Genomic DNA, 121,896 nt, shown 5'->3' with positions numbered 1-121,896 from the left:
ATAGATACTTTATTTTCATATAATAAATTTCTTAATCATTTTAGGTTTACAAATCACCTATCTTGCATTTGAATGTAATAGCCTTTGTAAAATGTAATTTGAACATTCACAATTTGGTAGACAGCAAGGTATTTATTTTGTTTTATTTCTAATTTAATCTAAATTTTTAATTAATATTACTTCTATCATCTCTAGCTACCTAATTTTAAAAACTCATCTCTTATTCATGTGAGACTATTTTTTTTGTATTCGACACAATTTTTACCATTTGAGTTTTGGGGACATTTTTAGTAAAAATGATAATCAAATATACATAATTTCAAAGCATAATAAATATTGTATAGTATAATTATTGATTATATCTTTAGTTTAGCATTCAAGCAATTTATATACACAAAGACCCAGTTTCACTACAAAGATTATTATATAATTTCATTTGATTTTTGTGAGTTTATAAATCATTTTAAATTTCATAGTTTGTCTGAGTACCTAACGTATAATAAAAACCGTAATCAAAATTATAATATATTGAAGTCATCATCAGATGTCATCAGCTTTTAGATAATATTTATCACATGCTGTTTAAATTTACACTTTACTTTATTTTTGTCATTCATTATAAAATATAGTGGAAAATATTTGTTTGCATTTTATTATTACAACTACATATTATTATTTGGAAATTGGGATATATCATTATTAGTATTTTGTTTAGTAATTTAAAATTAAGATTATTGTCTTTAAATGGTCTTTGTACCTAAAAACTGTACATTAATCAATCGTTTAGTTGATTATAACCGATCCAAATTCTTCTTTAATACATGATCAGGATAATTTATCGATTTGTTGTTATATTCCAGCTAAAGTTGCATTTATTCATTTAACTACATAAAATCTATGCGCTTAGATAAGCATTTATGAAGACGTTAACACTTGGCAAATTTAAATGTTATTCAATGTAAAACTTGTAACGTCATCGATATTACTAAAGCACTAAAGTAGGCATTGGCGCCTTACACAATCTAGATACAACAATATTCAGAATTTGCATACAATTTTTTTTTTCATTTGTTTCATTCTATTGAGTCTGCGACAAAGTTCAAGAATCACATAAATTGGAGAGACCACTACTGTATCTTTCAAATTAATTACATTTATTCTTTGTTTGTGACAGAGCTGTTTATTCGTTTTATAAAAGTGATTGTGACAATTTAAAAAAGTTTCTACGGTTAAGGCTGTAAAGTCGTTTCTCGTTAAAATTTGTGCATGATAATATTTTTTGATCATTTCTATGTTTGCTCAACTCATCCTTGACTTTTCGGTGTTTTTATTTTTCTATAAGAATTTCGGTCATCGCGCAGCTAACTGATTCCGAACGTTCTTGCCGAGAACATCTACTGTAACCATTGTGCAAAATTTCTAGACTGCTACTGCGATTCAGGTCTTCATTTCTCGAGAATAAATGCCATTGCACTACATACCGACGACACAGATTAACGTGTATTCATTAGTGTTAACTTACACTGTGTATATTTCCGTGTTCTGTGTCGGGTCTGTAGTGTCTGCGGTAATATCACCGCCAGACGCGGCGGGCGTGGCGTGGGACGGGAGGGGCGCGCGGGGCGGGCGGGGCGCCCGGGGGCGGCGGTCACCTCGCGGTGCGGACGCGCCAACAACGTACACGCCCGTCACTGGAACGGAAACAGACAATAGTCGTTACAATGAATTAATATTGAACGCATCAACGTCGCCTACTCTTCATTGGTTGGCCTATGTGGATATACAGACTTCACCCGGACCGGTAGGTGACCTCACGAGCTCAACTTGAGAGAATTGCTAACACTAGTAAGAGCAGTGGTTCGTTGGATTTTACTACCAGATCACGACCTCAGAAAATCCGGCGAGAAACTCAGTAGGTTGTGTCTATGGGCTCTTTTCACAGTAACGTTCGTTTCGTATGAGATATAATTAGAATACCGTGTAAAGAAATTAACTCGGTAGTGCAGTTTTTAGCGCTCCGGACTGTTACGCCAAGGGTCATAGGTTGGATTCTCACATCGGGCAAACATTCCTGTGATTAACAGGTTTGTTTACTCTTTGTATGGGTTGTTATTATCTATATATGTTTATATTTACACGTATATAAGTATGTATATGAGTCTCTAGTACCCATAACACAGGGAATCTTAAATTGGGGCCGATGACGGTGCGTGATTTGTTCCTATTTATTTATTTATAAAATTATATTTATTGAAATGCTTTACTTTTAATTTTATAATATACTTGTCTTGATAAAAGACACGTATGAGTGACGGTTAACTTTTTGTCTCATGTGAATGCTTAACTTGTCGCATTCAGTAAATGTTTTGAAATATATAGTAAACAAAACAAGTATAAAAAAAATTCTTGAATTAATTCAACGAGTCATTAACATCATACTTATTTATAATATTAGTAAAAATATTTATCTAAATGATCTCTTATAACTAAATTAACTACATATTAGTTTAACAGTTAAAGCTGAAAGGTTAGTCACAGATAATGTTGTGATGTAATGGTTTGTAACAATAATATTATTGCCACAACTAAAAATCGAATTTTTAGATGTAGCAACATATATGTTTTATTACATTCGAATGATTCGTGGAGCGGCGGCGATATGTGCAAGCGTGAAACACACGTAAACATTACACATTCAATTAATAAAATATAATTTACAATAAAAAAAAAAAATGATAGGCAATCAAGCTAATGACTTTTTTGTCACGATAGGAGTTTTCTTGTAAATAAAATTTAAATGTTGCCAGTAACGATAAGCACAACGTGTTGTCATACTGATAAATTAAGCACGATTCGTTTAGTTCTGATCACCTATCTAATTACAGAATTCATTTAATGACTAGAACAGGAAGGTGCTAGAGTGACTGCTGGTGACGGAAGACACTGCGTGAGAACTAATCTATGATTTTTTTATTGCCCTTGTAGGTAGACGAGCACACGGCCCACCTGATAGTGAGTTGTTACTGTCGTCCATGGATTTCAGCAATGCCAGAGGCAGAGCCAAGCCGCTGCCTACCGTTAAGTACTATCCACAAGCCTTGTTTGAAGAATGACAAGTCATAGCGCTTGGGAAACACCGTGGAGGGGAGCTCATTGCAAAGCCGGATGGTACGTGGCAGAAAAGATCTCTGGACGGCACTGTGGATGAACGCAGTGGCTTCAGGTAGTACGGATGAACTCTATTATATGGAATCAGATGCGCAATTATCACTTTTCTCAAACGCTGTTTGTCATTAACATTGCTAATAAAGGCATCAGTGTTCGTGCCTTGGTCATTGCTTAGCGAATTGGATGCTGTTTACAATCATTATATTTTGTTTGAGGCGGGCAGATCTCATGACTTACTAGAGGTTGATTGATCAGTAACCCTTGGTTCGACACAACCGTTTTACTATTTTGATATAATAAACAATTAAGTACCACAATCGCTTTGGTCAATGAAATGTACTAAATGTGAATTTTAATAACTCAGTTAATTGATAAAGCATATGATTAGTCCTCACGTTACAGTATTTTAAGGTAGACGGGGTTGCCATGTGTAAAAGAGAATTACATTACGTTTAGTTAAAAAGATGATGCATTTTCAATCTCATTTTTTATCATTATGTATTTCCTTTGTTGTTTGACGACTACGACAACTGAAATACAAAACTGTTACGAATATAATTAGACCGAATTCCGAAAACCCTAGAAATATGTATTATTTAAAAAAAAGATTTTATTATTAGTATATTTGTACACATGGCATCCTCGTTGGTCGACAGCAGGACGTGTACTGTACAGTACAGTACAATAAAATACAGTACGGTACAATATAATACAATACAATACAACATAATACAGTACAGTACAATAAAGTACAATAATATACAGTAGAGTACAGTACAATATTGTACAGTACAGTGCAGAAGCGATAATGCTTGCGACTGCACCTGAGGAGTTTCACGGCTCGACGACGATCCGCCACGCGCGCACTTCGCCGCCGCTGTAACACACACTCACACGTTAACACAGACAATAGAGCACGACAACACATCCCAACACATCGATAGAAAAAGACAACATATCGATAAGGTATGAAATTATAAGTTCCTATGTAAATAGCTTTTTAAAGACGACTACGCAATGCAACGCGTTTTAATTGGTGTATCTTACGAAACGTGAGATCGGCGTGACGCGACCGACATTTGTTGATAAACTTTCAATTTTACTTTAACACTCATCAGTATATATGATGATAGGCTTTAGAATTAATTTGATTTTATTATTTTTGACCCATTGTTATGAAAGATATATTAAATTTAGACTCTTTGATGAGGTAAAATAAATAAAAGTATTTTATTATTTCAATAATTTCTTAAAATTACTAGAAATATCCAATTTTGTCTCAAATATCCAAAACTGACTCAGCATTCAGATTATGCTAATTTATAAGAATATAAGAATTTAATATTTCAGATTGACTTGTTAATCCTAATCAAAACAAAAAAACCCTTAAATGATAATATTTAGATATGCCTATATGAGTATGTATGAGCGCACGCGCACGTGTCTGGTTCCGGTACTGACTTGGAGGCGGTGTAGAGCGTCCGGCGGTGCGGGTCGGGGTGCGCGTCGAGCGCGTGCACGGCGTCGGAGAGCGCGGCGGGTGACGTCACGGCGCGCAGGTCGGCGCTCCACACGCGCACGGCGCCCTCGCGCCCGCAGCTCGCCACCGCGCCCTCCTCCGCGCCGCCCAGCACGCACACGCCCGTCACCCAGCCCTTGTGCGCGTTCATCACGCTCTGTAACGTTACCATTCCGATTCCCAGATATCTTGATAGTGTATTAAAATAAATCACAGCCTCTTAAAAGTTCCGGTCTATCTATTTTGATCTTCAAAATTGAAATCCTCACAAAACGTGAAGAGCCAGAGCAAGTTAAAAAATAAAACCTTTTGTTCAAAAATTTTCTATATTTAGCAGTTCAATCTAGAGTAATTTGAACATATTAGACAAAATCACGTTTCCTAATTTTACTCTTATTTTTTATTATTACTTTAGAAGACATTGTTTTGTAATTTTTTTTTTTTTTTAATTTCCTATTCCTCATAACACCGTTCATCTGGCATGTTTGCATTATTTTCCTATATATAAACGTTTCGAATACATTAATCGGACTTATAGCTCTGTCAAGGATTTTATTCTAAGCAGACATAATTTTTTTTATTATATCGAAGTATGTATATAAATGTATCTGGCCATAAATACTGCTATTCAAATTTTTTTTTTTTTTTTAACTTTTTTATAAAATTATTTTGAATTTGAAATAGGTTTTTTTTTCAAAACTTCTTTGATATTGCGTCCAGACAGACCAATGGTCAGTTTTAATGGACACGGCCAGGTTCTAAACGCCACGACGACTTCTCGTAAAAAATCTCTGGAGCAAGCAGTGACGAAATTACCCTTGGAAACTGCGCGTGAATCAATAGATTCCTGGCCAAACAGATTAAAGGCCTGTACAAAAGCCAAAGGTGGCCATTTCGAATTGAATTTTTTTTTGCTGTGACTAATAAATATGTAGGTTAAATTTTCATAATATTAGATTACTTCATTAAAAAAAAAAACGTGTGAAATTCACACGTGGTAGAAGTGTAATCTTCAAAAAATAAAATACAATTATCCTAAATGTCTAAGTATATGTAAAATTTTGTCATTAGTAAATAATTGTAAATCATCTTTTATAGTATGAGGTAGCGCCCTCTGTGAATTGATATTTTAACTTCACGTATAATCATAAATTAAAATTCATTACAAGAGATTTCATACACACGTTAGTATTAAAAAATCTCACAGATGGCGCTGTATTAATAAAACACTACACTGAGAACGTCTAATGTGTTCTATCTCATTCTCTCGGCGGCTGAATCCTATACATTTATGTGTTTGTGTCTCTATGGACTTATTTTTTCGTTTCATCGAGTTTGAAATCACGATTCTAAAGAAGTTTCACTTCAAAAAGAAATGCATATTCATTTGTAACAGAACTTATGGCCGGATTAGGTATATAAAGCGGTAGTTGAGACTGACATGGGTGAGCGAGTTGTCGTGCAGGTTCCAGCGCTTGAGGCTGGTGTCCCGCGAGGCGCTGTACAGCACGTGGCCGCGCAGGGCGAGCGCCTGCACGCCGTCGTAGTGCGGGGGCTCCAGCAGGCGCCGGTTGCTCGTCTCCCAACCGCCTGACAAATTACATTTCCTTTTAAACTACATCACTGAAGTCGGCGATTAACTCATGAACTAATCGTACCCCGCCTAACAAACGTTACTTTTTTTAATTTTTATTCATTTATTTATTTAGCACATAACAAGCTAAAAAAAGATACGCAATAAATAACAAACAAAATACAAATTACAAGCTAAAAAAAAGATACACATTAAATAACAACAAGTAAAAAATCTGGCTGGTAACATAAGCCATGTTTCTTCGGTCACTTACTTCAAGCCTGTTTTAATAATCCGACTACAGGTGATATTGAATTTTTATTTCTTCCCTTACGAGGGACGGAGTTCTTGAACAATTAGTCTCCAATTATTCAATTGAAATTCACGAGAAAATCAATTTCCACTGCGTTATATTTACGTATGATTATCTCAGTATTAATAAACAACCGCCATTTTACTGGGACTATATTAACCCATTTCATCGCGTTTCCTTTAATTTCAACTGTAGTCTCAAATAAACAAGCTTTGAATCATTTCGTTCCATATAATTTTTCAGAATTATAATTGGAAATTTTTAGAAATTTCACACTGGCAACAATCACATCGCAAAAAGTCAAATTGCCATAGTTAAAAAAAACGAATAAGAATACCTGAGTCTTGTGCGTTTATCTCCATGGCTCTGACATAATGGTCCTTCGAGCCGGTGACGAGCAAGTTATCGGCGGCCGCCAGACACATGACGGCGGCCGCGTGGCCCGACCATATCTTGTACACGCACTCCAACCTGTCCCGGGCACAGGGATACTAATTTACTTTGCTTTACTGGTAGTAGGACCTCTTGTAAGTCCGCATGTACCACCGCCCCGCCTATTTCTGCCGTGAAGCAGTAATGCGTTTCGGTTTAAAGGGTGGGACAGGCGGCGGTAACTATACTGAGACCTTATAACTCATATCTCATGGTGGGTGGCGGCATTTACGTTATAGATGTCTATGGGCTCCGGTAACCTCGTAACACCAGATGTCTACCCATATATGCAAAAATATTGTGACCCGCACGACACAAGTCGATTATATTTGGTCAACTAAGGGCATTTTACATGCTATTTATAAACCACCTAAACGTTAACTCATCTAAATTATGCGTTAGAGAGTAAACATTATGACTGAGCGCAGTATTGGCTTACATACGTTATTATCCTATAATAAAGGTGCCATCAGTTTTCTTGCCTCAGTAATACAGAGTCTGTAGATATCACAGTATGAATTCTGCGACCCATCTAGTCCTATGTGGTCGAAATTGACCCATCCATCGTCACTGCAGACATATTGAGGAGCGAAAGACTATTTGGTTTAAGCGATATTTATCTTTGTAATCCGTCCTTTGTAAAGGTCTGTTTTATTTGATATTAGCATCAACAGTTTGTTGATTTTAATTGAACTTCAATTAAGTTTATTCCATTCAAAGAGCTAAAGAAGTTTTTTTTATCATATTTTATGCAAATTTTAAGCTGGCTCTCCTGTAAGGTGGCAATTTTTTTTTCCCTATATATACTGATTGCCTTGAGAGACTATATGAGTGATACCCTAGCGTGTAGGTCAGCTGATGGAGGTTAAGCCGCAGGTGTTGCTAACACTGGCCCTAGTAAGAGTAGTGCTTCGCAGAATCTACCACCGGATCGGAAACGCGACCCACTGAGAAGATCCGGCGAAAAACTCAGCGGGCTAAAGTTGCAAAAATGTCGCTTAGACCAAATAGCTTTTCAACTGTCAATACTAGACATGAGATATACCTGCTACCTACATTCCATACTCGGTCTTATAGGTATGGGTACCGCTAAATACCCGGTCCATAAACCCGGTATCAAAATACCTACAGGTGTGAGCTAATGCGGTGGAAGTGAAAGTAAAAACCCATTAATAGATGTCAGGCGATTAGAAAAGTATAGTTATTTTATAGGCGCCAAATTATATTTTCATTGGAACGCTTTCTTATATTTCTATAAACGTAATCAGTTAATCATGGAACTAGAGATAGTTGACTTAATATTGTTTTCAAAACATGATAATTCTGTGATTGAAATTAATGACCACATCTTATTGTATATTGATAATTCATAGAGGGCGTTAAATTTGCAAGGCAGCTATTTTCACTAGATGTCGCTCACATTAACAATGAATATTAGTTTAACGGGTTACCGGACGAGCGACCTGCGATCCATTACCAAGTACGGCCGTCATAGCGACGAAGCGGCACTGGCGGCGCAGTATCATATCAAGACGTGTCGAACGAGTTTGAGACCCGACCAGCACGTACGGGCGGTATACGGGTAGTTTTCCAATTACAGAGCACAATGCCTAATTATGCTGAAGCTTAATTGGAACGTGAATTAGTTTTCAAATGCAACAGCAGAGTGCGCTAAGTTCAGCGTTGAAAAAATATATATGGAGTTAGCAACCTCATTAACGTATAAATAATGTGGTAAACAATAATAATTGGTTGAAAACCATTTACGGTTATTTTAAGTAATTTGGATTTTGATTATTTCATTAACACTTTTTTACGTTTTAAGTAATTTTTTTAAATTAGTTCTAATAAATTTATATACTTTTTAATTGAATAATCTTATTCAGATGATAGTGATGACGATGATTTATCGAGTGCTCCGAGTTTAAATCAATCAATTATTTCATTATCAAGCGATATATTTTCTGAAAATATATATGATAATGAAACAGATGAGTTATTTGAGCCATTAATAAAATATCTAATGACAGGCAGTACTTTTGAGAATGCTCGATTGTGCGAAGCGTTGCTGTAGTTGGAACATTCAACGTTGAGCATTATGCCGAATAATGCGCTCTAGTGCTGTAATCGGAAAACTACCCCGGTATGGGTACTGCCAAATCCATACTGGGACTTTAGACCTGTACTAATATATACCTCTCATTCCTAGTCGATACCGTCCCGCGGTAAAGGATACCTACATGCGCAGGTCCCACAGACGCAGCTTGTCTCCCGCGGCGGTGTACAGCGTGTGAGGCGCGCACAGCCGCAGCGCCGTCACCGGCACCTCCCCTCCCGCGCCGCGCCCCGCCGGACACGGACCGGTCGCGCCCGACGACCTGCCCGTGTCATCACAATGTACTGTTCAAATTCAGACCTTACAACTCACGTCTCAAGTTAGATTGCGGCATTCACGTTGTAAATGTCTACGGGCTCCGGTAACCATTTAACACTAGGTGGGCCGTGAGCTCGTCCATCCAAAGTAGGCAATTAAAAAAAAAGTACAAAACCATCTATTGTCAGATAGCGGAAACAAAATACTAGAGATGTGTAAAATATTCTCCATAATTGTAGGGATGTGGTATCGACTATAAAAGCGTTGCAGGGATGGCACGCGGTCAGTTAGTAATCAGAACTACTCGAAGCGAAACAGCGAACGGATCATCTGAAGCGAATTAAGAGTTTTAAAGTGTTTGTTGAGTGTTTTAAGTGTTGAATACAGTTTTTAGTTGTACTTTTGGTGGAATTTTATTTATCTCGAACCCCAACGCGTAACAATAAGTTAAAGAGAGTACACACCAGAGCGTAGTGAGCGGTGTCCTAGTCCGGGTGTCGAAGAGCCTGACGGCGGGCCCGGCGGCGGCGAGGAGCAGCCTGCCCCCGTCCGCGGCGGTGCCGGCCGCCAGCGACGACACGGCGCCGCCGCACCAGCCGCGCCACGCCTCGCTGCCCACGGACAGGTCCCAGCCACGGACCGTGCGATCTTAATAACGAACAAACCTATTATCGCTTGTTTAATGTTATAATATCTAACACTATGTCAAGAAAGTGTTTTCTTTAATTCCAATTTTGCCGCGTCCGAACTAAATTTAAAAAAAAACACTTTAACTGTTGTTTCGTTATTGTAACGAACAACATATTGTGGTATATTTAAAATTATAAAAAAAAGGAAAAAAATCTTGACTAATACAAACTATACCAATTGCCCACGGAAATCTCTAAATACCCTCCAACGACGCGGTGAAACTACGCACCACTGTTTATTCGAATATACAGACAAATCATCCGAAATAGTACATAAAGCAACACATTGCAGTAATTAGAAAAACACATTAGTATGGACATCATAAGCATTTACACCAATAATTTGATAACAAAAAATGGTAATTTGAATATAAACTAATATTATAATGTAAATAATATTACGAATTACTTATTCAAGCCCTCATTGGCACACAGCCATTCGAATTAATTATTATGTGAACTTCTTTGCTATGCACGTAAATAAATTTAAGCTTTGTAAGTACAAACATGTTATTTGCGGGTAGTCAAAGAAACTTGAAGGAACATTTGGCTCACCTACGCCGCCGCTGTACACAGCGTGTGTTGTGGCGGCCAGGGCCAGAGCCGCGCCCGCGTGTCCCTCCGCCACGTGTGTGCACTGCAGCCACGCTCTCGTATTTCCACCGATAACCCGCTGCACACCACATAGTAATAAACACGATTAAGCGATTTTTCCCTGACCTTGTAGCCTAAGGGGCTATTCCAGTTACGCGCGTACCTACAGGTAGATGAGCTCACGGGCTCAAGCTGAGAGAATTTGTCAGCACTTGCCCTAGCAACAGCTTCGCTGAATCTAACACCGGATCGGAATCGCGACCCACTGGTAAGATCCGATGAGAAACTCAGTGGGCTGTGTCTATGAGTTAGTTCGCTTTTCACACTCTAGTGCTTAACAGCCTAAAATTAATGAGATTAAAAAGGATATGTTTCGGGCAACGGTGGCTTTGCTCTGTCGCCTGGGTCGGATATCTGACTAGCGTCGGCCACGGTAAGAAGGATATGATTAAACGATAAAAAATAGTATCGACACTTTTGTAAACAATGAAATACGACGTAAAGGGATAGAATAACTATGTTATATTAGGTATTCGCTATATCTTTCGTGCTATTATTCCGCCAAATCGATTTGTGGTTTACGATTAGATTTAAATTGAATACGGGTAAAGTCGCGAGGATACTAATGCATATCTTACTTTGATTGCAAGTTCTTTGACGACTCCTTGGGGCGAGTTATCGTGTCCGGCGCCCGCTAGTCGCAAGAACACGTCGTCGTCCCTCGCTCGTCTCGTGGCCCCTGGAGAGGCGGGCGGCGTGCTCGCCGGCTCTCTGTCAGTGGCAACACCAAGCGGTAAACAAGCGAAGGCGGGTATACGCCCATGAACGATATATTAATATGTGAACGGGAGACAGACGTGACAGCGAAAATATGACAACTTTTTTAGCATTATATGTTATTAAGTTTTATACCCATTTGTTTTTCAGTTCGCGCGATTCGTGGCCATAATTAAACTAATTTTAAGTTTTAATATCGCGTCTGTTATTTTCATTACTAGATGATGACCAAGCTTTGCTCGGTTTTTTTTTATAACGCCATCGCGCCATCTTGTTTGTCTTTAAAGCGGTTAGTTGCCCTCAATTAAGAAAAATTGTATTATTATTCGACAATAGATGTCGGGAAGAGTTGATTATTGAAAACACGAATAAAACAACATTTTCTGGAAATAAATCGTAGCTAGATCGATTTATCGCCCCCCAAAACCCCTGTATACTAAATTTTATGAAAATCGTTGGAGCCGTTTCCGAGATTCAGATTATATATATATTAATATACAAGAATTGCTCGTTTAAAGGTATAAGATAATTTTCTAGACATTTCGAAGTTACGTACAGTTTACGTGGTCACCGGGTAACTGATGTTGAAGATACTAAGATCTTGTTTAATCATCTATTTAGATAGTGCGAACAACTTGTATACCTACTAATACTATATACCTAAGTTTATTGAGATAGTTACGACATCGAATTTGCATTGCATGTGTAGTATTTATTTTATTTTATTTTTTTATTACTTAGATGCGTGGACGAGCTCACAGTCCACCTGATTTTAAGTGGTTACTGGAGCCCATAGACGTCTATAACTTAAATGCGCCACCCACCTTGAGATATAAGTTCTAAGGTCTCAAGTATAGTTACAACGGCTGCACCACCCTTCAAACCGAAACGCATTATTGCTTCACGGCAGAAATAAGCGGGGTGGTGGTACCTACTCGTGCGGACTCACAAGAGGTCCTACCACCAGTATAATATGTACAGTAAGTTGCACGGCCCAAATTAATAAAATTCAATTTCAAATAAAGCACAATCTTGTTTATATTGAAAGTAATTTATCACGTAAATAAGTTTCGCTGCTCCATCCGCTCTGCATTTGATGTAAAATATTATTATTTGTATGTTTTAGAAATTTCATGTAAATGATTTTTTTATTAAGTATTAATTATTTTTATGCTATTTTCGCGCGTTTAACGATAGATTGTTAGGAGGTCTTGCCTTTGATGAACTATTAAGATATCATTCAGTACTTTAGCGATAATGAATTAAGATATGAACGATGTATTGTGTGGACGTGGTCATGTTAACGTCTCATGTAATGGAACGACGGCTGAAATGAAATGGCTGGCTGCCCCACGCAAACGATGACAACAACACAAAACAATTTACTTACATGGATAATAGCCTTCACTGTAAACACAATACTTTATATTCCCTTGCTATATTGTCATTAAATTGTTAATGAATCATGGATTTTTATCTCCAATATTTCAGTCGCACGTACATATATAACTCATTTTTTCAACAAAATCTTTAATACGTAAGAAGATAGGGTATTTGTACAAATTGCAAAGCCTTTTCATTTTTTTGTTTTTAACACAATTTTTTTATACATTTTTGACACAAGTAAACGAACATACATACCTCACCGTATAACTTATATATATATTTGTAAAACTAAAACTAATAGCAGAACAATTAAAAATGCAATTGCAACATGCATTAGTATCAGTGGGGTGCGTCATGCAAACAAACACAAGCTTTATTCCAACACTTTAATAACTTTAATAACAGTGTGCATTTCGTTGACATTTTTCTACTTGTACTTAATAAAGCTGCCTATTGGACGTTGTTTTGTTATCAATTCGAGACCAAATAGTTCATATTATCTGTACGACATCCATTGTAGGGATGATGGATATTAGAAAAACATCGATGTTGACATCGATTTAAAAGTATCGATGTACGATAAACATCGGTAGCAAAACATCAATGTTTTTGGTATGAAATAAAACTGTCTATTTTATTTATTATACGTGTTAATTAATTAAAGCTATGTTTTACGGATTTTAAGCGGGCGTTTAATTATCGGACTTGAATCCGTCACCACACTTCACAATTTACATTTTCTTAATTTCACACCCATTGAGTAGTACGGCTTACATCGTTACGTTAACCAGTGTCATCTGGTTTAAAATAATTGTACTACCTAGGGACTCGCTAGCTAGAAAGTACATCCATCGTAAGATGGCCTTAAAGATATATGGACGTTTCGATAATTAGATATTTTATTCTCTTAACATCGATGTGTCGATGTTATCAAAACCAAAACATCGATGTTTTCCAGCTATGTTGAATAAGCATCGATGAATATCGATCATCCCTAATCCATTGCTGCACATAGGCCTACATCTGTACTTTTTCAAATAATTCGAGACGTGAAGGTTATTTGGTTTAAGCGAACTTTTCGAAACTTTACAGGAGAGCCATTTAAAGTTTAGAAAAACTATCATAGCAAAAAAGCTTCTTCAATTTGAACGGGGTTAACTTAATTAAAAATATCGAACTGTTGATGCTAATACCAAATGAAAAGGACCTTTAAATGCAAAGATAAATGTCGTGTGTTAAGCGAAATCTCTCTTAAACCAAACATACGTTTACCCTTCGAAAAATACGATTGTTTTAATAATTAAAACTACTTTTTACGATTTAGTCTGGTGTTTTTTATTGTCATTTTAACTGACGTTTCGAACACTCCACAGTTTTCGTGTTAGATCGTGTTAGCTACCGTCTCTTTTTATATAAAAAAAATATGTATTTATAGCTTTTACGTTCAACTTGTTTAAATTTATTCTAATAATATAATGACATTAAAAAAAAAACACGCGAGATGAAACCTTTAAAAGTATATTTAATTATTTCTACGGTGTTATTCGTCAAGACCGAACAAAATACTAACTGCTTTAATTAGGTATGTAACACGTAATATACAAATGAGCAAACACCGCGACCGGTCAAGTCCTTAACAGTGTCAATGTCTACTGTAACTTTATACTGTCATATTCTTTTCTGAAAAATATGTGGAGATGCCAATACGCAATCAGAAAATTGGTATCGAATTGCTAAACTCACAACAGATTCGTCCAAGTTAATGCTTAATTATAATTTTGTGACATACTATAAATAACACTTACCTATAAATATTTGGAAGTTACAACACGCGCCCACGTATTGTGACGTTAATTTGATGTTCTCGAATAAAGATTTAAATAATTTAAAAATAATAATAAATAAATTTTATTCTATCACGATCTTATTCTTTGTTTACATTTTTAGAAAAAAACATTTTGAGACAAACATTTCTAGATAGCGTTGCTGAGAAAAAATATCATAAAGAACTGCAGATTAGTTTGAAAAAAATTGAGATTGTACTAAAAGTACTAAGAAGTAAGATATGATTTATTTGTTCGAAACCAAAATAATAGGACACAAATAATAATGTGTAGTACTATAATGAGTTAGACTTACTTGTTCAATACGGGGATATCAATTTCTGAACTAAATAAAAATTAACGTAAAACATTTATTGCGAACTCTTCTAGCACCAAGGCACATATCTATCTATTACTTTGTGCCATAGAAATTAGCTTTTAAATAAACTACATAATAATGTTTATATTTACAATTAATTTGTTAGTCACGTCATATGCTTTGACTGGAATAACTATACAGATAGCTTTGTGTATCTTTGGGATTAAATGATTAGCTTCATAATAAATACATCTAAATTACGCACGGCTTTTATTTTAAGCTGTATTTGGCCCGATACCCGCAACTAAATCTACATAATTACTATAGAACTATCACTACTATAACTATAGAACATTGAATTGTTTATTTACAAAATTTTCATTTAGAAATGAATCATTTTCATTTCAATTAATTTTCAAATTTCACATACGTGAATTGTTTGACCGATAAATAGTTCTTGCTTAATCCTTTTTCAACTCAAAAGATTTTAAACGAATTTCAGAAAAAAAAAACCTTCAATTAATCAATTCATGTGCGCTCCATTATCGATTTTTACATACTCCATCGATTATTACCGCCACATCGGCGGTTGACTTCAACCCTTTTAGTGCTGAGCTTATATTATTCACATATTTTGCAGAAATTGCTAAATATTAAAAAAAAATCTTATAAGCAAGTTTAACTTTAAAAAAATACAAAAATCAATGCTTTAGCATCATCATCACAATAAAATAATTTTATGTGGTTATTTATAAATGTTATTAATTTATTAAAAATGTTATACGTGCGCGCGCTAAGACACGTCCATACAGGTCGAAACCTATATTGAAACTGCGCAATAATCGGTATTGTGACACTTCGCACTTTATACGCATTAATATAGCGTCGATCAATCGACGGTTCTCGCACAATGAGTTAAAATAAAACGTCACGGATATTTAACAAGAACAGATTGTTGAATATGACTGTAGCTAGACAATACCGTGTTATATGTCGTAAAATTATCCAAAATGGGCGTGATTTTGTGGGCGTTTCGTGTTCCTTGGTGTCGATCCTGTATCGATAGTCAGAACGTGTTCAATCCTCGACTATGGAGAGGTCGGTCAGCAGGCTGCAAGCAACCGACACGGGTCAGAACCCGTACCCTACCGCCGCGACAGCTGATCGAGTGTGCAATTTTCAGCCTTCAGCCTATACGATTATAGATATTTTATCTATGTTATCGACAATTTTGCCTAACATATTATGTGCAATCATACTTAACCCGTTTTGGAAGGTCAATTTGTTATGAAAACCTCTATTTGCAGAGAGCATTTTATTGAATTAACAAGACGCATTTCTAGATTGAAGTCTTTTTTTTTAAAGTCTCATTACGATTCTAACGAATATACTTAATAATTAAGTAATATTATTTTGATATTTGCACACACGATAAGCTTTGTTAAAAACTAAATACTACATTTATACAAAATGATTTGTGGAAAGCGTTTTTGCAAACACATTAATAACTGAATTTCAACCGACCCATAGGGCATAGGGGGTACCCCTAACCCCCTGTGCTAACGAAAATTCATACTACTAGACAATGCTGATAATGTTAAAAAATATTAGTTATTTATCTAAGGCTGGGTAGTTTAAAGTGTGGGGCAAGCCTAGTATACCTAGATTTTAACCTCATTTTCCAAGGTTGATGTCGAAATGTTCTGATATCTATAGACTCCGGAATCCCTTATAGCAGATCGACTCGCGATGTCTTAACTGAAGTGAAGTATTAACTAGACGCCAGAAAAAAATTCTCAAGAAATTTTAACTTTCTAAATCAACATTTCGTAGGATCGGTAGGAAATCGATCAATATGTTCGTTTGGTCTTACAAATTTATTATTTTTTGTTAAATTCGGATATTGTCGTTTACATTTCTAGAGAGCTCTTTACACTCTGTCTATTATTGTTATCAGCGAAATAAAATAATAATAAAAAAAATTCCTCGCGATTTAAACTCCATCGGAATATCATTTATACACAAGCACGTGTACGTAAATATCATTATTATTCCACAAATAATTTTGTATAAACATTAAAAACCATCTACCATCTATCTACATTGCACATTAAAACCCAAAGCTGTTTCATGCAGACAGAGACGGCAAGATAGCGGCGGTACGGGTGCGAGCGAGACCAACTACTCAAGCAATATTCCAATGTCTACAGTAACTGTGCCTATAGTCAATACTTTAAATTAAACGTCTTGCAATTAGCAATTAATATTTTTAAACGAGTCTAATTTGAAAATGTTTTATTGATGAGCTATCAAATATTTAAAGTCTTAACAAATACTGATTTTTTTGTTATTAAACTAGTGCAAAAGCTTATTTAATGACCGCATTGTTTGTCTTATGGCAAAGCCACATAAATAATATATTTTGGGAGTTAATCGTAGTACATATAAACCAGTATATGGCTAATAATTATCAGTAAAACATTTTCAAAAATATTTCATTTGGCGTGGTACATTCCTGTACCTATATATACAAAAAGCAACGATGTACTGGAGTAGCTATTCATCTGTAATAATTTGTTTTGCAAGAATTAAAACGCGTTCAGTTATAAACTTTTAACGTAAATATATACAGCACAATTATAGTTGAAGTGACTTAATCCAAAATTCTTGCTTTTGTGGTAAACGCTAATACTTTAAGCCTTAAGCGCACACCTTAAAGTTTAAAGCATGCGCTTGATTTAAAAGAGACGGAAAGTGTTCTTTGTTCTTTTGTAATTAAAATATAAATTTCAATTTTAATTTTATAAACTGATAGAGTATGTGTTTGTTTATAAGTAGCTCAAAGTATAAAACTCATTTTCTTAAAAAAAATAATTATGACGCTTCAATTCTAAAGGAGCGATATATCAATTTACTTTATTTAAATGACAAATATTTATATACAATCATGCACATCGTTACTCAGATACGCTTCGCCAAATGAAGTGTCAAAATAAAAGTGACGTATCCACGTGTCACTGTTGACATACGTCAACGTCATATGCAAAGTATCGATAACAATAAAGATCATCATTCTAGGAGGTATATTTATCAAAAAGTGTACATACAATGAGGCTGGCTTGGCGAGTGTGTACGTGGTAACACGTCGCGGGGGCCGGGGGCTCTCGGGGGGCGGAGGTCTGCGGGGGGACAGCGGAGACGACACCGGCTGGAGACCTCTGCGGGATTCACACAACAGTCTCACGTATATTGCTAGCAGAGGCATGTTTTCGAGATCGTAATGGTTATTATTTCCACCTAGTGTGAAGTGGTTACCGGAGCCCATAGACATCTACAACGTAAATGCTGCCACCTACTTTGAGACATTTGTTTTAAGTCTCAGTTCTATATTACGACCTCTATCTCACCTTTCAAACCGAAACGCATTACTGTTTCACGGCAGAAATGAGACAGAGTGGTGCTACCTACCCGTACGGGCTTACAAGACGGCTTACGACCAGTAAATAGCATTCTTAAGACAGAAACGCCTTACTGGTTTCAAAGTTACACTACTATGCTAGTATATCTTTTGATCACTAGATGGCGTTAGTATGAAGTAAACTATTATTATTTTGATATTAATTAGCATATTCTAACATTAGTGAAAATCACGTTGTGGTATATCAGTGATATCTACATATTTTAATTATAACTAGTGGTCTCGCAGTAGTCGAAATTCGATAAATATAATTAATTGAAATTTCTAAAATCACAGATTTCGTCAAGAATACACTATAGACAAATAAATAATATTAACCTATTTTTAATTTGACCACAGACTATATGCAACAAAAGTTTGACAATAAACATAAAAAGTAAATATATGTGCGTGTGTCCAATAAATGGTAGTATGTGTAATGTTTTTTTTTATTTATTCATAGTACTATTAATGCATAATTAAAAAAAAATATTAGCATTCTGCACTCCTTCACTATATTCTCTATATGTATGGTAAATTTCATACTCCGTCCGCGCATTTCCGTAAAAAGGGGTAAATTTTTTTTGCTTCACGTAATAATCGATACATATAAATAAATTGGAGTGTCTGTTTGTAATATTGAAATAACCGCTTTTTATTACATACATATGAATATATATACGGTACATACACCAAAATAACATTTTTTACAATTTTTGTCTGTCTGTCTGTCTGTTTGTTCCGGCTAATCTCTGGAACGGCTGGACCGATTTTGACGGGACTTTCACTGACGGACTAGCTTCATCTTGCGGCGTCACCCGCGGTACGACAATAACCGCGAGTAACACCGCGGGACTCAGTTAGTTTAAAGATATAAAATATATGCGTCGTGTATACCTCAGACTGCCGGGGGCGCTGGGCACGCGGCTGAGGGGCGCGGGGCGGGGCGAGGTGGGCTCCACCAGTGACTGCGTCATGGGGTCGTCGCCGTCCTCTCTGGCGATGACGCCCAGGTCGCGCAGGCGCACCGAGCCGCGACGTACTCTGTAAGATTGTTAGAAAATATTCATTCTTCAGCATTGATAGTTTAAATCAGCCTTTCCCAAAGTGGGCGATAACGCCCCCTTTTGGGCGCTGCAGGCTTAAAAGGGGGCGGTAAAAGACCCAGAAAAAAAGGGTGCGTTGTGTAGAGGCTTGGAAGGCGATTTGTAATTTCATTTAGGAGGACTCATAGACACCGACTGAGCTCTCGCTAGAGTGGTTTTTAAGTAGGTGAAAAAATTGGGGCGCTAAAAAATAATTTATTCTCAAAGTGAGCAGTAGACAAAATAAGTTTAGGAACCCCTGGTTTAAATCTACAAAGCGGCTTGATCGTTCTTACGTATTTCTTTGGAAGGGCGAATTGACGTTGTCGTCGGGCGGCGAGGTGGGCGCCGTCGCCGACTCCCTGGTGCCGTTCGTGTTGGGCTTCGATTCCAATATTGAACTATTGATACAGAATATTGATACATTACTTAAATTTAACAACTCAACGTTGCAATGTAAAATTAAAATAAAACTCAAGTAAAGAAAGTTTATTATTTTGTTACATATTATATAACAAAGAATATTAATCACTAATATTCAATAATAAAGTAGTAGTAGTAGCAGTAGTAAAGTAATAGTAGTATTAGTCCAAGTACGGGTCCGGGCGTAGCTGAAATAGCCCCCTAGGCTACCAGCAAACTGGTAGGCGAAAAAAGTATGATAACGTATAATAACCGGCAAACTTCTTGAGCATTTGTCGACGTAGTGGGGGTAAGTTTGCGCATGGTACACTCACGTGCAAAAACATTACTTACTCTGCGTCATAATGCTATTAAATTATTAAAATCAACATATGTATTTATTTATATATTTATTAGAACATCAACAAAACATATAGGTTAATAATTGTAATAATTTAATCTTGGGGTAAAATAGATATTCCTTCTATTAAGTCAAAACTAGAGCTGTTGCCAGGTCTTGGTTCAGTTGAAGCGAAGCTGGTATTTGTAATTTTTTTTTCGTTATCATAATCTTGACCATCATCATCATCACTGTTTTCATCACCCGAGTCGCTATCATCGTGATGAGTCGACATAGGGCTCATCGGCGTAGTTTACAACTCGGTCGATTCGGTCTTCTTTTTTGTCTATAATTAATTATTTTTTTAAGATATTCGATTCGTAGTAATCGAATGTTACTTTTTTCATTTACCAGCTTCCGATTATTTTCTGTTCTTTTTTTCCATCTGAAGCCTAGCTCTTTCATAATTCGTCGTAAGCTTCATTCCGAGCCATTAAAATTTATATCTTCTTTAAATTTTTCGAAGCCTTTCTACGATACGGAGTTTCGCTGCTTGTTACGTAGTTATTATGATTACATCTTTTTATTACAGATTGAACGAAACTATCCATTCCGGTAACTTTCTTCTTCCCTGATCTTTTCTTACCCGGAGTCCGAAACACGGCGAGCAAGCCAGAGTCTTTAGCTTCGTTAATAATGCACCTAACAGTACTCACTGATGTTTTTGTTGCTTCCGAAGTTTGTTTTAATTTTTCCATATCATTCTTCCCCTGTTTTATAAAGAAGCAATATACGTTGTAGACGCGAGATAAGCAAACTATGAAAATATTTAAAATTTGGTCGTTGCAAATGAAGGACACAGACTGCGGGAAGAAACGATAAGAAGCGGCAGTTCTGCGTTAAAGGAAGGATGCACAATACCTTTATGTAGTCCTTACTGCAGACTCGTACCACTTCGCGATGAGAAACACCAACGATTTCACTTATTTACGTATTTTACATAACAAAGACACGAAGCGCGCGCGCGGTTGTTCAGCCATATTTTTTCGTCTCGATGTCACCACACGATCTCGCTCGCACGCGTCCGTAGGTAAAGTGCCGGAGTGGGATGGGACAGGATTTGCAAACCAAATTAAAATGTTGCTATTTTTCGAAACCTAAAACTAACTAAGTTTTAAACCAGCGCAACCATTCCCCCGGGCTTGAAGGGACGCCTTCAAAGTATTATCTAACTAAAACGTGTATTATCTAACTAAAACTAAAAAGTGTATTATCTAACAAACGAATAACAATAAATTCAAATAAGTACGCTACGTTTATCTACTATTACGCTATGTTCCTACAAGAATTAAGAATTTATACTATATCTATATACAACTAACCTAAATAATATGAAAAATCTAAATGAGCTACTGATTGGGTAGTGGGCAGAGTCGCACCACGGGACGCAAATACGATCCGATCGCTGTCTTAACCCGTGCAATGCGTGTAACTCCCGTAGAGTCCGGAAACACTTCTTCCACGACACCCAAAGGCCAGTGTAGAGGAGGCGAATTATCGTTAATCAGAATCACCACCGAGCCGACGACGACTGGATCGACCGGCGTGTTCCATTTGCGGCGTGATTGCAACGTATGAAGGTATTCCCGTCTCCAGCGCTTCCAAAACGATTGAACTAATTTGTCTAGCAAATCGTGTCTAGCAAGAGTAGTTAAATTTTCATCGATTTCTTCCGCAGGCAAGCATTTCAAAGGCGTGAGATTCAAAAAATGCGCAGGAGTTAAGGCAAGCGGTTCTGAAGGATCACTAGAGAGTGTTCTACATAAAGGTCGTGTATTCATTACCGATTCGATCTGAGTGAGAACAGTACATAGCTCTTCAAATGAAAGAATTGTATCACCTATAACGCGATATAGATGAGACTTTAAGCTTTTGATATTAGCCTCCCAATTCCCGCCAAAATGGCTAGCTGTCGGTACATTTAGGGACCATTCAATGCGATTTTCAGCTAAGACGTGACCAAACTCTGTATTATGATACTTTGAACAAAGAAATTCATGAAGTTCTGAAAGCTTGCGTTTAGCACCTATATAATTCGTTCCATTGTCCGAATAAATTCTACCCACCGGGCCTCGTCTTGATAGGAACCGCTTGAAGGCTCCCATGAAACTAGCTGTGCTTAAATCACCAGCCAGTTCTATATGTACCGCGCGCGTAGTCATGCAAACAAATAAACACACGTAAGCTTTGGTAGAACGAATACCTCGCCCACGTGTTATGGTAACCTTGAAAGGGCCAGCATAATCTGTACCCGTGTGAATGAAGGGTTTAGCGGATTGAACGACACGACAAGAACGATGATGCGCCATTTCAGGGAATGTTGGCTTAGGACGAAGTCGAAAGCAAGGCATGCATTTGTGTATCCTATTCCTAATTAAATTACGAGCAGAAAGTATCCAATACTTCTGACGTAAGAGCGCCATCAGCAGGTCAGGACCGGCGTGACAATTTAATTTATGATGATATTCGACAAGTAAATTCAAGATCGGATCTTTTCTCGGAAGCAAAATGGGATATTTCTCGTCGTAGCTCAAGTCAGAGTTTCTTAAACGTCCCCCTACTCTAATTAGTCCATCTTTAAGAAATGGTTTTAAGTGTCGAAATGCAGGGCTACAAACTTGACCTTCCTCGAGCTTCGTGATCTCAGCGCGAAAATAAAACCGTTGAAGTTCACGAAGAATTAATAACTCAGCGAACTCATAATCCGATGCTGACATGCGATATCTGTGAGGTAACAATTTTACAAATCGACAAACGAAAACTACACTGCGCAATAGTTTAGACCAAGATGAGATACGATCTCCTAGTGATAATATAGGAGATTTTTCATTTAAAGTAGCGGCGAGAAAAGTCTGTTTCCTTTCTTCCGGCGCCTCAGGCTCTACGGAAGGATTAAAAGGAACAGCAGGCCACTGCGCGACATCCAAATGTGCCCAAGGGGGGCCACTATAAACTTGTAATGGTTGTTGAGGAGAAAAACGATATAGAATGCGTTGAAAACGCCTGTCAGAATCTCTGACTCCAATACTCTGAAACATCTGACGAATGTCAGCGGAAAGGGCAACCGGAAACAAACGAAAATTAATAATAATATTAAATAAATTTCCTTGGAAATTTTGTCCACGATATAACAGATCATTGAGCGAAACATTAGTAGTAGTCTTACAACTACCATCGAGTACGACTCTTAATTTGGTTGTGACCTTATCTTGTCTGATTACACCATGATGCGGAATAAAACAAGAAATATCTGAACTGTCACAATCTACAGCTGAGAGATAGTTCTTCTCTAAATATTCGAGAATGATGTTGTCGTACGCTAATTTTAGTTGCGGAGAAGCTTGCATCTTTCTCTCTAAGCAGTAAAATCGATTTTCACTCGCTTGACGCGAATTACCGAGAGTGTTAACATCACCTTTAAAGGGCAAAGCCACCACGTATCGTCCGTCACTATCTCGTGTGGTAGTACTGGTATAAAACTCCTCAGACATTTTGTCCTCGGGGCTGAGTACAGACGGCACGTCTACCTCCTCTAATTCCCAAAACTTCCGAATTGTGGAGTCTAACGGGTCTCCGGTACAGCAATATGAAAGGCTCTCGTTGCTAGCTACACGAACGGGAGCGTCACCAACAATAACATAACCGAGGATAGTCTCTAACGCGATCGGCGAGGCATGCGAAGGCCGTCCTTGCACCTTGTTCGATAAGAGCAGATGCGGGAAAATCGAAGCTCCAATCAACAGTTGGATCGGGCCTGGGTTAAAGTAAGTATCGTCTGCCAATGCTATGTCTTCGAAATTCGATAAAAGAGAGGCATCAACTGTGGTAGTCGGTAAACGTTCAGTAATTTTATCTACTACTAACGACTCCATAGTAAAATTTACGTTACGATCGAAACGAGAATAAAATTTTATTTCTACAGAACCTTGAATTGTTTTGCTAGAACCTCCTATTCCCTTTACTACGGAACAAGCAGGTCTATTATTTATGTTCAAACCCAATCGTCGACAACAATCACGAGTGACAAAATTGCTTTGAGACGCGCCATCCAACAACGCGCGTACACAATGCTCCCTACCACGTGAATCAATAATAACTACACGTGCGGTCGCAATTAGTACCGTAGTAGGACTGCGTAAGATGCGGTTATAACCTTTCGATAAAGTGCACAGCGTTACGTCATCCGTGCTGACGCGAGCTGGAGCAATGCCCATATCATTTAAGCCTACCGAAGAAGGCATGAAGGGCCGTGCGACAGCCGATGCTCGTGTACCTGGTGACTGCGTGCGTCTAGCATTCGAATGCGCTTTACTCGCGACGGGTTCATTTCCGAAACATAATAAAGTGTGATGCTTAGAATTACATTTTTTACATAAAGAGGCCGACCTACACGCGGAAACACGATGACCGCTACTTAAACAATTTATACATAAATTGTTCGATTTGACGAATTGAAACCTCTCGTTCGGTTTATAACTATTAAAAACCCTACATTTATAAATGTGATCATGTTTGTCACGACACATACTACATACCGTTGACTCAGAACTAGATGTATAAGCCTGTGTAGATGACAACTTAGAGTCAAACTGCCTTTTGTTGGCAGTCTTGGGAACCGATGACGTGCGCTCTAATACTTTTATGTGATCACGAACAAAAGACACTAGATCTACAAACAATGGTATTTCGCATCCCTTTTTATTTAAGCGCTGATAGGATTCAAACGCACGGGCAGTGTCTGTGTCTAATTTTTTAAGCGCAACATGCAAAAATGTAAAATCCGATAGGTCATTGACCTTCAAGTTTTTTAAAGCGGCTACCGACGATGCGAACTTGTCCAAAAACAATTCTAAATTACTAGGCTTCGCAGAAGAGATAGGTTTGAATTCAAATAATTGATCTAAATACGCAGTAGCAGATAGACGTTTATCTTCGTATTTGCTATTTAATAAATCAAAAATTAACGAATAGTTTTCGGCGCTTGGAGTAATTCCCGCGCTTATGGAACGAGCCCTGCCGGTTAATTTGCCTATCAAATAATAAAGTTTCTCAGAGTCCGTTAACGATGTATTATTATGTACGACATTCCGAAAGCTAGAGATAAACAAAGGCCAGTTTTTTATATCGCCATTGAATTCGGGAATTTCTATTGGGGGTAGTTTTGGAATCCTATGTTGACCAGCCAGCGTAACGTGATCCCCCGTTTGTGATTGTAACCTTTTGGCAGCTCGTTTCACGCAGCCTAAGAGATCTTCAAACGCCATAAGAGGTTGATAATTAACTAAATAATCGGGATTAGCCTTTAACTCCAACAAGATTATTTTATCGAGCACACCTTCAAAATCTTCACGCAATGAATCTACTGTTTCAAAGTCGCACAAAAAAGCGTCAGCGTTGAATGACTTTGAATCCATATCTCTAACTTGGCTAGAAATGCTTTGCATGCGGGAGAATATCCTATCTCTTTTAGCATATAACATCTTTAAATTAGTATCTGAAGGTGCCATTTTAAGATAAACGTTAATAAATATTTCAAATAAACAAACTAACGATATTCGAAGCGGCGGGTAAGGTAAACACCTACCTACGAGTACAAATTTATGCGAATAGTACAAATGTTAATAAATATTTTAGAGTAAAAAACTAAAGATAATATTCGAAGCGGCGGGTGTTTATTAGCACACAGGAATACGCTACTACCCGTCGCCTGGCGTTTCCTATCTATCGCCTTTTACGATATCCCAGGAAGAGGCGGGAGTGGTGCTATTCTACGTAAGGTACCCGACACCACACGGGGAACCTACACTGAATACCTAAACTAATGTATGCGACCGGCTCGAGGCGTACGCTCGACCGGTGATCTAACAAAGAATAATATAAGAAAACAGAACGCGGGTTTTCTATTTAACTAATTTGATATTGTAAATAAGTGAATTAATTGTAAGAATGTGAACGAAAACGATATTTAAGACGAATGCAGGAAAAGCGATATTTTTTTTCGAAGTACCTACTTGGTACGCGGTTCTAATGATATTAGGTAAATTAGGTAACCTAGGCAATGGTTGGCGCTGATTTAATACGAATCCGGCTCGTTTGGACCAAAAAATGTAGACGCGAGATAAGCAAACTATGAAAATATTTAAAATTTGGTCGTTGCAAATGAAGGACACAGACTGCGGGAAGAAACGATAAGAAGCGGCAGTTCTGCGTTAAAGGAAGGATGCACAATACCTTTATGTAGTCCTTACTGCAGACTCGTACCACTTCGCGATGAGAAACACCAACGATTTCACTTATTTACGTATTTTACATAACAAAGACACGAAGCGCGCGCGCGGTTGTTCAGCCATATTTTTTCGTCTCGATGTCACCACACGATCTCGCTCGCACGCGTCCGTAGGTAAAGTGCCGGAGTGGGATGGGACAGGATTTGCAAACCAAATTAAAATGTTGCTATTTTTCGAAACCTAAAACTAACTAAGTTTTAAACCAGCGCAACCATACGTCGTACACAAATTTTCTACCCTTTCTTTTAAGTACTACACCAGTTTGTCACGGCATAGTGTATGTTTTATAAAAAATCAACAAACACTCAACAAATAGCAATGGCAACAAAGTCCACAAGCAATTATAACAAATAACTTAACGATTAATAACGATAGACTTTCCACTGTGCGCAAGCGTACTTTTGGGAGCAAGCGGAATGAGGGCGCGGTGCGGGACGCAAGGTTCGACTGATCTACCAATAACGCGCTCGCTACGATTTCCCCTGCCGTCGCGCCTCACCCTCACCACCAAAGTGATCTAAAATTCGGTTCTGCGCAGTCAAGGTCATTTGCTCACGAAGTTTGCCGATTACTATACTTACGTTACGTACGCATTAGTATTATTATTATTACACGATGTCATTGTTTAATTGTGGAGCTCTTTCGTGAGATCTCGTTAGTACCGAATTTTTCATACGTGTTTTTGGCAATGAAAATATTTGTATGTAAATTACCTGTCGACCGGCGAGACCGATCTGGTGGATGTACCGGAGGAGACGTGCGCCAACAGGTGGGCCAGGGCGGTGCCGCAGCCCCAAGTCGTGAGGTTCTGTTCCTCCGCCGCCCGGAGAGCGCTGGCGGCTCGCTCTTGGCTCTCTTCCAACTGTTCCCGCAAAAATCAAATCAATCATAGAAAAAAATCTTTATTGAAGTGAAACTTCTTTAGAATCGTTGTGATTTCAAACTCGAAGAAACGAAAAAATAAGTCCATAGAGACACAAACACATAAATGTATAGGATTCAGCCGGCGAGAGAATGAGATAGAACACATTAGACGTTCTCGGCCTCCTCTTTGTGCGACTCTTCGTAGCTTCCCCAATATCGTCTACTAAACATTGTCCATATCGACGTTTGAAAGGCAAACGTGACTAAGCGACAATAACTGCTTTATACATAAATGATAGGCAATAACCATATTCGATGCGCAAAAAATATATATTTCTAGGTCAATCCTACAGCTAGATTCATTAAAATAGATTTTTTTTCAGGTAGATCAACTTTAAATTAGTCTACTGTAAAGTTCACGCATTGTCGCTTAGTCATGTTTGCCTTTCAAGCGTCGATATGTATGCTCCTGTGTATAGTAGAATTATTTTGTCCGTGCAGTTTGGGTCATAAAACATAGCCCGGCTAGGACGGTGAGCCTGTTGCGCGGGCGCAACGCCATTATCGATAAAAACAAAGAGTCATCGAAGGCAGGTACACGGCGGCGGGGTGGTAGGTATACGAAGGGTGGTGAGACATTGTTATGTTATGAGTCATTTGTACTTACCTGCAAATTATAGTACATTATGTCGAAGAGAAATGTGTTTTATGCATTCGTTCTCTGAATTTCTTTAGTGACACAATGGCTACTCCTTTGTTTTGTATCAAAACGGCAGAATTTATTCAGAATAATATTTGCACGTGTTGTTATCAATGATGTGTTAAAAAATTTCACTGAAATAAGAACATATCCCGAAAAGTTAATAATCCCGAAGTGTTAATTTCTGCGTTCTCGTTAACTTGCTCCGGCGATATGTGGTGTAAGTGTTCGATTAGTGATGTTTTCTATCATTTTTATCACTAACCCACAAAATACACTATCTATAACGCTTATCGACAACAATAATGCGCATCACTATGCCCGTCCATAAGGCTCGTGAGTGGAAGAGAGAGCGAAATACTCGCTTCACCGCTCCGATTTTTTATGACCTAAGCTGCACGGACAAAATAATTCTACTATAGTGGGATAGTCAGTATACCTATATCTTATTTATGAGTTTCACTTTTATCGTGTGTGACTTGCACACACACACACTTTTTTCTATATTGTTATTTTTATCTAAACAAGACTAAAGATCAAGTCGGTCGGCGGCACCTGATGGCTGCGGCATCCGATCCGGTGGCCGGTCCGTCGGCGCGAGTCAGTATCGATACTAACTTCTTTGAGGTGCGCGCGCGTGTCGTTGAGCAGCTTGAGGTTCCTGGCGGCGTCCTGCGCGTGCTGCAGCGCGCACGCCGCCAGCCGCTCCAGCGCGTACCGGCCCGCCTCCGCGCTGTCCACCTGCTCCAGTATCCGGGCCAGTTCGTTCTCGTCGTTTTCTTCCTGTTGCACACATTTAACTTAGTTCGCCGCGGATCGTCTGAAGTCGTCGCGGCTTAAAGGATAAGTCGTCCGGTGCATTCGTGTTGAGCGATGCACCGGTGTTCGAATCCCGTTAGCGGGTACCAATTTTTCTAATGAAATACGTATTCAATAAATGTTCACGATTGACTTCCACGGTGAAGGAATAACATCGTGTAATAAAAATGAAACTCAAAACTATAATTTGCGTAATTACTGGTGGTAGGACCTCTTGTGAGTCCGCGCGGGTAGGCCTATTTCTGCCGTGAAACAATAATGCGTTTCGGTTTGAAAGGTGGGGTAGCCGTTGTAACTATGCTAAGACCTTAGAATTTATATTTCAAGATGGGTGGCAGCATTTACGTTGTACATGTCTATGGGCTCCAGTAACCACTTAACATCAGGTGGGCTGTGAGCTCGTCCACTGATCTAAGCAATAAAAAAAACGGTAGGCAGCGGGCTTGATCGGTAGACAGCGGCTTGGCTCTGCCCCTGGCATTGCTGAAGTCCATGGGCGACGGTAACCACTCACCATTAGGTGGGCCGTGCGCTCGCCTGCCTACAAGGGCAATAAAAAAAATAGTCCGTGGGGCTGAAGACTGCCGCTCCCAGACGCATCACTAGGGCGCACCTCGATCTGCATGATCTGCGCCTGCGTGTCGGCGATGGCGTCGCGCAGGTAGGCGTGCAGCGAGGCGGCGTCGCCGTCGTGCGCCGCCCGCTGCGCCGCCGCGCGCTGCCGCAGCAGGCGGTCCAGCGCGCCCTCCAGCTCCCACAGCGTGAGGCGCGCGGCGCTGGTGCGGCCGACCCACCGCTCCAGCCGCGCCCAGCTCTCGCGGACCGACTTGCGGCTGCGACCGCGGACCCCTCCTGGATTTTTGATGTTTACAATACACAAACACACATAATTATAACAATAAATAATAATTTAAAAAAACTAACAAAATTCGCTTTTATAGATAATCCAACTAAAAAATAGAAAATAAATTATAATAAATTTAAATTAAAAATTGTGTAATGAAAAAAGATTTTATTGTAAAAAAGCGTGAGGTGCTTTTCAGGATATTATCAAAATAACCCTTCTACTCATATCTGTTCATAAAATATCAATAACTACTGATACCGTTCACATAAAATAATTTTTTCTTACACTATTTTTAATTCAAATTTATTAAAATTTATTTTTTATTTTTTAGTTGGATTTTCTATAAAAACGAATTTTGTTCGTTTTTTTAAACTATTATTTATTTTTCATTTTTTAGTTGAATATAAATTTTTCAATTTTTTTTAATTGTCCTCGGTCCTTAATAAGTATACCAAATTTCGAGTTAATCCGACGTTTTGAAGGGGGTCAAAATCATGTTCAAAGATTCCGTTACAAACATACATACGTCTGAAGCTAATAAAAGCGTATTAAAATACCGACAAATATGAAACATCCACGCACCGTACAGTCGCCCGGCGGCTCGATTGCTTAACTTATCGCGATGTCCCCGTCTCAATAGAGACACTTCCTCTTGTTTCCGTTTCAATACCTATAATAATTATTTTTAATAATTATTTTTTCAAAATATTTAGTATTACATCTTAAGTCTATTTCTTACTTAAACTATTCTTAAAGTACTGTCTTTACCTGTTCTTTGAGTTTCGTTTCAGCCTCCAGAGATCTGATGAGATTTGCATTTTTACGTGATTCCTTGCGCAGTTGAGCGACCTAAAACAAGTTTTACATTTAAATAACAGAGTAACACACTTTTATTTTTTCTTCATGAATGACTTTAAAATCTTACCTCTTTAGCCCTAACAGCTTCTGCTTGAGCGTGTCGTTTGGCCTCCGCACGCATTTGTTGGACTAATTTTACCTAAAAATAAATAAAGTTGTATTATAAGCTTTGCGATATCCTAAAACTACACTATGTTAGTCGAAATACAATAAAATATAGATATTATGTTGGTATACAACTCGATGTATTGTTGCCTATAAATTTTTAAGGATATAACCCTTGGCGTGTTGTATGAAGATATCGCATAGCAGTCCTTAGTTTTGGGATTAATGGGACACTGGTTTGTATTAGAAATCATATTTACTAATATTACAGATTAAAACAAAAAACTACGTCACCCCTTCATTATAGGTACAGATAGATAGAATTTGTTTTTAAAGGATTTTATAACCTGGTAACTAAGACCTTTAAGTCATGTCTTTTTTTAATTTATATTCTTATTTTTATGAAAAATGATAATGTGGAGTGAAATGAAATGAAAAATAAGATGATTAATTTGAGACATTAATCAACTGGGATGAAATTAAATGAAATGAGATGAGATGACATATTCTCAGTAAAATGATGGTCATTTACTGAGCCTTCTTCAGTGGACTTTTTGGAGAATCTCGACAAGTTACGTTCAGCAGCTTTGTTTGATTTTCCCGCATTTGTGTACTTTCACAGTTATTTATTACACATTTAAAATAGACAAAATAAAACAAATCGCACAACTTCACTCCTCGCGTTCCCGCCAAAAAGTCTTAAGATTGTCATTAAAGTTATTGGGTAGGGTTGTCAGTACAGAGTTTATTACAGCGTAGGGTTGTCACTTGCAGTACCGACCTTGTCCCTCTTCATGTTCTGCAGTTCGCTCCTGAGCGTGGAGATCTGCGCGGCGGTGTGCGCCTGCGCCCGCTGCAGCCGCGCGTGGTCGCGGTGCGCGGCGTGCAGGCGCCGCAGCTCGCGCGCCATGCCCGCCACGCGCCGCTCGTACTCCTCGCGGACCCGCTTCACCTTCTCGCTCGCCGGAGACGCTTGCGCGGCTGTGGGCGGAGCTCCGGTATGACCTCATGCCTTTTATAGCTTAGGTAGGTGGACTAGGTCACGGCCCACCTGGAGTTAAAGCCCATAAACATCTACAACGTAAATGCCGCCACCCACCTTGAGATATATGTTCTAAGATCTCAGTATAGTTACAACGGCTGTCCCGCCCTTCAAACCGAAACGCATTACTGCTTCACGGCAGAAATAGGTAGGGTGGTGGTACCTACCTGTACGGACTCACAAGAGGTCCTACCACCGGTAATTATACAAATTATAATTTTGCGGGTTTGATTGTTACAACACGATGTTATTCCTTCACAGTGGAAGTCAATCGTGAACATTTGTTAAGTACGTACTTAATCAAATACCCGCCTGCGGGATTCGAACACCGGTGCATCGCTTGCTACGAATGCACCGGACGTCTTATCTTTTAGGCCATGCGACTTCAAATGTCTCATGTCTACAAACCATAGATAATACAAACCTAAAGAAGCCAAGACTTTATCTTTCTCGTCGTTGGTGGCCTTGATCTGATGATGCAGCGTGTCGAGCCTCTGTTCGTAGTGGGTCCGTAGGGCGGTGAGCCGCCGCTGGGACATCTCTAGTTGCTCGATAAGACGAGCTTTCGTATCGATGTCCTCGCTGAGGGCTACCAGTTGCGCTGATAGGACACGTTGTCCTGAAAATCAAATAACTGTGAGATCCGTAGTTATGAAGACACGATGACAACTAGAACAGGTCCTAGACAATTTTATCTCACCTTTAGTCTCAGAATCTTCGTCGGAATCGGTGCCATCTCCATCGGCTTCCCCGTCCGAAGGATCGGAGTCATCGGCACTCTCACCCTCAGCCCTTTCCCTCTCTCCTATGGGCCGATCGTCCACGCTGCTCATCACACTGTCGCTCATGTTCAGTTTGCGGTGGAACTCCAGTTCGCCCATGCTCCGCGCCAGAATTTCTTTTTCCTGTAAAATTATATTGATACATTGACTCACAGAACAGACTTTGTTAAAAAAATTGCACTGGTGCTTAAATCGTGTGTGTGTGTGTGTGTGTGTGAGAGTGCGTGCGTGTGTGCGTGTTTATGTGTTTGAGTGAGTGCGTGTATGTGGGCGCGTGTATGTGTTTATGCGTGAGTGGGTTAGCGCATGCGTGCGTGCGTGTTTGTGTGTGAGGTTTTTTTTTTCTTGAGGCGTAATCCTCTATATATCTCTATATAGTATAGCCTTTTTTTAATAAAACTATTAAATAAATCATATCATAAAACCTTACCTTGTACAGTTCCCGCTTGGCCTCGTCGATGACGGCGGCGGGGTCGTGCGCGGACTCGTGGCGGGTGCGTGACGTCATCTGCTCGCGGCGCCGGCTCGCCTCGTACATCGCCGTCGTCTCCATGAGCTGGGCTCGTAGACTCTCTATCTCGCTCACGTAGCCCTGAAATTTGAACGCGTGACACATCACGGCACATTTTGTAGGCAGCGGCTTGGCTCTGCCCCTGGCATTGCTGAAGTCCATGAGCGACGGTAACCACTCACCATCAGGTGGGCCGTATGCTCATCTGCCTACAAGGGCAATAAAAAAAAACATCAGATAAAACGAGACAACGGTCTGTTTGCATTCCTCCGTATCGATTTGTGGATAGGCCTTAGCAAAATTGAAATGGTACATCAAACGAAAACAAAGTTACTTATACTGGCAATATTTACCAAATATTCTTCATCATCATCATCATCAGCCAATATGAGTCTACTGCTAGACATAAGTTTCTCTAACTGCACGCCACTGAGGACGATTCTCTCTACACTATTAATATCCTTCACCATACAACTGTTCCAATTTGGTGCATTATTCTAAATTTTCAAAATTGTTTTATTACTTATATCGGTGGACGTGCTTACGGCCCACCTAGTGTTAAGTAGTTATCGGAGCTCAAAGACATCTACAATGTAAATGCCGCCTTGAGACATGAGTTCTAAGGTCTCAGTTCAATACAACGGCTGCCCCACCGTTCAAACCGAAATACATTACTGCTTCACGGCATAAATAGGTGGTGGTACCTGCCCGTGCGGACTCACTAGACGTCGTCCTACCACTAGTAATTCTGTACAATAATTTTATTGGTAATAATTTTCACTATACCTGGACGAGAGTGGTGAGGGAGCAATCGTTGGTGTCAGGGCTGCCGTCCTTCGGAATCCAGTTACTCAGCGTCTTCTCAGCCATCAGCTCGCTGTTCCTGGCCGACAGCTGGTCTATGGTGCCCTGCATAGCTTTGACGCGACGTCTCAAGGCTTCTACTTCTCCATTCAGTATAGCGTTCTCTTGGACGACATCGCTCCAACCCTCCTCGCCGTTTTCTGATATTACGCGTTTTCCCTTAACAAAAATTCATAAGTAACATATTAGATATCACAATAGCAACCGGACCCTAAGTGAACATTAAATGACCCTATGCTGAACATTAAATGGGATTTTAATTAAAACTAAAATTACTACACACTCACAGTTTATGTAACGGTATTACTAGTATTAAAAGTTTTTTTTTTATGAAATATTGATGTATGATATTAAAAATATAATCCTAAAAATATATATCCAACCATAAAGGTAAGAAACGACGCCCAAACAATGACTGGGTTTATTGACTTGTGACGTCACGTGTGAATTAACGTTTAATTTTGTTTGTCAAAAAGAATGGCAGAAAAAAGAGAATTTATTATCTTTCATTTATACAACCGAATATTCTTTTACATTAATAATATGTAAGAAATCTCGAAGTTTATTATAAAACGGAAATGAACATTTGTTGCTACAAACAGTGTCAATACTTTTTTTTAAAAGCCAATATAGCATGAATGCCTAAGACGGGTAGGCGGATATCTACCGCGACGAACGAGAGCGTTGACTCTGTGCATCATCTGATTTTTATTTGCGATTACCCTCATTACAATATTTAGCCACTATCGCAATTTTCCGAGCAAGCACAATAACCGGTTAAGTTGAATGTTATACTTTTTTATTGCCTTTATGTAGATGTACATACGGCCCATCTGATGGTGAGCGGTTACCGTCGCCCAAGGACTTCAGCAATGCCAGAGGCAGTGCCAAGCCGTTGCCTACCTGTTTGTATTCCGCTAGTTCGAGTTGCAGCCGCGCGACCTCCTGGCGCAGCTGGTGTATGGTCCTGGAGGTGAGGTCCTGGTTGACGACGCAACGGTTCTTGATGTTCCGAGCTCGGTTCGCGTATTTCAACGTGTTCAAGGTCTCCATGAAGTCGCGGTCGCTCGGCGACACGCACGCTATCATCACTGTGTTGCTGTTACCTGGAAATTAACAATTCAATTCAACTGCTTCTCTAAATTATTTTCTTTTATTGCCTATATGGATGTAAATGCCGCCACCCACCTTGAAACTGGTCTAACTATAGTTACAACGACTGCCCCGCCCTTCAAATCGAAACGCATTACTGCTTCGCGGCAGAAATTGTAACCGTTGTGTAAGCCGTTGTAACTATACTGAGACATTAGAACTCATATCTCAAGGTGGGTGGCCGCATTTACGTTGTACATGTCTATGGGCTCCCTTAAACATTTCACACCAGGTGGGCCGTAAGCTCGTCCACAAATATAAGCAATAAACAAAAACATATGCAATTGTAGTTGAGTTAAATATTGGATAAGTTAACTGATAGAGCAAATTTGATTTTTTCTTCTTTTCATCCATCATTCCAACACAAACAACTAAGAAGAAGAAGCAGAAGATAAGGAACTGGAAAGGTTTCGCGTTACCTCCCAACGAATCTTGCAACAGTCTCGTCAGCTTAGAATCTCTGTAGGGTACGTGCAGCGCCTTCCTCGACTTGTCTCCGAGTGCGGATATGACGTTGCCCAGCGCCAGTAGTCCACAGTTTATCGATATACCCTCGCGAGCGCGCTCTCCCGTCGCACCTGTTACACAATTAATAAAATCCTTTTAGGACACAATAAGTATTAAATCAATTATCATCATGTCTCTCTCTCTCTCTTCCCAGCTATATATCCCACATGGTGGTGGGGTCAGCTTTCCTGACTTTACTCCTCCACTTCGCTCTCGTCAGGAAGATTGCGTTATCTCTTGTCCTTCAGCACTACGTCCCTCCACCTTTTCTTGGATCTACCTCTGGACTGGGGAGGTCGAGCAGTAGTGCCAAATTTCCGACGTAGTCAGGCGGCTTCCTTTTCACGTGACCATACCATCTCAGCCTACTCTCCTGCATCTTGTCGGCGATGTCCCGTACACCTAGGCTTCAATTATCATCATCCCTATCAATTATCATCATGTATCATCCTTAATTATCATCCTAGTGTGGGGCCATCTTATTCGATGACATCAAATTATGACATAGGTATATGTTTTTATTTTATTTTTTATTTCCCGTGTAAGCAGACGAGCATACGGCCCACCTGATGGTGAGTGGTTACCGTCACTCATGGACGTCAGCAATGCCAGGGGCAGAAACAAGCCCCTGCCCACCGTTCCTACCTATATGTGACGTTTATGGTAAATTTTTAATTGCTCAGATGGATAAACAAAGTCACCATACATGTGTTGTTGCTTTGATCATAAGAGCGTTTAAATGCTTTAGATACTTTATTGCTTCATAGTAATGCGCAGGAAGGTGACACCTACCCGGGCGAGCATACAATGTGTCACAACTTCGTCTAAAGTTTAATAGTTTTTTAATTAGGATGTACCGACTATCTCTGTAGTGCATGCTGGATAAGAGAGACCTGTGTCCAGCAGTGGATGTCTGTACGCTGATGATGATGATGAAGATACCTCACGATTTGTACGTGTATTCGATATTTACACTTCTCTTATTTCCTAATTTGAGTGAACAAATCGAACACTAATTATGTCTTAAAACATTCATAGCTCTCCTGCCCTTCTCCCAGTCACCTAGGGTTGGCGGAACATATGTTCTCCTTCCACGCTCCTCTATCATATACCATTTCTTCGCTCACTCTCCCCTTATACTTATGGTCTTTCACGCAATCCCTCCATTTTTTCTTAGGTCTACCTCTTCCTCTAAAGCCTTCCACATTCATAGTTAAAACTCTCTTAACAACCTCATTGTCATTTCGTCTCATCACATGTCCATACCATCCCAAACGCGGACTTTTCAACTTCTTAATTGTCTAAATTAAAATGTTTAATTTATATTTCTTGAAATCGATTATTTATCAAGCTTTTTGTAAGAATATCATAGAAGTACGTCTTTATATAACATATTTTTTTACAAAAAAGGTTACAATGTTCTTTAATGATTTATGTTTATCGATCAATACAACAGATTAAGAGAATAATTGTAAATTTACCTATACATGCCACCGATTTTACGTCAATTTTCTTACCACCATTTCATATCGTTTCTTCGCTCACTCCCCTCTTACACGCAATGCATCCATTTTTTCTTAGGTCTACCTCTTCCTCTATATCTTAAAAAGATTATTTGTGTATATTTACCAGTCCTCTTCAAGCGTTCAGATCCAGCTAAATCGACGAAATGGAACTTGGCCGTCAAAGTTTCATATTGTTCGGGGGAATCTGACTCTGCGTCCCTTTCTATGCCGTCAGGCAAGTCCGCGGCGAGCCTCCGTTGACGCAGCAGCAACGTGAAGACTGCGTGCGACCGCGACGATGAGGAGTTCATGTTGGTGGCCGCCGTTGTCCGAGCAAGGGCGCCGGCCCTCAGAGCGCCCAGGGCTTCTCTGGCGCCCCGGACCGCCCGCATCGAAGCACCCACAACACGCACCCCGCCGCACCCGTCCTCTGTTATTCTCAGTGCTCCCTGTAGTTTTTATTAGTGGTTTAGTGTGTTTAAATAAATTTTATGTGTTCGTCATGCGGTTTCCTTTTTTAAAATGTTTCGGTGGAGATTTTAGTTCTATATCGGACACGACCACAGCGATTAAAATATGTTTGTAAATTTCTCAATAGAAAAGTTGTGAAGTTTAAGCCGACCGTAAATAAACGTTTTTGAACGTGGCATGATCATAAGAGTATGCAGTTCGGAGTTTAAATTCTAAGCGATAATTAAATTCAGGCGATTAAGCTTAATAATATTTGAACATTAAGTGGTAAATGAAAGTAGGTAAATGAACTTCAAGATTTGTTTCTAGTAGATATTAGGCGTATTTTTTTGTTGGATTATCATCATTTTAGCGATGACGTCACTGGCATAGCTAATCAGAAAGAACACTTGTAATGTAATGCTAGATTCGATTGCAATCAGGCGAAAAGTTGATTCGATGATTTTTTTGTACTTATTTTATTCAACGTTTGATTAAGATTTATGGCATTCATCTATTTTAAATTTGCGAAATATTATTGGTAATACATTCGTTCAGACAGTTGATCGGTTTTAAAATCACGTGGCTTTCTTGTTATTTTGATTACATTTTTTATGTTCGCAGTACCATAGAGATTCCATATTCTGGTAAGACTGCGATAGATTTACACAGTATATGTTTAAATGTTTATTCTGAACATTCTGAACGCAGGTCTCTCGTAAAAGCCTGTTGAAATTGGTGAGAGCACTTACTTACTATTTAAATTATAATTTTCTGGTAAAATTATTTATACCTTAGAAAATGGATCTTTGGCCGGATCCAATAAATCAACGATATCCTCATTGTACAGTTCAATGAACTGAGCCTGGACGGAGAACTCGGGGGGCAGCTGACCCTGTGTGCGTGCCTCATCAGCACGAGCGTCCGCGCCCGCGAACAAATCCCGGATCGCCCGAGGGATGATGCCGCGCCTGTCCTCATCACCGTCTCCCTCGCCTTCCCAGCCGCTGCCCATCGTGTATGTCTTACCGGAGCCGGTCTGTGAACGAAATTTCCATTCACGCCAAACGTACTCGTAAAGTATATTGAGTGAAATTATTTCGACTTGAATTTATGGCCGCGAAGTTTCAACGTCTAATTCAAATTTGTTTTTAGCGAAAGTTTAATTGCACTGCAGTCTAGAGATTTAAGACAGAAATATTACAGAGCGTTGGAATTTGTGAACAGATACTGATTTAAAAACAGGCAGTTAGTTGCTCATCAATTAAAAATAAATTTGTATTATCAACGCTTTTATAAAAATAACACACTATACATATACATGACACATTGTAATGTAATAATATTGTTGTGGTTCTTTGGTAACCACTTGTCCACTTTCTCAGTTTGGCTCATCTGATTTTAATTTGAAGAAAGACTTTTCAAAAGAGAGATCCATTTTAGGGGAGGATTGTTCGTCGCTAAATTGACTTATGGTCCGGAAATTACATACCCGACCTTGTGGATCGAATGGTAAACAGTCGACGTCGCCCTAAATACGTTATTACGGATCCTCTCGATCCATTAACGGTGCATTAGGTACCTCAAGCACCAGTCACCGTCCTCGCCGAACCCGTCGCTTGCGACGAAGGGCTTGACCAATAAATTAACCCATAGACACAGCCCACTGAGTTCCTCGCCGGATCTTCTCAGTGGGTCGCGTTTCCGATCCGGTGGTAGATTCTGCGAAGCACTGCTCTTGCTAGGGCCAGTGTTAGCAACACTTCCGGTTTGAGCCCCGAGAGCTCACCTACACGCTAGGGTAAAGCTGAAATAGCCTCTCAAGGCTATCAGCATAGATAAGAAAAAAATACCTACGGGAACACAGATTAGTCAGTGTACCGATTACAGATACCAGAGAACAGTTCTGCTACATTATGCGACTTCATTTATCACAATTAATACATAACTCTAAGCAACATTATTAAATAATTTTTAATAATAGTATAATATTATATGTACGATGATTCGAATATGATTCATATTCATACAGGCGTAAAAGGGGAATGCTCATTTCAGGCCCAAAGCGGACAATAGATTAGAGAAAAAATACTTAGTGCATTAATTTTGTCATAAATAAATATGCATTTACTTTGTTCCAAATAAGCGCCACTACAGTTTACAATAAGTAGTTTAAAAAAAGTAACTATTGAAAAAACAAGGTTTTTGATTTTTGCGGGAAAAATATTGCCAGTATTAAGTAAACAATTTAAGTATATAATTAAATAACTATAAGTATTATCATGAATCGATCGATTTTAATGGATTATAAGCACATAAAAAATAACATCAAAGACATACCCATTGGACTCGTAACTTGTAACTATACTTGAGACCTTAGATACTTTACTAGTATTGTTATTTAAATATGTACAACTAAAACAAAAACATAAAAAATAAAAAATAATGTGTACTCGTAAAAAAATTATTAAATTATTAAGAAATAGATCAATTATCGGTTATTTAAAAAAATAATCGATATATGAATTTCATGTAATTATTTTTCTTTATACTGACAACACTGAATTTAATCTGACTGACTGACACTTCGCAGTTCGCTTACTGCTTGTGTTTGCGTTTAAAATGAATGTGTTTGTTGATTTTTCTTCGATTTATTTTACTTTTATCAATAACATTTCATACTAAGACTGAAAAACATTGTGTGAATTATGGTTTTAACGTGACCGAGATTTAAAACCGTGTAGGTATATGCTCTCCTGTGCTATTTTTAGAAAATTTACTAATTGTGTATAAAGATCAAGAAAATATAGATATTTAAAGAAGTATGTGTGTTTTTTTATACCCTAATAACTACAATTGGATAAAAATACATTAGGAACATCTTAAACATTAAGAAAAGAAAAGTTCTTGAAGTATATCACAATCTGACACTTATTTATATAGAAAATTAACCTCAAAACGAATTTTTATTTTTAATATTTTTTTACTATAGTGGCGTTAATTTCAATATATTTTTTAGATATCCAATACATTTAAGAATTTGAATCAGTCTATTTTTATAGTAATATTTGATGTCCATCTTGGGCCCAGCACAATATGGAGAGTGGGCATTCCCCTTCACTATCAATTTCCCAACATATCGTTTTTAGTAGTCGATGTGCAATTGATATTATTGAAAGATGAGAGAATGTCCGAAAATTACGGATATGCTCTGCGGTCACGTCAACGGTCCAACATCTAGGGGGCGTGACGCTGTTCTCACGGTAACCGCTTGTGGAATTGCTTCACTTTCTAAACTCGTGACTTAGTGTCACGTGTTCGTGTGTACTCTTCGATTTAAGGGGCAGCCTGACTTCTGCACAGTTCTCTACAGTAAGTACGAAGAGTCTACGAATGATTTTTAATGTTTTTATTTTTTATTTTATTCAATTCACATGTTTCTATATAACGGAATACCGTAAGTAAAATATAATAAAAATTGACGTTTTAAGGGGCTGTCTGACTTCTGCACAGTTCTGTACAATACGAAGAGTCTATGAATGATTTTTAATACGTTTTATTTTTATTTTATTAAGTTCAGATGTGTCTATGGTCTATATAACGGGATATCGTAAGTAAAAACAAAACAAATCCAAATGATATTTCGTTTTTTTTTTTGTTTTGACAGATATTTCCTGCAACTTTATAGCCTGTTTTTTTGTTTTTTTTTTAAGCTCCATCTCGATTACGCTTCATTGTGAGTTTCGCTGATTATAAGAAATACATGGGTTTCTTAACTCGCGCGCCACCTACCGTTCGTTTATGGTATTTTTTATTTATTTATTGCTTAAATGGATGGACGAGCTCAAGGCCCACCTGGTGTTAAGTGGTTACCGGAACCCATAGACATCTACAACGTAAGTGCCGCCACTCACCTTGAGATATTAGTTCTAATGGTGGTGATTGTAGCCCAGTAGTAAAATAAGTGGGAATACTAGGCAAGACTGCCGAGGGCAATGACAGGGCAAATGACGAAGAAGTGTTAAGTAGTTCCCAATTTGAGCCTGGGTATGTATATGTGTTTGAATTTGACAATTAAATAAGTATTGTTGGCGTAAGTGAGGTTACATAAAGGCCGTATAATCGTTTGGCGTCAGATACATTTTGCTGGAGGTATTGTTGTATTTTTGTGGGCTCGCGTGGGTAGGTATCGCCATATCGCGAAGCAGTAAGACGTTCAGTTTGAAGAGCGGAACAATTATAAAATACAATTGAGAAATAATTTCTCTAGGCCAAATTTACACACATACACATGGTGGACAGAGAGCTATATTGCATTAGAGCTTGCAAACAATTGTTTATAACACGACAGCCATAAGGTTATTTTAAAAACTACCTATTTACACAGAGACAAAGGAGCCTTAACATTATTTTAATCAGATATTCGGCATGAGTAAAAACAAAACACACACGTGTTATCCATCAATGAAATCGAAAGTTGCAGTGCAATCTCGTATGTTATAGTGTGAAGTTTAGATAATTTTTTGGGACGGATCTTTTTATTACTTTAAAAAATTCAATGTTTATGTGTGAATTTAATGAATTATTTTATTTTTATTTTCATCAATTTCTAATTTGATATAGTACTAGCGACCCGCCCTCGCTTCGCTTCGGAAACATTAAAACACACATGAAACCAAAAAAATAAAATAAAAAATTAATTAAAAAAAGTAGCCTATGTTCATCAGGGACAATGTCGGCTTCTAATAGAAAAAGAATTTTTCAAATCGGTCCAGTAGTTTCGGAGCCTATTCGAAACAAACAAACAAACAAATCTTTCCTCTTTATAATATTATAAGTATATAAGTATATAAGTATAAGTATAAGTATAGATCTACATTCGATGTTTTTGCGTTAGATAATTGATAGCCCTGTTGTTGAGTAGGGACCAGAGTACATAGACAACACGATCCGTTGGCCCTTTAAAAAAAGTTGCACTTCTGAAATAAAGTTTTACGACCGCCTCGACCGAGAGTACTGCGATTGGTAAAACAGCTTATAAAACGGGAAGCTTCAGTTTGAAAAGATGTTTAATTATGCCGCGGCTCAAATCCCGTACACGGGTACCAATTTCTCTGAGAAAATACGTACTTTCAAGTCTGTATGAACCAGGGGGCATTGTGAATCCTAACCGGAGACCGCCACCGTTCTATCTAATTCTTTAGCGAAGTAATAGTGCTTTCCAATTTGAAAGGCAGGACAGCCATTACATGATACAATTGAGGCTTCGATCTCACGTATCGAGGTGGCCTGCAGAATCCACATTATCAATGTTTGCGGCTATCACTTCACACCAGGTGGACCACGATCTAGCCATTTAGTCTTCTTCTTTCTTTCCTATTACTCTCTACTGGAGTGTAGGGTTCGAATCAAATTCTTCCATTTGCATCCATCTTGGGCAGTGTGTTCTGGCTCCTTCCACATCATGCCAAAGACATCTAGTTCCCGCTCTACTGAACGATGCCAAGTTGTTCTGGGATGGCCGAATTTCTTTTGTCAGACACTTTCCAGGTCAGTACGCTCATTTAGTGTAATAAAAAATATTAAAATACTTATATTGACCAAGAGAGTTGACGCTTTTTAAACACTGCCACAACTGAACAATACATTGTAATAGATCATTTGAATTATGATTACAAGGTGAATAATCTGAATTAAGCGGTAAAGTCTACGGATACTCTTATTCTTCTTTTCCACCTTGTCCCACTAGGTGGGGTCGGCACAGACAATTTTTCTCTTCCATTCTCTTCTATCAGCCGTCATCTCATCACTCAGTCCTCTCTCTCTCATATCGTCATTCACACACTCCAACAATGTCTTCTTCAGTCGACCTCTTCCCGCTCTACCTTGCACTACCATTTCCATACATCTCATAGTCACATGCATCTTCTCTCTACGCATCACATTTCCATACCACGCTAACCATCCGCTCTTTGATTTGTTGATTACCGGGGTTACTTTCACACTTCCTCTGATATACTCATTCTTTATCTTGTCCATTCTTGTCACTCCATAATGATAGGGCTGCCTGCTGAGTTTCTCGCCGGATCCTCACAGCGAGTCGCGATTCCGATCCGGTAGTAGGTTCATTCGAGAAGCAGCTGTCTTTAAGTTGCTAGGACTCTTCCAGAGGCGTTCGGATATCTGTTAGCAAATCTTACCCCTCCTGGCTGAGCCTGTGCTCGTCCACCTATCCTGGTGAAACTGGAAAGGCCTCGGTTCCACCAGTCCGTCCTTAACAAAAAATAATAACGATAGGGCTCCAGTAGTGGACCCACATCGACGACAAAGAATCAGTCCAATCTGTAATAGCAGTAAAAGTCGATAAGTCTAACGCTGTATGATTATAAAAATAATATTAAACAAATCGCTACACAAAATGTACAATTCTGTTAAGTAAGTCCCATCATGAATTTATCGTAACATGTTTATAAACATTGAAACATTATCGTAAACATTCAACGGCCCACTGACTCGAATTGTTTATTCTAATATGTTAACGGTGTAAACAAATGTAAGGAAGATCTTTTTAAAGCACAATTTAATGTTTGTGTCTGTTTTATAAGATAATAAATAACAACAACATTTTATTGTTTTAATAATAATATGAGAAAATTATTATTTACGATTATTTATTAAACTATATCTAATATCGGGTTTGTAAATAAGGAAATATATTGGTGGATGTAGTACAAAGCTAATTTCTTTATGAAACTTAATATACCTCATTGAGTGCCAGGAAGTGTCAAGGAATATTATGAAAACAATAGATATAATGTAACCGTTCATAATATATGTAGATTTTAAATTATTCACCGTATGTAAAATTCTGACGTCATCGGTATTGCTCGATTACGAAGGTTTGCATAAAATTAGAAGACTTTTTGTTATGTTTTTATGAATGTATAGGCAGAAGACTTCTCCTAGCGAGCAAAGGTTGTCTGAGTCTGTAGCTGGCGCCGGGAGCTTCGGGGTAGAAACAGGCAGGATGGTGGTACATACCTACCCGAGCGAGCTCCAGTAGCCTTCATTCGTTAAAAATTAAGTCATCTACCAACCTGGTAGTAAAAAATTTCAGGGTAGAAATTAAGAAGAGAATCAGGTGTGAACATAGAGTTACAAGAGAATTACTACGGAGGGATAATCGAGAAGCAGTTGCGGTAAGTTGAAGTGAACGGGATCGCCAGTATCTTTTGATAAATCCGAAGAGGCGGTAGGCATCATATTTGATAAATGCCTGAATCTCGCTTACGAAATTTTCAAGATAGCTTGCATATATACAAGTTCCGAACAACAACATTCGGACCATCGGTCTACCGAGCAATATCACGCGCTCAATGGAAGATCTTCCTTTCGTCGTTTATACCTAGTCTTATCAACAAAATTATCATTCAGAATATTCTTGACTTTTTTCTTCTTCTTTGATCAAATTCCCTTATCGAAAGCACGGTGTGTGGTCTCTGATTTAAAGAATCTTGGCTTAATTTCAATACAAACAGAGCCCCGACAAATAATAGCGTTGAATGTGACCCGTCGATGCCAGACGATGCGTTCGTCATGATAATTCACATTGCGAACACGCATCGCCCTCGTAATGGCAGACGCACTGACGCCAATCAAACTATTGTTTGTTGAAACAACACCAAATGTGGATCAAAGGACCGCCAGTTCTTGAATAGTTACGTTATTTTTATGTGAGTCAGAAGCAAATGTTCGTAATTGTAAATCTCTATATGTATATAAAAATGAATTGCTGTTCGTTAGTCTCGCTAAAACTCGAGAACGGCTGGACCTATTTGGCTAATATTGGTCTTTAATTATTCGTGGAAGTCCAGGGAAGGTTTAAAAGGTGAGAAAATATAAAAAAGCTTGGAATTATATAAAAACAAACAGTTTTGTTTTTTTGATGTGTCCTCTTGATGTCTTTTATTTATCGATTGAGTCACTACGAAGTCTGCCGGGTCAGCTAATAACTAAAATAGACAAGACGAGCGTGCGGTCTTACTTCAGATAATTGTTTTAAGTGTACATTTCTTTAGCACCATAGTGATTTGAAAATCGATAAAACAGAACTGACATTCGGAAAGCGACTAATAAGTACTACTTACTATACTCTAAATATATATTTTTCTTTTTGCGTGGATCACGAGTATGTGTATGCACAAATGAGAATAACATTAACCGACCACAATAAATACGTAAAAGCTGTAACGTCGATGCGAAATTGATATTAGATTTGGAGAAACATAAAATAATGAAATCGGCATCTTTAATCGTACTTCTGCTTTCGTTACAGATGATGTTATTTTTTTTATTGCATAGTTGGTGGTAAGTTGTTACCGGAGCCCTTTTTTTTTAAGAGATTTTATGACGTGGTAACTGAGACCTTTAAGTCATGTCTTATTTTAATTTATATTATTCATATTTTTATGAAAAATAATATTATGGAGTGAAATGAAATGAAGATGATTAATTTGAGACACTAATCAACTGGGATGAAATTAAATGAAATGAATTGAGATGATATGGGATGAAATATAATTTCAGTAAAATTGTGGTCATTTACTAAGATTTTTTCAGTGGACTTTTTGGAGGATCCCGAGAAGTTACGTCCAGCGGCTTTGTTTCATTTTCCCACATTTGTGCACTTTCACAGATATTAAACATTTAATAAACTACCATTATTACACATTTAAACCCGAAGGAACACTAAATAGACAAAATAAAACAAATTACACAACTTCACTCCTCGCGTTCCCGCCAAAAAGTCCACCAGAGCCCATAGACGCCTACAACGTAAATACCCTCACCCACCTTGAGATATAAGTTCTAAGGTCGCAGTATAGTTACAACGGCTGCCCCACCCTTCAAACCGAAACGCATTACTGCTTCGACTGAAATAGGCAGGTTGATGGTACCTAACCGTGCGGACTCACAAGTCCTATCCGCGAAATATTCGAAAATACGGCAGAATGAAGAACTATCTCGCAAATGTAATACTTATGATTTATCTAGTTGCCTAAAACCGCTTCGGTTATTTGGTTCTTTATATTTCTATCATAAAGCGATCGGACCGTGTCGACGTACTGGGGGTACACGATGAAAATATTGACGCTAATTAGAATTATTCATAAGTTTATTGTTGTAACTTTCTATTTTATTTTCTACTAGTTGACGAGCATTTTCATATTTATTTACCTTTTAAACCTTCTCTGGGCTTCCACAAATAATTTAAGACAAAAATTAGTCAAATCGGTCCAGCCGTTCTCGAGTTTTAGCGAGACTAACTAACAGCAATTCATTTTTATATATTTTCTATTAGATTATTTGAGGCCTATAAAATCAAAGGCAGCTAAATCCAAGTCTGTCAAATATTCAGGTAAACTACAAAAATCGGCCCTAAATACGTCATTACGGATCCTCCCGATCCATCGAAGTACTGCTATTGCTAGGGCCAGTGTTGCTAACACTGCAGTACTTGCAGTTTGCGGTAGGCAGCGGCTTGGCTCTGCTCCTGGCATTGCTGAAGCCCATGGGCGACGGTAACCACTCACCATCAGGTGGGCCGTATGCTCGTCTGCCTACAAGGGCAATAAAAAAAAAAATAACACTCCCGGTTTGAGAAGCTGAAATAACTTTGTTCGGATAGCTAGGATATTCTTTATTTTAAAGTAGATTTATAAAGAATGAGAATATTACTAATAATCTGAATTTTAAATCATAAAACTTCGTTTATTAGTACTTAGTGCAGAGTAAAAATAATTTTTTTTAACGGAATTTGTTAGAGATTTAGCTGCATTTGTTATAACATAAAAACACTAAAGCGTGTCCAACTAACTAACCAAGATAGCGCCATTGTTAACACCTTTTTCGACATTAAGGCGTTTAGCTGCCTTTGATATTATAGGCCTCATTTTTCGTTGGTCGCCCCAGATTTTCGGGAAAGATCCGGCTGATCGTCGTGGTCGTATGTCAGATGCCACTAACAGACACGTTGTGTCGCGAAATTTATATGGACTTCATTTCCGAGCCAATGCTCAATTTGATCAGAACCAAGAGAGTTGGTAAAGCGCGCCTCGGCATTGGCTCTGACATTTTCAATACGACGGTGACCACTCATGATCATGTGACTCTTAAGTTCATTTGCATTCGATATATTAATAACTAGCGGCCCGCTCCGGCTCCGGTCGGGTCAACAAAAATTTCAATAATATTTGACGTTGTTTTATTTTTTTAATTTAATTATTAGGCGAGAGAATATGTATTATTTTCAGTATAATTTACTACACGGATAAGAGACTCAAGTAGATTAGAAACGTCTAAGATATCAATCAGGTCAATCTGTTTTGACACTAACCATCGTAAGTGTACATATTATGCACATAATATTATATTACGTATTTATTACGCACCGGCGGCGTTCGCAATATGCAAATGTACTAATGTAATGTGCAAACACAAGCCACAGCCGGTGTTTTGTTAGGCAATTATCGCTAACGTACCGCAACACAGATCTTAAAGTTTTTTACGTAAACATTCTATAGAGATGTCTGGGTGAAAATAAATATGTACCGTAGAAACATTTATTAGTTTATTAAGAAATACAATTTGTCGACATTAGCACAAAAAAACATAAATCAATACGACATTGGGATCAAATACGGAACTATACACTGAGAAAATACATATGTAACTAATGATAGTAATAATCAATACGTTTTAAATCATAATTAGGTACACCCGTTATCGTCCATCCACAACCTGCCTACAAAGAATATTGCGGCATTTTGGTCATAATGCACGCAGAGATATCAGCAATTTGGAAAGCCTTGTGGTGACCGGCAATATCGAGGGAAAAAGGCCTAGGGGTAGAGGTCCCAAACGATGGTCGGACCAAATAGTGGAGGAACTGAAAATACCTGTCGGCGATGCACTCCACCAAGCTACAGAACGGGATCGACGAAGACAGCTAGTTGACGGAATCGGACGGAGTCACGATCCTCATCAATGAGGGATCGATTGAAGAGAGAGAGAGGTACTCGTTAATGTAAATGAGTCTACGTCACTACATGAACGCTCGTGCGTGTTCCTAGTATCCGTAACTTAACCTATATATTAATACGTGAAGCAAAAACTTTGTACCCCTTTTTACGAAAATTGGGCGAACGGAGGAGTATAAAATTTCCCACACTTATAGAGAATATAGAGAAAGAGTGCAGAATGTTAATATTTTTGTTAATTATGCATCAAAATTTAAATTAAATTAAATCAATAAAAAAAACATTACACACACTACCATGTATTTGACACATACGCATGCATACTATTTGTATTATGTCAAACTTTTCTTATTGCTTATAGTCTGTGGTCAAATTGAGAATAGACTAAATATCGTTTGTCTTTGTTAATACATATTTGTCTAAAGTATATATACAAACTTATAATTATAATTATACAATTTACTGTAAAAAATATTTCTTGATGTTAACGTTTAATTTTACACAGACATTAATATAATGGCTGTAAAAAGGCGAGTATGCGAGCTTATGTCACAGGCAGTCTTGTTCGACGAGCGAACTAATCCACAGGACACAGCCCACTGAATAGCACGATGGATCTTCTCAGCGGATCGCGATTCCGATCCGCTGGTAGATTCTGCGACACACTACTTTTTTTTGAGTCTGCGGAGAATAAACGCGGCACGGTCGCAGACTGAGACGCACTGCTTTTGCTAGGGCTAGTGTTAGCAAATTCTCTCAGGTTGAGCACGTAAGCTCACCTGCCAGTCCGTGCGTAGCTGTAATAGCCCCCTAAGCTACCAGCGCATAGGTAGGGAAAAAACGGTCACCCTACATTTTGTAGTTTATATCCGGTTACCGAACAACACCAGGCGGACAATGGTTCACCTGCCCATTCCTGTGACACAAATAATCGGTATCGTAGAAATAAAAACACCCGAATCCATTATCTTGACAAAGTTGCGCAGCACCAAACCAAGCGTCAAATTAAAAACCGCGTTTTTTTATAGCTTAGATAGGTGGACGAGCTCACAGCCTACCTGGTGTTAAGTGGTTACTGGAGCCCATAGACATCTACAAAGTAAATGCGCCACCCATCTTGAGATATTAAGTTCTAAGGTCTCAGTATTGTTACAACGGCTGCCCCACCCTTCAAACCGAAACGCATTACTGCTTCACGGCAGAAATAGACAGGGTGGTGGTACCTACCCGTGCGGACTCACAAGAGGTCCTACCACCAGTAAACCAGAGGTCCTTACAAACTAACGTATTTTTTCATTAAATAAAATTAATATACAAATAATTGTTATTCAATAGACGCCATTAACAATTTTCAAGGTGTAACACGACATATTTTTAAAACAGGTTTTTTATGTGTGTGTATTATGATTTCAATAAACACGATTACATAAATTCTTAGAACAACCGACGGACGGGCGATAAGCGATAGGTGATATTGGTTATTTTAGTTATCTTTGGCACTGACATGTTGTGTTATTTCACTTTTGGCATATACAAATCAAATGTTTCTCCGGATGTTAATCAGATTGTAGGTATAACGACAGAAGGAAGATCTTCCACCGAGCGGGTGATATTTCTCGGTAGACCGATGCCGCGACGGTCCAAATGTTGTTGAACTTATATATGCAAGCTTATCCTGAAAATGTGGTAAGCGAGATTCAGGCATTTATCTCAGGCATATCTTGTGTTGTATGATGGCTACCGCCACAAGATAATAGCGTATATTCGATCCGAATTGCCTCGAAATATGTACGAAATATGTAGTTAATAATTTTAAATCTCAATACGTGTAAATCACGCCATACTTCAAAGCCATTCGTCCATTTCCCAGATCGCTGAAGCTTATGACTTAGACTGTTTACATTTCAAGTAAGCAGATCGTAAGTCTATGCGCACGATGGTTGTACGAGCTGATGTCATAAATGCGAATTATGGATACGCACCACGAAAATATCCTTGGTACACATGTTATTTAAGTTTAAACGTGATGTAGCAGTTTAGTATTTGTTTGTTTAAGGACTGAATTTAACGGGGTTTTGTGGAATGTATTATTTAATTTAATTGTCTAAATTAATTTTTTTTTACCTAAGCTGATAGCCTTGAGAGGCTATGTCAGCGTAACCGGACAAGTAGGTGAGCTCACGGGGCTCAAATCAGGAGTGTTGCTAACACTGGCCCTAGCAAGGCCAGTGCTTCGCAGAATCTACCACCGGATCGGAAACGCGACCCACTGAGAAGATCCGGCGAGAAACTCAGTGGGCTGTGTCTATGTGTTAGTTTACTCGTCGAGCCCTTCGGCGCAAGTGACGGGTTCGGCGAGGAGGCTCGGTGCCTGAGGTACCTAAAAGCACCGTTAATGGATCAGGAGGATCCGTAATGACGTGTTCAGGGTGACGTCGACCATTTTCCATTCGGTCCACAGGATCGGGTGTGTAATTTTCGGTATTTATTTTCAAGTTCATATTTATTATATATATGTGCCGACACGAACCTGTGGTTTCTCGATCACGATACCAATGGGACTAAGCGAAAAAATGGCGGTTCTTTAAAAAATAAGCATTAGGTCAGTCTTATAAGTAAAATCTGTAAACAGCATCCAAGAGGTGAGTCAAATATGGGCGCCATGGCTGATAACGCAATCTCCATAGTCGGGGCTAATCCTGTCATAGCAAGATAAACAGTGCACGGCGATAACGAAGCCGTGATAGCGGTGACCGCTCGAATATTTAATTTAAAACAACGGAAGCCTAAATTAAAGCCTTTTGACAATATTTACCCGTGTGTGTTTCAAGATTTCAATTATCATTTAAATGACTCAATTTACCTGTGGGCAGTTTAATTTATCGTAAGAGAATACAGCACCATCAATCAGAAATATAAAATACAATAGTTTTCCACATCATTTCTTAAACATTCACTTTCAATTGTCTATACAAGCAAGCTCTATACAAATCTATTATAAATGACATAAAAATACAGTAGCAGATATACTTATGTAGGCAATTTGATTATAGCATTATGGCTATTATCAGTTTTGTATGAAAACAATGCGGCGTTTGATAAAACAACACGTTCGATATTTTAGATAATGATTCGGAATGCCAAAATACAAGGTCATATGTTAAATTGATTTTTTTAAGACACAGTCGGAGTTGAGTACTGGCAGAGACGTCGATATCCGCATTCACTGCGAAGCACCTGTTTGCAAGATTGCCACAATTCCATTCAGCCTACTGAATTTCTCGCCGGACCTTCTCAGTGGGTCGTGTTTCCGATCCGGTGGTAGATTCTGCGAAGCACTGCTCTTGCTAGGGCCAGTGTTAGCTAGCAACACTTCCGGTTTGAGCCCCGTGAGCTCACCTAAACGTCAAGGCGAAGCTGAAATAGTCTCTTGAGGTTATCAGCATAGGTAGGGAAAAAAACAGTTCCAGCGAAAGCATGTTGAGGTTTTTAGATTATTTTTGGGTATATTAATGGTAAATTCTTATTGAGGTTTTGACTGTAACGGGATTCTTAGCATCAGGTTCGAAGGAAAATCCAAATTATTGTCAATTAATTACTGAAGTTCTTGTGGTTGATGTTTTGAAGGAATTAAGGACAGACTTGAAATTTTTGGGGACTAAGATCGGATTTACTGTTAAATCCTTGTTTTTATTCTTGTAACTTACAATGTTCCATACATTTCGACGAAAGAATGAAAAATTGTATGGATAAACTAGCTGACCCGGCAGACTTCGTAGTGCCTCAATCGATAGATAAGAGACTTTTGTATACAATAAACTTAAAACAAACAAAAGGAATCCGTCCGACGGGGGACATATCAAAACAAAATTGGTATTTTTATTTAATTCCGAGCATTTTCATATTTATCTAACCTTTTAAACCTTCTCTGGACTTCCACAAATAATTCAAGACAAAAATTAACCAAATCGAACGACGGTCGATCGACTAACGAACAGCAATTCATTTTTATATATATAGATTAACTATGTACAGTTTCCCCGTACAAATTATCTCAAACTGTCAGATTTTTCTACGTCACTAATAATTACCGTAAAAGGCATTGTAATAATCACACGAACATGCAACAGTGTCGTGTGAATTTCATACCTTTTACGTTTATTTTACACAACGTAAGATTCCTCGACCAAATAAGCGGGTTCTACAAAGATGGATTGCGGCAACTCAGTTTGTCCTAAGCTGTTGGTTTGTTGCGTGATGTGAATCAGCGTTTGTCAAAGTTTTGTTGAGGACATAAAAAGACAAATAATATTTTTAATATCTTCCCAAACGTAAAAAAAACGACCAAATTCAATTCAGTACTTTGGCTATATTCTTTGACTATCATTCTTATATTTATTCTCAATAAGTGTGGGGAATTTAATGCTCTTCCGTCCGAATTTTTTTCGTAAAAAGGGCTACAAAGTGTATGCTTCACGTATTAATATAGTGATGATCAATCAGTATCACATCAGTATATAATATTGACTAATTGACAATAAGTATATGTATTTTGAATATCAGTAAATGATCAGAGTATGCAATTCGGAACTTTTTTTTATTTTTTTTTATTGCCTAGATGGGTGGACGAGCTCACAGCCCACCTGATGTTAAGTGGTTACTGGAGCCCATAGACATCTACAACGTAGACGCGCCACCCACCTTGAGATACAAGTTCTAAAATCTCAGTATAGTTACAACGGCTACCCCACCCTTCAAACCGAAACGCATTACTGCTTCACGGCAGAAATAAGCAGGGCGGTGGTACCTATCCGCGCGGACTCACAAGAGGTCCTACCACCAGTATTTCCCACAGGTGAAATACTGGTGGTACGATGTTATTCCTTCACCGTGGAAGTCAATCGTGAACATTTGTTGAGTACATATTTCATTAGAAAAATTGGTACCCGCCTGCGGGATTCGAACACCGGTGCATCGCTTCAACACGAATGCACCGGACGTCTTATCCTTTAGGCCACGACGACTTCTGAGAGATTACGAGATTATTTTCATGCAAACACTAGTGGTAGGACCTTTTGTGAGTCCGCACGGGTAGGTACCACCACCCCGCCTATTTCCGCCGTGAAGCAGTAATGCGTTTCGGTTCGAAGGGTGGTGTAGCCGTTGTAACTATACTGAGACCTTAGAACTTATATCTCGAGGTGGGTGGCGCATTTATGTTGTAGATGTCTATGGGCTCCAGTAACCACTTAACACCAGGTGGGTTGTGAGCTCGTCCATCCATCTAAGCAATAAAAAAAAAACAGAACGCAAAAAGTGAATACGTAACACACACTCGATGCATGCATATATTCAACACACATTTCTGTTACACTGTTTACGTAGAATACTAATCTAGACAGTTAGTAAATATAGACGACCTTGGATAATATTCTTTAAATTATCGTGACACTGTACAGTTTCAAATCTTTCTGTGTTCTTAAGGGTGATATAGACCTAATTCTATACTACTATGTATGTAGTTCTGTAGCCACCATTGATCCCTGTTATAATTCCCTCATTGAATTAATTAAATAATGTTTGCATTTCATATATCATCACTACATTGTATAAAACAAAGTCGCTTTCTCTGTCCCTATATCCCTGTGTATGCTTAAATCTTTAAAACTACGCAACGGATTTTTGATGTGGTTTTTTTTAATAGATAGCGTGATTGACGAGGAAGGTTTATATGTATAATAACATCCATTAAATAGTGGAGAAATCAATAATAAATTACAGTTGCCGAAGCGAAGCGAGGGCGGGTCGCTAGTGTATAATAAATGAATACATTTAAAAAATATATCAACCTCAAATATTTCTTATACTTAATGTACGAAAGTTTTCATAAACCCGAAAAAAGATTGGTTACTATAAGTTAATAACGGGACTTAAAGCTAACATCAATCTCGTTAACGAAAATTGATGACTTTTCCACTCACAAAAACGAAGGACCTAATGCGTACAATTTTTAAAAAAATCTAAATCCTTCGCACTTTCCTAAGATTCGAGCGAGTTATTTATCTAAATTTGTTCTTATCCGATTACATCCTACTTCTTATATAAGATCAATAGTAGATTAAGATAACAAAGAACAAAAGAGGGATGGAGTTGTAAAAAAAACTTTTTTATTCTCAACCCATATTCAATTCAGGACACAGCGCAATAGGTTATTTAGTATGTAGGAAATAACGCTAGATCATGGACGCAACAGATATAGATCAGATACGTGATCCACCTGCCCTTATACAGAGCGGGCGCCACTCGCGGTGGTCCGATTACACCTTATACAGGCTTCTGGTGGGTACATCGAGCGCTATTGCAAGTTGTACCGTTATGACGCAAAGCAATATTGTGTTTCTTTCTACACATACTGGCTTGGAGAGGAGATTAATTATTAATGTAAATTCTATTCTATTCGTTTTTTCTCCTTTTTATACAGTGATTTGTCTTATCGTGGCCGCCGGGAATTACATACCCGATCCTGTAGACAGAATGGTAAAGAGTCGACGTCGCCCTAAACACGTCATTACGGATCCTTTCAATCCATTAACGGTGCTTTTAGGTATCACAAGCACCGGTCACTGTCCTCGCTGTACCCGACGCTTGCGACGAAGGGCTCGACGAGTGAATTAACCCATAGACACAGCCCACTGAGTTTCTAGCCGGATCTTCTCAGTTGGTCGCGTTTCTGATCCGGTGATAGATTCTGCGAAGCACTGCTCTTGCTAGGGCCAGTGATAGTAACACTCCCGGTTTGAGCCCCATGAGTTCACCTACACGTGAAGGAGAAGCTGAAATAGCCACTCAAGGCTCAAGGCTATCAGCATAGATAGGAAAAAAAAGGATAATTTAATAGTTCGTATACCAATTTATGAAAAATAATACAAAAAAAGAAAGTTCTTCAACGACTGTGGCAATGAATAAATATTCATAATATAATAAATTAGGAATATACTGATCCTTGTAAGAATATTGATATCATAACATTCCATTTTATCAAAAACCTTGAAGTACCAAATAAAGCAAATCAGATCACGAATACATAAAAATTTGTGTTCAAATTCCAAAATCAGATAAATAGATTTGCAAAACACGATAATATTCATCATCTGAACGACATCCTACACTACAACTGTATACAAGTTTCCTTTTAAAGTTGACATTCATGCCTCGATTTAAGAATCCTTCAAATGGAACTGATTGATATTGAAATGGCTTTATTTTTATTCACTCGGTCCCAAGTGACTAGGAACTGGTTCGATTTGCTAATTTGGTGTAACCCTGATAAGACGTATTTAGAAGTAATTGTAGAACAGAAAATATTGCTAAGAAATTTTTGGACAGCACTAGAAAACCATTAAGGAATTGATTGTTGGAGATACCTTGAAATCGAGGTAGATTGAAGATTAGATTGGATAGGTCTGGACCTATTTATTATACGTTAGGATATATATGTTAGGAAGATTCACTTGCGGTATCAGTAACTGTTAATTGGTAAACCGAGATTATATTATTATATGTTAACTGTATATTATAACCTCTTTATATTTAAAATTGTGGCGGGTATCATCATAGAACACACCATCATACCACACACCACTATACCACATAGAACACAAGATATTTGACAGATACCTAAATCTCCCTTAAAACGTTTTCAAGATAAGCTTGCATATATATTATTATGTATGTATAAGTTCCGAACAACAACATTCGGACCGTTGGTGTACCGTATAATATCATCCGCTCGGCGGAAGATCTTCCCTTTGTCGTAAATACCTCCCACAAAAGTCGTCTATCTTTATTAATTAGAAACTGTTCTCTCTAGGTTGAATTTTAATTAATACCTATGCTTTAATTTTGTTGGCGTATGACTACTTTTTATTAAGCAACTTAACAACGACTATTTATGTTTTTGGCATTTTTAAAATCTATTCTTTGTAGTTCTATTTTTGTCGAGCTTCCTAGCTAGCTCGGTGAGAAAAACATACACTCATATGATATTATTACGCGGCTCGGAAAATATCTTCTCATATACCTATATATCTTCCTCTCTAGACAGCTAGGTGAATAATAAACTATAAATTTAATGTAGAATGGATTTATTATTTATTGTCACTGGTGTCGTTGCTCCTATTCTATTGAATATTAACTTATATCGGGTTTTTAAGCTTAAATAGATGTAACATTCAATACGTCATCGCCATGTTCACAAACGAGTAGTAAGTTTTTTATATTCAAATCATTCTGTAAGATTCTAAATACAAAAAAGCTAGTAGCAAAGTAATATTCGTTTTGGTAATATATAATACAGTAGTTGATGTCATTACATCAATCTATATATATAAAAATGAATTGCTGTTCGTTAGTCTCGCTAAAACTCGAGAACGGCTGGACCGATTTGGCTAATTTTGGTCTTGAATTATTCGTGAAAGTCTAGGGATGGTTTAAAAGGTGAAAAAATATAAAAAAGCTCGGAATTATATAAAAACAAACAATTTTGTTTTTCCTTTGATGTGTCCCCTTGATGTGTTTTTTATTTATCGATTGAGGCACTAAGAAGTCTGCCGGGTCAGCTAGTATACTATAAAATGGCGAGAAAGAACTTACAAGAAGTTTATTTTTCTTGCGCATCGCATTTGGTATACCAAGTTCGTAACATAAAATGTAACACATAGCTTATACTTGAAATAGATAAACTTTGCAAATAGTACTGATAAAAGGCCCTGTTTTAAAAACATCGATTTCCGTCGATAACGTTAAGTTAAAATGCACGCACGGCTCTATTGTATTCCCTTTAGAGTTTGGCGTACGTACTGATTGTTCAAAGTTTGGAGTCGAAGCTAGGATATTATAATTACCATGACACTGCACAGTACAGACCTACCACTTTCTTCTAATGTAACGGCCGTCTGGTGTAGAGGTAAGTGACATGGTCACTACACAAGGGGCTCGCGGGTTCGAATCCCGCCAAGGGAAGATATTTGTATGATAAATATGAATGTCTTTTCCAGGGTTATGGATGTATATTAAATATATGTAGGTATGTGTATAATAAAAATCTTACATTTATTTCCGTTATCTGGTACCTGTAACACAAGTTCTTTACGAATTTATCGCAGGACAAGTTAACGCGGCGTGATTGTTAGTAAATATTTATTTATTTATTTAATGTCCGATGTTGAAGACGCGACAGCTGAAATCAAGAGAACCTGATCACAAGTGCTTAATAAACTTTCCTGTAATTCCTAGGATTATTACGGATATTAGTAATAATTGAATAGAACTGAACATTTATGGGTAAGAGACTCTTACGTGAAAACATACTGTCAAGATGATTATCAGGAAGTGCAGATATGCGATCCCGGCCTCCTGCTGGCGGTTTTCGCAGTGAATGCTCGCTTCATTGTTTTGTGGCAGGTGGGGCGTATTTTATCGACAACTCTGAGGACGCCTTAGCGGGTAGTTTGGGAGTGGTCCTCTAAAAAAACTCTCCAGGGCTGTCGAATCTGACATTTATGTGTAACAATTTTCCACTGAACTCTTGCTTAGGAAAACTAAGGACCCATTATAGGGTTGACAACGGACCATACAATGACGGATGGCGTTAGGCAGACGGCCTATTATTAAATTATAAGAATCACAAAATCGACACGATGAACTGACCCCACTGAGTAATGTACCGATAATTGCCAGATGAAAACCAATATACCGTTTCAACGTTGACGGTATTAAGCCTAATCAGAGATAAACTTCGAGACAATTGTTTATGACACGACAACGGAAACCAGGTACAAGTTCATTGCCCTCTCAAGAGTAGCTCTTAGCAATAGTCTAATTGGGCTCTCACAGTATGCACTGGATTCGCGAGTGACTCACAAGCAACGGGTCGCGCGAAAATCGTGTACACCGCGTCCCACTTTCAGTAATAGACAGATGAAACAGTTTCCGAAATTAAAAGTCATTCTGTATTAATCAAATTTTTATTCTTGTATTCTCTCTGACGTGTGTTTAAAGTAAGTGCGTTTAGTCATAGGCGTATAAACAAACATCTGATTGTCATCACAATGAGACATTTGCATTTTTGCAATTCGATTTATTCAAACGTTACCGAACAAAGAATTAATTGATTAAATATTAAATATACTAATTGATAAAATATTAAAGATATTTTGGTAGTTGTCAGCATCAAACCGAATTTCATTATCTTCGCCCCTTGAACTGCTTTTGGGGTTTGGATGCGATATTTGTTGGCTGCGCGGTTATGTAGATTGGGAAAAGTTGAACTTCCCTACGATTCCTGATTTCTTTACGGAACAATGACAACCTGTACTATTACGCAAGTTTAGGTAAATAACTATGATACTTTTGAGAGCACGTTAATTGGGTTAAAGGTTCTTTTATACATTATAAATGTTACCGCAGGTTGATATGCTTACGATACATATGATAGTATGTGATTACCGTCGGTTATGGACATTGGTAATGCTAGGGACACAGGCAAGTCGATACCTAGAGCAATTTTTAATTCTTGTTTGCAGAGTACGTATAGCTGTATTTTGTTTTTCTAATTTTACGTTTACTACGACAAATATTTATACAGCTAAAACCTTCTTAGTGTAATTCTAAAACTTGATGGTTATACCTACTATAAATCGCGTTGAACGTGGGACGACTGTCTGTCTGTCTGCATTAGTGTAATATTTAAGGGGAAAGGAAACGACTGCAAGAATTGCGTTAGGAAGTGTTTATTACTCTGATGTAGGCGTTGTTTCATTCGTATTATAGAATTATGATAGAAATATTCGATAAGAAACGTAGTCTACAGGTAAGACAGGGGCAATTATTATTAATGAAAATAGTATCGCAATTAACTTAAATTCGAACACTGAGTCGGTATGGATCAAAATCGCCGCCTTTCTTTAGCGACCTAATTGTAAGTGGTTATCGAAGTCTAGAAACGCTATAGACGTAACATGCGCCCATCTACAAACCTGAGATAAAAGGCTATCTGACCATTAAAACTGGCACGAAAATACGACCTCAATCATTAACTTACTATCTCCCTTAAACATAATCCTTTGGGACTACAATAATGTCCACGGTGACGCGGTCTCCGTCAACGTTCATTCAGAGTTGTCCGATTGCGCTGAACTAATTTTAAGTGAAACAGATGTTTTTTCAAATTGTCTCACAACTTTCAGGAAAAATCTGTCGCGGATAATTAACCCTTTTAAATATAAATTAATCATAAGCAATCAATCAAATGTAATCAAGTTTTAGGTATATAATTTTTTTTATTTTTGTTGTCAATGCACTGTCAATTGTACCTATAATTGAGGTGACATCTGCCATGAACTTTTGTCAGTTTGTTAATGTTTTGTATTGATGATTACTTTGTTGGCGCAACTTAATAAATAAATAAATAAATCTTCTTCTTTTCCTCCACCTTATCCCAGTAGGTGGGGTCGGCACAGCTAATTTTTCTCTTCCATTCTCTTCTATCAGCCGTCATCTCAACACTCACTCCTCTCTCTCTCTCTCTCTCTCATATCGTCATTCACACACTCAATCCATGTATTCTTCGGTCGACCTCTTCCCCCTCTACCTTGCACTACGATTTCCATACATCTCCTAGTCACATTTTTTTAATTGCTTAAATGGGTGGACGAGCTCACAGCTCACCTGGTATTAAGTGGTTACTGGAGCCCATAGACATCTACAACGTAAATGCGGTATAGTTGCAGTATATGTAGTTACAACGGCTGCCCCGCCCTTCGAACCGAAACTCAATACTGCTTCACGGCAGAAACAGGTAGGGTGGTGGCACCTACCCGCGCGGACCCACAAGAGATCCTACCACCAGTAACATGCATAAATAAATAAATAAAAATAAACAAATTAAGGATAAATTAATATTCGCATCCGATTAATAAATTCCTTTGATATTAATGCATAATTACAACAGCGGTAAAAGAGGTCGTTTGAGGTACGTGGGTAGCGGACAAGGAGCGCCGCCTACTCGTGACGCAGCATTCTGTGTTCCACACTTTTGTTATTGTGACACTACATGCAAATCATGAGCTCTGGTTGTATGTAATTGAAACGTTTTTTGTTGTTAACGTAATTATCTCGGGCGCGTGGGTGAGGCTTAAGGATCTTCGCAAATGCTGCGGGACTGTAAGACATGTCTTCATACATTATTCGGTTGCAATTGGTCCGAATATTTGTTGAGGTTTATTTATGATTGGCCATTGGATGTTGTACAAACAACAAAAGACTATTCTGGCGGCTTCCCTTAAAAATAAGACAACACAATTCGAAAGAGCGTTTTCAAATTATTCAAGAACATCTGCTTAGAGTAATTAATTTAATAGTCCAAGAGCATCTGTTTTAGAATTATCTTTATTATACTCGTAATATATAATTTCGGTCATATTGCAGTTCGAACAATCTTGAGCGTTTGTTCGTATCTGGTCAAATCGAGGATAATAAGGCCAAGAGGATGAAGTCGCAGCCAATGGACGGATAAGGTAGACACGATCAAGAATAGCTTTCAGCACAGCCCGATAGTGACAGTGAGTCCGCCCGGGTAGGTACCACCACCCTGCCTATTTCTGCCGTGAAGTAGTAATGCGTTTTGAAGGTTAGGGAAGCCATTGTACTGTAAAACTGAGACTTTAGAACTTATAATTACCTCAAAGGCTCCGGTAACCACTTAACATCAGATTTTGATTCTATACGCTATTGCGTATAGCATAAAGAGCTTCTAAAAAATGAAAGAGGGCTTTAATTAAAGAAGGAGATGTAGAATAGATGCACCGACGGACTTATTGCCATTCAGTGAAAGTAATTGGAACACTAACATTTCAGTAGTAGATACCACCGTTAGCGGGGTTGAAGATGAGCTAATTACCGCCTAAGGCACGATCGATACAACGAATATCAATGAATACTTTATCTATATAATTAGAGGAGCGTGCGAAGAAACTAGAACAAGGCGCGCTACAGCGGACCCGTATCTTCATTTCCACAAATATGCCTTAGATACTGAACGAGAAGGGTTATAGCATAACATAGTGCACGTGGATAAACAATTAAATTCCATTACGCGCATTTTCTCAAAAAGGTCCTTTTGGACCTTGCCATCCCAATCCCAATTATACTTTGTGGCGGGTATCCATCATACAACGCAAGATATTTGACAGATACCTGAATCTCGCTTACGACATTTTCAAGATAAGCTTGCATATACATACAAGTTCCGAACAACAACATTCGGACCGTCGGTCTGCCGAGCAATATCACCCGCTCGGTGGAAGATCTTCTCTTTGTCGTATATCTCTACAACTTGTATATGTGTTCGTAATCACAGCGACGTCACACTTGGATATATCTCTTCGCGGTATAAATTAGATCAGACATAATCTATACCTCAGATCTTAAAATATACACAACGATGATCTAAGAGAATTTCAGTTTTGTCGATGAAAAAACTGTTTTTAGCATGAACGAAGAATGAAGTATAAGTTTTGATTTATTTATCATCTTGTTCTAATCACGAAATATAAATAATTCAATATAAGAAATAGGATAATATAATTCGCTCAAAGAAAGAACTAGATGTTTTGGAGTGATTCTTGTTCCACCTCTCTTTCTTTGACTGCACTGGTCTAACACAACTGAACTGTTTCAATTGGTTCAACGGCAAACATTTGTTAATCGAATCACGAAACACAACTTGTTATGTAAGTATTAGAATTGTTAATTCTCCTTGTCCGTTAACTGAAATCGTTCCTTGTAATCATATACCTGATGATTTAACGAAATTGGAATACATCGACCGGTTTCCAAGAACAGATATTTCGAATGATTACATTGTTTCAAGTGTTTACGAAACGGTTTTACATTGTGTTCAAGACTAATACATTGGGATAATTAAATTCTATTTGTGCTTAAAACCATTGCAGAAGCTATTAATACGCGTACATATTCCATGAAGAGCTTTGCCGGGATTTTATAGCACACGACAGGAATCTTCTAGCTTTTAATTAGTATTGTAGCGTTATATTTTTAGCAACCGGGTTAAAATTGTTCTCTAGGTTTCTTAGTGTTAGCCTGTTGAGCTCAATTGCCTAGTCGAGACAAGGGCTACGAAGTTTGGTCGCTAAAAACAATAGAAGTTTCGGGGTATAAATTTAAAATAACTTAATTAAGAACAGAATTTCTTAGATCTCGTTCTCTTTGCACAAATAATACTTTTAGAAATGATACGAGCAATTGTTTGTCGTAAAACAGTAGAGCAGAATATACATCAAATGGATACATCAACAGAAATAGCTCAAAAGCACAATGACTAATTTCATCTAGAGCAGCCTTTCCCAAAGTGGGCGATAATGTCCCCTTGTGGGCGCTATAGGCCTACAGGGGGGCGGTAACAGACCCAGAAAAAAAATGGGGGCGTTGTGTACGGGCTTGGGAGAAGATTTCTAATTTCATCTAGGAAGACTCTTAGACACCAACTGAGCTCTCGCTATAGTGGTTTTTAATTAAGTGAAAAAAGGGGGGCGTTAGAAAAATAAGTGGGCCGTACACAAATTAAGTTTGAGAAGCCCTGATCTAGAGAGACCGGGGATTTTTTTTATTAGACAACCATTATGTATAAGAATTTTAATACAAAAGAGACTGCGGTGTACTTACTATTGTTATTGCTATAAAAGGCGAGCTTTCGAATCAACTGATCATTTGTGATTACTATTGCTTATAAAGAAAAGGAATGAAGAGGCATCAATTCACATCCTACCGTTACCTTGGTGGTTTTAGATATTAATACGCAGATGGCTCCCACTCATAGTATAAATAATTGGAATTAAGAAAAAGAGATAGCAAAAAGGGTAAGTAGATGTTAGTTTTTTTAACCGCCTTCAAAAAATAAGAAGCTTCTGAATTCGTCTTTATTTTTTATGGATTTTACCTCAGAACCTTGTTCTAAGTGAACCGATTTGGACAATCCTAATTTAACAGCCGATGTTTCTCATATAACAAGATCTACATAGTGGTTTTTGAGTTATCATTAATAAGGCATATTTAATTAACTTCGACAAAATTGGTTGTTCTCATTTTATTTTGTGGTCAGTTTTCGTGTTTGTAATACATATATATATTTTTACTTTTTATGTATTATTTTATGTATTTACTTGTACCACATATATAGACTAACATAGTATATACGCAGTTAACATTTAAAAGTGCATCGCATCCTACGTGTGTAGATGTTAACATATTCCTAATTTAGAAAGCTGACATTATATTTCAATTTTTCAACCGCATATGAAACGATTAGCACCGACGCACAGACACACACACATCTGTTTACAATTTTAATGTAATGACTAGTGAAACCCGGTCACAGATCGCTTTGACTATTGCGAAGGATGAATGCGTTTCTCAAACAAAAAAAACTGATTAGTCGGAGCCAAGTGTCACGTACTTCACTTGTCGCAAGTGTGTTTTACTATGTCATAATCATTCCCGGTACTCCTTAGAGTATACATAAGTTTATGTATACTCTAAGCGGTAGTCTCACTGACAGCCCACTGCGTTTCTCGCCGGATCTTTTCAGTGAATCGCGATTCCGATTCGGTGGTAGATTCTGCGAAGCACTGCTTTTACTAGGACTAGTGTTAGCAAATTCTCTCAGATCGAGCCCGCGAGCTGACCTATCCGTCTGGGCGTACCAAGGGCAAAACAAAACTAAAGTTCCGACTTTTTTATTTTTATTTTTATTATGATTGAAAGATTACTGGTGGCCAGGAGGCCTTTCCAGCTTCACCAGAACAGGTGGGTGAGCAAAGGCTCAGCTAGGAGGGGTGGGATTTGCTAACAACTGTTCCGACGTAATAACCGTTCAAACGAAGCGCGATAACAGAGTATGAACAAACAAAGTTCACAAGCTTAGATACAGACTTTTTTTTTTCGTGCCAGACGCCGAACCTCCTACGAGGTCCCCGCGCATAGGGGGGCGCGCGGGGTATGTGGGGCTTGACGATCTGCAAGGTGTTGGGAGCAGACCGCGGACCCAAGAAATTTTAAGCTTAGATACAGCTTTGAACTAACCTGTCCATATGCCAGCACGGTAGCGTTGTATCCATCAAGAGCGGCTTCCACCAGTTTCTTGACGCAGGTTTCGTACAGCTCCTGTTGCGAAGCTGAAGGTTCGAAGGCGTAATCGAAGGTGAAGGCTCTTTCGGTGCCCAATGCCACCCCACCCTCGCCCGCTGGACCACCTGCTCTCGCGCATATACCGCATCCCTCCACAATCTCGGCTGGTGTTTGTGGACGAATCCTGTAGAAAATTAAAATATTAACTATATATAGTTTTTTTTATTGCTTGGATGGGTAGACGAGCTCACAGCCCACCGGGTGCTAAGTGGTTACTGGAGCCCATAGACATCAATAACGTAAATGCACCACCCACCTTGAGATATAAGTTCTAAGGTCTCAGTTTAGTTACACGGCTGCGCCGTGCTTCAAACCGAAACGCATTACTGTTTCACGGCAAAAATAGGCAGGGTGGTACTTACCCGCGCGGACTCACAAGAGGTCCTACTACCAGTAAATTATAATTCCAAGGATACGGCTTTGCAGGTAGTTGTGTGTAAAGATTGTCTGTCCGTCCGGTGGACTGGTACAGTGCGTCAATGCAGTGGTTAGATTCAGAGAAGAAAAGCAGTAAAAATCGTACGATACCCACATATTCATAGTAATCTTAAGATTTAGCCGTAAGGACAGGATTGAGGAGACAACACTTTTGGTTAACTTCGTGTACAATGTTCTTAATGCGAAGTATCGTTTTTATTTTTATTGGTACCTCAACGTGACTGCTATCGCCCACCTATTAAGATGAGGTCGACGCCTCCTGTCAAATGTCCTACGCTCGAAGCCGGAACCCACGATATGATAACTCTACGGCCGTAATAATAATTAAATTATCCATAGTTTTGTATCCGGTGTCTCTAAATCACGTTAGAGAAGCATCGTTACACTGTGTATGCAGTTTGTTGACATTATATTACACGTTGGTGTTCCACGATTCAATAAAGAGCGGAAGTCCCAATTACCGGTCCTAAAGGGAACATGACCGTGGACTTCGGTCAGCGCATGCGCAGTGCATATACAAATCACCCGCTTGAGCCATATTTAAATTATTTTTGAGCCCAACATAGCGGTACAATCAAATAGGCAATGGGTTATTTCTTTTTTTTATACATACACTCATTTAAAGTTCTACAAGCCACTTTTTTCATTTATATTTGACTATAATACCTTCTTTTACACGCGGTTTCCCTGACGTCTATGTAGCCACGTAAAAATATTCCTCTGGAATAATATTTGTTACTAAATGAAACGAACCTTATGCCATTTTCTATCTATATCCATTCCCCGCGTGCATGCAAAATTTCATGACGATTAATTGTGTAAATTAAGACATGAAAGAGTAACAGACTAAACTCACATTCGCGTTTATAATATCATCACTGGCGTTTATGGCAGATTTGACATAAATGAAATTTCATTATAATTTAAAAGAGCTACAGTCTTGAGCTGAATCAGTGCGACATTGTTTGCGTTCATAGTTTTCATGTTCTTTTAAGTCAATCAAACTAATTGGTTCAATGTAATGTTTACCAAAATGCCTATGTAAGGAGAATGGTAATACAAAAAATCGTGTCTTTTCGGATTGACGCACACATGCAAATGGGCTCACATTTCGATTATTAACTTGTCCCCGACAGTTCATAGACATCACAACCTGATTTTCACCCACGTTGTAAAACAACGTCGAAGATTTCAATTAGATTGAATACAAAGAGAGAGATAGAGAAACTCGCATAGAAGGAGTAGGTATAACGATATTTCCTTATAATGATGATTTTATTCGATAACATCGAGCGGCATAAAGGTTATGTTAGGTTATGTTCTAAAATAAAAACAATTTACAGTGAAGTGTGAAGTTTAAAGTCTTAGCGAAACTTTAAAAAAAAAAATACGTGTTTTGCTAACGACCGTTATAAGATACCACAGCGGTGCTGTATTCCTATGACGACCTTGAAACCCGATTGTCGACGGAGCACTTTTCTAAGAACCCCGAGCTGTAACAACTAGCTTTATAGTAAGCCTCATAAATATGTAGATTTGTTTTTTTTTACCCATCGGGCTTCCGTCTTGGTTCGTCTCCTACCCGCCCCAATACATACGTCGCAGTACATGTACATAACGACATTGTGTATATACGTTTTACGATAGACGCAGCAAGCCGTGACCGGAGTTTTATTTATTTATTGCTTAGATGGGTGGACGAGCTCACAGCCCACCTGGTGTTAAGTGATTAATGGAGACCATAGACATCCACAATGTAAATGCGCCACCCACCTTGAGATATAAGTTCTAAGGTTTCACCGTGGAAGTCAATCGTGAACATTTGTTAAGTACGTCTTTCATTAAAAAAATTGGTACCCGCCTGCGGGATTCGAACACCGTTGCATCGCTCGATACGAATGCACCGGACGTCTTATCCTTTAGACCACGACGACTTCGATAATTATGAACTGAAATAATAATAGTCTGGCTAGTACATGATCAGGTGGTTCGATCATATCCGCACCACACCAGAAACCCCCATTCCACGAAGCCCCTCAAGCGACCAATGATCGGAAACGCTGGAAGGACATTACAAAAAATTAAATCCTGTCTAAACATGATGGTCACGACCCTCAACAGTGAGGAAAGGACGCGAGGAGGAGGGGGAGACATGATAATATAGTAAAATTGCAGTTCGATGATACAATCGTTATTTTATTGAATATCCTGATTAATCTTTTGTGTTTTTTACTATCCTTGTAGGCAGACTAGCATACGGCCCACCTGATGGTGGGTGGTTACCGTCGCTCGTGGACGAAAACAATGCCAGAGCAAGGCCGCCGCCTACCGAAACTATTGCTCGCATTGAACTTACGTCAAGATGAACAGTTCTTTTGAAGCAGAAGTTTTTTTTGCTTAGATGGGTGGACAAGCTCACAGCCCACCTGATGTTAAGTGGTTACTGGAGCCCATGGACATTTACAACGTACATGCGCCACCCACTTTGAGATATAAGTTCTGAGTTCTCAGTATAGTTACAAGGGCTGCCCCACCCTTCAAACCTAAGCGCCTTAATGCTTCACGGCAGAAATAGGCGGGGTGGTGGTACCTACCCGTGCGGACGCACAAAAGATCCTACCACCACTCACAAAAGGTTAGAAGGGTAGCCTGGCAAAGATATTGCTCTACTATTATTATATTATACAGTAGCTTTACACCCGCAGCCTGCGTGGACTAATGTATATCACGTCCTTGGAAATTCATGCTCAGTGGTAGACAGAGAAGTAGCCCATCGTCTGTTACCAGTGTTCAAGCTAAGCCCACACTAAGCCTCATCAAAATAGGTTCAGTGGTTTAAGTGTAAAAACGTAACAAATAGACAGAATTAATATTGTTATAATTTATAAAAAAATAATTATATGTTATTATCATTATTATATGTTTACCTGAGAAAATTTTACGAAAATTCGTAATTTTCTAGATAAATGCGGGAACAACTGCATAAACAAGATAGAAAGTAATTCTAAAACTCTTAGTAAATTACTCTTTGAAGTCATCGTGGGCTGGGAAGTCGTAGGCCATCCAGCCCCCAGATTGCCTATGCGACACAACGACAAAGCCACTGGCCAACTTAATACATAAGATCTAATTCAAATTCAAATCGAAATGCATGCGGCACAATTGGGCGTGAATCGCGATTGGCCCTAACACCTAACCAGTCTTGAAGTTTTTTTCTTTTTTTTTCCACAGGAGAAAATCGCCGGATCCCCACCCGCGCGGCAGGTGGTGTATGTGGGAGTTGAACCTCACTAAAAACTCCTGCCGCTCACAACCGGCGCCCTACCTCGGACCGGGCCGGAGCCCAGTCTTGGCTGTAGAGACGGCGGGACAGGATTGACGCAGAGCACATTACATCCATCCCACCGTCCCACGGACGCCAGACCGGCGGCCGCCAGCGACACGACCACCGGTTCCCTCGTTCAGCGGGCCGAGAGCCCGCCTTGATGGCGCCGCGTTACACCTTCCCCCAGACCGGTTGGGGGAACGCGGTCTACCATCACCCGGCTTCCTACTGCGGGTGAGCGTGCAAAGCACGCCACCCCACGTCTGGGTCTCTCCCCGCACAAAACGGGTGGGACCCCTAGCTCTTAGGGAGCCAGGTCACGGATACGACCCCGGTCCCGACCCCCAACCAGTCTTGAAGTTAGGTGCTTTTAGGTGCCTCAAGCACCGGTCACCGTCCTCGCCGAACCCGTCGCTTGCGATGAAGAGCTCGACGAGTAAATTGACACATAGACACAGCCCACTGAGTTTCTCGCCTGATCCGGTGGTAGATTCTGCGAAGCATTGCTCTTGCTAGGGCCGGTCAGCAACACTCCGGTTTGAGCCCAATGAGCTCACCTACACGTCAAGGAGAAGCTGAAATAGCCTCTTAAGACTATCAGCATAGGTAGGGGAAAACAAAACCTGAAGTTCCTCACGTGTCATAAAATGGGCTTTTCAAATAGAAGTCTAATCGGTTCCAATATCAAAACGAATTGAATACATAGCCTTGGATGGTTACGACACAGTAAGCTGGCGACAAGTCGACGACACAAGAGGACAAATAAACTAAATTAACACGTAGACGTCGACTTCCTCGTGTTCGCAGCATGCAATTTCAGTTTGTATCAAACAATTTACTGGTGCCATATTCAGCATATATCCAGCGTCAATAGTTCGTAGATTGTAAGGAGCTAGTTTGCGTTCAGTTGTACTTGTTTTTTTTCCACTTTCATGTTTTAAGGATAGTAAGTAATATATGTATTACGAATCGGGTGATTTAATTTACCATGTCAAGACTGATGGAGACGTATAACACCAGATAGATGTCTTTAGACATTCCGTTAAATTTGTTAATAAATTGTTTTCCTTTTTTCCAAATCAAATTTAATCTAGAGTCCAGAATGCTAATGTTACGCCGGTAAGTGTAACGCAATCTATCGCCGAATAGTCGAACGAATATCGAAGGATCTAGTAGCGCCCAGAATGCTCGGGAAGTACAACGCCATCTATTGACAGATAGCGGAAACTACTACTAGAGATGTGTAGAATATTCTCGATAATTCTAGGGATGAGGTATCGGCTATAAAAGCATTGTAGAGATGGCACGCAGTCAGTCAGTAATCGGAACTACTCGAAGCGAAACAGCGAACGGATCACCTGAAGCGAAGCCGAAGAAGTGAATTAAGAATATTAAAGTGTTCTGTGAGTGTTCTAAGTGATAAATACAGTTTTAAGTTGTACTTTGGTGGAACATTTATTTATCCCGAACCCCAGCGCGTAACACTAGCAATCATTAGAAAGACAAAACAAAAGAAAAAGAAAACGGAGGTAGTTTGAAATGTATGCGTCGTAATTTGAGATTTTCAAAAACGCAACGTTAATAACACCGTGCACTGCGCTATAAGTACATGCCCTGAATACCTGTTGTTCGTTCACCCTCCTTCGATACGGCTGCGTGTGCTTGTGCAGTGTTGTGTGCCGACCGACGACAGGCTGCAGGTACGACAAAGTAATTGCACTTGGGCACTCCGTATTTAGACACGGTATGGCGAATGAACGTGCAGGAGCGTAACCAGAATTTGCAACGCGAATTTCTTTATTTATAAATTTAACAAATAAATAAATTATTGTTGCTCTTGCTAAAAAAAAAAATTATTGCTTAGATGGGTGGACGAGCTCACGGCCCACCTGGTGTTAAGTGTTTATCTTGACAGAAGAGTCCTAAGGTCTCAGTGGTAACAGTACGACGGCTACCACACCCTTTAAGCCGGTAGGCATTACTGCTTCACGGCAGAAACAGGCAGGGTGGTGGTACCTACCCGTGCGGGCTCAAAAGACGTTCTACCACCAGTAAGTTTACGTTTCGTTTACTTTAAAGTGTAATTTATGTTATTTACATTGTAATACTAAGATAAATGTATTTTGAACACGACAAAAATGAAATTACAATGCTAAGTCTCGCTTGAGCTCACGAAGTCGTCCGTTAAACTATTATTAAGAGAATGTAAATAAATAAATAAAAACATAATAGCAATAACGTAAGCACAACAATTAACTTTCGAGAAACTGTGATTCTACTACGATTTCATTTAACTTCTAACTAGTAATTCATGAGAGTCGACTGCAAGTCCAAGTCTGCAACAGCGGCGCCTATTGTTCGCGAGTATTGAATTTCACAATGGGCTGCACGCGAGCGTCGACGAGGAGACGGCCCGCTGGACATCGCACGCCAGATGCACAAAGACTTTAAAAACGGATTCAAATCAAGAAATCGAAAAAAATGTACTATTATATCGGCTTAAATTTCATTAGAATTGATGAGAGTCACTTTGAGCCCCGTGAGCTTACCTACTTGTTAGGGTTACGCTGAAATGGCCTCTCAAGGCTATCATTAGGTAAGGTAGGAAAAAAAGATTCGGCAGTGCAGTAGTTATAGCACCTGACCGTTGCGCCGAGGGTCGTAGATTCGAGTCCCACATCGGGCAAATGTTCGTGTCAAGAACATGTTTTTTTTATCTGGGCGTTTATTATATATATATATTTAAAAGCATATAAGTATGTATGTCGGTCTCTGGTACCGATAACACAAGGAATCCTAATTTGAGGCCGGATGACCGTGCGTGATTTGTGCCCAGTTATTTATTAATTTATCGAGTTATTCGAAATGTGAATAGATCAAAAGAAATCGGACACATTGCACGATTAGTTCAATGCAAAAGGAATCCAAGTAATTTACTAGATCTTCAGTCTTTGTTATACGAGTATGTGTGTAGATTTATGTGAAATGAATTACATAAAACGATTTTACATTTCTAATTAATTCGATATGCTGTCTTTTTGACTAATTCGGTTTGAAAGTCGTCGTGGCCTAAAGGATAAGACGTCCGGTGCATTCGTAGCGATGCAACGGTGTTCGAATCCCGCAAGCGGGTACCAATTTTTCTAATGAAATACGTACTTAACAATTGTTCATGATTGACTTCCACGGTGAAGGAATAACATCGTGTAATAAAAATCAAGCCCGCAAAATTATAATTTGCGTAATTACTGGTGGTAGGACCACTTGTGAGTCCGCACGGGTAGGTACCACCGCCCCGCCTATTTCTGCCGTGAAGCAGTAATGCGTTTCGGTTTGAAGGGTGGGGCAGCCGTTGTAACTATACTTGAGACCTTAGAACTTGTATCTCAAGGTGGCGCATTTACGTTGTGGATATCTATGGGCTCCAGTAACCACTTAACACTAGGTGTCTGTTAGCTCGTCCACACATCTAGGCAATAAAAAAACCTTTTAGGATTGTTGATTTAATTTTTGTATATTACAGAATTATGGTAGGCAGCGGGATGGCTCTGCTCCTGGCATTGCTGACGTCCATGAGAGACGGTAACCACTCACCATCAGGTGGGCCGTATGCTCATCTGCCTATACGGCAATAAAAAAAAAAGAATGTCTCTCAGTTCAGTGTGCCTATTGACATAGGCCTCTTCTAACATTTTCCATTGTTCTCTATGCTTAGCAACTCTCCTCCATTGCAGACCGGCTGTCAACTTGATCTCATCCTCACATCTACTATGCTTCTTCTTCTCAGTCGTATGCACTCTTGGCAGAGTGGTCGTGGTCATCACTTTGGTTGGTGGTGCGCTTCACCAGACGTCGCCATTCCTCGCGTACCGCGGCCCTTCTTGTGCACTCGCTAACGGGACCGTTTAGAGCTGCCTTTATTTGGTCGGTCCATCGTAACGGTGATCTGCCGCGCGGTCTTGTACCCTCTATCATGCCCTGCACCACAAGGCGCTCAACTGAGTCGTCACCCCGCCGCGACACATGCCCGAAGAAAGTGAGAATGCGATCCTGAACGATGGAGGATAGTCGCTGCTTGATGCCGAGTTCCTGTAGAATTGACTGATTCGTTCTGAACTCTGTCCACGATATTTGCAGAATTCTTCTCCAGCACCACATTTCGTGCATTTATTACTATGCTTGCTATACTATAATTCTACGTACTATTTTTTTGTAAAATTATTTTGACACAAAGTAAAATATTAAAGTAGAATATTTTAAAAGTAAAGATTTATCTGCGTTTACAAATCAATAACATTGTTTCACGTTTGATAATTTAAATGCATGGCAAGGTGATGATGAAAATGAATTAGAATATAATTTAAAAAGGCAAAAAAGTTACGCAATGGCTCGCGTTATTTATAATAAATTGCAGCGAAACGGTTTGTACGTGAGTGTTTGTGGAAAGTTCTTTGACATTATAGACTATGTATGTTTAGATTGGAGCTACATCGTAACTTAAGGAAGTTTTAAGTTACTTAAGATCAAAGTTTGCTCAAAAAATTATCAATCAATTTTCGATTCTGTATACTTAAACGCTTACACAACATTATTAGGTACAAGATTATATACTATGTATGTATATTATAATTGTAAATAGACATGCTTTAACAATAACCGACTTCAAATAGAAAAAAAAGATGTTCCAAAACAAATTAATATACTAAACACAATAGTCATCGAAATCGGTTGGCGTGATATTGAGTTATTGAGTTATTCATCTATTTGTCGCGCACGTACTTAATGCAAATTTAAGGCTTATATGGTTTTCTCATGGATACCATTATCAGAACTGGACTAAATTGAAATGGGACCACACGGGAAGCGTCAGCTTTCTAATAAAAAAAGAATCATCAAAATCGATTCACCCAGTCAAAAGTTATGAGGTAACAAACATAAAAAAAAATATAAAAAACAACATACAGTCGAATTGAGAACCTCATCATTTTTTTAAGGCGGCTAAAAATGAATTGAGCGTGGTATGGTGTGCGTACACGAACAGAAATGTAATGTTATCTGTTCTCTAAAACTAGTCAGATAGAAAATCTTGATTTCCCATTGCGACTCTGCAGTGTGTATGTACTTCGAACAAAAAAATGTCAAGTCACGATTTGCCGTTACTTACGATGGAATGGCCGCTAAAAAACTCCGGAAATTATACTAAATTGTGTCGATTTATAAAAGTGGGTGTCTTTTTGTATCGACGTCAACTTGTATTAGCTTCGATCAATTACATTTCGTCCTTACACAATCGATTGATACCAATTTATTAGTTAGGGGATTTTAGGGCGAATTATACTATCGGCCGATTGCATTGAGGGTTGCGATGGGCTCTTCAAGATATAAAGCCGCCATTCAAGCCTTTATTTGCTTATTAGGTCAACTCAGTTCAATCTAAATAACAGTAGAAGCTACTATCATGAAGTGATGAACCTTTTTTTGAAAGTTTGATAGAATGCGGATTACCAAGTTTATAAGCAAAGGCTGAAAAATGAATCTCAAAAGTTAGAGCTTCAAACGAGCTAATGACTCCAGTAATGAGATATGCTTGGGACAGTGGCTCTACTTCTACAAAATAAGAGTAAGTATCGATGGCAAAATAATGAATCTTCCCAATACACATGATCGAATAGAGCAGCTTTTGTACTCTAGTGCTATTTTACGTCTTAAAACTTTAGTAATGAAAAAAGGGATTTATAATTAGGCCGTAGTACTGTATTATACGTCCTCGTTCTAAAATGTATAGCTCTAAAGAGAAAGAAGAAAGAAGAAGAGAAAGAAGAAAGAAGAAGAGAAAGAAAGAAATCATTTATTCGCCAAGCATAGTAAAAATGAGTTATTACATGTTAAAAGCAGTGTGTATGCTTTGTCATTATTTGACATGCGAATTTTAGTGCAGTGCGAGATATTATAATACTATATAATTTACCATTCATTCATCCATAATTCAACCAATAATTAAAAATTCAATGTCGTCCCTAAGAAAATCATTTATGTGATAATAATTTCCACTAAAATCTAACAGCTAACTGTAGTTCATATACCCAATTACACATGTGGTGTTTTAGCAAAGAGGTCTCAGAGAGACGAGCGTACGTGGTCCGTGGTCATCTCAACTATAGTGAGGTCGTTGTGAATCCTGCTGCGACCATAGGCGTTAAACGTGTGAGAGCATTGGGAGGATATGGTCGTATCCCGGAATTCCCTCATAGGAAAGCAGCCGACATCGCCCTAAACACTTCATTACGGATACTCCCGATTCATTAACGGTGCTTTTAGGTACCTCAAGCACCGGTCACCGTCCTCGTCGAACCCGTCGCTTGCGACGAAGGGCTCGACGAGTAAATTAACCCAGACACAGCCCACTGTATTTCTCGCTGGATCTTCTCAGTAGGTTGCATTCCCGATTCGGTGGTAGATTCTGCGAAGCACTGCTCTTGCTAGGGCCAGTGTTAGCAACACTTCCGGTTTGAGCCTCGTGTTCTCACCTACACGTCAAGGCGAAGCTGAATTAACCTCTCAAGGCTATCAGCATAGGTAGGGAAAATAAATAAATAAGAAAGTATGTGAAAGGTGCGGTTTGTAGCGGGTAAGAGTTCTAACCATCTCACATGCCTCATGGCGTATTCCCAACATGAGTGATGGGAGGGCGCATCCTTGAAGATTTGTGCTCAGAAAAAGAGAAGGATTTTTTATCATATGTCACGGTTTTATTAGTAATATTTTATTATTGTCTAGTCTATAATGTAGTTAATATAAATCTTAGAACCCAGATCGATTATCGTATAATAACCGGCAAACTTCTTGAGCATTTGTTGACGTAGTGGGGGTAAGTTTGCGCATGGTACACTCACGTGCAAAAACATTATTTACTTTGCGTCATAATGCTATTAAATTATTAAAATCAACATATGTATTTATTTATATATTTATTAGAACATCAACAAAACATATAGGTTAATAATTGTAATAATTTAATCTTGGGGTAAAATAGATATTCCTTCTATTAAGTCAAAACTAGAGCTGTTGCCAGGTCTTCGTTCAGTTGAAGCGAAGCTGGTATTTGTAATTTTTTTTTCGTTATCATAATCTTGACCATCATCATCATCACTGTTTTCATCACCCGAGTCGCTATCATCGTGATGAGTCGACATAGGGCTCATCGGCGTAGTTTACAACTCGGTCGATTCGGTCTTCTTTTTTGTCTATAATTAATTATTTTTGAAGATATTCGATTCGTAGTAATCGAATGTTACTTTTTTCATTTACCAGCTTCCGATTATTTTCTGTTCTTTTTTTCCATCTGAAGCCTAGCTCTTTCATAATTCGTCGTAAGCTTCATTCCGAGCCATTAAAATTTATATTTTCTTTAAATTTTTCGAAGCCTTTCTACGATACGGAGTTTCGCTGCTTGTTACGTAGTTATTATGATTACATCTTTTTATTACAGGTTGAACGAAACTATCCATTCCGGTAACTTTCTTCTTCCCTGATCTTTTCTTACCCGGAGTCCGAAACACGGCGAGCAAGCCAGAGCCTTTAGCTTTGTTAATAATGCACCTAACAGTACTCACTGATGTTTTTGTTGCTTCCGAAGTCTGTTTTAATTTTTCCATATCATTCTTCCCCTGTTTTATAATGAAGCAATATACGTCGTACACAATTTTTCTACCCTTTCTTTTGAATACTACACCAGTTTGTCACGGCATAGTGTATGTTTTATAAAAAATCAACAAACACTCATCAAATAGCAATGGCAACAAAGTCCACAAGCAATTATAACAAATAACTTAACGATTAATAACGATAGACTTTCCACTGTACGCAAGCGTACTTTTGGGAGCAAGCGGAATGAGGGCGCGGTGCGGGACGCAAGGTTCGACTGATCTACCAATAACGCGCTCGATACGATTTCCCCTGCCGTCGCGCCTCACCCTCACCACCAAAGTGATCTAAAATTCGGTTCTGCGCAGTCAAGGTCATTTACTCAAGAAGTTTGCCGATTACTATACCTACATTGATATGGCAAAGACGACCACTTAATATTTATTTAGCAATAATCTTCTTGCATTTCATACATATCTAAAAGTCATAGCTCATCAAACCGAGTAATTGAAAGATGATGCCGAAGAAACCCTATAGGCGCATATTTAACTACTAATATGATATTTAAAGGAAATAAATACACGAATAGGTCGCACACCTGACTGTTAGACAAGGCGAAGTGGAACGCATGTGGGTCGATACGTACTTAATTTTTAACTATTCAATTATCAACCTCAACGCATTTACGTGGGTCGTATTTGATGGCGAGAACATAATGACATTATCGAACTTGTCTAACGCTTTGCCAATATGCAAATTATTGTAAATTATTCTAAAATACAGAAACATTTACAGCCCTTTTGTACCGGGAAAGTGCATCAATTATACTGCACATTGCAGTAGGCAAAAGGGTTACTTAATTACATGACGCACGCTTCCGTGAAAACCCTGTATTTACATCGGGAATATTATGAACCCTGTTCCACTGAAACCAGTCCGTTTCTTGAAATAAATTGGGGAGTAATAAATTAGTTTGCGGTCGTTTTGACTTAAACAAATATCCATGTAAATGAGCTAAATAATAGCCTACAAGAACGATTAAATAACGCGCGACAGACAATAGAGTTACAAGGTAATACGGTGAATCGGGTCGGCTGTTCTTTTGAATTAAACACAACATAATTATAGCTACTTTAAATATAACATTAACTTTTTTTTTCCTACCTATGCTGATAGCCTTGAGAGGCTATTTCAGCTTCGCCCTAATATGTAGGTGAGTTCACGGGGCTCAAGCCGGAGTGTTGCTAACACTGGCCCTAGCAAGAGCAGTGCTTCGCAGAATCTCCTATCGTATCGGAAACGCGACCCAATGAGAAGATCCGGCGAGAAACTCAGTGGGCTGTGTCTACGGGTTAATTCGCTCGTCGAGCCCTTCGTCGCAAGCGACGGGTTCGACGGTGACCGGATACATTAACGTAACGCCGGAGAGAATTTAAAATTGAAAAAAAGGCCATATAAGATATATTGTTGGAGCGATTAGAAACTAGTCTTTGTGAATGTCATTTTTCGCAAAATCTGTCGATGCCAAAGTATTGATAGCCGTTATTCTAAGTGAGATTTCGACTTCAAGGTTCTAAGGTGCCCTAGGAGCATTCGCATGAGAGCTGATCCTTTAATATGATTAACTAAATTCGTTTGACAAATAACAATCAACAAAAAAAATTATTACCAAAATCTTATAAATCAGAACAAAGTAGATAGTCTAGTTTCAGACCTGTATTTGAGAATGCAGTTACTCATTTGGTATGCCGAATATTGTTGTTACTACCATATCAGTAACATTATACGTAATATGGACTGCACCATTTTCATTGTATTATTAGTACTGTCGTGAACGGAATGCATAAAAATTACTGGCATTCCAGAAAATTATATAGAACACATTTGTCATTCACATGAATTGTTTCCGTACCGGTTGTTTTAATTTTTCGCTAAAGTAAATAAGTTTGTTTGTAAATTGAAATTTAACCAATACATTAAAAATAAATACGACCTTGAATTTTCTGGATTTCAAAGTTTTTTATTAATTACATACATTTCAAAATATTTTAAGTCGTTTTTAAAAGGAGCTGTAACTCAAAAAAAGTGCTTTTTAGGCTTTTTCAGGGCATTTATGAATAGCTCTAATAAAAGTATCAGTTTTCTTAGAGCAAACTCTAAATCCATACAGTGAAAGATTTATTACATTCGTACATAATAAGTTCGTCTGAAATATATAAAATAATAGAATATAATAAATTAATAAGTTTCTGGTTGGTAGAAATTATTACTTACTATAACATATGAGGTCTGACTTGGCCAATATAGTGGTAGATTCTGCGAAGCACTGCTCTTACTAGGGCCAGTGTTAACACACTCCCGGTTTGAGCTCCGTGAGCTCCACCTACATGTTAGGGCGAAGCTGAAATAGCCTCTCAAGGCTATCAGCATAGGTAGGAAAAAAAAATTGGCCAATATAGTTAGTTGCCATCGCTCATTGACATTGGCAATACACGTGGCACAGCCATGCCTATCACCAAAGAAAATTTCAAAACGTGAAATAAAAATAGAAAGTTGCGATAGTAGTGGCGACCTATGCGGGATGACGGCACGCTTTAACACCCGCACAAGCCACATTATGTTTATTTACAGAACTCAAAAGTACTACTTACTACAAAGTTTACATCCGGAACAACGTTTCATAAAAGGAAACCAATTACCGCGAACGAAGCGTCCGGATGTTTGCATCAATATCAGAAAACCGAATGCAGTTGCATGAAAACAATAAACATGCCAGTTTTATTGATGGGACGGACACTCGTGGTGTTTACAAAACAGCCATGTCGGAGTAGTGATGCGCCACGTTGTACACAAACGACCTAATCGCGGCGCTTCGTAAAGGAACGTCCGACGTCTAAGAATTCATGTATTCCGCTGATGTATTTATTATATATGTATTGGATTCGTTAAGAGCGTGAATTATAAGTTGTTATTTTTGAGGTTTCCGTTCATAAATTTATCGGCATTTATTATCTTGATTCACCTCATTCATATTTTTTTTATTGCTTTGATGGGTGGACTAGCTCACGGCCCAACTGATGTTAAGTGGTTACCGGAGCCCATAGACATCTAAAACGTAAATTCCGCCACCCACCTATGAGTTCTAAGGTCTCAGTATAGTTACAAGTTACAACGGCTGCCCCACCCTTAAAAAATCTCTTCAAAAATATCATACTTAGACATCGTTTCAATTCACAGGAATAATTGTACGGGGAAGCTATTAAAAATTCTGTTCTTGCCTGGACATCTGAAAAAAATAATTTTATCATTCGTTATCTTTAGTTTATTTCGACTATTTCTAGTTTATCAGCGCACTGAGTTTCTCGCCGGATCTTCTCAGTGAGTCGCGATTCTTGCTAGGGCTAGTGTTAGAAAATTCCTCAGGCTGAGCCCACTGAGCGCGTCTACATATTAAATGAAACTGGCATAGCCCCTTGCGGTTAGAGGCATAGGTAGGCATAAAAAAACAGTTTACCAACTTAAAAGTACATAAAAAATAATCATAATTATCGTCTTATTCCAATATAAGCATCAGTGTCGGCTTTAGAGTCCGATTGTGTTAAGAATCAATATTTCCGCTTGGAACTGAAATATGTTACAGGAGAGAGAATACAAACTTTAAAATGAATAGGTACTAAAATGCAACACACAGGCGATTTGAAAAAATCTTGTAGATAACCGCTGCGTAAAATAAAATTTTTAAGCTACAACAAAAAATCTGAGGAAAGAATTTTGTAAATTTTTTGATATCTAAAATATTACAACCCGTGAAGTTTTCCGAGTTTAGTGCAATGTAATGTTCAGGCTCCGGCCCTATCCATTAATAATTACTTCAATTATAATTTACGTGAGTTTAATTGTAAGAATACAATGTCATTGTCGAAGTCATTCGTCAATGCGTGTGCAAGTATTTCATAACAAAATTTTGTACCTTCCTGCGGGATTCGAACAAGGGGATTGTCACATCTATACGTGTACATCGGGCGTCTTATCCAGTAGGCCACGACGACTTCTAATTTTGAAACGGGCCTCACAAAGAAGCGGAATCGCATTAGTGATCGCGTGCGAGTGCTTATCTTTCTATTGAAACTTTTATAATAAATAAATTATATGAATAAATGAAATATGTACTTGCAACTAAGCAGTTTCCACTCAACTAAAGTAACAATGAGCGAACGCAGAGAAGAGATCATTTTATCATTACAATTTTTTTATTAAAGAAAATTATTTAATTTTATGTTTTCAACGCGAAAAACAATCTATAGTAGAAAGATAGCAATTTATTTTGCTTAATTCCAACCGTGTTCACATTTTTGTTATCTTGAATTATTTGTCTAGACTAGAAACTAGAAACTTTTAAGCAGCAAATATAAAAAGAATTCGTACCTACGCAAGAACTTCCCGTGATCGATATTGTAATGTTGACAACCGCCGCCGCCCACGTACATACATAGTTTAACGTTTTAAATATTAACTAGTGACACCTACAATTAGTGTTATTTCTTAAGGTCGTAGGTAGGTTTATAAAGAAATTTTCCTCGATCAGAATTCTCAACGACGCGGCTTAGTTTGTAATTAAAACATATTGATAGTTCATGAAGGACAGTTTTAAACAGAGAAATAAATAATAGTTTAAGAAAATAAGCTTTCATAGAAAATCCAACTAAAAAAATAGAAAATAAAATTTAATAAATTTGAATTAAAAATAATGTAAGAAAAAATTATTGTAAAAAAAATCATGGGGTGCTTTTCAGGATATTATCAAGATAGCCCTTCTACTCATATCTGTTCATAAAATATTTATAACTATTGATACCATACACGAAGAGGGTCAAAATCATGTTCAAAGATTCCGTTACATACTAACATACGTATGAAGCTAATAAAAGCGTATTAAAAAAGAACAATTGTGTGGTTTAGCAAACGTCGGACTTCAGACTAAAAAACATGTAGGCATATAATATGTAGTTCAAGGATTGACTTTTTTATGTGACAGTTTAAGGTTAGGTTGCGTTTTATCCCAAAAGATGCGTGTTCTCACGAGAAACCGATACTTTTCCTTGGCCAAACGGACGAAGTCGCGTGTAACAGCTAGTACCTAAAAGCTACTATAAGCCTTAAGGAACAGCATCATACCTCATAATTCTTGTTCAAACGCCACTCAGAAGCCAGTCCGGTTAGGTGTTTAGTCATATAGACATTTCACTTCCCATATAACCACTGTTGGTTAGATAAGTATCGCGATACACAGACGGGGTACATTAGGTGATAGCGACGACTGGACCTATTTCATCAATGTAGACCCACTACTGTGAAACTATGGGAGGTCGGGGTAGACGGCGACTGCCCACTGGTCTATGGGCATTTCGATTCAATTTCAGTCATTAGCTACAAACAAGCCCGAACGGTGGTATTAATTAATTCATCAGTATCAATTATTATTATTTCATCACATTATGATTATAACGTCATATTGAACTTTTCTTTGTTTTTTTTTAGCTACAGATCCGATTTCAAGTATTATATAATATATACTAGCCGCACACTCCCGCTTCGCTTGGCATTTTTAAATTAACATTATTATTTTTTGTCATTATTATTAGGGAGTCCAACACTCATATAAATATCAGCCTATCCATTAAGTACATGTATTTTCTACAAGGATACCAAGTTTCAAGTCAATCGTATGCATGGTTCAGTATTTATAACGGAACATCAGTAAAAACCGCTGTAGATTTATATAATAGTATGGAAGTATAGAGATATAGATAGACACCTATATATATTTAGAGTGAGCAGCTTAAAAAATATGTCAAATAAATTCCTTCTTTGTAATCCTAACATGACAATTCTTTTCTTTTCGGGCTATATATAAAGCTTAGTTATTCAAAATAGATGTGGCGATCGAAAATATCGCCGGAAGCCTAGAGGAGACGACGATAGGAAAAATAAAAGAAAAATCGTACCGGGTACCAGTGATGCCGAGAAAGATTTACTCAAATAAATCAACTTTTTGGAACGAAGTTCCTTATGGGACGATGCGGAGGGGTACCCTAACCGGGAAAAAACGTAACGCAAGATTTTTATTATTTATGTATAGTCTTAGTCTGATGGCTATACAGTGTCTAATGTATAGTCTACGTGATGACGGTTATTATTATTTTAATAATTATAATAGAACATTTAGAAATAAATATTTTTTTTATTTAACCTTTTTTTATTTTTTTCTGTTTATGACATTATTGAGTATAATTAAATTTTGTTTAAAATAACAATATTTAATTTCTCTGACATCAATTTAATTATTTTTATTTTTATCAATAAAAAAATCAATAAAAAATGTATACCGAATAATTATTTTCTTTATATCTCGAATAGCACTTAAAATTAATATTTTTATAATAAGAGTTTCTTATCGTTCCTATCCGGTGTCCCACGACACCAGACATCTTTTTTTTAAGAAGGTAGGAGTACTGTTGACGAGGAGGCCTTTCCAATTTCACCATGACGGGTGGACGAGCAAAGGCTCTGCCAGGAGGGGTGGGATTTGCTAACAACTACCCGAGCGCCTCCAAAGGAGACCTAATAGCTCAAGGGCAGCTGCTTCGCGAATACATCTAATACCGGATCGGAATCGCGACCCGTTGAGAAGATTCGACGGGAAACTCAGCGGGATGATGTATGGAGTATGGATAAGATTGAACGACGAATTCTTTGCCAAGTTCGACGAGTAGGGCTACCAGAGACAACGTTCAAAAGGCGACGGACAATCGTGATCTCAACACGTAACCGGGTCACAAAGCATACCATGATCGAATACAAGTTTTATTACATTGCAATTCATAAAGACATTGAAACCGCACATAGTAATTGATATTTACTCAAGTGAGCGTGAAGATTGTCCGAGTGGGTATCGCGGTCAGTAAACTTTACGTATTATTATCAAACTGTGACAAGAATCACTATATAATAAGTACATTACACGTATAAACAATAAGGAGCATTACAGGGATTAGAACAATTGGCTTAAATGTCCATATATTGTGAGTACTCGTTTTGAAGGTTCTAAGACCGTTTTAATAAGATAGCCTGAAGGTAGAGAGCCACAAAACATCATTCCTATTAACTTCTGTTTGAAGAAATGTTGCTTTGGTGTGGGTGTATTGGTGAAAAGGCTTTCCTATACATGAAATTGAAACACAGTGACATGAAATAGAAATTAGCAATTTGGAAATGCACGATCTGAAGTCGTCGTGGCCTAAGGGATAAGACGTGCAATCGTGTTGAGCGATGCACCGGTGTTCGAATCCCAGGCGGGTACCAATTTTTCTAATGAAATATATGTACTTAACAAATGTTCACGATTGACTTCCACGGTGAAGGAATAACATCGTGTAATAAAAATCAAACCCGCAAAATTATAATTTGCGTAATTACTGGTGGTAGGACCTTTTGTGAGTCCGCACGGGTAGGTACCACCGCCTTGCCTATTTCTGTCGTGAAGCAGTAATGCGTTTCGGTTTGAAGGGTGGGGCAGCCGTTGTAACTATACTGAGACCTTACAACTTATATCTCAAGGTATGGCGCATTTACGTTGTAGATGTCTATGGGCTCCAGTAACCACTTAACACCAGATGGGCTGTGAGCTCGTCCACCCATCTAAGCATTAAAAAAAAACCTCAAAAAATTAAAATAGACTAACACTGTAAAATAAAATATAAAATCCTCCTCCAGAAAAACTTCTATGAACGTTCGTGTTCATTCATTGTCACCGCACAGATTTTGAATCAGGTCATGTCGTAAATTACTTTAAAAACAATAGATACGAGATAAAGGCAATTACGCTAACTGGCTGCAATCAAGACGGAAACGATTTAACTAAACTAAACTGTTGCGATGTGTTACACTGACACGGCCGGGTTGTCAGTTTTTTCACCATCAGCCAAAGGAAGTCAACTGATCGGCATAACCCTTCCCAAACGTTTTATATAACACAAGCGGCCCGATCCGGCTCCGGTCGGGTCTTTAACAAAAATTCCAACGATATTTGACGTTGTTTTATGTGTTTTAAATAAAACAACACTTACTTCGGCATAACTATAATATTTAGACATGAGCTGTCGCGACAATTTTTGTAAAAAATAATGTGTTCTACAAAGTCGTAGTACATTATTTTATTCTATCATCAATAGTTTTCGCAGGGCACGCGATGTAAATTATATTTTACGTCTTTTTTTTTTACACCTTGGGTTACATTATAGGATCCCTAATTTTTTTCAAAAAGAATATAGCCTATGTCACTCGAGAGTAGTGTAGCTTCTAAACAGTGAAAGAATTTTTCATCGGTTCAGTAGTTTCAGAGCATATTCAATACAAACAAACAAACAAATCTTTCCTCTTTATAATATTAATAATTAATAATGAGACTGTTTGGACATTAAGATTTGTTCATGATCAACGAACGCATTCAAAACAAAGATCCAACTATTTATAGATATTCTATTACTTAGAATGTGGAAATGGTCTAACACCAGACAAGGAAAGGCGGCGGTTAATATCAAGGAAAAACGCTCAGAGATTTTTTAAATTATGTTCTTAATTTAACTAAGACATTGTCCAAAGTTATTGATTCCAAATTTGCAAAAATGGGCCGGACCTGTGTAGATATATGACAATGTTATATTAAATAAAACCGTTTAAAATATTCTAATCTTTATGATGACTTAAATCTAGAACCGATACGTAAGTTACTTAGAGAAGCGTCAGTACGCTACTTTGAAAAAGCAGCGCGGCATGATAACCTTTTTGTCTTGGCCACCACTAACTACATATCCGATCTAGGTGACAAGGGAAAGTAAAGCCGCCGTCGCCCAAAATATGTCTTGTCGGATCCCCGTATCCACTCTCCGTGCTTTTAGGCTCTTCAAGCACCGGTTACCGTTCTCGTCGACTCCGAGGAAGAGTTCGACGTGCAAACGAGCCCATAGACACAGCCCATTGAGTTTCTCGCTGGATCTTCTCAGTGGGTCGCGATTCCGATCCGGTAGTAGATTCAGCGAAGCACTGCACTCGCTAGGGCTAGTGTTAGCAATTCTCTCAGGTTGAGCCCGTGAGCTCACCTACCAGCCCGCGCAATGTTGGCATAACCTCTTAGGCTATCAACGATAACGCAGGGAAAAAAATTAATAAAAAAAATTCGTCAAACACTACAATGTAAATGCGGAAAGTGCTAGTTTACTTACGTAACAAACACTGAGTAGCACATTGAAGCTAGGCTATTGAGGTTAGGTAGGTAGGTATATTTCGTGTTTTTCGTTCAGTTGTTACGTAACGGTGTAAGTAGCACCCGACGTTGAGGAAAGGTCGGAGACTGTCCTTAGAAGCGATTGTCGCGGATTCGATGCGGCATAGTTCAAGAGTTCCAATGCAACTATTTTGCAATTACAGCAGTTTAAGTTGGACGCGTTAATTTAAAAACATTACAGAGGCTTATCTTTTTTTTTTTATTGCTTAGATGGTTGGACGAGCTCACAGCCCACCGTTAAGTGGTTACTGGAGCCCATAAACATCCACAACGTAAATGCGCCACCCACCTTGAGATATAAGTTCTAAGGTCTCAAGTATAGTTACAACGGCTGCCCCACCCTTCAAACCGAAACGCATTACTGCTTCACGGCAGAAATAGGCAGGGTGGTGGTACCCACCCGCGCAGACTCTCAAGAGGTCCTACCACCAGTAATTACGCAAATTATAATTTTGCGGGTTTCATTTGAATTCATTTCATTTCATTATCTATTTATTTAATCTATCTATTTATTATAAAGCCACTTATTTTAACGACCGTAACGATATTCTGTAAATTAATGTTTAGCAAAAACAGCGTCATAAAGTGTGTACATATTAAAAAATAATATGATTCTACTGATCAAAACATAAAAAAAACACTGCGTGCAATATTATATTGGAGGGGTGAAAGGTTATTTGGTTTGAGTAACATTTCTTTAAAAAACGACATTTATCTTTTTAATTAAAGATGGATTTTATTTTGTACTAGCGACCCGCCCTCGCTTCGCTTCGGAAACATTAAAACACACATGAAACCAAAAAAATAAAAAATTAAAAAAATAATAAAAAAAGTAGCCTATGTTCATCAGGGACAATATCGGCTTCTAATGGAAAAAGAATTTTTCAAATCGGTCCAGTAGTTTCGGAGCCTATTCGAAACAAACAAACAAACAAATCTTTCCTCTTTATAATATTAGTATAGACTAGCATCAGCAGTTCGATGTTTTTAATTGAACATCATTTAAGTTTAGCCGATATTTAAATTGATAGTAGTAATTTATTATTAACTTATTTTCCAAATTATACTATATTACGTTTATGTCCTTGCTCGAATCATGATGTCACAACTATAGATACAATGGAGTGAGCTATGAATAAATCTTATGTGGCGGAGGTGTTAATAGAATGTGAAGATGTTATAGGTAATATGTGCGCGTGATGGACTAATTCGAAGATCTAAAATTCAGAAAACGGCTTTTTTTATTACACTCTATACCTCCCTATAGGTATAGGATACTATGGCTCCCTGTCATTTAGATGGTACTTCGTCCCGCCCCGGTTCAGCTGCAGCTTCAGCAGAAATTACAAAAAAGCGGAAGTATTCGGGTTTGGGGTCTTCTTATTCTTTTTTGCCTTTCGCGGTTGAGACGATGGGCCCTTGGGGCACTGAAGCAAAGAAATTTTTAACAGAAATCTACAAAAAAACGCTTGAAGGAGGTTACACATGATGCTAAGGCTGGCTGGTACTTTGCACAGAGAGTGAGTCTGGCTGTCCAACGAGGCAACGTAGCCAGTATCTTGGGGACTGTGCCTCCTTCAAGCGCGTTGGAAGATCTGTTCTACTGTGTGGGTTGAGTTATGTTAAATTATTTTGATTTGACTTTTTGTTAATAAACGAGATAAAATAAAAAAAATGTAACTCTATACTAATGCTTCGTAGTGGAAATGTTGCGATTATCAATTATATTTTGTTTGATATCACTTAATATAAAGCATTGGAATTAATTCGATGTTAATTTTAGAATTAAACATTTTATTTTATTATATTTAATAATATGTTTGAAGTAAAATGTTTAAGAAGTGAGATTTATCTGGAGTAATAAAGCTGAAGTCTCCATTGCGTTAAAAAAAAACTCGTCTATCATTGAAAACATTGTTTTTAATGATAGGTGAGTTTTTGTGAGGTGAGTAGAATCAAATAGTACTGGCTTCGCTCTACCACCATACCGTTAGAGAAATTGAATAAAAATTTACCGCGTAAATAATGGGATCAGAAGGAACCCGCAGAAGAATTTCTAGACGGCATACCTCGCATCTATAACTTTTATTTCACATCTTCACGTATTTAACAATATGTGATCTTGATCTGTGGCTATAATTTAAGCATTTTTCAAAATCGAACACTACATAATGTTTCGTGTTTTATTTACGACACCAACGCACATTACCGGCAATGTATTGGCACGCAACGATGTAGGCCGCGTGTTTGCGTGACGACCCCCTAACGGAAAGATATAAATCACGAAATTGAGTTCGATACGAACAGTCAATGTATGCTGAATAGTATAAAAGAAGGCGCGTTTAAACGTCTTCACTTTATTCTAACTCAGTTTAGAAAATATTTCAAGATATTTGAGTACTGCGAATCTGAATTATTCTCAACAAAATATATATTCATACTCTACATAAAAAAAGGAATATGGCTGTTCTATGTAGGGTAGGGTACTCTTTGATATTTAATTACTAGAGTGATTATTAGGCTATATTTAATATAAGTTTTCATTTTGCTTTAATGTTAATAACTGTTCTTTATTGTGGATTATTATAGTAGTTTTAACTTTCTGCAAATTATAAAAATGAACTTTACATTTTCAATTATAATAATACATCGCAATTTATGGAGAACTGTATGAAAATTATTTCAATGAGCAGACAACAAAGTATTGTAAATGAAATTACTTTTATTACTGGTGGTAGGACCTCTTGTGAGTCCGCGCGGGTGGGTACCACCACCCTGCCTATTTCTGCCGTGAAGCAGTAATGCGTTTCGGTTTGAAGGGTGGGGCAGCCGTTGTAACTATACTGAGACCCTTAGAACTTATATCTCAAGATGGGTGGCGCATTTACGTTGTAGATGTCTATGGACTCCAGTAACCACTTAATACCAGGTGGGCTGTGAGCTCGTCCACCCACGTAAGCAATAAAAAAAAAAACTTGGGTACAGCATGTTGTAAGCACTCATGGGTAGGTATCACCATTCTACAGGTTTCTACCTCGGAAGAGTCAAGCATTCTGGTTTGTAAGGTGGGATATCTATTATACAATGCAACTGAGACTTCGATCATTATGTCTCGAGGTGGGTGGATGCATTCCCTTATGATGTCCATAGACTCCAGTTACCACTGAACAACAGGCTAGTTGTGAAAGCAGACACAACAACCAAAGTAATGAAAAAAAATTAAAACAATTGTTTGTTATAAGTAGTCCATAAATGTGTTTATACAGTTAGGTTTCTTTTTAGGCTTAAATATAATGTTCAAGTAAATAGTTGCAAAAATTACAGGTTTTACAAACATACTACAGGTTTTTTAGAAATGTATTGATTCTTTTCTTTGTTCTATTTTTAGATTATCCAATTTTAATCACTTGTTTGATTAGTTCTAATCTATATTGATAATTTTTTAAGTTTTAGAAGGTTCCTATCAGTATTATTTGAAGTGTTTAAAGGAACATATTTCAGCAAATTAACAACAATGGTTTTAATTCTACCTTCTATATATAAAAGTAGGAATATAAATTAAAAAAAAGAACGTCATTAAACTTGAATGGTTTTTCATTATAGCTACATATTTATTTAAAATTCGTACTACAAGACTTAGTAGTAATGCCACAACAGTTTAAGTATCAGTGTGAACGAAATAAATAAAGAATTTAAAAATATTTTTATTTTATCCCACTAAAAAATTTACAACTTAAATATAATATTCATAAATAATTACCTCACAGCAACTCTTACGCTGGATTCCTCACTGGCCATGACTGCAATATTCACCTGCACAAACAGAATCAATGCAATTGTTGTCAAGAAAATTGAATTCAACTATATATGTTATGGGTATGTATATGCCTTTTAGGTATTAGAAGTAAATTAGAAAAACAAACCTTTATTAATAGATATTGTGTTGAATATGTCAATTTACGTTTATATTTTGAAACAATTTACTTTTTAAATTACATTGTTATATTTGGTGAGATTGTTTAACAATTTTTTATTTTCAAATTTTGATGAACTATTGAATTATGCAATTGTTAATATTTTTACTGTACCTTTCTTTTCTTTTTTTAAATATTTGTAATTTTTTACTGCGTTTTCATAACAGAAAACCTGTCGGTACAATTTTTTTCTAGTTTTCATTTTTGCGTAAGTTACAAGAGTTTAAAATACGTTTAATATCGGCTGAGGAATGTGTTTTTGTGATAGTACTTAAATAATACGATTTTTTGAGAAGATAAGGATTGCGATATCGATGCGAATAACAGTAATACTTTTATGTCTATTGCACACAGTTGATAATTTAAACAAATTAATGGTGTATTGTGTAAATTCAAATTAACTTACCGGGGCTTAGAAATCCTTTAATTCTGTAGCACTAGATCACATTACACATAGCGTCTGCGTCACAAAGTCTCGCTAGATCGACAACGACCGATATTTATTTTGTCCATCTTTCACCATTGTAACAAGATTCCGACGATTTTTATAAATAAAATATAACTTAAAATTATTGGTTTTAATGTACTATTTGATTTTATATTGTTCTAAATACATGGAATAGTTAAATGCTAAGCTAACTCTATGTTACAATTTTTATGAAAACGCAAATAATGCAGCTAACTTAGAAGTGCCGTTTACGTTCGTCGAGACACTCGCCGCAATCATTCACAAAATTCTGTTTGACAACTGACTGATTGAAAAACACGGCCAGACGGTTTGACGTCAATTTGACAGAAAACACTGGGCTACCAGTGCAAAAACTTAACTACTATTTTTACTACTCCCGTTATTTAGTTTTAAACAAATATTTTTTTACTTTAATTCAGGATAGAAAGATCCAATTTTCTTTTAAGTAAATTGCTTGTTTTCATTCAAAAAGTTTAAAAAGGAACAATATTTTATTAAACAACCAATAGATGGCGCGCGTTGATCATTTAGTTAGAAGTTTCAATATGTCTTTTATGGTTGAATGTCGTTCGTGATACTCACGTAGTTCTTATGAGTATCAAGAGATGGCAGTATTAGTTTCAGCTGATAATAATAATTTTAAGTTAGTCAATAATTAAAATTAATAAAGTAATTAACATTAATTCATTCTAAGCTGTAGTTTCCCTTCGTTATATTGAAAACTAATGAGAAACAAAATCTGAAATTGTAAAATTAATATAATTTGTTAATACTAATAGTATGTAATTACTTAGAATTAAATAATAATACCCAGTTTGACATAAGATACTGATAAATAGAATAACAAAAAATAATTAGGTACAAAATCTTTTTAGTACTTTTACTTTGACCAACGTGTGGGTTTATTAAAAAGTACATTAAAAAAATGTAGTCAAAAATTGCCATGACAGACGAAATTCAGCATAGAAAGTGTACATATCGGTTCTCTTTAGTTTGGTTTACGCTTTACTTAAAATTGCATATTAGTGGATTGCATTAACTTTCCAAAGGCGTGTTTGAACAAGTATAAGCTTAGAGTGACTTCGTAATTATTGTACCAATAAAAAATAAATATACGTACACAAAGTAATACGCGGGCATTATTATCTAAACCCGTATTGGTGGTTTTTTTAACATTTTTTGCCGATTGTGTGTAATGACATAATTATTAAGTGTAAAACGGTATAGTATTAAATTCGCATCCGTATTTTCTGATCTTGGATTTTCAACTGTGAGGTTAATGACACTATATTCAATTTTTATAATGGCTAACTGTCTAGAATTAATCCACGATGAAGAAACTAGATAGCCTTCATCGAAACGGATTAGGTGAGTTAGATCTTGTTATAAGAATTTAACGAGCAATTTATAACCGAATAATTTGTCACAAATTCATAATATTATGGTATTAAATTGCTAACGTAAGGAATATTAATATTTTACTAATATTACATATAGGTTACAATAAACTTCAATATCAGTAGCTTAGTAAAAGTACCTGATAGTTGATACTTGATACGTGAAACAATCGGCAGAGTGATACTACATTTCGAGTGATATGTATTACTTAAATAATTTGATTTTAAAGGCTCTGTTAAAAAAAAGATTTTTATTTTTTAAAAGATTAATAACATTTGACAAACGGACGGACTGGTATAAGTTGTAATTCAATTACCTATACCTAGTCAGGTCATAAATTCTGTCACATGTTTAATGTAAAATAATTGAAACAAGTTTATTCATTATGTAACCATTCATATACCAAAATGAACTTAACAAAACATAGATTCTTATGACACTAAAGTTTATTCAAAATGACCTCCGTGATTTTGAATACAGGCCTTCAATCTGCGCGGCCAGTCGTCTATCGCAGCACGAACGAGGTCCATGTCAATATCGGCGGCTGCCTTAATCAAGGATGTCTTGAGTGACTCCAAGTTGGGATGAGGCTTTGAGCACGCCTTTTCCTCCAGGTGTTGCCATATCTTGTAATCTAACGGATTCAAATCTGGACTGGAGGAGGGCTAGTCTTCGTGCCGGATGAAGTCGATTTCACGCGCCGCCAGCCAGTCTTGTGTGCTCTTCGCTCTATGAGCTGGCGCCGAATCTTGTTGGAATACCCAGTGCCTGTTATTGAACATGGTATGAGAAACAGGTTCCACAAGGTTCGTCAGGACTGTATTTTGATACACAACTGCATTCGTTTTTACACCTTTCTCACAAAAATGTACCTCTGTTAAGCCCCAATAAGAAACTCCCAACCATACCATGAGCGAGGATGGAAAATGACCTCGTTGGATACGCGGAATATGTTTGCTCGCTTCTTCACTACTGTGTGCGTACACCTTATCATTTTGTTTGTTGTAGCTCTCTTCTACGGCAAAAATTTTTTCATCCGAAAAAAGAATTTCCCGATTTTTTTTTCCCGCGTACCGCTTCAACAAAGCGCGGCATCTCTTCAGTCTCAGGTCCATTAGACGAGCATTCAAACGATGTCCTGTTTTTCTTCGATATGCCCGAAGCCCTAAGTCTTCATTTAACACCCTTTTCACCGTGGTTCTGCTTAACCCCATCTGAAGGGCCAACAGTTTCTGCTTACGTTTGGGCGTCCAGGAGGGCGACCACTTCTTGACCTGTCATCTACACTAGAGTCTTCATTGTATCGTTTGATGGTATGATAAACAAATCTTTTGGTTATATTCAAATTTTTCAGTATGTTAAAAATTTGAATTGGCGCGTAACCGCAATGATGCAACGCAATAACTGCACCACGGTCTTCTTTAAGCGTCCACTCCATATTTAAAAATGAGTAAAATTCTAAAAGTATACATTTTTATTTTCATGAACAATTCGAAATTCGAATTCAATAAACTTTTTTACGGCCAGCATTCTAAAAGAAAATTTTTACTGTACTTATGACCTGACTAGTTATATTTTAAAAAAAACAGCTGTCGAAGTGTTCACTCTTTTAAAGAATCAAGTTTTATAAAAGGAGAGATAGGTATGTATAGAAAACTCAAGTATTAGGGACATATTGTATATTATCTACATTTTTGACTGTAATTTTATGCTTTCATGCTCGATGTGCTTAAGATATTCTTGTTTTCCAATGGGGGCGGTTCTAACAAAGGATTTTTAGTTAGCAAGAATCTCACATAATGTGATTTTAACTCAAAAGACGCGGTACCTATATGTTTTTTCAACATAAAAAAAGCTATAGATAGGTACTTTATGTAGATTGAAATATTTGTACAGTAGGTATTTGACTGAATCAAGAGAGTGAATATACACGTATATAAAATTTTATGTGCGTGCATTAATGGCCTCATTTAAATATCTATCGATTTTTTATTAAGTCCTCCTTATCTAATCAAAAATATATGTGTTGCCATACAGAGCTTAAAAAGTATTTTTATTACTTTATAGGAATAGCTCTGGACGACCTTACGGTTCACATGGTGTCAAGCAGGTGACGGTGCTCATTGATATTATTTATATCATTTAACGACACGTGTCCTGGTCTCAAAAACAAACTAGTATCCAAGTTCCTTTGTTTATAATTGATGACAGAATGTTAAGTAGTTAACTCTTGTTTTCATGTTATTTTCAAATATACTTTTTTGTCGTACTGTTAATATTTAAATTTAGCCTATTTTTCCGCTGTTTGTAAAATTGCTGTAACATGTCATAGTGTGTTATAAGAGATTTCTGTACATGCCTGTAACTGGCTTACATACCAGTACTTAATTTTATACATGTTAATTTTAAGCTTGAATGTTTTGTGTGTATTGCTGTTGGTATGTCTAAATAAATAAATAAATAAAAATTAAATATCATAAAGTATTGTACAATAATACGATATTTCTACCCTGAAGACCAGAATACACGAATACCTACTTTCCGACAAAATTGGACAGAGAGATACTATAAACAAGAATCGATTCATGTGTATATTAATCGATTATTAAGTACATAGTGTGTAAGCGTTGTATTTCAAACTACCTCACAAATTCAAAGCATATATAGCTAGATATAGGCCTACTCAAGGTTCGCCAAAACGAAAATCCTTGATCAAATATAGTGTTGGCTAATAATTACTATAATTTAAAAACGAACGTATTGTGTAAAATTCTAAAAAAAAGTTAAGCCTCTCAGAGATTCAAGGTGTCTCAAAACAGTTCAGTGGGGCGGGCCCTTGGCTGACCTGTTTGGATTTCACCGCTCATTTTGATACACGAACCTGGACATTCAATTGAACTTTCACACTTTTTACGAATTGTTTTAAATTTTCGCGTCAGATGCGATTATTATAGACACTCTATAAAAAGAAGCTATATTAATAAAGTTCCATCCTTCGAACGAGGCTTGCGGAGAGCACTCAACGGTAGGCAGCGGGTTGGCTCTGCATTGCTGACGATGAACAACAATAAGCACTCGCCATCGGGTGTACTGTATGCTCGTCAACCTATTAGGGCAATAATTGCCAATAATCTATTTAAATAAGAATGAATTGGTGTTCGTTAGTCTCGCTAAAACTCGAGAACGGCTGGACCGATTTGGCTAATTTTGGTTTTGAATTACTTGTGGAAGTCCAGAGAAGGTTTAAAAGGTAGATAAATATGAAAATGCTCGGAATTAAATAAAAACAACAATTTTGTTTTTCCTTTGATGTGTCCCCCGTCGGACGGATTCCTTTTGTTTGTTTTAAGTTAATTTTATTCAAAAGTTTAGGTCTTTTATTTTTTGATTGAGGCACTACGAAGTCTACCGGGTTAGCTAGTTTTATATAAAACTACATACTCTGTCCTTGAGCATGGATGTCAAAAGCGTCGTAAGAACCCGTTTGACAATAGTTCCTAAAACTTTTTATTGTAATTGCAGGTTCATGATAACTTTGATCCAGATTGTTCTAAATCCAGAATAAAATAACGTATCCAATTTACACAAACTCAACGGATCCTTAATACAGTTTCGTAATTATCAGGCGTCCTTCTCGTCAATCCTTCAACAAGACGAAAGGTATTAGGCAGTTCAATCTCCAATGTTTTGTTTTAGATTAATAATTACAAAAGACAGACGCTACTACTGCCATGGCCGGGACAAAAGAAAATAAACAACTCTGTAATTGAAAATCCTATCCAGATTAAATTACCGGTCGGCTTTTCGCTGTATTCAAAGTAATTCAGATTTACATTACTAATCAAAAGTACGTCTAAGGGACGTTTTTCTAATAAAATTTCTTTCGCTCCATTTGAAAGAAATTAGTCAATTATGTTCGTTCAAAAGACGGTCGACGATTTTTAAACAACCTTAAATCACAAAGAAGGATCTGGTTCTCAATTCGGAGCTTAGTTTTTTTAAATAATTATTCCATATGGGTAGGTAATTAGATATTATTCCTAATTAAAAACATGTTTTTTTTTTTATTGAGCCATTTGTTATGTTTACACGACATGATGAGATCAGAGTCAGACCTACAGGTGTACCTCAGTTGATGTGTGTAGCCTAAGATTGTTAGAAACGGAAATACAGTGATGAGAAAGTAACATTGGGTGGCTTAAGGGCGAAGAAAGGATTGCTTTTTAATAGATTGATCACAAAGATTAGCAATAAAATAAAATAAAAAAATCGAAGTAAAAATGCGTATCCGACAGAGCAAAACTTGTTAGTTTGAATTATGTTATCGATTTTAAAATCGCGTTTCATATTATTTAAAGTTTCTATTTCACCGTTCACTTTTCCTTGAGCCATAAATTAATTTCTATACCAATATTTTTCAATACACACCTATAGTACACATTTATATATGATATGAAATTTTACACCGCCATAGCCCATCATAAATTTTGCGATTATGAATATAACTTTTTTGCACAATCTTCAAAAATTAATGGAAACGATCCCAGATAATATCTAGTGATCGCCGTCGGGTCTCGTTCTGACTTAATGAGAATTAAATCTTGTTGTTTATGACCTCAGTAATGTTGCTATGAACGATTATATACCGAATTAAAAAAAAAACTCTGCGAACCAAGCAACTTTTATTTCTTTATTGTTCCTTCAGCTTCCAGTAGCTATTCCCTTAAAATTATGAATGTGGCTCATGAAAAGAATAACTTAAACTTTTTTTTTATGTTTGAGAGATTACTGGTGGCCCGGTGGCCTTTCCAGTTTTACCAGGGCAGGTGGGCGAGCAAGGGCTCAGCCAGGAGGGGTGGTATTTGCTAACAGCTATCCGAACGCCTCCACAGGAGACTTAACAGCTCAAGAGTAGTTGCTTCGCGAATGAATCTACTACCGGATCGGAATCGCAACCCGCTGAGAAGATCCGACGAGAAACTCAGCGGGCTGATGTTTAGGTTAAGTTGCACGTCGAACTCTTTGCCGAGTTCGACGAGTACGGTTACTAGTGTTAGAGCTAAAGGTGTCTAATGCAAGGGTTATTGGATCTGATAGATCCGTCAGGACGTGTCTAAGGCGTCGACGGTGACTGGCTCCTGCGTGATCAGGATTCGGGGAGTAGTCAGCAGCGGCAACGATAAGGCGATGTAATTGCAAGGACAAATAGGATTTTCGTAAAAGTAAAAATAATGATTCTAACTTGCATACAACGTTTTTTTTTTTTTTTTTTTTTTTTTTTTTTCCACAGGAGAAAATCGCCGGATCCCCACCCGCACGGCAGGTGGGGTATGTGGGAGTCGAACCTCACTAAAAACTCCTGCCGCTCACAGCCGGCGCCCTACCCCGGACCGGGTGGGAACCCAGTCGGAGTTATTGAGACGGCGGGACAGGGTTTACGCAGAGCACATTACATCCATCCCGCCGTCCCCCAGACGCCGGACCGGCGGCCGCCAGCAACATGACCGCCGGTTCCCTCGGTCGACGGGCCAAGAGCCCGATTGATAGCGCCGCGCTACACCTTCCCCCGGAGCGGTCGGGGGAACGCGACCTACCACGCTGCCCCACGCCTAAGCTCCTCCCCGCACAAAGCGGGTGGAGCCCGAAGCTCTTAGGGGGCCGGGTTACGGACGGGACCCCGGTCCCGACCCCCTGCTCGGCGGCGGCGGGTTTCTGCGTAGTGAGGAGAGCTTTGCCTCACTCGCCCCGCCGCCTCCTTCTGCGAGATGGTGCACTCGCAGAAGTCGAGCATAGCCTTCCAAGACTCGTCGCCGCCAAGCATCGACGCCACGACGCCAGGCAGCGACAAGTCCGGTCCTATCTTTGCGACAAGGACACGGCGCTGCACCTCCCAAGCGGGGCAGACAGCGAGCGTATGCTCCGCCGTGTCCAGGTCGTGTCCACAATGGTGGCACCTCGTCGTCGGCTCAGCTCCTATCCGGTGCAGGTACTTTCCAAAGCATCCGTGCCCAGTCAGCACCTGCACCAGACGGAAGGTGAGGCGCCCTCGGCCACGATTCACCCAGTCATAAAAGACCGGGCAAACCGCCTCGACGGTCCGTAGACCCCACGTGGGGTTGGCCAACCGCCTCGACCACGATTCGAGCACGGACCGCCGAGAATGGGCCTTCCGCGCCCGCAGCTCACTTTTGGAGGGACGCGCCACGCCCAGAGCACGAAGTTCACTGCGCCACCGATAGTCGGCAGCGAGCGACTCCGCCTCCAGCTCCCATGGCGGCGTCCCCGCCAACACACACGCCGCCTCGAATGAGACGGTGCGATATCCACGGATGACCCTGATAGCAACGGTGCGCTGCGGCCGGCGCAGGAACCGAGCCATAGTAGCCCGATTGCGCGGCTCAGCCCATACAGGCGCACCGTACAGGGCCATCGATCGCACCACCCCAGCGTAGAGGCGGCGTACAACCTGATCCGGCCCCCCGATATTCGGGAGCAGTCGGTTCAAAGAACCGGCTGTCCTCATTAATCGAGGGACCAGCTCCGCAAAGTGAGCACGAAAAGCCCACCGGCCGTCCAACACGAGGCCGAGGTACCTTAACTGCACCCCGACCCCTATCCGGACGCCCCCAACCACGATGTGGGCCTCGACAGGTGGCGCTCTCCGCGGCCCGTGAAACCACAAGGCCTCGGATTTACTGAGCGCCACGTCGAGGCCCAGTCTCTTGATCCTCCCGACGACGAGGGCCACTCCCGCTGTGGCGAGACGGGCAGACTCTCTATAATCATCCCCCCGGGCCACGACCAACGTGTCGTCCGCGTAACAAATAACGCGGAGACCCGGGAGGAGGGCACCCCTCAGCACCCAGTCGTACCCGATGTTCCACAAGAGGGGTCCGAGAACCGACCCCTGCGGAACACCACGCACGACCGGAAAACGGTGAAGGGTCCCACCGTACCCGGTACATTCGACCGACCTGGCCTCCAAATAGGAGCCAACCAGCCGGCGGAGATAGAGGGGCACCCCATGCCTCTCCAGTGCCCCCCCTATCACAGACCAGGGCAGGGTGTTAAATGCGTTGGCGATGTCAAGAGACACCGCCAGTGCCACCCCACCCCGTGAGACAGCCTCGTCCGAGAGGGCCCGCACGCGAAGAATTGCATCCACGGTCGAACGGCCCTCCCGGAAGCCGAACTGCTCCGCCGACAGGTCAGGTCCAACCCCGACCAGGTGCTGAACGATGCGGGCAACCAGAATACGCTCCAGCAATTTTCCCGCCTCGTCCAGCAGTACGATAGGACGATACCCGGCGGCTGTATCCACCGGGCGCCCCTCCTTTTTCAACAGCACAAGTCTGCCCGTCCGCCAGAGCAACGGAAACCGTCCCGACTCCAGGCAACCATTATATAGCTCCAGGAGCCGGTCCCCTAGGGCATCGAGGGCCAAGGCCAGCACCCGACCATGGACTCCGTCCGGGCCGGGGGCCGTGTCCTTTGCAGTCATCCTGACAACGGCCACACGGAGCTCTGCCCCAGTAATATGGGGCACCTCAGCAGGGGCTTCGCCGTCGATGGCGTCCGACGGCTCACCCATAGCGGGGGGAACAAAACCCTCCCGCTCCTGCGGGAACAACGCCGAAACGATGTCCCGCAGCTGTTGAGGCTGAAGTCGCTCAGTCAAAGGGGGGGCCCACGGGCGCAGTTTACCGCGCACCAGCCTGTACGGGCTCCCCCATGGATCCGCTTCGAGCGCCTCCAAGAGTCTCTCCATGTTCTGCTCCTTGGCCCGCCTGATGGCCAGCCGCAGGGCGTCCTTCGCAGCGCGATATTCGCCGTGCAGCCGGGTCTCCTCCTCTGCGAACGCGACGGGGTCGTCGCGCCGCAGGTGACGGCGACGGCGGTGTCTAGCACACTGGCGGCTCGCCCGAATGGAGACTGCACGCAATCTCGCAATTTCAGGCGACCACCAGGGCGACTGCCGCCGTCCGCAATGCCGAGGGCCGACCCGGGGCATCGAGGCATCGCATATGCGGTGCATCGCGCCGCGGAACCATTCGGCCTCAGCCTCCACATCGAAAGGGTGTGGGCGCATGGGCGTCCACGCCGCCACCATAGAGGCCTCCACCAGGAGCTCCTTCTTCAGGAGCTTCAATGCCCACCTAGGGAATGATCGGAACGCACTCCGCGGGGGTTAACCCCGCGAGCGCCTGCGGCCGGCGTCGGCGCGGGAGCGGAAAGATCGAACCGGATATATCGGTGATCCGACAACGATTCCGCCCCCACCACCACGCCCCAGCCGAGGATGCGCTGTGCGATGGACGAGCTCGCGAACGTCAAGTCCACGATAGACTCTCCCGTCCACCGCACGCATGTCGCGACCGAGCCCCTGTTAACGATACAGAGATCGCCCGCGACCGCCCACTCCTCCAACAGCCTACCACGAGCGTCCGTGGATGGGGAACCCCAAGCGACAGACTTCGCATTGAAGTCCCCCGCCAGTATTACCGAACGGGGAGAGAGGTGACGAGCGATCACCTCTAGCCCGTCCAGAAACCGCTCGAACTCGACGGTAGGCCGATTTGGAGAGAAGTACACCCCGATCACGACGGTATTTTCTAATTGTACCGCGACGATCCCGGGGCCCCTGGTCACCATCGCCAGGGGAGGAATCATCGCGGATCTTCTTATATGTATGGCCGCCAAGCCATCAACGTCCCCAAACCAGCAGTCGTCCGCTGGGGGAACGAAGTACGGCTCGGCGTCCACAGCCACGTCAATTGACCACTCCGCCATAGTCTGGAGCAGCATGTCCTGAGCTCCGGCGGAGTGGTTCAAATTTCCTTGGAGGAAGCGATAGGTGTGATCCATTAAACCTGGACCACATCCATCGCCCCCTCCCCTACTCTATTGTCCCCGCTATCGGGCTCGAACGCCTCAGCGGGGGCCAAAGTGCCAGCCGGTGCTCCCCCGGCCGACCGCTTCTTTTGGCGACGCTTAGCTTGGCGGCGCCAATTTCTAATTGCATTTTTGCCGGCCGGGGGGCATGCCTTGCCCCCGGTCCGGTGGTCAGCCTTGCGTCCGGCCGCCGCACATAACGAACAATGCGGCGCAGCCAAGCACACGGCCGCCTTGTGTCCAGGCTGACCACAGCGGAAGCACAGTCCGCTGCGGTCAACCGCACTCACGCACCTGGCGAGGCAGTGCCCAGTGCTGAAGCACCTTAGGCACCGCCAGGCACGCGGTTCTAGCAGGCGCACGTGGGCTGCTATCCAGCCCACGCGCAACCTGCCCGGATCCCCCGACGGTCTCCCGGGCGGAGGAGCAGCCAGGGCAACGGCCGCCTCCACCGGGCAACGTACCCACACGGAACCAGCCCCGGTATAACCGGAGCGCAGCTCGCCTACTGTTATGTTCTGCAGGGCACAGTTGCCCTGGGCAGCGACGGCCGCCGCCACCTCCTCCCTGGTGGTGCAGTCGTCCAGGCCGGTCACTTTCAATTCGGCCATCTTGACCGGCCTATGCACCCGCACCACCTCTTCAGGCAGGACCATACGGAGCCTTGCCGCCAGACGCTCCGCGATGCCGGGACTATCGGCAACGGAACATTCTAGCAGTTTGGCCCCATTGGCTGTCTGCCTACAGCGGAGGCCCTCCCCCGCCCCGATCTCATCCAGGTCAACTGCCGCGCGCGCCCGAGCAATGACATCTCCGTATGTCATGCCCTTGGCTTTGGCAGCCGGCAGCAGCGTTAGGACTACTGCCGCCGACCGCGGCGCGCGCGTTTGCTTCTTCGTCGTTTTTTTTTTGTTTTTGTTTTTAGCGGCTACAGGCGCCCGACCCTGATGGGGAGCAACCTGAGCCGCTGTAGCCGCTGGCGCTCTACCAACTTGTGCAGCTGCTGGTGGAGCCTTCTTGGCACCCCGCCGGGCCACCACGTTCCACCCTTCGTCCATGTTAGACGGGGGCGGAGGCAGCGGACGAGGCTGGGGTGCTTGCGATGGGCACTTCGCGTTGGTGCCCCCCCCCCGCTTGGTTCTATCCCGTCCCGGGCCCAACCTAGTGGCTGGAGCCCGTACGGGGGCGGGGCGAGCGGCTGGAGTACCCGACACCGCGGCATATGCCGGTCGCCGAGCGTCAGCCGGAGCAGTGAGCTGCGCCTCGAGGGCCGCCAGCCTGCCGTTCAGCCTTTCTAATACAACCTGGACGGTGCGACTGATGACCTCGTCCAGGCTGAATTTTCCAGCCAGCTCCCGTGGCCCTACGAGTGCTTGCTGCCGCTTGGTAGCGGTCATCTCCCTAGTGCGCGGCGACGGGAGACGTGGCCGCCGCTCAGCCGCGCGCGGTGGCGGCAGCACAGGCCACCCATCGCCAGTCAGCGCCGGGGAACGGCGCTTCTGAGGCGCCCCGGCGATACATGACGTCGCTGCCGGTACATGGGCCGGTGGAGTTCGCAACCCAGTGGCCCGGGGCAACGCGGGCGACGGCGTCGACGCCGCTGCCTTACTCGAAGCAGAAGCCTCATCATCAGGCTGCTGTTGGGCTTGAAGTAGTGCTCGAAGCCTCAAATTCTCCGCCATCAGCTGTACCACCTGGTCATTGGCGGAAGCAACCGAAGGCAGAACCTTCGAGACCTGCGAGACTACCTCTCGCAGCTTACGGCCAGCGGCTTTGGTCTTAGTGCCGTTGGCCGCATATGACTTGACGGTCCTCATGGCCCTGTCTATGACCAAGGCAGGGTCTTGAAGGCCGCCTTCTTCCTCCTCTGTCGTTCGCCCGTCCAGTGAGGCGACAGACATCGACGCCGATGACTGCGCCGGTGACGGCGCGCCCCTCCTCCGGGCGGGTCTTCCTTTTGGGGGCGGCATCTCCTCCGCAGCAGAGGCCGCATCGGAGACTACCAGAACCTTCTCCGGCGGGGCATCCGCGCCAGAGGATGACGTTGGCTCCCCTCCCCCCTCGCGTGAGGAAACTCGCTGGGTCTTCCTTTTCCGCCTTATCTTTTTGGCGGTTGTCTCTTTCGAGCCAGCCGCCTCGCTGTCACTGACGTGCGCAGAGTGCGTCAAGTCAGCGCTGGCGTGTCTCTGTTCGACGGGTTTTCCGCTGTCCGTCACACAGCCCCCTTCGTCATGGCAAGCTTTGCCCCCCCCAGAATACGCGGGGCAGCGTGCTCCCATCGAGGTGGAAGCACGGAGGGATTCTCCACCTAAGGTGGTACCCTCCTGGGGTAAATTTTTTAAAAACTTTGCCATCATTTGTTTTTTCCTTTGATGTTTAACCAGGGGTCGGTCCCCTGGGACGGCCCTCACGACTGGACTCCCTCCAGCCACTCATCCCATCACCGGGCACGTCACAAGCTTAGGATTAGGGCATTTTTTATAGAGGTTCGCATCCTCGCGGCCCCTGCCAATCAGCGGCCCCCGTCCCCTACTCGGTAGGGATTACGGTATGCTTCTACGAAGCCACGCCGGTAAACCGGTACCCCCCTCTGGAGGGCCTTCCCCTGTAGCTGCCAAGAGGCAACCGGGGACATGGCAACCAGCGACCGGAAGGGAGTGCCCTCCGGTTCACTTCTCATCCTCTTGGGGTCTGCCATTACTGACAGACCCACACGTCTGACCATGATGTGGCCACGCCGGCGTACCGGTACCCCCCTCTGGAAGGCCTTCCCCTTTAGCAACCAGAGAGCTGCCGGGGACATGGCCTAGCATCCAAGAGGGCTCCAGAAGGGAGCCCTCGCCCCCTTCACGCACCCTTTGTCCAGCAAAGGTGGGAAAAAGGGAACACGGTATGCAGTCTACTTAGTTCGCGGCACCCCTGTGCAGACAACGCTGCTCCACGGTGTCGGGGTGCACGCTTAAGCCCCACCGCCACGACAAGGCGAGACCACGCTTAGTGGGGTGCATACAACGTAACATGATTTAGAAATAGTCTCTTATAATCGTATGTTTTTGTAACTGCTTTGACTTTTTAATCGAAATACACACGCTTGAGAAAAATAAAAAATGATGCTTAGTTAAGTAAATTATTGGTGGTAGGACCTCTTGTGAGCTCGCACGGGTAGGTACCGCCTCCCTGCCTATTTCTGCCGTGAAGCAGTAATGCGTTTCGGCTTGACGGGCGGGGCAGCCGTTGTAACTATACTGAGACCTTACGACTCATATCTCATGGTGGGTGACGGCATTTACGTTATAGATGTCTACGGGCTCCGGTAACCACTTAGCACCAGGTGGGCTGTGAGCTTGTCCACCTATCTAAGCAATAAAAAAAGTTTAATTTAATTCAATTTAAGCAATTGGAATTACAATAATCAATATGTATGTCAACCTGCTTCACACGTAAAGTATAATTTATATATACTAATCTATACTTACTAATATTATTATTATTATTATAAATATATAAATATATAATTATAAAGAGGAAAGATTTGTTTGTTTGTATTGAATAGGCTCCGAAACTACTGAAAGGATTTGAAAAATTCTGTCACTGTTTGGAAGCTACACTATTCCCGAGTGATATAGGCTATAATCTTTTTTGAAAAAAATTAGGGATCCTTACTTAAACTCCAATAATGTAACGCAAGGCGTAAAAAAATTACCTAAAATATTCTTTACATCGCGTGCCCTGCGAAAACTATTGATGATAGAATAAAATAATGTACTTCGACTTTGTAGACCACATTATTATTTATAAAAAGTGTCGCGACAGCATAATTATGTCTAACTATTATAGTTATACGGCAATAAGTGTTTTTTTATTTAAAAAAATAAAACAACATCAAATATCGTTGAAATTTTTGTTAATAAGACCTGAGCGGAGCCGGAGCGGGCCGCTTGTAATTAAATAAAAATTTATATGAAAAATACAAAATCACGGAAACACGTTCGTAAGATGTTTAGGTACCTAATAATAATAATTCATGGCCAGTTCGCTTGTATTATTGATTGTGAGGTGATATGTGTGACTGTTAATTCTCATGTTTCGTAGTAATAAAGGATTATTCGGGCGTATAGTGAGTCGCATGGATCGATTTCACTACCGCGCTAATAACATCTGCAATCATGCTTATAGACGTAATATAATAACTTTGTATATTTTACTTCGGTTTTCGCAAGATGTCTATATCGAGGGTTGAAAGGCTGTTTGGTTTAAGCGACATTTTGCTTAATACGCTACATTTATTTTTGTAATTAAAAGTGCATTCTATTTGGTATTAGCATCAACAGTACGATGTTTTTAATTGAACTTTTTTTTTTTTTATTGGTTATGTAAGTGGACGAGCTCACAGCCCACCTGGTGCTAAGTGGTCACTGGAGCTTATAGACATCAACAAAATAAATACGCCACCCATCTTGAGATATAAGTTCTAAGGTCTCAATATAGTTACAACGGCTATCCCACGTACAAACCGAAACGCATCACTGCTTCACGGCAGAAATAGGCAGGGTGGTGGTACCTATCCGTGCGGACTCACAAGAGGTCCTACCACCAGTAAAGGACTTCAATTAGGTTTACTCCATTCAAATAGCCGAAGAAGTTTGTTTTGTTATGACATTTTTTCCAAATTTTAAACTTTAAATGGCTCTTCCTTAAAGTTATAAAAAAATGTCGCTTAAACCAAATAGCCTTTCCCCATCGACATCATTTACTGGTCGTAGGACATCTTATGGGTCCGTACGAGTAGATCTCTACTTATTTCTGCCGCGAAGCAATGGTGCGTCCTGGTTAGAATGTTAGAATGTTGGAGCAGTCGTTGTACTGTAGAACTGAGACTTAGAACTCATGTTTCAAGTTGGCTGGTGGCATTCGGGTTATTCATGTTTATGGACTCATATAATTGAATTGCTAAACGCATTTCATGCGGTGCCATTATTGGCAGCGTTGAATTTATCCCAATCTTCATTTCCATCTTCAATCTCGCGATTCTCATCCACGTCACCGTGCCTTCGATCTTCCGGTACATCTACGACCTAATCTTGGTCACAATTTCATCTCTTTCTGACTCCATCCGTTATCATTTCGCCTTGTTAATGGTCCAGCCAACGCATTTCAGATCCGCTACTCTCTTACCAACATCCGTAACTTTTGTTTGGTGTCTAATCTAAATTTATAATAACAAAATTTGTTGTTTGAAAAATAAAATCGAACGAAGTTGATTTCTCTACAATTGATGAACTAATCGATCGAATGAAACGAGTTGATGAAGTGATGATACAGTGTCTCAGTAAATTGATGATGAAGGACGAGATAAACAGATGAGGAAATATTTGAGACTTCAATAGGTTTTTAGGAAGCCCGAGAAACCGTATTCCATACATAAGTACGAAGAGAAATCCTTTTTGAGATACACTTTTTTATATACCGTTTTACGTCAAACACACCGTGACCTGTCTATATAGTCTGAGATAACGTAAATCCAATGTCTCTTTCGACATGAAAGCTTTTTTAGGAGCGGAGCTAAGAAAAAAAGTAAGCGGACTTAATGAATACGAGTCGAAAAAAATATTGAACTGGCCATATTACCGGTCGGTCTACACTAATGAAACCAATGTCTATAAGTAAAGAGAAGCTATATTGTGGACTGCGAATACGTAACAAGCATTCCATGTTAATTTATAAAATTTTCATTACGAGTGGCCTAAAAAAAACCGAGTACTTGTTGTAAATAAATAAGGCTTTGCGCGTTCAAAGCGAACCTCCAACTCTTTTGTCGAACTCGATGAATATTCAGTACGTCCATTTACATTCTTGGACAGTTTTGAAAAAAAATAATTCCAGCTTTAAAGCTTTGAAAGCTCGCGATTTAATTCACCTACTTTCATTAGCCATCGCTTATGCGGTGTGATTGCGAAGACAATTTTAAAAATATTAGTAAGTGCGGGTTTTTGCTGGCGGTGTATTATGCGTCCGCTTGACTTGGAGCTACTGTCCTGTGTGTTTCGGCAAGCATCGATAGTTGTTCTACAATACCATTCAAACTCGGACCTCATGGCTTAAGATGGCTCGTGGCATTCATTAAAAATAAAAAATTAAAGCACCATGATTTATAAAATTTACGTAATTATCCGGTGATCCTACCGTTTTCGATAATCAAAGCAGCAGAGGCTATTTCAGCGTAACCTTAACTAGTAGGTGAGCTCACGGGGTTCAAACCTGACGACGTTGCTAACACGAGCAAGGACCGTGCTTCGCAGAATCTACCACCGGATCGGAAACGCGACCCACTGAGAAGATTCGGCGAGAAGCTCATTGGGCTGTGTCTGTGGGTTAATTTACTCGTCGAGCCCTTCGTCGCAAGCGACGGGTTCGACGAGAACAATGACCGGTTTAAGTTGCATAAACTACCATATTCCTAAAGGCGGTTAATCCACATTGAAACAAAAACTGATTATCGCGCTAGGAATTTATTAACTAGCGTTCAAAGTATTTTTTTTTGTGTGTTTTTATTTAATTAATTGCGTAGGTAGGTGGACGAGCTCACGGCGCACCTGATGTTAAGTAGTTACCGGAGCCCATAGACATCTACAACGTAAGTGCCGCCACCTACCTATTATTATAGTATGTGCGATATATTATGAAACAGGGCTCATCATTTATATTGTAGTTTATATTCGCTCTGCAACCCCTTATTGTAGATGACCTGCTGCAGGCTTAGTTAGCTATTCAATTTACAGAAAAATAAGGTTACATGATCAAATATTTTATCCGTCAAGTAAAAGGTCACTTATCTATTTCGCGCTTAACCTCGACGTCTAAACCACAAACACACGGATATAGGAATGGAATACGAGTAATTCTGAAATACCTTTACGTGCACGGTACATATTTGAGCAAGCACTCGTCCGCTCGGGATGACTAAGTGAATTACACCAGGCCACGACTTTGCGTTACGTTCGAATTCAATTTATCGTCTCGAATTTTATTTATTTTTATTTATTGCCCCTGTAGGCAGACGAGCATACGGCCCAAGAGACGGTAAGTGGTTACCGTCGCCCATGGAATTCAGCAATGCCAGGGGCAGATCCAAGCCGCTGTCTAGTGTTAAGTACTTCTCCACAAGCCTCATTTCAAGAAGGATATGTTATTGCGCTCGGGAAACACCGTGGAGGGGAGCTCATTCCAAAGCCGGATGGTACGTGGCAAAAAAGATCTCTGGAAGCGGACTGTGGATGAACGCAGTGACTCCAGGTAGTATGGATGAACTCTACTCCGGTAGCGGACGGTGCGATGGTAAAAACGAGATGGTGGTATCATCTCAAACATTTCTTTAGAGCACTCCACTTTTATATTATAGGTACGTTATTAAAATTACTTCTACGGTATAATCCTGCAAGAAATTAGTATTTTATTTTTCATTCGCCCACCTTTGAAAACACAGTACACCAAAGAGCGTATAACTGATTGTCTTATAAGCAGCGGTTCCTACTAGAGTCTAGAGTATTCGTCATTGCTGTGATGGGGTAAATAAGCTCACGGCTCATTTTCTGCTTAGTGGTTACTGCGTCCCCTGAACATCGCTACGTGAATGCCAACAGCTTTAGAGGTTGTCTCTATTGAGGACCGCAATCCCGCGTTTCAAGTCGGACCAAATGTATAAGAAATGAAAAGAAAATATTAATTGTGTGAGATATTACTTTTTCTATTTCTGTTTGATAGGCAGATGATCCCACGTGCCATATGGCTATCACGGCCCATAGACATACGCAGTATACCACAGACACGACCTGAATACTCTCACCCACCCTAAATATAAGGACATTTTCTAATTCTCATCTTAAAATTGGAATACTCAACTTCGCGGCAGATTCAATTCAGAAAACGGTACTTAGGTGTGTTAGTATGATCATGCGAACCCACAATACGGATTATCACCTTTAATTACGCAGCTTAATTATTTTTAATCGTATTACCCGTGAATATGTATTAACAACAACATACTTAGAAGAAAAGAAACCTGTTTTTTTTTGCTTAGTTGGGTATACGAGCTCACAGCCTACCTGGTGTTAAGTGGTTACTGGAGCCCATAGACATCTACAACGTAAATGCGCCACCCGCCTTGAGATATAAGTTCTAAGATCTCAGTATAGTTACAACAGCTGCCACACCCTTCAGACCGAAACACATTACTGCTTCACGGCACAAATAGGCAGGGTGATGGTACCTAAGCGCGCGGACTCACAAGAGGTCCTACCACCAGTAATTACGCAAATTATAATTTTGCGGGTTTGATTTTTATTACACGATGTTATTCCTTCACCGTGGAAGTCAATCGTTAACAAATTTGTTGAGTACGTATTTCATTAGAAAAATTGATACCCGCCTGGGATTCGAACATCGGTGCATCGCTCAACACGAATGCACCGGACGTCTTATCCTTTAGGCCACGACGACTACAAAACTTGTGTCTGAGAGGTTGAAGCTTAGAATATCTTTGTCAAAAAGTAAAGGCAACTTAACTATTGTATTAAGACGGACGGTATAAGCGTGAAATTGAATTTTTTTTTTTTTATATTTGAAAGATTACTGGTGGCCCGGAGATCTTTCCGGCTTCATCAGGACAGGTGGGCGAGCAAAGGCTCAGCCAGGAGGGGTGGGATTCGCTAACAACTGCCCGAGCGCCTCCGAAGGAGACCTAAAAACTCAAGAGCAATTCCTTCGCGAATGAATCTACTACCGGATCGGAATCGCGACCCATTGAGAAGATCCGGCGAGAAACTCAGCGGGCTGATGCATGGGTTAGGTTGCACGAGTTCGACAAGTACGGTTACCGGGGTTCCTCAGCCTGCTCCTAGTGTTAGAGCTGAAGGTATCTAATGCAAGAGTTATTGGATCTGATGGATCCGTAAGGACGTGTCTAGGGCGACGATGGTGACTTGCTCCTGCGTGATCAGGATTCGAAATTGACTATATTAATAAGTCATAATACGATATTTGCAGTTCACGAACTCTATGTGGCAGTTAAAGCCGCATTCACACGATGCGCGTTAACGCGTGTCGGTCGGGGCGAACGGCCTGAACGCACAATGCACGCTCATTTTTATTACCCACCTGCGACCTGACCCGCACTACGCGACAGCGTTTTGAATGTTGAGGTAATTGCGGGCTAATGGACCGGCCCGGGGTGCGGTTGTACTCCTGATCGGCAATGGTTTTGTAATAAATATTTATAATAAGTAGGAAAAAATATTCTAGTAAATTTTACGCTCAATCCTTACAGGTCAGGACATTTCATCAATTTCTTCTGATTTATTCCTTCCGCTAAAACTACATTGTTTATCACAAAAACATAAACCGATTTCAGCAAAATAAAATGATGAATGAATAAAATGAAAACATCATCATGAATGCGATCGAAATCAATTAAATATGCGTTATTAAGGATAACTCAAAAAGTAGTAGTCAGATCTTGATAGGATTTGAATTTTCCTGACTTATTCGCTGGTAGCCTAAGGGGTTATTTCAGCTACGCGTGAACAAGTAGATGAGCTCATGGGCTCAACCGTCGAGAATTTGCTAGCACTAGCCTTAGTAAGAGCAGTGCTTCACAGAATCTACCACATCATCGGAATCGTGACCCACTGGGAAGATCCGGCGAGAAACTCAGTGGGCCGTGTCTGTGGGTTTAATTTTCACGACGAGCCCTTCGTCGCATTCGACGGGTTCGACGAGAACGGTGGCCGATTCTTGGAATGCCTAAAAGCACCGATAACGGATCGGGAGGATCCGAAGTGACTTGTTTAGGGCGATGGAAACTGTTTACAGTTTAGCCCGCAGGATCGGGTAGCTATGTGTAGAATTTGAATGGGATTTTGGGGAGGCTTAAACGACGGAAGGAAGATCTTCCACCGAGCGGGTTACATTGCTCGGTAGACCGACGGCCCCAATGTTGTTGTTCGGAACTTGTATATATATGCAAGCTTATCTTGAAAATGTCGTAAACAAGATTCAAGCATCTGTCAAATATCTTGCGTTGTATGATGGCTACCCGCCACAGGATCACACGAGAAGCACCGGCTTGCGAATAAACAAAAAATAATCATCGCAATCGGTTCACCAAGAATAAAGTTCTGAGGTAGCATATACATCAAAGATTAATCGATTTTTTATATATTTATTGGTTCGATGGGTGCACGAGCCCACGACTCACCTGATATTAAGTGGTTACCGGAGCCTATAGACATCTTCAACGTAAATGCCGCCATCCACATTGAGACATGAGTTCTAAGTATCAGTTTTTACAGTACACCGGCTGCCCCGCTCTTCAAACGTCTCATAAGACGTCCTACCACCAGTAATTGATAGTCTCCTCCTTTTTTGGAAGTCGGTTAATAAATCATAACGGGTAAACATCGTGCTACTTAGTGATCTCGTCTTTTCTAGTGCTAACTAGTGGAGTCGAATTTGAATTGTCTACAGAATACAATAGTGTAATGCAAATATCGGACCTCATATCATGAACGATATGTCTCAAACCGTAGCCGTAGAGCCGCTACGTTCGTCCACCTTATGATAATAATAATAATAATAATCGTCATCGTAGCGGTAAACGACTTAAGGGACAAGGGAACGAACGCGTCGAGGTCCGGTGCGTTGACCTCAGTCCGAGTTTTACGAGTGCATTTGCACAGTGACACCCCCCGCGCCCCTCCCTCCCCCTGACCACATCAGTATGCGTGCACGCAACTCGACCGCTGAATAAATCGCAAAAACTGGCCAATTATGATTGATACGACCGCGATTCGGTGGGAGGTTGCGAAAAATTTAACTAAATTGCCTTCTACCGTATTATCGGGCAACCAGACGTCTGCGGTCGATAAAAAGTGGTCCCTTTTAATTGAGAATTTCGAAATATTGTTTCGATACCGTCAAAGCTCCCGGGCCCGGGCAGATCTTATCTTATGTTTGACGTTGCTTCTTATGCAGTATCACGACGGTGTTCGAGGTGTATTTTACATATTTCGTATACATCTTCAATTAAGAGATTCGTTTTTGAACGTTAAAAAGAAACAAGGTGTTAAAAAAGTTAATTGTTACAGTTTTCCAAGTTAAGTTTTTTGCCTATATTATTGGAGCCGGTTACACATGCATATCGACGCTCGAAAGGCAAACGTGACTAAGCGACAATGCGTGAACTTTACAGTAGACTAATTTAAAGTTGAAATACCTGAAAACAAAATTTATTTTAACGAATCTAGCTATAGTAGAATCTAGCTAGTAGCTGTAGGATTGAAATGATTTTAATAGACCTAGAAATATATTTTTTTTGCACATCGAATATGGTTATTGCCTATCATTTATGTACAAAGCAGCTATTGTCGTTTAGTGACGTTTGCCTTTCAAGCGTCGATATATGACACAAGAAGTACGAAGCACAGATCAGATAAGGAAAAACATAATTATGTGTATCCATTATAAGAAACCAGACCCTGAGGTGTCCCTACTGCAAAATAATTAGAGAATTAAAAGGTAATAAATATCTCTACTTCCGTTTCTACGTAAATGAACCGAACAGTAAATCCGCAAGATCATTTCTGCTGCACAATCCCGTGCCCATTTCTGCTGCAAAGCAGTAAGCAATTCGTTCCCGATCCCCCAGATTCACTCTCGGTGCTTTTAGTCCTAACTCATAGACAAAGTCCACTGAGTTTCTCGCTGGAATATCTTAGTGGGTCGCGATTGCAATCCGGTGGTAGGTTCTGAAAAGTACTGCTCTTGCTAGGGCTAGTGCTAGCGAATCCTCGAAGGTTGAAACCGTAAGCTCATCTACCCTTCAGGGCGTAGCTGAAATAACCTCTTAGGCTAGCAAATAGGTAGGAAAACAAAAAACTCTTTTGCATATCTATGAAATAAAAAATATATAAAAAAAACAAGTTCCCAAAAGCTGTTCATCAACAAAGCGTTACCATTTTAAAAGGGCGCCTTAAATATCCTTCTGTTTGTTATATGAACGGGTCGCTCAAGGTGTGAAGTGCGACCACACAACGCGTCCATACCAAACCCCTTGTGTTTACTTAGTGTGTTACAAGTCGGACTTAGCTTTGCTGGCTTTGATAAATTTGTACAGAAATGCTCCGTCTAAGCATATCAACGGGCCGGGCATATGTGCTCCGCCTATCGTGTTATATCACTACATAGTATAAAACAAATTCGCTTTCTCTGTCCCTATATCTGTCTGTCCCTATGTATGCTTAAATCTTTAAAACTACGCAACGGATTTTGATGGGGTTTTTTTTAATAGATAGAGTGATTGAAGAGGAAGGTTTATATGTATTACATTCATTAAATAGTGGAGAAATGATTAATAAATTACAGTTTCCGAAGCGAAGCGAGGGCGGATCGCTAGTAGTTTATAATTGATAATATTGCTGCATCGGACTAGATTGCTAGATGCAATGGTCACAACACACTAATATTACGAATGCGAAAGTGAGTTTATCTGTTTGTTTGTTACGCTTTCACGTTTTATCTACACAAGCGAGGAAATGATTTTGCATGCGCGTTGTCAAGAATAAAACAAAAATTTCATATTTCTACCCGAATAATACATATACAAGAAAACGCGTTTTTATAAAACCGTTTTCCATAATGTCAGCGACAGTACATAATTTTTTTTAATTTTTTTTTATTGCCCTTGTAGGCAGACCAGCATACGGTCCACCTGATGGTGAGTGGTTACCGTTGCCCATGGACTTCAGCAATGCCAGGGGCAGAGCCAAGCCGCTGCCTACCGCTTAATACTCTCCACAAGCCTCGTTTGAAGAAGGACATGTCATAGCGCTCGGGAAACACCGTGGAGGGGAGCTCATTCCATAGCCGGATGGTACGTGGCAAAAAAGATCTCTGGAAACGCACTGTGGATGACCGCAGTGGCTCCAGGTAGTACGGATGAACTCTACTCCGATGGCGGGCGGTGCGATGGTAAAAACGAGATGCCGGTATCATCTCGAACAATTCCTCAGAGCACTCCCCATGGAACATACGGTATAAAATACAGAGAGAACCGAAGTCCCTCCGCAGACCCAGAGGTTCCAAACGATCCGTGAGATTTAAAAAAAATGTATTTACAAATGTACCTACGTAGTTTTAACAACTGGTTAAATGCTAAAGCAATTTCATTACAGGTAAATACGGCTACTTTTGTAAATTAATGAACAACCTAAATTATAATAAAAGTAGATAATTATAACTAATTTTAGGGTTTAATCACGAGTTTTTTACTGTCATTACATTACCACAAAAGCTGTAAAGCATTGGAAACGTCGGTAATTACACAATGACGATAATAAATGCGAGATTAAACCGTAAATGTGGTTTTAATTATGTCTACGACGAAAATACTTGGAAAAAAGTGTTGATTGTCCGCACAAAATTGTCTACAATTTGGCAATGTTGCGATGTTGCCTGTACCCAAAGTAATTAATTTTAATTTTTTTATTGCTTAGATGATTAGACGAGCTCACAGCCAACCTGATGTTAAGTGATTACTGGAGCCAGCGGTAGGCAGCGGCTTCGCTCTGCCCTTGGCATTGCTGAAGTCCATGGGCGACGGTAATCACTCACCATCAGGTGGGCCGTATGCTCGTCTGCCTACAAAGGCAATAAAAAAAAGCCCATAGACATCTACAACATAAATGCGCCACCCACCTTGAGATATAAGTTCTAAGGTCTCAGTATAGGTTATAACGGCTGCCCCACCCTTAAAACCGAAACACATTACTGCTTCACGGCAGAAATGGGCAGGGTGGTGGTACCTACCCGTGCGAACTCACAAGAGGTCCTACCACCAGTAATAAATTGGATACCAGTTCGCCAGTGTGGCTTCGTGGTTGCTCGTTAGAGCATCAGGCAGTGGTCTGGCGTGCTGATTTTGGTACTCGGCGGAGCATCAGAGTCTTGACAGCATCGGAGTTGATCGAAGAGGGGCAGAGACGAAAACAGTCCGCAGGACTCGGAGGGAGAAGGAGTCAGCCCAACGACCGGCGGCATCCGCTCCTTCCGACTTTTCTTTTTCTGTCTATTTTTAATGCACATACAAAATACACACACCGTTACACATGACTTTAAAAGAACTGTGGCCAAAGTAAGCCAAATTGTTCAGTAATAACATGCTTTTATTATGAATCTAATTGACCAACTAATTGTTTTAAGATTTAAATGAGTTACTTGCGTAAATGGGATTTGTTGATCTTGTTGCATTATAGCCTAGGAAAAAATAAGATCCTGTTGTAGAACTATGGAAATGACAATTCTAGCCCGAAAATCAAAATACGCGATATTCAACTTTAACGTCGGCAAGAACTCATCTCCGCGGCGTTTCCTGAGCGCTATAATATATCTTTCTTCAAACGAGGTTTGCGGGGAGTACTCAGGGGTAGACAACATCTTGGCTGTGCTCCTGGCATTATTGATGAGCTACGGAAACAATTTACCATCAGGTGTGTCGTTTTCTCGTCTGCCTACAAGAGTGAAATAAAGCGCGCACCTAACTCACTTCAAATTTCATCTCATTTATCTAAGAATAGTAATTCGTGTTCGCAGCCACCTCAAGTTGTGTAGTAAGTATTATTCCATCGTTAAAGTAAAATACTGTTAAATAGTCGTAAATATACCATCATATTTTATGGGATCGTTTACTCGTAAAAGTCCTGAGCATACTTTTTACCATTACTTCGAAACGTATTTCCTTAGTATTCATACTAGTTCCTAATCCGAATTTATAGTCGGCTAATGGATAAAGGTACATAAAATAATATTATTATTGTGTAATTGTGAAATATAACAGAGTTTGTATGAAACATTAATTTTCTTAAAACAAAGGCTCCACCATCGTTTCTATTTCTATTATGAAGTAGTCTTGCGTTCCTTTTTTTTTCCTACCTATTCTAGTAATCTCGGGGGGCTTATTCTAGATTCACCAAGGTAGTAGGTGAGCTCAAGGGACTCAAACCGGGAGTGTTACTAATACTGCCCCTAGCAAGAGCAGTGCTTCGCAGAATCTACCACCGGATCAGAAAAGCGACCCACTGAGAAGATTCGGCGAGAGGCTCAGTGGGCTAGGTCTTGGTACCAGAACGCGTGACAGCTTCACGAAACAAATCGGCGGGACGATGCGTAATACCATGTGCAGACTTACTTACTATGCGTCCTACTAACATACTGGTAGTTTCTTTTCTTAATATTAGTATATTACAGTAATATAATCCGTGACTAGTAAATACGTTGTATATCGTCATAAAAAAAATCTCGCTTTCGCTCATACTGAAAATGAACCGTGAAAGCATTTTAAAATGTTTATTATATCTTATCTATATATTATATAAAAATGAATTGGTCTCGCTAAAAGTCGAGAACGGCTGAACCGATTTGAATAATTTTGGTCTTGAATTATTTGTGGAAGTCCAGAGAAGGTTTAAAAGGTAGATAAACATGAAACTGCTTGGAATTAAATTAAAATAATAATTTAGTTTTCCGTTTAATATGTCACCCGTCGGACGGATTCCTTTTGTTTGTTTTAATTTTATTTTATACAAAAGTTTAGGTCTTTTATTTACCGATTGAGGCACTACGAAGTCTGCCGGGTCAGCTAGTTATTATATATTTCTTTATGAATTAAAGCATTGTCCCAGATTAAAAGTTCTTAATACAAAATATACATAGTTATAATTTATAAAAAATACCTAACTATTCATACTTAAACGCCAAGTTGCCCTTGCTAGGACTAGTGTTAGTAAATTCGCCAGGGTAGTGTGGCTGTGGTATTAGTAGTGTTAGTAAATTATGAGCTCACCTACACGTTCGGTAAACCTAGTATGACTCCTCGAGTCTACTAGAATAGGTACGCCAAAAAATTATATCAGGACCGAAATGACCGATCCACAAAACTATTGCAAATTAAAACTAATGTTTTATGACCACGTAACATAAAAGTGCAAACAAGTCTATCTACAAAAAAGATGTGTGGTGTAGTGGGACACCGGATAGGAACAAAGTTCCTTATTATAAAAATATTAATTTTAAGTTCTATTCGAGGTATAAATAAAATAAAACTGGAGGCTTCGCAACAACCCACGGTCATTCGGTAACGGCAAACTTATTGTGGTACACTTCATTCACGGTTGTTTGCATAAGAGTTAGTGTATTACGCAAACGAACGCTCTGAGGTCGTGGTCAATGAATGATAAAAAAATATGTTATTTTTTGTACGTTATTACAAAGTTAAGTCGTACACTGTGTGAATTACTAATAAAAATCTTACGTTACGGACGTTTTTTCCCGGTTAGGGTACCCCTCCGCATCGTCCCATAAGGACCTTCGTTCCAAAAATTTTTTTTTTTTCAATATTGAAAAGAGTTCTTCAAAATATTAACCATAAAAATGTTTAAATTTTTCATTCATATCGGACGATTGTATACGCTAACATTAAATAATTCCGTCAATTCTTTTCGATATATCAACTTGATATTAACCATTTCCCAAGACCGTTTACATTCACTCAATTGGCGACGGTAATTAAAATGCAGTACGTTTTATACGAAGCGATAAATCTGATTTATACACGAGGACCACAAACGTTGGAGGCGATCCAAATATCGCGAATGCAGGATCATTTGATTTGCCGAAGCCCAGCGTATGTATTCACGTTCATATTTCACGATTAGTTTTATAGTACGCTGGCTTATGTGCGCGTTCGGTAATATTTAGTCCTTAACTTTGCTTGAATATTGATGCAAATTTAGCATTCGATCTGTGTAGAACTTCACAGAATGCAAATGTAAGCTGATAGGTATCATATATAACATAGCCAAATATAATGTAAATCAAACCTGTAAAATTATGATATTGCGCCCGTAAATGAACTATTAATTAGCCGATTTTGCGACAGAGGTTTACCGGGAATAGGATATATCATTAGAGAATTTGGACAGGCACTACAATACAGACTATTATTGTCGCGAAGTAATCACATAGAGATTTCGACCTGGTATCAAAATGAATAAAAACATCCGCCAGTTGTATTGAGATCGGCACTAACTTGAAATCAGGTTATTCAATCGCGATTTTGCAGGATAGCAGTCGGAGCACCATGGTCCCTGAGGAACGTGGATCTTCATGATGACCTGGAGCTTGGCTCAATCAGTAAGTATTTACAGTCGGCATCATTCTCAGTGGGTCGTGTTTCCGATCCGGTGGTAGATTCTGCGAAGCACGGCTCTTGGTAGGGTCAGTGTTAGCACCACTCCGGTTTGAGCCCCGTGAGCTCAGCTACTAGCTAAGGTTACGCTGAAATAGCCTCTCGAAGCTTACGTAGGAAAAAATATTGAGATCGGATAAATTCCTAATACCAGACAAATCTTAGTATCTACACACCTATAATATAACAAAAATACTTAATAATTATGGTTAGATATCTCGTTACTGTTATAAAAATCATAAAAAATCCTTTCTAAATTGCCAACCTTCCGCAGCGGTTCACCTTATACAGCTCGTACCATAAAATCTTAAGGGCTTATAAACATTTTATAATTTAGACGAAGCAATAGTTCCGCTATGAAGCTGCTAACGAGCGGGTTCGCGTAACTCATACAAAGTTGCACGGTGCGATCCTTAAGGAATGCTCCCGAAATACACGAGATGTACAATACAATACAATACCGCATGCAAGTCGAAGTGGGAATGCTAACTTGCGATTATGGTGCAAGAAACGGAAAATCATACCCGAAAAATTATAATTTGCGTAATCACTGGTGGTAGGACCTCTTGTGAGTCGGCGCGGGTAGGTACCACCGCTCTGCCTATTTCTGACGTAAAGCAATAATGCGTTTCGGTTTGAAGGGTGGGGCAGCCGTTGTAACTATACTTAAGGCCTTAGAAATTATATATATTTTTTTTTTTGTTTTTTATTAAAAAATTAATTAAAAAAAAAAAAAAAAAAAAAAAAAAAAAAAAAAAAAAAAAAAAAAAAAAAAAAAAAAAAAAAAAAAAAAAAAAAAAAAAAAAAAAAAAAAAAAAAAAAAAAAAAAAAAAAAATCTCAAGGTGGGTGGCGCATTTACGTTGTAGATGTCTATGGGCGCCAGTAATCACTTCACACCAGGTGGACTGTGAGCTAGTCCACCCATTTAAGCAAAAAAAAAACAACGTAACGCCATCTAATCGATCTACATTATTTCTAGTTTTAATTTAAATGAATATTTCCTTAATTTATTATACCAGCATATTGCATTTGCTGATCGTAGGGCAAATTGTGAACCTACATACGGATCCACAATCCTATCCATTTCTACCTCGAAGTAGAAAACTTTTCTGCTTAAAGAGTAAGGCAGCTAATGTAGAAACGAAATTTGAAATAATACTTCGTTTTCATGGCGGTATTCTTTGTGGTAATTGTATATTTCAATGACCTCAGGCTGCTATCAAACACCGACATTACGTTTCAAGTTAAATTCCATTAAGCTAACACTTAATTAAGCTGATTAATAAATCCCGACAACGATTTTTCATATCAGTTCTAGTATTAACCGAAGTCTTCGACACTTGAGGCTTGATTGCATTGCATTAAGCGTTATTTCAGCAACATCTCGACCACGTCATAAAAACGGATAATTATTAATTTGATGGTCGTTAGCCTTACAAGCGAACACGCTAAGCCGCCAAAACAGGATACACTAGTTAAGTTAGCGTTCGATTAAAATTTAATTACTCACTTAAGTCTATATTATATAGTGCTAGCTGTACCCGTCCGCTTCGCTGGGCATTAAAAATTAACATTATTATTTCTCATCCCCACAAAGATTCTCATCATCAACGCCCCCGCAACTGGTGTAGGGAGTCCAACACTCATATAAATATTAACATGTCCATTAAGTACATGTATTTTCTACATGAATACCAAGTTTCAAGTCAATCGGATGCATGGTTCAGTAGTTATAACGGAACATCCGTAAAAACCACTGTACATTTATATATTAGTATAGATTAACGGTGGGGCAGCCGTTGTACTGTTAAAACTGAGACCTTACAACTCGTATCACGAGGTGGGTATTTACGTTGTAAATGTCTATGGGTTCCGGTAACCACTTAACAACAGGTGGGCCGTGAGCTCGTCCATTAATCTAAACAATAATAAATAAATAAAACGACCTAATGCGCTTTCTATAATAGAAAAATCGTAACGTCAAAGTGCCATCTGAAGGACGTTCCTTTCTGAAAATAGGTCTTCCATATTTCCATAAGGCGTGACCGGGGCTAGAGGAAACGAAGGATGAATTCTTGATTATATTGTATTGACCATCCGGGTCGCATGACTGGTTTTTTTTATCTACCCCGTCCAGTTGTAAAATACCATATTTGTGTATGTTTCGTGACAGAGAACGCCTCACTTTCCGGCTCACGCAGGTGCTCACTGGGCATGGTTGTTTCGGTGAGTTCCTGCACCGGATCGGAGCCGAGCCGACGGCAGAGTGCCACTATTGTGGTTGCGACTTGGAGACGGCAGAGCATACGCTCGTCGCCTGCCCCGCATGGGAGGGGTGGCGCCGTGTCCTCGTCGCAAAAATAGGAACCGACTTGTCGTTGCCGAGTGTTGTGGCATCGATGCTCGATGACGGCGACGACGAGTCGTGGAAGGCGATGCTCAACTTCTGCGAGTGCACCATCTCGCAGAAGGAGGCGGCGGGGCGCGTGAGAGACGCACAATCTCGCCGCCGTCGAGCGGGGGCCAGGGAGGCGGATCACGCCCAAGTCCTGGCCCTCTAAGTGTTTCGGGTCCCCCTCACATGTCGGTCTGGGGACCGGCGAGGGGGGCCTAAGAAGACGACGTGCAAGCTGCTCTGCACGCGTTTTACGCAAGAGCATCCGGGTGATGGAAGGCCGGCTATCCTCGACCCACGCTGATTCTGGCCCAGCGGGGTATTCCGTAGGGTAACCCACTCTAACCGGCGCCTTCTAGGCGGGCTTCGGACAGTCTGCCGACCGAGAGGGCTGGTGGTCGTGGCGCCGACGACCGCCAGTCCGGCGTCCCGAGGGGGAAGGTGATGGGAGAGATGTGCTCCGCACTAAACGCTTCACTTTCCCCCCTTTGCCTTGTCATGAGTTCTGTCTCATGCGAGGTTTGGACGTTGGGTGTTGAGCGACAGGAGGTTTTAGTCAGTTCGACTCTGACATACCCCGCCCAGTATCCCCAGAAAAGGGCGGATGTAAAACTAGGATTTCGTGTACTATGAAAAATAGAGAGCGGCATACATTCTTTGGGATAACGACAAAGGGAAAATCTTCCATTGAGCAAGTGTCATGACTCGGTATACGTCGTTGGGTCCTCGTGTCCCCTTACGGAAGCACGGATCGGGCCTCGGGGTAATCCCTTCTGCCTGGGCTTGGATTCCCTGCTTGACGAGGCAGAGGTGATGTTTCTGCTGGAAGGCAATGAATGAGGCGACGATGTTGTGGTCTGATGATGGTGGATGGTAAGATGATAGATAGATGATGTAATTGATACAATGGTAGTGGCTTGATGGTTTGATGAAGGTGATGATAAAGGGCTTTAAAAACCAGACTTTAATTAGGTGGATCCATCCCGAAGTGCGCTGTCCCCTTCCGTCTTCTTCCCTCATCTACTCCTCCCGCCTACGACGCCACCCTGAAGTCCCCGGTGGGTAGTTGTACACCTGTTTTTTTAAATACACCCGGTATTCTTGTTTATATCCAAACTTATCTTGCAAATTTCGCTAGTCAGATTCAGGCATCTGTCAAATATATTGGGTTCTATAAAAGCTATCCCTTACAATTCTTATAAACGTTTAATTAATGAATATCCAAAACAGAACAAACAGAGTTGTCCGTCACTTGAATTTTTGCTTGAAGCGAGAATTGAAACCACAACAACACCACCAGGTCATTCGGATAAATTTAGTAGCTGTACCTTAAAAACTTTCCGCGCAAAACAACTTGTGAACAATACCTTGGATATTGATCTGAATAAACACATACCAATGCACCACCCATATCAGGAAATGTGTTGAAACAGGTGCAGGAAAATCAAACGAAACCCAACTGTTTCATCATTCATAGTATGTACCCAGAATGTGCATATGCGTCTCCTTGTTTACGGGGTGATGTTTAGAATTCTTCGCTAGTCTCGTCTCGTCGTCTATTTGTTCTCATTTAAATAACATCGCACATACGGGCGATAACGTCTCTTATGCAAATTATTTAATTTTTCAGGAGAAACGTTGAAAAAATAAACATCTTATTATCTATACTAATATATAAATGTACAGTGGTTTTTATGGATGTTCCGTTATAACTACTGAATCATCCATCCGATTGACATGAAACTTGGTATCTATGTAGAAAATACACGTACTTAATGGATAGGCTGATATTTATATGAGTGTTGGACACCCTAC

General features: G+C 39.7%; 1 protein-coding gene across 3 annotated transcripts; it reads right to left on the bottom strand.

Moving 5' to 3' along the window:
- Nucleotides 1–213: 213 nt before the first annotated feature.
- On the bottom strand, nucleotides 214–90,373 carry Klp31E (kinesin-like protein 31E). 3 transcript variants are annotated; one of them, XM_028174178.2, is made up of 30 exons: nucleotides 90,037–90,373; nucleotides 89,417–89,469; nucleotides 64,802–65,030; nucleotides 38,398–38,643; nucleotides 37,279–37,603; nucleotides 35,562–35,720; nucleotides 34,894–35,096; nucleotides 33,913–34,149; nucleotides 33,046–33,207; nucleotides 32,534–32,738; nucleotides 32,258–32,452; nucleotides 31,573–31,772; nucleotides 30,754–30,825; nucleotides 30,597–30,677; nucleotides 30,411–30,498; nucleotides 29,595–29,833; nucleotides 28,718–28,945; nucleotides 27,312–27,460; nucleotides 19,806–19,910; nucleotides 19,322–19,468; nucleotides 18,075–18,185; nucleotides 11,301–11,433; nucleotides 10,624–10,741; nucleotides 9,844–10,027; nucleotides 9,246–9,383; nucleotides 6,911–7,044; nucleotides 6,129–6,277; nucleotides 4,630–4,844; nucleotides 3,993–4,045; nucleotides 1,051–1,691 (listed from the first exon to the last, which is right to left on the bottom strand). In XM_028174178.2, the coding sequence occupies exons 2-29, from the start codon at nucleotides 89,452–89,454 to the stop codon at nucleotides 4,003–4,005; spliced, it is 4,533 nt and encodes a 1,510-aa protein (XP_028029979.2). In that variant the 5' UTR covers nucleotides 89,455–89,469; nucleotides 90,037–90,373; the 3' UTR covers nucleotides 1,051–1,691; nucleotides 3,993–4,002. The 3 variants fall into 3 exon arrangements, with proteins under 3 accessions (XP_028029980.2, XP_028029979.2, XP_028029982.2); XM_028174181.2 differs by having other exon boundaries at nucleotides 28,781–28,945; XM_028174179.2 differs by lacking the exon at nucleotides 3,993–4,045 and having other exon boundaries at nucleotides 214–1,691.
- Between the last annotated feature and the right edge of the window lie 31,523 nt (nucleotides 90,374–121,896).

Source organism: Bombyx mandarina, chromosome 05 (assembly GCF_030267445.1).
Source record: "Bombyx mandarina strain Sakado chromosome 05, ASM3026744v2".
Lineage (NCBI taxonomy): Eukaryota > Metazoa > Arthropoda > Insecta > Lepidoptera > Bombycidae > Bombyx > Bombyx mandarina.
This window is presented reverse-complemented; position numbering and strand designations above follow the sequence as displayed.

What these genes read in the sequence shown, in the direction of transcription:
- Klp31E (XM_028174179.2), bottom strand. Translation starts at nt 89,454, where the DNA reads ATGGCCAGTGAGGAATCCAGCGTAAGAGTTGCTGTGAG. An exon ending in AACTAGCGGAATACAAACAG is followed by an intron (nt 34,150 to 34,893) that starts GTAGGCAACGGC and finishes ATTTTTGTTAAG; the next exon opens with GGAAAACGCGTAATATCAGA. An exon ending in ACACCGCTCACTACGCTCTG is followed by an intron (nt 9,384 to 9,843) that starts GTGTGTACTCTC and finishes TGACACGGGCAG; the next exon opens with GTCGTCGGGCGCGACCGGTC.